At 37.6% G+C, this 144,179-nt stretch overlaps 2 protein-coding genes and 2 pseudogenes across 7 annotated transcripts; 1 reads left to right on the top strand and 3 right to left on the bottom strand.

Moving 5' to 3' along the window:
* Positions 1-27,091: 27,091 nt before the first annotated feature.
* On the bottom strand, positions 27,092-28,248 carry LOC101028404 (actin-related protein 2/3 complex subunit 2 pseudogene; annotated as a pseudogene).
* Positions 28,249-46,545: 18,297 nt separating this feature from the next.
* Positions 46,546-69,343, top strand: RNF146 (ring finger protein 146). 4 transcript variants are annotated; one of them, XM_039467841.2, is made up of 3 exons: positions 46,546-46,754; positions 60,407-60,516; positions 67,042-69,343. In XM_039467841.2, coding segments are annotated over exons 2-3 (1,080 nt in total). In that variant the 5' UTR covers positions 46,546-46,754; positions 60,407-60,514; the 3' UTR covers positions 68,120-69,343. The 4 variants fall into 4 exon arrangements, with proteins under 4 accessions (XP_039323775.1, XP_039323773.1, XP_003932446.2 ...); XM_039467839.2 differs by having other exon boundaries at positions 46,546-46,805; XM_003932397.4 differs by lacking the exon at positions 46,546-46,754 and adding an exon at positions 46,932-47,179.
* A 1,158-nt stretch (positions 69,344-70,501) lies between these two features.
* Positions 70,502-123,243, bottom strand: ECHDC1 (ethylmalonyl-CoA decarboxylase 1). 3 transcript variants are annotated; one of them, XM_010342971.3, is made up of 6 exons: positions 122,809-123,243; positions 111,241-111,462; positions 107,421-107,563; positions 96,816-96,868; positions 95,183-95,263; positions 70,502-70,980 (listed from the first exon to the last, which is right to left on the bottom strand). In XM_010342971.3, exons 2-6 carry the CDS (start codon positions 111,458-111,460, stop codon positions 70,572-70,574), a joined length of 906 nt encoding a protein of 301 aa, XP_010341273.1. In that variant the 5' UTR covers positions 111,461-111,462; positions 122,809-123,243; the 3' UTR covers positions 70,502-70,571. The 3 variants fall into 3 exon arrangements, with proteins under 3 accessions (XP_010341273.1, XP_010341274.1, XP_010341275.1); XM_010342972.3 differs by lacking the exon at positions 122,809-123,243 and adding an exon at positions 122,206-122,796; XM_010342973.3 differs by lacking the exon at positions 122,809-123,243 and adding an exon at positions 122,038-122,192.
* Positions 123,244-125,340: 2,097 nt separating this feature from the next.
* On the bottom strand, positions 125,341-125,885 carry LOC101027453 (large ribosomal subunit protein uL23 pseudogene; annotated as a pseudogene).
* Between the last annotated feature and the right edge of the window lie 18,294 nt (positions 125,886-144,179).

The raw sequence follows: 144,179 nt of genomic DNA, 5'->3' as shown, positions 1-144,179 counted from the left end.
AAACCAATATTTCCACTTGTTGACTACGGAATATTTAAAGGATAGTTTAATATGCACATGGGAAAGGGTCAAGAGAATAGAGTTTTATTTGAATAACTAGATGATCCAATTAAATCCAAAATGCTATTATTTATAGAAGAGAAGAGATCATTAGCATGTGCTGTTCTAGAATCTGTAGATTTCTCAAATTTATTATGAAAATTATCCTTTTCACAACTGTCAGAATAGACATTTGGCCATAAACATGCTTGCAGGCCTAAGAAATTTGAAATTCAGGACCTATATCAGTTTTCTTGCCTCTACCCCTGTCACCCCCAAAAGATACCAGTCAATTACATAATGGATAAGTTAATACTACATTGATAAGCAAAAAATAATTAGAAATTAATAAGCATCAAGAGAAATTACTGTGTACAAAAATCATTTGTTTCAGGTTTAATGTAGTCACTTTGGGACAGCAATATAAAGCATGGAACATAAAAATAGTCAGTAGGTGCCCTTCCCATTCATTAATAAAGTATCATCAAATAAATAAATAATCAATCAACCTATAGGTTCTTACCATTAGGGAATTAGCAACAGTGCTTTGATGTACCAGTAGAGCTATCAGATTAGAGAATCTTCATATGTATAGGTGACATAACATTCTCCTAAAATTTTCTGTCAGGTTTCTTGATGGAGGTTGAAGGCCTTGTGTTATTTTGTAATAATTGATACACCAAGCCTGGCATCCGCAATAAATATTGATGTTTTCCACTCTGGAAAAATGATATGAAAACATACTAATGCTTTCATAGTTATGTAACTTTGTATGTTTTGATACGAAAAAAGATCCAGAAAATATGAAAATACAGATGGTTAACTAAGTATAGTTTCACAGAGATTAAATGATTTATCAATTTGAAAGAAAAGTTTATCTGTAACAACAATCATAACTGAACTACTGAACTGGCTAGCAAATTTACTAAATACTGCCACTCAAGCAGTATTTAGTCATTATTTTCAAATGACGAAAATTAAGTAACTATACCTTTGAGGGTCATTTCAGCTGGAGAAGTAGCCAGTTATAAGAGCTAGCCACAGGCAGAGTGTTTACAAAAAGTCTCTTTAAGAGGTGTAAGATTATTTCAGATACTCAGAGAAAAAGCAGCAGATGGTCCTGCTTTTCCTTGATATCACTTGAAACATACAAAACTTAAATATTAAGTTAAAAGTGTATTGAGAATACTTAAGAAAACAAATTTATGCCCAAAACGTTCCTTAAACCATGGAAAGAAAAATAATGCTAAAGTGGAGCAAAATAATTAAAAGTGGAATTCCCTATGCATTCTAATTTGCAAAATGAAGCTTCACTCTTTCTGCAAAATACTACATTACAGATATGAATATGCCACACCAATCCTAACCAAAACACGTCCTCAGCTCTTCTCTGGCCTTCACTGGATATCACATGGCCGGCTTCTTTTTTGTCATATCCCTGCCCTTCCACAAGCCGGATTTCCCAATAAAAAGGCTTAGTACACTCTGATGAACTCAACAAAGCAGAGGTAAGAAAAAACAACTTAAAAAATGCTTTATATTACAAAGCAATTTTTCAAATAAATGTTAGTATTACTGACATGGCACTGAAATAAGTCATAATGGGAAAAGTGAGAAATTGGTTGAATTTTCTTACACTGGTTTTACAGTTTAATTCTGTGTAAGTTTGCAATGCATAAAAAAAGGAACGACGGAATCTTTCAAAATCCTTGGTCCAGCCCTCCTGCTCAAACACAACCACCCACTGCCTTCCTTCTCTCCCGTTAGCCAATCATAAGCCTTGTTTGAGAAGTATCAGTGATTCTATCAAATACAACAGACTGCTCTCTATCCTGAGTGCCTCGAGAAGGTCTCTAGCTGTTCTGGTGGCACCTTTGACAGGAAGTAGGTTGGTAAGCAAAGGTGCCAAGGCCCTGTCACTCATTCTGCCTTGTGTTCCTTTCATTTCCTGTGCAGGGTAACTGCTCAGAAATACTGAACTATTTCTCACAGGGCAAACATATAAAACCTTACACGATAAAAAAAAAGAAAAGAAAAGGAAAAGGAAAGGAAAGGAGAAAAGAAAAGAAAAGAAAAGAAACGAGCTAGTGTAATGAAGAGAAATGAAAGAAATAGTAAGAGAACACATGGGAGGAAACCAGCCACACCCATTCTCTCTAGTGCTGTGTAACTTAACCCACACCCAAAGTCAACTGCCTTCACTTCAAGAAGCTATCTCTCTGTAAATAAACTGACCAATGTATCTTTAAGGCATAAACGTCTTGGACTGCCATAATAAACATTGCAAAATAAATGCAAAATAATATCTGGAGGCAAAGCTTTGCTAGGAATGGGGTGAGAGGGAGTGCTAGCTTTTCTTAGCACCATTAATAAACCATGAACTTCATTGTTAACCAAAAACAAATCAAATATTTATTTTATTTTAAAATCCAAATACTGTCTGTCCATAATGCCTTTTTGCAAGTTGCACTAATCTTTATAGTTATATTTTAATTCCCTTGTTTTCTACGATTTGAAACTAGCACTCATTACCAAGCAATTTAGATATGAAAATTGTTTCTATTTAGGTCTAATTATTATTGTCCTCTTAGAGAAAACTTCTTTTTCTTTCTGTTTTGGAAAACCAAAATATCCAATGTGATGTATCAGAAAAACACAATGCTTCCATTGTAAGAGTACATTATAATGATTATGACATTCAACCCTTGTTTCTCATTGCAATGACAAGCAAGACCATGTTTCATGTGCTTCCTATCTGCATCCAACTTACGTGTAGTTATCCCATTCAATTAACATTTATCATAGGTCAACAGCAATGGTCCGGCTCTCTACCTGTACAAAACAATTACATCAAATGCTTGAGTTGCTCCTAGTAAATTTTACTATATTATTATGTAGATAATTTCCCTATTAATTAATTCTCTTATTTTGTGTAATGCTCTGATAAGATTTGTAGGTAACATAGTAAGTGTTGTATTCCAATGCCAAGAAAAAAAACTCATTAGAAATATATGTAATTTGGCCCCGTACAGTGCCTTGCGCTTGTAATCCCAACACTTTGGGAGGCCGAGGTGGGCAGATCAGAAGGTCAGGAGTTCGAGACCAGCCTGACCAACGTGGTGAAACCCTGTCTCTACTAAAAATACAAAAATTAGCCAGGCATGGTGGTGCATACCTGTAATCCCAGCTACTTAGGAGGCTGAGGTAGAAGAATCGCTTGAACCTGGGAGGCGGAGGTTGCAGTGAGCCAAGATTTCGCCACTGCCCTCTAGCCTGGGTGACAAAGCGAGACCCCATCTCAAAAAAAAAAAAGAAATGTATGTAATTTATGGCCAGGCATGGTGTCTCACTCCAGTAATCCCAGCATGGGGAGCCCAAGGCCATCGAATCACAAGGTCAGGAATTTGAGAACAGCCTGGGCAAAATGGTGAAACCCTGTCCCTACTAAAAATACAAAAAATTAGCTAAGCATGGTGGTGGGCACCTATAATCCCAGCTACTTGGGAGACTGAGGCAGGAGAATCACTTGAACCCAGGAGGCGAAGGTTGTAGTGATCTGAGATGGTGCCACTGCACTCCAGCTTGGGCAACAAGAGCGAAACTCAGCCTCCAAAAAAAAGAAATATATGTAACTTATGAGTAAATGATGATACCTCCTAAAACTCATTATACCTAATTTATAATAACTACAACTACTAATAGCAAAATAAATTATTCCAAATGTATGTACTCTAACTTATTTCTTGTTCCCAATGCATTAATCTTGTTTTTTTAAAAATGAAATAAAGCTGTTAACTATCTGTGGAATAGTAAATGCTTTCCATTTAGTCAAATAAATATATAAGGATATTTAATGTCACATAACTGTTTTTTAAAAGTATACTTGTCTCTTTCCATAGGAAGTAATGTTTAGCAGAGGAAAACTGCTGAGCTATGTCTGAGGTAGTTTCATCTGCTCACATCTGCTCCTGATGGCACATATTTATTGTGTTTCTCACATGGCCTAAACTATACCAGCAAAATGAGGAATTCAGTTTTCCTTTTAAAGATTCCCTTTTGAAAGTAACAGGCATTTTAGTAAACATTCCTTCTTTTCTTATTTCGATTAGCCGAAATGCAGTGTTGTAGGCAGGCTACATAAAGGATATTCTAAAATCCAGACTCTCTTTCATCAGATATTGCAAAGGTTGAAAGTAAGATCAAATTTACCCAAGCTACAAATTGTAATAAATTTAAAAGAATCATCTTTAGCTTCCATGATTAGTCATTTCCTCTCTTTCAACAAACAATAAATCAACAAATAACAATTTTAAAAGATCTGTCTATTTTGGGCTTTGCAGATAGAAAAACTTGCATTTAAATCTCTTTATTATTGACTGTTCAGTCTTGGAAAAATAGTTTAAGTTCTTTGATTCTCTGTGTATTCATATGCAAAATAAATATAATATATTTTACAGACTGTATGGTGTTATGAACATTAAATGAAACTATGTGGTATGCCAAGTACATGGTGGGTTCCCAGTAAATTGCTACTAGTTAGAATGTATGTGCTTTGTTTAAAATAGAATTTCCAAGTCACTCTGAAACAGAAATATAGATATTTCCATTATGTATAAATATATAAATACACTCATGCAAACACACATATATATATACATATATTTCCTTCAACAATTGATCTTCCTATATTTAATTTAATCAATAATATTTAATTCATGATATTTAATTTAATTTAATATATTTAATTTATGACATTCAATTTAATTTAATCAATTCACAGTACATCTACTGTTTACCAGGCAACATGCTTGATAATGCTAATAAATATCCACAAAACAAAATTCTTATTTTTGAATCTTCTTACTAGAAGAAACACGTAAGATACCCAAATGCTATGAGTTTATTTTAACCAAGTATATGCTTCCTGGTGTGGTGGTGAAGAAGAATGAGACCCAACTCAGGCTTGGATGCAGGAGCAGGAGAGGATGAGCATTTAGTAACGTGAGCTAATTCCTCAATCATGAATACTTCTTTGGAAGTGAAACAAGGTAGGAAATGAATGCCAGGTTGTGCATCACAGGCCATGAGAAAAGCCTGGCATAAATGAGAATATGCAGTTTGGGGAATTATAAGTAGTTTCCGTGTTCCCCAGCAAGAGATTTGGGAGGTGTGAGAGCAGGAAACAGATGACAAATGGCCTTATATGTTATGGGAAAGAGTCTACACTTTATTTTGAAACAGTGATTAGTCTGTTAAGGGTTTTATGAGGAGCAATGAGATAATTCTATTTGTCTTAAAAGTTGCCTTTGGTGGCAACAGCAAGATGGATTTTTAAGAATGAAGAACACTCAGGTGAGTAACAATTTTAAGTATAGGAGTATAAAATTGTATAGTCAATTTCAAAATAACAAGAGCCTGAATTAATGCAGAAAAAGATGAGGGAGGAGAGAGAAGAGACACCAAGATCATTTGAAGGTAGAAACCATGAAACATATCACAAATAGCAAGAAGCAGGAGAGCAAAGTCAGTCCCATGTTTCCCTCGGCAAGCAGTGTCGTTAATCAGAGAATCACCCACAGCTGAGGGTGGGATTGCTTGTTTGCTTTGTTGAGACTGAGGTGTGTGAGAAATATTCAACGAAGATAATCTCCTGGAAGTCTGAAATATTATAGGTGTGTCCCTGGGCTAAACTGTATGAAAGGTAGAGATATTGATTTAGGAGTAATTATCTAATAAATAAATCAGAGGCATGTGTGGGTGATCCTAAGGAGAATTCAGTGAAAGAGAAGAAAAAAGATTGAACAAAATTAGCAATATTTAAAGAGTGAGTAGAGGAACAGGGAGTTATGAAGGAAACTGAGAAAGATGGACTCAGAGGTAAATGGGTCAAGAATAAAGAAAGCAATGTTACAGAAACATCGGGAGCATGATATCAAATATTGCAACAAAATCAATCAATCTAAAATCTGGCAGGTGTCCCCAGGACTTGCCAATATGGTGTTCTTCTAGAACTTACTTCAACAAAGTTCTGAGGACAGAATCCAGGATTCACCATGCCGAGAAAGAATGGGAGGTAGGGAGTTTGCAGATGCAGAATGTAGGCGACTCAATAGAGAAGCTCCTCTTTCGGTGGGAAAGAAGGAAACTCAAGGTAGAGCCTGCAGAGAGTATGTTTTATTTGGGTCTGCTTTATGAAGAAATTGGACTACAGTGCATTAACCTACTGAGGCAAAGGAGAAAAAGGGATAAATGTTTTAATTTAACCAAGAGTAGAATTATTCACACCTATGATAAAACTAAAAGTCCAACTATAAATATTAAGCATGAGGGACAATGTCAATTTTAACAGCATTTCCATTCAAATATGTTTTCCCCAATACAGCTTTCCAACTTTCTCTCTTGACTCCCCATATCACTTCATAATTCCCAGTAAGATAAAATTTTTTGGCTTCTCCTTTATTTCTCTTTCTCCTTTTCTGTATAAATGCTTCTTAACTGATTTTTTTTTTTTTTTTTCATGTAAAATCAGTCTTGGTTGCTGCCCTCCTTAACACCTAAGTCAAATTTCTCAACTTTTAGGCAATATTCACAGAGTTGAATAGGCAATACTGAATATAGAATACGACTCTGTGAATATAGTATACTCAGGTATACTATATTGCTTTCTACTCTTTGTACGTTATTTGGTAAATAAATTACAAATAAAATTAAAATTGATGTCAGAATCTTTTAAAATGTAAAATATGAAGTATGACAATATTATTCATATCAATTTAAGGATGCCTTATCTTCCCCTTGATTAGGTTGTAAGCCAATATTTGAATCATTAATATAAGTTATCAACAAAAAAAATAGTTCAGGCTGATATCACTGCCTAGTAGAAAAATTTCCCTAAAAAATTTAAACCTGTTAATTATATTTCATATAATTCAAATACATATATTTTGTTCCATATTTGCATTTCTCTTTTCAAATACATGCAGCAGCAGTCTACCGTATGCAATCCTGTTTAATGCAACCAGTTATTTTTTGTAGCAGTTTATAACTCACATATTAGCATCATTTCAGCTATTCAATTAAAAATGAGATATTTTATTAATGTATTCAGTTGCTGATATAAAGCATCTTGTGCTTAGCACAGTCAGCAAAAATAGGGCTAGATTGCTTCCATTAACTTATTATTTAATCCTTAAAAATAGAAACCTGATGTAATGGTTATAGTATGGATCCAATACTAAATATAGAATTCTAGTTTTCTTCCCTATAGAAACTCCGATGATCTGTAAAAAAAAAAATCACACATCTTCACAGCTTCTCCTAAGCCAATAAAAGCAAAATGTTTCCTTTCAAGTTAGAGTCTAAATCTTAAAATTTATTATATAAGGCCAGAAAATAAAGCAATTATCTTACATCCACGGTTAATCTTTTTGGAAAAAAAATCAATTATGTTTCAACACCCCTCCAAAACTGCTCATTTTTAAAAATTTGTTTATTTTCAAAACATATTTCCTTTTTGCCTAAATAACAGGGCTTGCCCTGAGAAACAATTGTGGATTTTGAAGACTGAACAAAAGTTGTGTGTTTATATCTGATAAAAATTCTAAAAAATAATATTAAACTATTGATTCAATGTTAGAATACCAGCCTTTGCCATCAGAGAAAACTACAGGACACATGGAATCACAACCCTTCTCAGATATCACTCTCTCTACCTAACTAATCCTATTTTTCTGTTGTGGTTTAGTTTGTTTGCTTTTAAGGGTTTTTAAAGTAATAGATTAGGGAAGTTTTACTGAATGTGTACTGCATTAAATAAGAGATTTGGCAAAGCGTTTCTGTATTTATGTATAAGATTTACCGAAGTGCTACAATTAGATGGCTCCATATCTGATTGAATAACCCTATGTAAGAAGTATTGATAAAATTATCTATGTCAGTCTCTGTCCTTCATCTTGTCCTGTTGGCTTCATCTCAATAGCTTAGATGAAGCTAAAGAAAGCATGCCTACCTGAATTTGGAAAAAAAAAAAAATAGGACAATGCTGACAGAAATAACTGATACTTTGGAGGAAAAAGTCAAAACTATAACATAGCAGATGTGTTGAAAGACTGGGGCCAAAATGATACAATCAGTAAGAAAAGAAAGAATGGGCCTACATTAAAATATGACAAATAACACAGTAAAAGGAAAGTAATGGCATTTTGCATGGACAAAGTCAACCCTCAGAAGTTTTACTGGACCACAAGCTTACTAGGAGCTAAGAAGTTGATATTGGTGCCCAAAGGAGCTAAGGAAGCAATGGTGCTGTGGACAGCCCCCCACTCTCAGGAGCTGCTGCTACTCCTGCCCCCCACCCCCAACCCAAAGTCAAGTCCTGGGAACCAGTTAATCTGAGTGTCTGCATTCTCAGACTAGAATTTCTTCAAAGGTACCATGATAAAATCTCCATATCATTGAGTTGGAGCCTTGAAAAGTGGCTATTCATTCATGTCCTCAAACTACAGCCTGTTGAAATTCACCCATGAGCTCCATCAGGAAGCATATGTAAGTCCAGGGAATTCCAGCACATGAGGTGGGATTTTTCAAGGCCATTCCTGTTTGTAGGAGAATTATTCATATTTCCACTATATCAAGGAAATGGACAGCTCAATTTAGAAGAGTTATGTGTCAGTAGAGAGAGGGATGTGAGAAGTGGCTAAATCAGACTTGAAGTGGCACAAAATAAATAGGAAAAGCATAGAATTTTTTTTTTTTTTTTTTTTTGCTGGGGGGATGACCAAGAATGAGAGGGATGTACATGGAAGAAGAAGAGCCAGAAGAATGGGACTTCACATTACAGTTTCTAAACCTTAACTTCTCTTAAAAGTCAGAACATCTGGCAAAATCATGCTTTACACTTACTGTACCATTGCCACAACAGATTCATCAAAGATTTGAGCAGATCAACCCACTTTTATTCCTATTTCTACTCATCTTGTAAAACTGCCACTTCTGTGTGGACAATATATCGGACACTCCAACCTTACTGTTTATATGTCTCTGCCTGGACACTATAGTCCATATCATAACCCAATCCATCCAGCTCTAGATTTATAATTTCTTGATTACCACACTCTGTCCACAATCTCATATGTGTCCTGCTTCCTCGACTTTTTGGTCCACTAATAATATTCTTCAGCCTCATTAAGGACTCTAGTGCTGGCCGGGCACAGTGGCCGAAGCCTGTAATCCCAGCACTTTGGGAAGCCGAGGCAGGTGGATCACAAGGTCAAGAGATCGAGACCATCCTGGCCAACATGGTGAAACCCTGTCTCTACTAAAAATACAAAAAAAATTAGCTGGGCTTGGTGGCATGTGCCTGTAGTCCCAGCTACTCGGGAGGCTGAGGCCGGAGAATTGCTTGAACCCAGGAGGTGGAGGTTGTAGTGAGCTGAGGTCACGCCACTGCACTCCAGCCTGGCACCTGGTGACAGAGGGAGACTCTGTCTCAAAAAGAAAAAAAAAAAAAAGGACTCTAGTCCTTGGCCCTTCAGTTTTTGTAATCTCTCATCCTCCATCTGGCTTCATTAAATTATTCAGCTGGGCTTCATTTTCCTCACTTGTAAATGGGAGTAGGAATACTCACCTTACATATTTTATGTGAGAATTAAGTTATGTAAAACATAACTTTGTTCCTTGCTAAAAGTAGGCATGAGGTGATGGTCACCAACCTTAGTCCCCGTAAAGCTCATGATATATTACTTAGAAATCTCTCCTGCCATTACCGTCAGTTCCCTTGTCTTTTGTCCTTCTTCTGCACCTAATTAGCAAAACTCAAACCCAGGATCAACCAGTCACTCCCTTTCCAGTCACATATCTGGCTGCCAAGCACTGCTGAAAACAAATTCCACAACCACATGGATTGATGCCACTACAAATTCATGGTGTCCCACATCAGTTGAGCTATTAACACTACACAGTAAAATTTCTAACTATCCCTAATCCACTTCCTCTCTCATTCACCACAATAATATTTTCAAACTTTTGCTAACCTGATTTTCTCCATCGTTCTCAGCAAATGAACTCTACTTTAGAGAGAAAATACAGATCATCTTGCAAGAACGTTCTCCACTTCCTTTCTCTCCCCACAATACAAACAAGTGTAAATATAGTCAGAGCCGGCCTTACCTCTTGCCTTTCTATTTTCACTAAATTGTTGTCCTACATTTCAAATGTTAAACCTACCATCTGTTCTTTGAATCACATCTTCCCATTTCTTTGGGAACTTTACATTGCATGTATCTCTTCTCTTTTATATTTCAAGGTCTCTTTTTCTTTCAGCATCTCCTATTTTGTCACTCTGTTTCCTTCTAGTGAACACCTTAGTTTTCCTTTCACCTTAGAACTGTGTTTCTGCAAAGAGCAGTATGTACTTACCTCCATGACTCCATTTCCTCGGACTGTGTCAACCACTGCTTCTGTGTTTTTCTATCTCTATTACAGTAAATTCAATCTTGCAAATGTCTTTGTAATTGCTAAAAACAACAAATATGTTTCAGTCCTTACCCTGCATGACCTTTCTTCTACTTGTTATATTGTTTGTCATCTTTCTCGAAATTCTTTCTCTTATGACTGTTAAGCCACCATTTAGTCTTGATTTTCCTCTTCTCTTTTTTTTGAGATGGAGTTTCGCTCTTGTTGCCCAGGCTGGAGTGCAATGGTGCTGCAGCCTCCGCCTCCCAGGTTCAAGCAATTCTCCTTCCTCAGCTTCCTGAGTAGCTGGGATTACAGGCACCTGCCACTATGCCCAGCTGATTTTTTGTATTTTTCGTAAAGACAGGGTTTCACCATGTTGCCCAGGCTAGTCTCAAACTCCTGGCCTCAGGTGATCTGCCTGCCTCAGCCTCCCAAAGTGCTGGGATTACAGGTGTTAGCCACTGCATCTGGCCTCTTCTGTCTTTCATAAGGAAAATCTCATTCATTTCCTGGATTTTAACTACCAGTAACCTTAATATTCCAATATCTAACTTCTTGACTTGAATGTCCTATTACATTTCAAACATATTAGAACCTAAATTGAACTCACCATCTCTTTCGTACCTTGAAATTTGCTCATCTCCTGTTTTCCTGTGTTGGCAAACAGTACTACCTCTCAGCCATTTTCTCAAGCCAAAAATTGCATTCAATCTATTGACTGAGCCCTGTTATGTTTTTCCCTCAATAATCCTTAAATCTACTCTTTTGTTATTATGATTCTGTGATTACTGTTTCATGCTTGGCTCTCTGTGTAGTTTTCTACAAAAGTATCCTCCTTGTGACTGCTAAAAGCCACTGGAGCAATACTCATCATCCACACTGCTGCCAGGCATCCACCCAATCAAAATTTTCCCCATTGTTTGCCATTATTTTAAACAAAATTAACAACAACTACCATTTATCCAGCACTTACCATGTATAGTAACATTTTACATGCCATTTATATTAATCCTAAAAATAATTCTTAAAGTAAAAATAAATGGGTCCAGAATAATCAGATACCCAAGATTAAATAATAAATAGAAGTAGCAAAGCCAGAATTTGACCAAGAGACTTTCTGACTGGCAAAAGTACGCTCATAATGGCTGTTACATAACTGAGCCAAAGACGACCTTTGTATCCTGGTCTCTAGGTTGTTTATTTCATCACTGCAAGCTGAAACTCATTAAATCAAAAGTCCACTAACACCAAACTCAAATTTTTATGCATCCAATTGTTTCTGAATCGCCCAGACACCCAGATTTTTAGCCACTTAGAGCCTGCTTGCTTTGCACACCATAAGAAACCTCATCCTACATCTGTTGGCTATTAATAGGATAGAGGCTTATGGTTACAAGACCCCAAAATATTGTGGCAATTTTAAATAGAGTGGACAGAGAAGACTTCAGGGAAGTGCCACTTGAGTGAGTTTGAGATTTTCCTCTGGGGTAAATGGGGAACCATTAGAGAATTTGAGCAGAGGAATTCTATGATTTCACTAATATTTAACAGAATCACTCTAGCCTCCAGGTTGAAAATCAGCTTTAGGGGACAGAGAGCAAAGAAAGCAGCTGAGGAAAGTTAGTATCGGAAAATAGAGTGGTCGCAGTAGAACTGGTAATAGAAGGTCAGATTCTGAAACTCTTTTGAGAATAAAGCTCCCAGATTTGCTCATAAGTTGTGAGTACAATGTAAACAAAAAAGAAGGATGAGGGATGACTTCAACATTTTTTGGTCTGAACAACTAAAAGGGTGGAGTGGCCATTAACTGTGATGGAAAGGCTTTTGGTGAGGTCTTAGAGTTTATTATTTCTTTTCAAGCTTAACCTTTCTCCTCAATGAACAGAAATTGTTAGTGCACATCAAAACTTAAAAAAAAATTGCCATCCCTGGAGAAAAGAGTAATCTGAACCCAGCAATCAAATTGTACTATGAAATATGGTGATGACAAGTGGATGGATCAGTGTATTCTAGATACTCGGATATTCCATATGGTCTAAAGAATAGTACAATTCAGACTGCATCCATAATAAATGAGTCCCAAACAGAGACTGTTTAAGACTTGCAAAAACACAATAAAAATACCAGAGTGGATTTTAAGGTTTATTTTTGAAAAAGCTATTTTTCTTTAGTTTTTGTTTTATAACCTTCCTTTTCCTCCTCCTTCTTTTTCTATTACTTTCTGCTTGTTCTTTTTTTCTTCCTTCTAAAATTTCATTTTTTTCTTAGTTGCTCTGTGGCCCATTAAATTTTTAAGACATCAGTTTTATCCTAAAGTTAAAGGGTGATTTCTGGAGCATGTGAGGATTAGAGCTTATCTAAATCTATCATGTTTTATTTCAATCAGCCTCTTCCTATTAGCATTGCAAAAAGACCCAAATCTACTATGAAGCCTAACTGGTAACAGAAGGGCACTGGTGCATCTCTCACTGTGCGTAGGTGGAGTAGGTGCTTGCCTCATGATTTGCTTGAACGAAATACACACATTGCTTTAAAAATAGAAAGCCTCGGGATAAAGATAATCAAATATTTATGTCAGCCTGAAAAACTGCATAAATTTTAAAGTCAGAACACTTGAAAACTATGCTTTATAGCTTGCAAACTGAGTGATTTGGGGCAGGTCACGTAACCTCTCTGAATCGTAGCTTCCTCACTTGTAAGGCATCATTATGTAGTGTTTGCCTTTCTTTTCTTCCTGTTTGTCTTACTTTCCTTCCCTTCATCTTTACTTTTATTCTCTCCTACTTTCCCTCCCTCCACCTCTCCTTCCCTCTCTTTTTCTTCTTTCCCCACCCCCCCTTCCTTCCATGATACCTTACGCCACATAGGGTTTGAGAGAGATTTCAATAAGAATACATCCAGGCCTGGTGCAGTGGCTCAAGCCTGTAATCCCAGCACTTGGGGAGGCCGAGGCGGGTGGATCACAAGGTCGAGAGATCAAGACCATCCTGGTCAACATGGTGAAACCCCGTCTCTACTAAAAATACAAAAAATTACCTAGGCGTGGTGGCGCGTGCCTGTAATCCCAGCTACTCAGGAGGCTGAGGCAGGAGAATTGCTTGAACCCAGGAGGCAGAGGTTGCGGTGAGCCGAGATCGCGCCATTGCACTCCAGCCTGGGTAACAAGAGTGAAACTCCTCCTCAAAAAAAAAAAAAAAAAAAAAGAAAAGAAAAAAAAAAAGAATACATCCAATAAAATAATGAGAACATGAAACGTAGATGCAGAAAGCCAAGAGTAGAAATGCACAGGCTTAAAAGCACCTACAGATATTTCCAAGCAATTAAAAGCTGAAAATGTCAGCCTCGGTTATCATATTTTGGTTAGAATTAAAGTATTCAATCACCACTCTTAGCTGGATAGAAAGCAATCGTACCACATTATAGAAGTGTTTACAGCCTCAGTTATTGATCTATTCCATCCTTTGAACACATGATAACACAGGCATGCCACCTGTAATATGTTCTTTATAAAAATCTCTCTATTCTTTTTTTTTCTTTCATTTTTTTTTAGGAGAAAGATCTCGTTCTGTATCCCAGGCTGCTGCAGTGCAGTGGTGTAATCATAACTTACCACAGCCTCAAATTCTTGAGCTCAAGCAATTCCTCCTGCTTCAGCCTCCTGAGTAGCTGGGACTACAGGCACATGCCACTTTGGCTAATATTTATGTATTTTTTAAGATGAGAGTCTACTATGTTACCCAGGCTGGTCTTAAACTTCTGGGCTTGAGTGATCCTTCCACCATGGCCTTCCAAATGGCTGGGACTACAGACATAAGTGACTGTGCCTGGCCTCCCTGTTCATCTATGTACTTACTAGGTAGATAAACTTTAGCTAGTTGTTTAACCTTCCTAATCTCAAATATAAATCTGTGTATTGCTATGAGAATAAATATGTATGTGAAAGTGTTCATTCATTTTCTATTGCTACTTAACAATACTACCACAAACTTACAGGCTTAGTCATCTCTGCAGGTCAGCAGGCTGGGAATGACTTAGCCGGATCCTCTGTTCAGAGTCTCACAAGCCTGCAATCAAGGTGCTGGCCATACTGTCATTCTTCTTCAAAGCTCAGTGTTCTCTTCCAACCTTATTCAGGTTGTGGGAAGAATTTGGCCCCTTGCAGCTGTAGGACTGGGGTCTCCATTTTCTTTCCGACTATTGGCTGGTGACCATTCTGAGTTTCTAGAGATCACCTGCAGTTCCTTATCATGTGCCTCCCACAGGCAGTGCACAACCTAGCTGTTTGCTTTTTCCAGGCCAGCAGGAATGTATCTGCTGGTACTTCTTGTTTCTTTTAAGAGCTCATCGAATTAAGTCAAGCTCATTGAGGATAACTTCCGTTTTGAGATTAACCAGTCAACAAATTAGTAACCTAATCATGCAAGTGGTATGATATTCACAGTTTTACCCAGGCTCAATTGGTGGCAGTAATACAAAGTCACAGGATATTGAGAGTCATCCTAGAGTTCTGCCATTTGCATGTAGCATACCATGCCATGCCACCCACTCCCTATAAATAGAATAATTTAAAAAAGATTTTATAAGAAGTGCTACTTGATGTAATTCTTTTTGCACACCAGAATCTTAACTATAATAATCAATTCAGTCTAGGAACCATTATGAAATAGTGTTACCTCAAAGATTTCTCAAATTCTTGATTTTTTTCCTGTATTCATTCATCTCCCTGTCATTCACTTAACAAATATGTGTTGGCTATCTACCCTGTGCCAGGCAGAGTGATAGACACTGATGACAAGATAGTCATGGTCTCAGCCTCTGAAGAGTATAATTAAGTAGAAAGAATAAAATGATTAAACAAAAAACCCCAAACAACGAAAGAAATAAATAGGTACAATATTTGCTCATTGTGCTAAAAGTTAAGTCATTGTAGGGCTTTCTGGTCACTGAAGACCCTTAAATTATTTTCTGGGTCTTCTTGCTATTGGATGCAATCTCAACTGGAATTTTTTCCAACCACAATAATTTATCACTTATGGTTAGTTTGGCTGCAAACGAAATCATAATGACAAACTAGAATGAAGTTTCTTTCTTTCTTTCTGTCTTTCTTTCTTTCTTTCTTTCTTTCTTTCTTTTCTTTTCTTTCTTTTTTTTTTTTTTTGAGAAAAAGCCTGAAGATAAGCCCCAGAGGGTTTGTATGGGACTGAGCTATGCTTCAGGGCTGAGCCGGGGTCGAGAAATAGTATAACGAGGTCATAGAGGTAACAGTGGAGCCAGCTCATGTCAGCCTCTCCCCTTGAGTACAATGAGCTACCATTGGAGGGTTTTGAGCAGAACGTTTTGAGCAGAACCATGGTATACACTGATATGGATTTCAAAAGGCTACTGTGTAACTGAGGCAAGAGACATTGCAGCTAAGAATAAAATGGGGTGGCTGTGGTATCAGTGAGAGGTGGTTAGATTCAGGTTTGTTTTGAAGGGTAGGGACAACAAGATTTCCTGATTGAATGAATGTGGAAATGTGACTCTAAGGTGTTTAGTCTAACAAACCAGAAAATGGAGTAGCCATTAACTGAGATGGAGAAAACCATGGGTACAGAAACATTCAGGGCAAGGGTCAGGAGTTTAGTTTGAGACATTTAGACATTCAAGTGGAGTTGTTGATGGCATTCAGTATTAAAGTCTATCCATCAAGAGAAAGGTCTGGGCTAGAGATACATATTTAAAAGTTGATAGCATGTATATAGCATTTTAATTGATAAGGCAAGGAAGAGTAGACCCAGCTCCATCAACCTTAGTTCATGACTTCCACCTCATGGCCCAAGAAAACTGGTCACGTTCCATCTGGACTGCATTACGGCCAGCTGAAAAAGCAAGGAAGTGAAGGCCATATGCCAGATGACCATTATGGATGGTTTTACGAAGCTGTAAACAAAAATCAAAAAACTTATGCTTATATCTTGTTGACCAGAACTTAGTCACATGGCCATACTTAGCCACAAGGAAGATTAGAAAATAAAGCCTTATTTCCAGGCAACCAAATGTCTAACTAAAATCCAGGTTTTTAATTACAAGAAAGAAAACAAGAATGGAAACTACAGTAAACCACTAGCAGTCTCTGCCGTGCCATAAAAACCATGAGGTAGATTTCAGTGGAGTAAGAAAAGTCCACAACTTTTGATCAGTTTTGTAAATAGGTCACTCATTCTAACCCAAACCAAAGGCTTAGTCTCAACTACAATTCCAGATATAGGGTTTACAGCTGAAGCCCCACTTAGAAACGGTGTAGCAATGTATTCATGGAATAAAATGAAACAAATTGAAGTCCTGGTATCTGACATATGTGACAGAAACCCACCTTGAACTAGCTTAAGAAAAAAGGAAGATTTTTTTTTTTTGTAAATATATTTGTTTCATTTTCAGAACTTAGACAATCACGAAACAACCAAAACTTTGGGCGAACAAGTGTTGAACTAGCCTCAGGACTAAACCAGATACTGAAGAGATTTTCTAAATATGGTAATTTGCTTGGGATGTTTCTCCTACCTCTCATCATTTCTATTACTTTGGGGGACTGGATGGTGACAACTTTATTTTCATGGATTTTTCAATATGGTGAATAAGTGGAATGCCTTCTAACTAACTAATCAAGGGGCACGTCCCATGGTTCCTGATTAGAGAAGAGATAGAAAGAGATTCACTTCCTGGAAAGAAACTCTAGTTTGCTCAGTCTGGGGAATATTCTCAGACATGGACAAATCACTGTCAGCTCCCGTCCAAACCAGGTGAATGAAAACAGGAATGAATGGGAACTGCACTTAAAGGAGGGGGAAAGCTACTGAGCAAATGAATTCAGTGGAGCTCTGCTAAATCTGGAGTTGATGTACTAACATTTGGAAGTCCTGAACAGCAATTCCAACAGCAGGAAAAGAGGCAAAAAGAAAATCTATGTTCCTGGACTATTATAGAATTTTAATATTTAGTCAGGAATAATTTGAGGGTAACATCTATTTAAGGTATTTCTTTTGTGGGAAGAAAGGATGCTCTTGACTAAGAGAAGGGATTCATTTTGTTCAGTTTTAGAGAAAGACAACAACTTTCTGGTACTTTGTATTTTTGGCCTTATATAACTGAGCTAGGCTTGTGTCTGGTGTATGTTGTATAACCCTGGCTAGTTTTTCCGCCCAGCTGCATAAGAAGAGCCAAGGAAGCTCCCTTGAGGTTCTCTCACAGCCAACCCAAAAAATACAGAGGATGGGAATCCAACCAGCTCTGCCCTACTCTTTGAGCCAAATATTATCTTGGTTTTCTGTGCTTTCCTCTACTGCTTGTTGTTAGAGGTGTGCTTTCCTTGACTCAAGGAGTGTTGACATTCAGACAGAATTCAGATTTAAACTTTGGAGTAGAAGCAAAGAAAGCAAGTAGGTCTTCTACTTAACTTTGGTCCTAGACTACATAGGTCCAATTAACCAAGCCAAAAGAATCAGTGAATGATTACGCCAAGCTCAGCCCACCCGAGATCTCCATGGGAGTTCGGAGCCAACCCCAGATAGTAATAAATGTTCTTTTATTTGGTTTTATTTTCTGTATATATATATATTTTTTTCCTGGATTTGTGGTAATGGTACCTGTTAAGAATCAAATTAAAGTGGCCGGGCATGGTAGCTCATGCCTGTCATTCCAGAACTTTGGGAGGCCGAGGCAGGCAGATCACGAGGTCAAGAGATCCAAACCATCCCGGCAACATGGTGAAACCTCGTCTCTACTAAAAACACAAAAAATTAGCCCAGCATGGTGGCGTGTGCCTGCAGTACCAGCTACTTGGGAGTCTGAGGTAGGAGAACTGCTTGAACCTGGGAGGTAGAGGTTACGGTGAGCTGAGATCATACCACTGCACTCTAGCATGCAACAGAACAAGACTCAGTCTCAAAACAACAAACAAACAAAATAAGAATCAAATTAAAGTGATTGAGATGCCCTATCCTGACTAGCAATAGCTATATCTCTTTCCATAAAATCTTTTGCAGTTCACATGTACATATGAACACATACTCAGACATTCATCTATTTTATCACAACTAAATATATACATATGCATATGAAATTTGGTAAACTAATATAGCAGGACTCTAAAATAGACTTTTTATTGTATTTCACTAAGGAGCTTATAACCACCCCCGCCCCCCTTAGCCAGTTTGAATGAGGATTCTGGTATCTGTACTGCGCCAATCTGGAATCCTCTTATTCACTTCTATTGCCCTGATAGTTTTTAGCAGGCCACCTACCCTGGGAGTTGTGTCTTTCTTATTTAAAAGCCCTCATTACTATTTTCAGACTAGTTTTCATTTTTGTATCTACAAATGCTTAAATTTTACTAATCATGTGATTTCTATAGAGAGTTGACCCTTCTAATTTGTGCCGCAAAATAATTTCAGCCTGCTTTATTTCTCAACCTTGAAATGTTCGTGTGTGCTTGTGGGTGCACAATCTCTCACTCCTCTCTCTCTCTGTCATTTACTCTCTCCCACCTACCTTCCACTGTTTGTCTGTTTCTTTCTAAGATGGTTGAATGAGTGGAAGAAAGGAAGGGGAGGGAAGGGGGAAGGAAGAGAATAAACCTCTTAACAGAGCATTGGTATTTTGTTCCACAAATTTGGGCAAGAACATCTGGATGGGGTAATAACAACTTTTACATTGACTAAAGCATGAATATCGTGTATGACATGTCCTATGTCAACACTGACTACAGCAGTTGAATGTGTATCTATTTAACCATTTTACACACAGCACCATAGAGTTTATGGTGGATGTCATTAAAATTCCATATTCGTTTTCTTCTCTTTTGGTAGATAAGAAGCACAGAGGTGAGGCAAACTTTTACAGGACACCCAGAGGAGGCAAAAAAAAAAAAAAAAAAAAGACTCCGAAAAGAGAGACTGTGGCTGCCAAATACAAGCTTCCCTATTTCTGGGCTTCGTAACTTGCCCTCAGGTGACCTTTTCTGTGCTTTAGACACCCTTCAGGGATTGGCTTTCCAGAGCTTAGGAGTGGGCTTAAGAATCCATTTGGCACCTACGAAATCAAGGAATGAGTAAGAAATTGTCTCTTTCTTGACTTTTTCAGGATGGCCTGGGTCACCTCGAATAGCCCAATAGGATCAGAAGAAGTCAGTTCTTCCCACCTCATTTAGAAGTCATGCTGGCCTGAAAAGATTAATTAACCTGTGATTGTATTCACCTTGAAATGATTCTTGTTCTCTTACATCCTTAGTACTTGTGCTAACTTGCAAATCATCACACACAAAAAACATTTGTTTGAATTAAGGCACAAATGTGCTATGTTACCAATCTAAAAAGAAAAAACAAAGAGAAATTAGGTTCTAGCTAGTTAGACAGAACCATGTTGTGACACAAAAGATAGCCACCAGATAGGGAGGATGCCACCTGCTAGATGTTAACGTACCACCACTTGTGAGTGACTTGTTTTTGAAAAGTAAATTTGAACAGATTCAAATTATGTTCTTAAATTATTATTACTTCCATTCCTTGCATTTTGATATATGTAGGGCCAGGACAGCCTCAGTGTTCTGTCTAGATCTCTCCAGATTGCCTTTGCTATTCCTGAGTAGCCATCATTAAGTTTCTGGCCTATATCTCAGACTCTTACAAAAACTGCCTGAAGACAGCTGAAGTTATTTTGCCCACAGGCTAAGAGCAAAGGAGCTGAAAGTTCCTGGGAGATTATGTACCATCGCATCCCAGTCCTTGGCTGATTACTTCCTGATGCAAAAATATGAAAGCTTGGTCTTTTCCCTCTCCAATTAGGAAAATGCTGTGGTGAATTTTACATTTCAGAGAAATTGACATTTCCACAAAATCAGGCTGAGGCTCTTACTTGGCTTCTCCTGTATTCCTGTCCTGCTGACTCTATTCCCTTCCTGGAATCTCCTGCAAGTACTTCCTTTATTAATCACTTATACACACGCTCTTGTCTCAGGATTGATAGGCTTCTGAGAAAATTCACCTAAGAAAATATATTGTCTTGAATAGAGAAAAATGATAAATTTAGAGATGTTCTGTCAGAAATTGCACAAGCCTCTGTTATGGTTTGGCTGTATCCCCATCCAAATCTCATCTTGAATTGCAGTTCTCATAATCCCCACATGTTATGGCAGGGACCTGGTGACAGGTAATTGAATCATGGGAGCGGTTACTTCCATGCTCTTCTCGTGATAGTGAGTGAGTTCTTAAAAGATCTGATGGTTTTTTTAAGGAACTTTTCCCCGTTTTGACTGGTAATTCTCCTTTTTGGCATCATGTGATGAAGGACGCGTTTATTTCCCCTTCCGCCATGATTGTAAGTTTCCCAAGGCCTCCCCAGCCATGCTAAACTGTGAGTCAATTAAACCTCTTTCCTTTATAAATTACCCAGTCGTTGGTATGTTTTTATTAGCCACATAAGAATGGACTAATACACCTCCCAAGTTCCCTCAGAATTGTCCCTCCTAGGAATGTCATCTGTCAGATAGGTCACTCCAAAGAAAAGGATTGAAATCCCTCCCTAGACTAAGCCTGGATGAGGAATCTTTTCATACATTGTGCTTTAGGGGAGAAAAAAAATTTTTTTAAGATGGTGTTTCACCATGATGGCCAGGCTGGTCTTGAACTCCTGACCTCAGGTGATCCACCCATCTCAGCCTCCCAAAGTGTTAGGACTACAGGCGTGAGCCACCGCGCCCAGCCGGGAAAATTTTTAAAGTTAATGTCTATACAAGTTTAAAGATTATTATATAAATTGAGAAATTTTTTAACAGAGAGAAGTGTACTGCAATCTACTCATCTTTTCAAATTAATAATGAGAGTGTTGAATTCTACTGATTTTCTCAGAAAATAAAATTTCGGTATCAGCTACTTTCCAGAGAAATGTGAGAAGTAGGAGAAGAGGAAAAGACAAGGAATAGAGGCAAGGAAACACAGTGAGAATTAGAACTTATAAATGATGTTTAATGTTTAGGGCTATCATTCTAGTACACGCATATATATGTATATACATAGACATACATGTACATATAAACACACAAGTATTTATCTAGATATTTACTAATTTATCCACACAACAATTCTATAAGGTGAAGACTATTATACCTTCATATTTCTGATGAGAAAACCCCAAAAACACTAAGATGTGAAAAAATTTGCTCAAGGTCATCCCATAGTAAATAGCGGAGCTGAAGTCTGGTCCCAGGCAATTGGGATCCAGTGTCTGGGTTCTAATTCCCTACCTGTCCTAGGAGAAAGTGAGAGAAATTAGTAGAAAAAGGCAAGAAAAGGGAAAGAAAAGAGAAATAGAAAGTTAATTAAATAGGCAAAACTGACTCATTTAAACATAAAGATCAGGCAGAAAAGAATCAGTGGAGAGAAACACAGACACATCCCACAGAGGCAACGGGAAACTGATATAAAGAGAGTAACATAATATCAGAGAGAGATCCATATGCAAAAAACGACAGGCATACTTTATAAAGATAGACCAACATGCAAACTGAGGCAGAAAAGGATACGTATTTATAAGTAAGCAGGACTTAAGAAGATGAGTTTGTTAGGGAGACTGGGAACTGGAACTCAGGCAGGAAGCCTTTAAATATTGAGGGAATGACTATGGCAGTGTGTTATGAAGGCAGCTATTTATCTTTAGAGATAAAGAGAGTAAGGAAACTGAAATGAACTATTCCAGAAGCAAAAAATTAAGTCCCAGATTCAGAATACCCATTTGTTTCCATTATCTATTGCTGTACAAAAACAACACCTAAACTTAATGACTTAAAACAACAACCCTGTTAGTATGTATCGACATTTTTTGAGTCAGGAATTTGGGCATACTCAGCTGGGCCATTATTTTGCTCTACAGGGTGCTGACTCATTAGTTTTCACCTGGAAGTTGGGCTGGGCTCAGGATCCAAGGTGGTTTTACTTCCACGAATTATGCCTTGCTGTGGTCAGCTAGCAGACTGGGCTCAGCTAGATTGTTCAGTCTCTCTCCTCGTATTCTCAATACTCTCCATGTGGTCTCTCCAGCAGTGTGATCTGATTTCTTATTTTGTCCCTGAGGGCTTTAGGAGACTGAAGCAGAAGCTGCCAATCTCAAGAAATCAAGGTCTAGAACTGCCATAATCCCTATTACTGCACCCCATTAGTGAAAACAGATTAATGCCAGCCCAGATTCAAGGAGGGCAAATAGACCCCACCTCCTTATAGGAAGAATGCCAAAGAATTTGTGACTGTTGTTCATCTGCCACACGATTTAACCAGAAACAGGCTAATAATGCGCAGATGTGTGAGAAACTAGGTAGGGTCAAGCTTTGGACACTTTCCAGAAGGAAGTGTCACAGGAAGCTAGAGTTTAAGAGCAGAAAATGTCTCTGATACTACTGGTAAAACTGAAGATTGGATAATTGAGGAAAAGGAAAGAAATGAAATAACAGACTTGGAGTTATAGTCATGCACAGTTGTTTATGCTGTACTACTTGGCCCAAAAGAGTTTCTTCATGTCCTAGATGACATGTTTACCTTGTGTGTATTGTCTTGACTGCCTACATGGTTTTCTCGTTCTGTTTCTGCAACTATGTTTTTAAGATTGGAAATTCTGCTATTTTTTATTGTCCTTTATGTTTCAGAAATGTCTTCAATCTGTAAATATATCTGGATGCATATGATTCATTAATAGCACATGGTCTCAGCCAGAAGGCTCTTGTTCTATTTGATAATTCAGAGACATACAAAAAAAAGTAGCAATGGATACACACCTGGTATAATAGGACTAACCATTAAACAATAATATCAGCCATAATTCCCCTTCCCAGGCCAAAATAGAGTAGTTCAAAGCAAAGTAGGTGGTATGGGCAAAGCATTCACTCTATGATCAAGCAGAAATCTGCCATATCATTTGCAAGGTGCATGACTTGTTTAAGTACTTAATATGAAGTTAGTACTACTTATTTTCTGGGGTTGTTTGGATCATTTGAGAAAAAGTACATTAAGTACCTAAGAGCCATTCAATGCATCTTAATAATTATGATGATTATTATTTCAACTATAATATAATGCAAGTAAGGAACTACAATAAAATAATGAAAACCCATAGATACAGTACATGAATCTGGTTAAGTATCTGTGTTCTAGAACTTTAATTTCTAAAACAAATAATAAAGTAATATAATATCCATATGTTACTCATATGATTATGTATTGTCATTAAATATGAAGATATGTGTTACATCATAGTTTTTACCAAAATTTATTTTTAGAAGTAGTGTTTGCTCTCTTGTGGATTTAACCAGTGTTCTACTTGAAAATTTTGTTGGTTTATACATTTTTTCATGTATGTGAACACTTAGAAAGTATCATTGTTAATATAAATAGAATGAATTTAAAGGTGTATAGAATTTAAAAGTTGATAGAATAGATTGAAAAGTAAAATATTTAAGGTTGCAACAACTGCTTTTGTGACTAAGCATATTCTTTAGATAATTCGTTTTTGTTTTTGTTTTGTTTTGTTTTGTTTGAGACAGAGTGTCGCTCTTGCACCCAAGCTGGAGTGCAGTGGGGCGATCTCGGCTCACTACAACCTCTGCCTCCCAGGTTCAAGCGATTCTCCTGCTCAGACACCTGAGTAGCTGAGACTACAGGTGCATGCCACCAAGCCCAGATAATTTTTTGCATTTTTAATAGAGACGGGGTTTCACCATGTTAACCAGGATGGTTTTGATCTCCTGATCTTGTGATCCACCCTCCTTGGCCTCCCAAAGTGCTGGGATTACAGGCGTGAGCCACCATGCTCGACCTAGATAACAATTATTTTTAAATGATTCTCCACAACGTAAAACTAATATACTTAAAAATGTGCCGGGCGCGGTGGCTCAAGCCTGTAATCCCAGCACTTTGGGAGGCCGAGGTGGGTGGATCACGAGGTCAAGAGATCGAGACCATCCTGGTCAACATGGTGAAACCCCGTCTCTACTAAAAATACAAAAAATTAGCTGGGCGTGGTGGCACGTGCCTGTAATCCCAGCTACTCAGGAGGCCGAGGCAGGAGAATTGCCTGAACCCGGGAGACGGAGGTTGTGGTGAGCCGAGATCGCGCCATTGTACTCCAGCCTGGGTAACAAGAGCAAAAATTCCGTTTCAAAAAAAAAAAAAAAAAGAAAAGAAAATGCAAGTAGTACCCCCCAAAAAAGTTTCCAATAGGTTACTTGTCTTCTAAAACCGAAGAATATTTTAAAGAGATTTTTATATATCTATTTTTTATGTTCTCTTAATCTGGCATTTTCTATTTGTTATGTCTCTAGAATTTAGTTTCCAGGTCTGTCTTTAGCTTCTCTCTCTCTCCAGGTGTTCTCAATACTCTCCATGTGGTCCCTCACGAGTATAATTAATCTCTCCTTCAATATCCCTTGTTTTTAAGGGGACTATGTTGTGCTTTTTCTTTAACAACTTGTTTTTTTTTTTTTTTTTCTTTTTTTTTTTTGAAGTGGAGTCAAGCTTTGTAGCCCAGGCTGGAATGCAGTGGCCCGATCTCAGCTCACTGCAACTGCTACCTTCCAGGTTCAAGCGATTATCCTGCCTCAAACTCCCAAGTAGCTGGGATTAAAGGTGTCCGCCACCATGCCCAGCCAATTTTTGTATTTTTAGTAGAGATGAGTTTTGATCTTGAACTCCTGAACTCAAGTGATCCGCTTTCCTCAGCTTCCCAAAGCATGGGGAGTATAGGCATGAGCCATTGTGCCCAGCCTCCTTTAAGAACTATTTTGGCATTTTAATTTGATGCTTTATTTAAAAGTCATTTGTGTTTATGTCTGTCTCCCATACTTAATTATGAGCTCATGAAAGGAAGGAAACTAACCTCATGTCCCCAAAATACAAACCAGAAAGCTGTATACATAAAAGATATTCAATTTAAAAAGTTAAATTTACAAATGCATGCGCATAAACTAATTATGCATTCATTAACCAATGAAACACTGGTAATAATATAAAACAATAGCTACTAGCTTTTTATACAAACACAAATGTTTCTTATGTTGGGCTTTCAAAAACATTTAGCCTTACCAGAGTATTTCCACTAGTTTTAATCCAAAAATACATCATCTAGTGTCTTAAAACAGAATTGCAACTAGTATAATCTCCAGTTTTTTTTTTTTTTTTTTTTTTTTTTTTTTTTTTTTTTTTTTTTTTTTTTTTTTTTTTGAGACGGAGTTTCGCTCTTGTTACCCAGGCTGGAGTGCAATGGCGCGATCTCGGCTCACCGCAACCTCCGCCTCCTGGGTTCAAGCAATTCTCCTGCCTCAGCCTCCTGAGTAGCTGTAATCTCCAGTTTTTAAAGCAGTGCTACTCCAAGTAGAGTCTGAGGACCATCAGAATCATGAGGACATTGGAGCTTGTTAGAAATATAATCATCTGGTTTCACCCCAAATCTATGGAATGAGAATTTCTACAACTTCTGACTCTCTCACAGGAGTTAGGAATGTGTGCTTTAACAAACTCATCAGGTGATTCTGATGTGTGCTAAATTTTGAAATGATAATCTAGATACATATAAAATCTCCAAGCAGAAAAAAATCTGGGGGGTCTTTTAGTCTATCCCTTTTTCAACTGGGTGGGAAATTGAGATCAAAAAGGGATAAGGCTCATGTCTACATAGCAGAACTGAGATCCCAACCAGAACTCTTGATCCCAAGCCTGTGTTCTTTTCACTTCAATAGTCCAAAACAAAATGATTTTGAATTAATACTAAATGGAATTTGAGTTAATACTAGTTAGAATTTGGGATTCAAAATATAGTCATCACATACTGCAAATTGCCAAATTAAGCAAAAGTTATTGAATTCAAAAGAAGAATGGAAAGGTTGTAATCTTGGGCTGCTGGGAAGAAATCATGCAGAGTATAACCTATTTCTTCATCCCATCACTGAACAGTAAGCATGTAGGCATTGCAAATACACACAGCTATACATAGGGAAATTTCACCCCAGATATGTAAGTCTGTTATGATGAAGTCCTTCCCGCCAGTGACGAATTTGAGAAGAGCAGACATGTATCTTATTCCTGACCTTAGAGGAAAACATTAGTTCTTTTATCATGAAGTAATATGCTTGCTGTAGATTTTTACAGATGCCCTTTATCAGACTGAGAGAGTATCCCTGTGTTCTTTCTTTGCTGAGAATTTTTATCAGGAATAGATGTAGGATTTTGCAAGTGTAATAATAATATACATATTACATATGCATAATATATATTACACAAATAATATAGATTACACTTAATAGTGCTAAACTACTTTACATATAATAAAATGTTAATTTTTTTTAAAGATAGAAAGATTTTCTTTATTAATGACCCCAACCGTATTTCTTTAGATACATGAGTTTTGAAATCAAATACTTAGGAGAAAACAAGTTAAGATTGCATTATCCTGCAACTCATTACCAGTAATATATTGCAAAGCTAAACGGCTTGGAAAAGAGGGTGGGAGGAAAGGGAAGTGAGGGAGGGAAGATAAAGGAATTAAGTTGATCAAGTGGAATTCTTTTTTCTTTTTTCTTTTTCTTTTTTCTTTTCTTTTTTTTTAATTCTTGGGAACTATGAAGTCCTTGCAAGCACAGCTCGTTTCTGCAGATTATTTTCCAAACGTGTACAAAATGGAACTAAAACGGGAAATCCCTTAAGAACCTGAAGAGGTGCAACATTAAAAGCTACGATTATCCAGTAGCAAGTGTTCTAGCCTTCAGTTGCCAGCCGCTTCCTCCTCTTATTCCCAAGATTAGCGGGATGAAAACGTCTTCCCCGTGATTGTTTTCATTTTTTTTTTTTTTTCTCGGCATCTGGGCGTGCGCGGTTCAGCACCCTGAGGAAGTCAGATGTTTTTGCCCGCATACGTGTGTGAATATAGGCCTTAGAGCCCTCGAGGTGGTCGTGCAGGTAGTCCCGGAACGTGTGGATCAGGTTGATGGTGGTGTCTCGAGCACTGGCGTTGGTGTGGCGAGGGAACAGCACAAAGGCGATGTTGCCAATGTTGTCACCCACAGCGGCGTCCGTGTCTTTCAGCTCCAGAGGAGGCTCCCGGTGGCTAAAGAGGCCCTGTGTGGCTGTGTGGCTGGCTCTGCATCCCCCTTTGAACTCCGGCATGAACACCTTTCCAATGACCACATCGTCGTCATCCTTAAACACTGTGCTGAAGACTACTGCGACTCTGTCCTTTTTAGACTCAACATGCATGGTCTGATCATCCCTATAATGGATAACTGCCCTGTTTTCTCCTTCCTTGCCCTGTTCTTAGAATTGGAAGTATTTTTCAAAGACAGAGGCAACACGATTTCGCTTCAACATGCCAGCTTGATGCACAATGGAATCCTTGGATGCAGGCAGATTTTCAAGGTCGTATAGCAAAGAAACATTGTATCCTGATTCTGAATTTACCAAGAAACTCCTGTACATCCTCTTTAATAACTCATCAGCACCATGTGCCTGAAGTTCCTTGTAGAATTTCAAAGAAATACTGACCATCACTTTTGTTTTGTCTCCATTAGGATCTGAAATATCATAAAAGACCCCATCGAAATCTGCAAATGTTACTTCTACTGCTTCTGGTTTGTTTCCGGCGGCCGCGTTCTCGAACTTGAGCGCGAGCGTCTCCTCGATGATGCGGTTGTTCACCTCTAGCAGGATCAGGGCGGCGGCTGGCCCCCGAAGGCTAAACCCGCCACTGCCGCTTCACCGACAAGCCCGGTCCCCACCCAGCCCCCGGCTCTAGCCCAATAAAATGTCAATTTTAATACAACTCTGTATAGCAGATTCTATATCGTCTCCATTTTACAGTTGAGAAAATAGACAATTAAAGAGCTATCCATGTAATCCCAGCACTTCGGGAGGTCGAGGCAGGCGGATCACAAGGTCAAGAGATCGAGACCATCCTGGCCAACATGGTGAAACCCCATTTCTACTAAAAATACCAAAAAATAAAAAATAAAAAAAAAAAAAAATAGCTGGGTGTGGTGGCACCCGCCTGTAGTCACAGCTACTCGGGAGGCTGAGGCAGGAGAATTGCTTGAACCAGAACTGATCATCTTAACCAGCCTGGGCAATGTAAATAGAATATGTAAGTGGGCAACGTAGAAAATATAAAGGATGCAATTTTTATCTATTTACAGAATCTTGAAATAATTAATTATAATTCAAGCAAAATTAGGGAATGCACATTCTTTTTGAGTTCAAATGAGACATTTTTAAAAGTTGACCAGGCTCTAAGCCACAAAGTAGTCTCAACAAAAACTAATAAGGTATATAACACATTTTATAACTACCTGGCTATAAAATAAAAGTAATAATAAAAAGATAGCCTTAAAAAACAAGTAAACCAACATCTTAGTGTAAAACATCTGAGCATTTAAAAGAACAAACTTCTGGACAGGCCATGAGTCAAAAAAGAAATCATAATGAACAGTGGTTATTATTAAACATTAAGTCATGAATTACAATTAAACCTCCATATAACAAAACTTGTGAGATGCAGCTAAGGCACTTTTTAGAGAAAAATGTATAGTCTTAAATTGTATGTATTACAAAATAAGAAAAACTAAGAATTAATGAACAGAGAATCCACCCAGGAATTAAAAATAATAATAGAGTAAATCCTAGAAATAGAACAAAGAGAATAATAAAACTAAAATTAGTTATCAATTAACACTTAAAACAAAGATACAAAATAGAGAATAAAATAAACCAAAAATTGTTTTTGAAAAAACTAATGTAATAGAAAAATCTATAATAAGTTTGATGAGAAAGAGAGACAGAGGAAGAAAAAGCAAGGACAGAACTAGAGAGCAGTAGGGTTGTGCTGGTAAACCAGCTCTCTCTAGGGTGGAAAATAAGTTCCTATTCACAGGGGTTCTCTGATTTCCATAGTGTTTATCCTGCCACCATTGCTGATTTTAATCTACCAACATGATACCACTAAATGCAAATTGGGAAGAGGTTCATACACACTTGGCTCTGGGCAGCCAGAACAAGTCAGCTCCAGCAATCACTGGTAAGGTCACAATTATATTCTAATATCATTAGAATATAAAAACAGGACATAATGGAGTAAAAAATTAAAATATTATAAGAATATTCTAAGTCTGTCAATATAAATGAAAACTTGGACAAAATGGACAATTTCTTAGAGAAATAATAACTTTCAAAATAGACCCCAAAGGAAACCTGACAAAAACAAAATTGCAGCTAGATCCTGTATCATTGTAGAATGACTATAGTTAAGAATAATATATTATATAGTTTCAAAAAGCTAGGAGGATAGTGAATGTTCTTAACACAAAGAAATGAGAAATGTTTAAGACGATGGATAGGCTATTATCCTGGGACTGCAGTTGCACACCACCATGCCCAGCTATTTTTTTTTTTTTTTTTTTTTTTTTTTTGGTAGTGGAATTACCGTTTGAAACAAAAGATCAACCCAAAATTATACAAACTATTTTAGAAGATATAAAAATAAGAAATTTCCCTGTAGTGATCTCATTTTGTCAGGCCAAGATAGCCTCCACCCCAGAATCAGACATAAATACTATGAGAAAGGAAAATTGTAAGCTGATGTCACACAGGCCTCTAAACAAAATATCAGCAAATGGAACTCTTAAATGTTTGTGTATATGTCTCCATCTGAGTGTACCATAACTAAGCTGGTAACTTCCATAACAAAAGATTTTTTTTTGTATTGGTAAATCTATTACTGTAATTTCCACATTAACAAATTAAGAGAAAAAATATATGATAATGTTTATAGGTACAGAAAGCATTTTTGATAAGTTTCAATAATCATTCATGATGATAATAATAACTGTAAACTCTTAGCAAACTAGAAATAAAAAAGTATTACCCTGACCAAAACTGTATGTTAAAAATTTCAATAAATATATCTTTAATGAAATTATAAATATGTTCCTTTTAAATTAAGAATAAGACATCTGTCATTACCACTTATATTCAGCATTGTACTAAAGATTGTAGTCTGTATAGCAAAATAATAAAAAGAAACAAAAAGGATATGGAATAGAATAGAAGAAATATAAACTTATTATTTTTAAGTCATATTATTGTGAATACAAAAATTTTGAAGACCTAATGAACAAATTAATTAAATACAACAAGATTGCTATGAGACAACTATACAAAAATCAATAGGGGTCCTTTGCAATAGCAATAAATCTTATTCGCAATAATTTTAGAAATGTTAAGCACTTGGGAATAAATGTAACAAAATAAACAAGATATACAATCCAAATTATTTAGTGATATAAACCCTAAATAAATAGAGAGTACAGCATGTTTGTGAAAAAGGTGACTCAATATTTGAAAGCTGTTATTTCTTCCAAAATTAGAGTTGTCATATTTGGCAAATAAAAATATAGAAAAACCAGTTAAATTTTAAGTCAAATACATGAATAATAACTTTTTAATATGTGTGCCCCAAACATTATTGCATATTGTTGCCTAAAAATTATTGCATAGGATATAGTTATATATATAGATACAGATATAGAATCATGTGTCACATAACAATAGGGATCCATCCTGAGAAATGCATCATTAGATAATCACATCATTTTGTGAACATCATACAGTGTACTTACATGAACCTAGATGGTATAGCCTACAACACACCTAGGCCATACAGCATAAGCTATTGCTTCTAGGCTACAAGTCTGCATAGCATGTTACAGTATTAAATATTGCTGGCAATTGTAACACAGTGGCATGTGTTTGTGTATCTAATCATAGAAAAGATACAGTAAAAATACAGTATTGAAATCTTATGGGATTCTTCTTGTGTATGCAATAAGTCATTGACTGAAACGTCATTATATGGCACTAGAGGGTATATAAAATTTGTTTACTTGTACTTCAAATTTAACTGGGCAACCTGTATTTTATTGGGCAACTCTATGTCAAATTGATCTATCAACTTAGTACAATCCCAACAGATTTTTCTGCAGAATTTAAAAATAATTATAAAACTCACATGAAAGAGTAAGGCATGTAATGTACAAATATGAAAATTGCTTTTCCAAGAATAATGGGCAGGTTTTTGCTTTAGACCTGTGTGTTTAAAGAGACACTTCCAGGAAATCTAACCCCAAACAGGGGAGTATTTTTCCCAAAGATAAATTCAATATTTTACCCCAGAACTCAGAAACCTTAGCTCTGATTATATCTGCATTGGCCTATTGATTCCTTCCAGGTTGCAACAAGAGGGGAAAGGAGACCCCCATGTCACTGGTCCTTACTTTAATTCATATTCTCTTCTCTTTCTGTCAAGGAATCAGAGTGTTTTTGAGTTGATCCCATAAAATACAAAAATGGAACTACTCATTTTAATTGAAAATCAGTCATGGCAGTCATTTGACCTCAATAATTATGTTCCACCTGTGATCCTGTCTTATTCCCTACCTTGTGAGTTCATCCAACATCTCATGAGAAAAGTAGACCACATAGACAGATGATATTGGTAAGGTGGTAGAATTAATTTACAGGTCCATCCTGGTAGACAGGTGAAACTTAGTAACAGGAAATTTGGGAAAATAATATACCTATATAAAAGTGCAATCATAGGTAAAACTTGTATCGATTAGGATTCCTTAGGCGCGAGAAACAGAAATCAGCTCAGCCTAACAAGCACGCAGGAATGTATATGAGGATTGAAGAATATAAGAGACCTTTACACAATCTTAGAGTCAGTCTTGAAGAAGTCATAAGCCAAAGTATCTCTGGGGAAAGGAGAAACTAACGGACAGTCACAGCCAGCTGGAATTAATCATCACAAACTGCTTTTCCCATCTTCCCATGCATTTCACATGAGCTCCAAATTTCAAGGAGAGAAAAGCATCTGATTGGTATCATTTGGGTCACATGTGTATCCCTTGGCTAGGAGAAATGGGGACATCTTGATTGGCAGTTCTGTGGCTGCCAATAGTGAAGGAGTAGCTTTCCCAATACAAGTTCAGGGCATCATTTCAAAAGAAAGGGAAATGAATTTTTGGCAGGCATAAACAACAGATGTCCACTGCATGACTGAGTAACACAGATTTTGGGAAATGCACCCATGTAGAGCAATGTTATCATTACCCGTTGAACCTTGGTGCAGAACCCTTCTTTCTTGATGAAATAAAGGATTCTCTAAAGATGAATAATTCTGGGAATTGGTTAATAGCAGATTAAGAAATGAGGTGGGTCTCTACCTGGGGGAGGAAGGGTCTTTCTTCACTCTCTGTGGCTGGAGGCATTGTACTGACACCAAGATGCTATTCTAAATCTGCACTGACCATGGTGGCTGCTGAGCACCTCTGTTTACTGTGCAAGTAGCAACAGCAACAGCCATGAAGAAAGATAAGCTACTTTTTGGAGCTTCCAGTATCCATGACAGTGGTTGCAGAATCCTCCCATGTCAAGAAAGGGTACCTCTGAGTGAGTGGGTAGATAACTGGTGCATGCTGCTTCCCACACCCCAGAAACGAAAACAAAAACACTGCCCTCCCCATCAAAAAACAAAACAAAAAAAATAGTAATTTGCACTGCAGGAGATAGTTTCTGTTGCCCAAGATCAAGATGAGGTTTCACTACTGGTGACCAGATGAGAATCTGGCCAGCAGAGTCACCGTCACGAGAATCAGCAGCAACAGTAACATAGGATAGACGCAAGATGAGGGTACTAGAGTGAAAGAAAGCACTTCTTCCAGAGCAACTTCTGTACCCTACATATTCAGTAAAAATCCATTTAACCATACTTGTATAACAAAGTAACATACAAAAACACTAAGACGAAAACAGAAATACGTGTGTGTGTGTGTGTGTGTGTGTGTGTGTGTGTGTGTGTGTGTGTATGTATATAAATAACAGTACAAGGGTAGTGGACAGTTTGCAATCTTTTATGTATATACGTACATATATACATACACTTACACACACATATATATAAAGTTTTGAATCATGTTTTATTATATATAATAGAACAAGAGAAAAATTTCACTTAGGAAGTATTTGCTACTAATATTTTCAAACCATTTTTTTAATTCCCCTTTTTAGTTAAGGTCTTTTTGATGTGCAAAAGCTTGCCAATTCTGTGGCACCAAAACTGTTATCCTTTTCCTCTGTAATTTTTTCTATTTCTTCTATGCTCAGAAAGTACTTCTGTGCAAAAGACCAATGCTATGGTAAACTTTGACATAGATAATGTGCTATAATTCATGGGACAATTGGCTTAAGCTATGCTTTATATGAGATCATTTGCCCTAATCAGGAATCCTCATACAAAAGGTGATTATTTAGCATTTAATCAGAAAGGCCATATTTCAAAGATTGTAAGTACTGTAGCTAATTTATCTCTGATGAAATGGGTACTTATTGATGAAATTAATGGCATGTGAGATATATACATTGCATAAAAGATTTCAGAGACACTTCCACAAGAATCTAGGGAGTCATATCCCAGTCACTTAAAGACGGCACCAAGGCGTGATCCCTAGTGAAATTTTTTGCACGCTTTCCAGTGGATGTATGGGTGGCAGAATTTGATTTGCAGTTGCTTTCTTTATAACTTGATAGGCTGTGGGAAAGTAGTTAAACTTCATCTACCTCTAAACACTGGCAGCTACTACTAATTTTTAAAAATGACCTAAGAGTTATACAAGATTGAATTGGCTTATACCGGTTCATAAGAGTCAGTTAAATATCCACTTGTCTCTTCTTCTTCTCACTTATTTCTGAGTTTTATCTTTTATATCCAACTCTTGATGCAACTGAAGTTTTTAATCTCAGATGGCTACAAGAGTGGAGCCATTCACATAAATGTTTGAGATAAACTGGCATAAAACAGGAGGTGGGAAGAATTGTGCCAAATTGCAGAGCACCAGGGGAGCTGTCACTCCTCTGTTCTTGCCAAATGCTGCCATCTGGGAATGTGAGTCCAGTGTTGCTGTATCTTGTGTTTTACTTTTTCTTCCCTCATTAAAAAACAGAAAAAAACAAAAAAAATATATAGTTTGTTGTAAATTTTTTTGAGTTTCAGAATACCACACAACAAACCATATACATTTGTGACCCAGTTATTGTACAAGGGTGGTGGCCAGTTTGCAATTTTCAGTCAATAGTATAAGAGGTGAATGTACTATATATAAGTATTTTATCTCCAAGTAGGCAACTTTTCCCCAAATTGTTGGAAACAGTCTTTCTCATTCATATCTTATTCTTTCACCATCAAACACTGTACACTTGTATACTAGCTAGCGGCTGTCCTACTAATGGGTACATTTTTCTGCCACTTTCATATTATTTTCATAAAAAAATGCCACATGATTATAACTATTACTATTTTTGGAAGCATTTTTAAAACCATGAAAAAAAATCCTCACCCATTTAAAAACCAGAATCCTTCCACTGGTATTGTTTTTCAAATGTTTCTTTCCTGCACACTTAAGTAAATTTAAGAATAACCCTATGCATTTTCAACAACATCCTTTGAGATTTTAATTGAAATTTTATCTCCTAAATGGTTACTGCTAATACATTAAGTATTCTTTTGTATATTTATTTTGTATCTGAATATTTGACTTACATTTCTTCCGGTTAAAATTTTTTTTTATTTTATTCTTTTAGGGTTTCTAAGTATATAATTATCTGGCCAAGTGATAGCCCATTTTCTGGGCTACCAGACATTTTATATAACATTATGAGTTTTGAGTTATAGAAAGCTTGAAAGTGTTTGACAGCAAACTGTTATGCCTGGATTTTTTTGTTTGTTTGTTTTTTTGTTTTTTTTAGGTAATACCATGATTGTTGGATACATATTTTTGTGATTCTACTAATGTTATTTTCTGAAAAAAAACCATTCACTTAAGACCTTTATTGATACCAACTATGTGTCATTGTTCTATGTGCATTGGGTAATAAAGACACACAGAACCCTCTGTGTGTCCTCATGTATGAAAGGAACATACAACCTCAAAAGAGAAGACAGACAATAAACCAACAAATAAAAATTTTAAATATCAGCTAATGATAAATGCCCAGGTGAAATTAAAATAGTGTGATACTGTGCTGAGTAACAGGCTGAGGGACATTAAAAAACTAAGGGTAGTCAAAATAAAAACCTCTCTGAGAAAGTGACATTTAAGCTGATATGACTGACAAGAAGAAACCATCAAAAATCCAAGGAAAGAGATTCCAGGTAGAAAGCACAGTTAGTCCAGAGTGTAGGAAAGATTTATTTGTATACAGATGGGTGTGCTCCAAGTTACTCATGTGACTGGAATTTTCAAACTTATTAGTGCAATGTAATTTAATACTGTTAACTTCCTCCATGTCTATTTTTTTCATTTTCTTCATTATAATGCTTGTCCATATTTGACATCATTCTTTTTTTTTTTTTGAGACGGAGTTTCGCTCTTGTTACCCAGGCTGGAGTGCAATGGTGCGATCTCGGCTCACCGCAACCTCCGCCTCCTGGGTTCAGGCAATTCTCCTGCCTCAGCCTCCTGAGTAGCTGGGATTATAGGCACGCGCCACCATGCCCAGCTAATTTTTTGTATTTTTAGTAGAGACGGGGTTTCACCATGTTGACTGGGATGGTCTCAATCTCTCGACCTCGTGATTCACCCGCCTCGGCCTCCCAAAGTGCTGGGATTACAGGCTTGAGCCACCGCGCCCGGCCGACATCATTCTTAATATTTGCTTATGATATAGCTGCTATATTGTGCATTTATTTATTTATTTATTTATTTATTTATACTTTTAAGTTCTGGGGTACATGTGCGGATCATGCAGGATTGTTACATAGGTATACACAAACCATGGTGGTTCACTTCATCCATCCTGTCATCTACAGTAGGTATTTCTCCTAACATTATCCCTCCCCAATCCCCCCATCACTATTTGTCCCCTACCCACCCCTGACCTCCAACAGGCCCTGGTGTGTGATGTTCCCCTCCCTGTGTCCATGTGTTCTCATTGTTCAACACCCATTTATGAGTGAGAACATGTGGTGTTTGGTTTTCTGTTCTTGTGTCAACTTGCTGAAAATGATGGTCTCCAGTTTCATCCATGTCCCTGCAAAGGACATGAACTCATCCTATTTTATGGCTGCATAGTATTCCATAGAATCTGCTAAGAACTTAAACAAATTAACAAGAAAAAAAAAAACCCATCAAAAAGTGGGCAAAGGATATGAACAGACATTTTTTTTAAAGCACTCATTTATGCAGCCAACAAACAAATGAAAAAAAGGTTCATCATCACTGGTCATTAGAGAAATGCAAATCAAAGCCACATTCAGATATCATCTCATGCCAGTTAGAATGACGATCATTAAAAAATCTGGAGACAACAGATGTTGGAGAGGATGTGGAGAAATAGGAATGCTTTTACACTGTTGGTGGGAGCTTAAATCAGTTCAACCATTGTGGAAGACCATGTGGCAATTCCTCAAGTATCTAGAAATAGAAATTCCATTTGACCCAGCAATCCCATTATTGGGTATATACCCAAAGGATTATAAATTGTTTTATTACAAACACACATTGCAGCACTGTTAGCAAAGACTATTTTATGTTAGCAAAGACTATAATAGCAAAGACTATTGCATTTATTTTTAAATCAAACTTATGAATTATCAATTCCTTTGATTTTTATATTTAGACTTTTCCTCTCTATTCTGTTTCCTTTTAAAAATTCTTTTCATTTTAGTAATAAACATTTTTAGTACAAATATTGAGGTAAGTTTTGTCCACACTCAAAAAAACAAAAAACAAAAAACAAAAAACAAAACAACAACAAAAAAACGCTAATGTCTTATATCCTAGTCTTGTTTTAAAATTTTCTCAGAGCATATTATTTTTATCGTTGGCCCAAGATTACATAGACTTTGAACTTTTGAATGACAGGGTATTTTAGTTCCATCTAATACTTTTAAATTAATATCCAGTTTATTCTATCATGGTCAGAAAATATGAATTTTTGATTTGAGAAAGGTATTGAAGTATTCCGTTTAGTCTAAGAACATGGGTTTTTTGTGGGTTTTTTTCTCTTTTTGATATTACATGGGCACCTAAATAAGTTATATTCTTATCTTGTGGATATAAAGCTTTAAAGCTCATTATATATCTATTGATCTAGCCTTATATTATCATGCAATTTCTTCTTGTCATTATCTTTTTTTTCAACTACTTATTCTGACAGAGGTTGAGATGTATCAGTTGCTCAGAATTTTTTTCTTCACATTTGCCTCATATTTCTAACCATCTCATAGAACTGGGAAAGTAGGAGAGCCAGAAATGTGAAAGTTTGTAGCTAGAATATGCAACTATTTGTAGCCAGACCCAGGACCTGTTAACATGTATCAGGATGTTTCTTGTTGCAACTTCTACATGAAAAGCTAACTCAAACTGACTTAAACAATATAGACATTGTATGAGCTCATGTAATTGAGAAGTTCAGAGAAAAGGCAGCCTTTAATTGTGCTTTAATGAGGCCTCCCCATTCTCTTAGTCCTGCTGTTCTCTTCATGCATCACTTTATACTTCAAGTGGTGTTCTTCACAGGAGCAATATGAATGAGCCAGCTCCAGGTATGACACCTGCACTTGTTGCTAAGCAGAGAAGAGAGTCTGTATCCCAAATTATTTAAGTTCAGGAATTTCACATGATAGCACTGAGGTCAAGTGTTCACATCTTTATGGTCACAGTCCAGGAGTTGGCTTCATCTATTTTACATGCGCCACTTATAAGAATGGAGTATTGCTTCCCAGAATGTCATGGCCCCTCAATGGAAATCAGGGACAATGGGTGTATTAGTCAGAGTTCTTAAAACAGAACCAAAAGGATATAAATACATATAGAGAAAAAGATTTATTATGAAGGAGTGGCTCATAAAATTATGGAAGCTGTGAAGCCCCACCATCCACCATCTGCAATCTGGAGGCCAAGAAAGCCAGCAGTGTAGTTTTAATACATCAAAAGTCTGAGAACCAGGGAAGCCAGTGATGTAAGTCCCAGTCATGTCTGAAGGCCCAAAACCCAAAAGCATCAATATCATCAGGCTGGAGAAAATGAATGTCCTAACTCAAGAGGAGACAGTGGATTCACCCATCTTCCACCTTTTTGTTTAGGCCCATAACAGACTGTATGATGCCCACCTGTGCTGGTGAGGGTGATCTTTATTCAATCTACTGATCCAAATGCTAATCTGTTCTGTAAATACCTTCACAGACACACTCAGAAATAATGTTATATCAGCTCACAGCTTAGCCATGGTCATCCGTTAGCCCATAGAATCGACATATTAAATTAACTTTCACAATGTGGAAGAGAAAAGGGGAAAACCAAAATTTAGAGGAATAGAAAATTCCTAGTCCTTGGGCATAGGCCTCTGAAGTTAAATAGAGAAGAAGGTCATAGAAATTGTGAATTTTAAGGAGTTTCGTATTTAGGATACTATAGATGTTAAAAACTGCAGGGTGATCGCAACTGAAACAGACCAGGACAGAAACTAGAAAGTACCAACACTAGGTTAAAAGCATTTTTTTTTTTCTTGTTAAAGATCTGGTTCTGTTGTGCAATATGAAAATCTGCCTATTATTTCAAGAAAACTGATAATATTCAGTCTGCAGTAATTTGGAATAAAATTTGACTCACCCAAAAATTTGTTTGAGCATCTTAAAAAATAAGAAGATATCGAAAGTTGCAGGGTACTCACATTTGTTACATAATAATGCACTATTTCCTTCCCTGTTACAGGGATGTGTGCAGTCCTATAATTGCATCAGTTCCAACATCTACTTGGGCCATGCATATCAAAAAGGAGATAATTTCCCAGGAATGGGGGAAGGAAATACTGCCCTAGAATAGCAACAGCACAAGTTAAATCTGAAAACCTCTAGCATAAGCCAAGATCACATCATTATAGTTGATTATTCCCTTAATTCTGTCACAACAGCTAATATTGTCTAAAGAATAATAATGACAAAGTTTAAGGGTGGATAACCATGATACGTTTGTGAGCATTCCATAGTATGCAAAATAAAGTTTATTTTTAGGTTTTCCTGACTGCAGAGAGACCTTAGTTATCCCTAAAGAATCTTCCCCAAACTGGAATTAACAAAATTAAAATTTTCTATATTGAAGATGAGTCCTAAACAATATAATTACTAAGGTTTAAATCTTGTTTATGAAAGTTATACAACTAAAATGTATAACCCATATTACTGAAAATGTCAAGAAATTAGATACAGATTTTATGAAAAAGAAAAGGAGGGAGGAAGGGAGGAAGGGAGGGAGGGAGCCAGTGACGGAGGGAGCGAGTGAGGGTAGGTGCGGTGGCTCATGCTTGCAATCCAAGCACTTTGTGGGGCTGAGTCAGGCAGATCACCTAAGGCCAGGAGTTGGAGACCAGCCTGGCCAACCTGGCAAAACCCTGTCTCTACTAAAAATACAAAAATTAGAGGCTGTAGTGACAGGCACCTGTAATCCCAAGTACTCCGGAGGCTGAGGCAGGAGAATCACTTGAACTTGGCAGGCAGAGGTTGCAGTGAGCCAAGACTGTGCCACTGCACTTCAGCCTAGGTGACACAGTGAGATTGTTTCAGAAAAAAAAAAAAAAAAAAGATATGGATTTTAAATATACATTCCTTGGGCAATCATAATATTTCAGTTTAGAAAATGATTTATTGATTTTTTGCCAAAAGATAATAGAAGTTATGAAATTATAGGTATTTATTGTCATTGCTTTCTAGTAGATGGACTGAGAGGCTCTGGTGGAACTAGCTCAGAATTTGAGACAGGTCAAATAATGTAATCATAATAGCTAAGGTTTTTCAACCTTAGCCAAGTACTTTATCTTAAATTTCATTATCAAATCTCTGAATGGAGGTGATAATTTACCTCTGTTTTATGGCTACATATAAAAAAACTGAGATATGGAGACAGTAGTAGCATAGCCTGAGTTACTTTATGGCATTCCTGATCCTAGGCTTCATCATGTCTTTACTGAACCTTTACTGATTCATGTCCATACTCCCCTCAGCCAGTCTCTCTTTGTTCACCGTGACTCTACTCTGGGCTACCTGTGAACACTGGTAACATCAATGAGTTGCAGTTGTCACATAGTACAATGAGGAAAAGTTATCTGTGACCTGGATCATTATGGTGAACAAATGGTTTGTTAAGTGCTTAGAAAATAATAGACAATCAACTATTCTAATCCCATGTATCAGAATATCTATCACCTTGAGCAATATAATAAATCATTTTTCAAACTTTGTGAACCAGATACTTGATGCCCAGTCTCACAATGGCACTTTCATGTTCTGCTTTATATCTAAGGGAGCTGGAAAAAGTTGTTTTCGAGAATCCTTTGACAAATGGCTTCTTGTTTAGTGTTGTCAATGGAAGGCACTCACATGGAAAAAGAAGGTGAAAAGGAGAAGGTGATTTCTTTCCTATTCGTTTCTGGTTCTGGCACTGGAGTCACAGGTGACTGCTTATGGCTGTGAGTTCCTGGACTTCTGCAGACTCAGTGAGCATATGAGACCCTGATTTCCTAATACAGCAGTTCAAAAAAAGTAATTCAGCAGTCTCCAGAAGCTCCCAGAAGAAATACCCTTTGCTCTTCCAAACTTAGATGAGCTAATGACTTTCTGCAGTTACCGATTTCAAGGTATCCTCATCTTTCTTTTTTGGTTCCTCCAGTTTTCCAACACTTTTGCCACCACTTCACTACCCTAGAGTCTCCGTCCGAAATACTTAAGGTGGTTTTTGTTTTCCAAACAGAATCTTGCTTGACATCATTCTGTGAAAATATTTCAAATTTTTAGTTTATAATTATATTAAATTAACATAATATAATCATAAATAAATAAAAAACCTATTTATTTAGGTTTCATAAATAAATACTAAATACAGATGCTTATAAAACCATGAATATTGATCCCAAATCCTAACCATTTAAAGGAAAATGTGACATTGCAAAAGGCAGTTGCTACCTTCATGACCAAAAGCAATTTCCTGTACGTGATGGAGTACATTGTTTAAGTGACTATTTTGTTAAAATAATAATCTAGCTTAAAAAAATACATTGTTAGACCGGGCGCGGTGGCTCAAGCCTGTAATCCCAGCACTTTGGGAGGCCGAGATGGGTGGATCACGAGGTCAAGAGATCGAGACCATCCTGGTCAACATGGTGAAATCCCGTCTCTACTAAAAATACAAAAAATTAGCTGGGCATGGTGGCGGGTGCCTGTAATCCCAGCTACTCAGGAGGCTGAGGCAGGAGAATTGCCTCAACCCAGGAGGCGGAGGTTGCAGTGAGCCGAGATCGTGCCATTGCACTCCAGCCTGGGTAACAAGAGTGAAACTCCGTCTCAAAAAAAAAAAAAAAAATCCATTGTTAAAAAATAAAATACAACATTTATTCTTATCTTTCAATACTATGCTCAATGAAAGGTTATGTCATTAAATGAAACAAGTACAGACTTTGAAGATATCTAAGCTACTACTGTCAATATAAGACATCATCTAAAAATTAATAAATACATATTATATACATACAACCAGGTTAGGAAATAAATGCATGTTTGACTTTATAACCAAAAAACAAAGTTTGTCTCAGTGACTGTTGGGCTATTTTCTGGCCATACATTGTCCTAATTCAGTTGTAATGCCTGTGGTCAAAGTAGGAACATTAAGAACCATTAGAAAAGAAAGCACTGACAATCACATTAGGTAAAAGCAAAACACAACCTAATCTGGCTAGTATACTATTATTTACAAAGGACTTCTACTAGAAAATAACACACTGTTTGATTACTGTAAGTAGAACGCCAAATGGCAGGGCAGAGACCAACCTATGTATCAGTTCTGGAAGCAAAATTTTTAATTAAAATTTTAAAAAAGTTTGTTTCCAAAACTTCCTCTTGCTTTGATTTCTATTCATCTGCCAGCTATAATGACTGGTACATCCCCGAATCTGGTTGGTTCCGTTTCCAGAAATATGAGAAAGTTGTGTCCATGGCTATCAGATGATTGCTGGCATGTGAAAAGGGAAGAAACCTAACTTAGAGGTGGCAAGCAAAATAGCCCCAGACAAGCATTCCCAAATTCTTTCGTCTCAGGACGCTTTTACAGTGTTAACAGTTATAAAAGACCCCAAAGAACTTTTGTTTATGAGTTAATCAATATTTACCAAATTAAAAGTTGACACTGAGAGAATGGTTTACTATAATATATACTGAATAACAGACCCATTAAGTATTAACATACTTTATAAAAAATAACTACAAGGCCAGGCACAGTGGCTCACACCTGTAATCCTACCACTTTGGGAGGCTGAGGCGGGCAAATCATCTGAGGTCAGGAGTTCAAGACCAGCCTGGCTAACATGGTGAAACCCCACCTCTACTAAAAATACAAATAAAAAATTAGCTGGACATGGTGGCACACGCCGGTAATCTCAGCTACTCAGGAGGCTGAGGCAGGAGAATCGCTTGAACCCGGGAGGTGGAGGTTGGGGTGAGCTGAGACTGCACCATTGCACTCCAGCCCCAACAACAAGAGCAAAACTCTGTCTCTAACAACAACAACAACAACAACAACAACAACAAAAAAACCCGCTAAATGTTCTAAAACAAAGCTAAATGAATGAGAGAAAAGTGTAATTTTACATGTTTCTTTCTTTTTTTTTTTTTAAAAAAATCTTTTTAACGCCTAGTTAATAGATGTAGCCGAATTCTCATATCTGCTCCTATAATCAATCTATTGCTACATTACGTATCATACAGTTTCTGGAAAAGTCCACTGTACATTTGAAAGATTGCAAATAAACAAAGAAACTACAGTCTTCATATTATTATAAAAACAAGTTTCCCTCACTCTGCAAGGGTCACAGGACCCCCAAGGGTCACTAGATAACACTTTGAACAGCACCGCCCTCGGCTAGCTACATCAGTGGTTTCAACATACATTCTAAGGTAACACATAATTTTCTCATGCATTTTAATGGATGCCCTCAGATACTAAGTAAACAAAAAAAAATGCTTTGATCTTTAAGTAAAACAAATAACATCGGACTATTTTGAGTGCTGGAAGGATATATGGAGAGTAGGTGCCTGAAGATGTGTGGTATTCATGAAAGTGTTTTATAAGTTGTGGGAAACAGACAATGAGCATTGGGTAATTCCTAGCTGTCTGCTGCAACTTCTTTACCTTTGATTCAATGAAGCAAAACAGAATCCTAGTGACAGTAACGTTATTGCAAAAATATATTTAATCTGTTAGGCTCTGATTTATTTCTTTAAGCAAATAATTTGAAGTTTCGGTACTTAAATGCTGGAAATTAGTTAATTACTGGAAGCCAGTCTGACAATGTTGAGAGGTGCTATCCCATATTACTCAAAGACATAAACTTCTCACTTTCTTTCCAATGACTGATGGAGGCAGAATATATAGTATTTCATACATTCAATTCTGTTCTTCATATGCAACTACTGAAAAATAATTTCACTTTTATTCATATATATAAATGTGCATGTGTGTGTATATATACACTCACATACATGAATGTGTGTTTTGTTTTTGTTTTTTTGAGATGGAGACTCACTCTGTCGCCCAGGCTAGAATGCAATGGCGCAATCTCGGCTCACTGCAACCTCTGCCTCTTGAGTTCAAGCAATTCTCCTGACTCAGCCTCCCGAGTAGCTGGGATTACAGGTGCATGCCACCATGCCCGGATAATTTTTTTTTTTTTTTTTTTTTTTGGTATCTTTAGTAGAGACAGGGTTTCACCATGTTAGCCAGATGGTTTCGATCTCCTGACCTCCTCATCTGCCCGTCTTGGCCTCCTAAAGTGCTGGGATTATAGGTGTGAGCCACTGCACCTGGCTATGTGTGTTCATTGATTCATTTACTCATTCATGGAACACATATTTACAGAGAACCTCTTTAAATGCATCAGGCACTGTTCCTGGAAGTTGAGATATAAAATAGAACACACATTCCTGGCCTCCTGAGTCTTGTATTCTAATGTGAAGAGAAATATGATGATGATTAATAAGTAAAATAACTCATCTATTACAAGTATTCAAAAGAAAAGGAAATATGAAATACTGGGAAGAGGAAACATCACAATTTAAAATATGGTGACAAGTAGAGGACTGACTGAAGAGTTGAACGCCTAAGGCAGATGGAGGAAGTGTTCTAAAGCAGAGGAAACAGCAACTGCAAAGACTATGGGCCTGTGAGCTTATAGAGAGCTTTTTGGGAATACAAAGCTGAGTTAACAGTCTGTGGGGTCAAAGAGGTAATGAGAGGAGGATTTTAAAGCCATTGTAAGGACTTGGTTTACTTTGTGTTGGGAAGTCATAGGAGACTTTGAGCAAAAGAGTGGTATGATCTCACTTCTTTGTAAATAAATTTATTTTGGCTTCTGTATTGAGAATAGACTCAAAAGAAAAGACTAGTTCTTGGTCTACCGTAATACTGTAATTCAAACGAGATGATGTAGACCGAAGTGGAGGTGGTAACTAGTTGGATTCTGGATATACTTTGAAGGAAGAGCCAACAGATTACATGCCACATGCATATGAGACACAAAAGAAAGGAATTAAAGATGAATTTGAACAAGGAAAGATGCAGCCATTTTCTTAAATACAAAGACCTTGGGTATGAGTGAGAAACGGTTGAACTAGTTGACATCTTACTGTCTGTGCCTGGATTCAAATCTCAGCTGTGTGCTTCTTTCTGTAAACTGAGAAGCACTTAGAAGGGCAACACCTGGCACATGGTTAATTAATATTAGCATTATTTCTTCAAGTTGGAATCTTCGAGTACATATCAAATTTTAGGTATTCTGTGTTCATGGGCTGTGTAGGATAGAGGGATAAAACTGAGTGGCTAATAAGAAGATAAAGATAGAAAACTAAGCTTAAAGTTAAGGACATACACTTCAATATTTCTATATGTATAGAACTTATAAGAAAAACAGTTTTGCATACATTAGCAAGCATCACTGAACTAGATGGGACCCTTCAAGAGACTGGTTTACATATTGAGATATGAGAATGAGAACCCTGAAATAAACTGATTTCAGAGGATTAACAGAAAACATATACATTTCTATACATATAAGGACACTGAAAACTTCCCATCCCTAATGAAACATTTAATGAAATCCCCAAACGCAACATTATTGCAAAGAAGACACTGTCATAGAATGTTGAAATACATACTCTTTTATAAAAGGCCTGCTCTTCTACTCTCTTCATTTTCCTACAAATTAGGAAACTTTAATCAGTTCTGAAAAAGGAAATGTACATGCTAAAATGGTGAATACTGCTAGAGTTCTGATGTTTAAAACCACAGGCTTGCGATCAAAATAACCTCTTTAATTTCAGATTCTCATGCAGATTAATTTCTCCAGTTTTTCGGGCACTATTCTGTTTTTTAAAAAAGGAGGGGTTCAAAGGGAAAGTAGCACCCATTTTTTCCCCGATTAAATTGCTCAACCATTAAAAAGGTGAACAAATGAGAAAGTCCTAGAGGACTCTCTCCCCTCGGTCCGCCCCCCACCACCCTACTTTTTTCTTGAAAGGGAACAAGCAGTTCTTCTGCCAGGGAGGGGATCTTCAAGCTGAAACTCGGCTGGGCAGCTCAGGGCTTCCTCCGGATCGCAAAACCGGGTTTTTGAGCACCACCACCTGCCGTTCCCACACGCGTTTTACTTCCTCCACCCCCAGTCTGTCTGCTGGACCTGCATTCGTTCAGAGCCTCTCGCCCTAATACAAACGAAGTACACTCTAAAGCAGCCAGAAGAATCCAAGCGGCGAAGTCGCGGTCTCCGCAGGCAGGAGAGCGCGGGCAGGCGGCGGCGCGAAACCGGGACGGAACGCAGAGGCGCCGGCGCGAGCCCGCGGGTGCGCGGCGCGGCTTCCGCCCCGCGCGGCCCCGCCCCCGCGACGCGCCGGGTGGTCACGTGACGGCCGCGCGCGTCCCCGGCCGCTGCGGGGCTCCGAGGCCGGAGAGAAAAAGACTGCGAGGTGGCCGCGGCTGTGGCCGGAGAAGTGGCCGTCGGAGCGAGGCCCTCTCGGGGGAGCGGGGTGAACGCCGGCCGCGCCGGGACCCTCACCGGGGGAGAGGAAGCGTCGCTCGCGGTGTCACCTCCAGCCGCGACGTACTCCGGGTCGGCCTTGCGCTCGGGGCCTGAGAGGGGCGGCGGCGGGGTCAGGGGCCGGTACGTAGATGGACGCCCTTGGGCTGGCGCGGCAGAGGCGGGATGGGGCAGCTCAGCCCCTTCCGCCACCCCCGCCTTGGCCGCTGTCGCAGGCTAGACGACCGTGACAGCCCGTGCGCCGCCCGAGGGCGCCGCAGACCCTGTCCTGGCTGACGGCCGGAGCTGGTCCCGGTCGGGGTGCGAGGGGCGGAGCAGCGGCCATTATTGCGCAGCCTCTTCCGCCGGAGCCCGCGCCGGTGCCTCGGGTGGCAGGCGGCTCCCTCTCCTCCCCCTGGGCCGCGGTGTCAGGCCTCTGCGCGGGGACCTTCTGGCCTCGAGGTGTAGGGGCGGCGATGGATTTTTGGCGGTAGCCTGCTCCCTGTTTCCCGTGTGAGGTCAGACCCTTTGGGCCTTGGGTCAGATGGAAGCCAGGGCGTACAGTCTGCATTTTGTCTTTTCCCGGAGTGTCTCTAGCTGCTGCTTTCTCCGCTCGCTCTCTTCCTCCTTTTTCTCCTCCTGCTCAGTGTCTCGGTCTTGCCTAATACGAAGAGAGCAGTCCTGCACCTTGTCCTAGTGAAGCCCCGCGCTGCATATTCTTAGCTGTTTTGACGGCTGTTGAAGCATCGGAACAATTAAGAGATCTCAGAATGTCCCTTGAGCCTCCAAACCCTCTGTGCATCTTAAAAGCTGAGGCTGTTGCTTTGTTCTGGTTGTTGGGTGGGGAGTTCTCTTCCTACCCTCCATCCCGTCTGAAGGAGTGTGCGTCTTCCATTGTTGTCGCTATTTTGCGAAGGCTTCTAAAGAATGTAAAATTATTTTTAAGAATGTGGAGATGGAACCGTCCTCTCCACAGGACTGTAAGTTTACACACACATCCTGGCAACTAGAATCTTTTCTCGTTAATCATTTTGGTATACGTTTTAATTTCTTTAAGTGCCATTTTAGTGAGCACTTATTTCTCAAGTTTTGAACATTTTAAGTAATATTTTTGTAATATTGAAACTGAACAACTGAGGAGAGAAGAAACCCAAAAGATGATGGGGAACGCTTTGTTCTTTGTATGATTGGCATTTCAGGTGCTGGGCACATCACCCCCACCCCATGTGTGTACTTTTCAAATGGGAGGTGAACGTATAATATTGGCATACAATGCAGTGTATAATTATAAATTTGGAAAACTTAGGACATTTTAGTCAGTTAATCCATATTTAGACTTTTAAGACATGGCACGTAAGGATACATGGAGAAAATGTCCCACACAACAGGATTTGTGATTTTGCCTTTGCTGTTTTATCACTAGCAAATACTGTTTGTGTGGACTGTCTAGGTGCCCTAAAAACACGTGAAAATAGGTCAAGTAAATCTCCTTTTAAAGAGAAAACTGGAAGAGTCAATGCCACTCTAAAAATAGATTTTAGATGTGTTTGTTTTGGTGCCTTGTATATCTTAAAGTGGAGGATGTTGTTCAGCCCAATGTTTCATTTACAAGTTTGTCTCAAATGGGCCAGTGTATGCTGTGGGCAGAATGGAAATAGATTTAATTTTTTTTTTCTTCGATGGTTGTTCAGAACTTGGTAGAATTATAATCATCAGGAAAACTTTGTCCAAATAGCTGGTCTTGAGACAAGAGGCAGAAAAAACAATTAACTGCTTTGTAAAGGAGATGTCCACTTGCGAAGTGTTTTGTTTCAGTCTCCACCAACTTACATTGTCAGAAGAAAGGAAAAGACATTTTTTTAAAAGGATCCAAAACGATATTTTGAGTTAGAAAAGGATATTAAATTTTTTGTTTTCACAATAGCTATCTGTTTAAAGAATATTATTTTATATACTAGCCATATACTAGCATGAAACGTCTAACAGCACTGTCAGTTGGGAATTCGAATGCGTATTTTTCTTCGGTGTTCGTAATAGAAGGTACTGAGCCTTTTCCATTATCTTACCCGGTTCCCTTGTGCCTGAGGAATCTGAATTTGTGAAAACAACAGGCTGGATTGGGAGCAATCTTTTTGGGTATAGAAACCAATTTATTTAACACTTGGCTACAACCACCTCTGCTTACTTATGAACTATCTTTAGTTTTCATGGCCTATTACCTTTTGGGTTAATTCAAATCCAAAATAGTTGTTAACTGACTGCTAATTAAAGCATTTAGAACGTAAAATTGTAAAGTAGGATGAGATAACAAAAGACTGGGAGTTATGACTTGACCAAGGTCACACAGATAATTTGCCAAAGAGCCTTTCTTATTTATGAAATGGTTGCTGGCTAAGAAACATCTGTGTTTGATATTGTTAAAAGATTTGTCCTATTTTATATCTCACGTTTTGAAATAAAATGCAAAGCCCACTTTTTTGTTGTTGTTTTGAAAAAAAATTGAAGGGTTTAAAGCGCTAGTTTAAAGATTGTGAGGTCAGTAAGTAGATTGCTACATAGTAACATTTTTAAAAGGAAATGATTCTTTAAAGTATGAGACCCCATTTAGTTGCAGTGAGTTTTATCTTAAGTTTACAAGTATGACCTATGCTTTTTCTTAGCTGATTGTTAGCAGGTGATGATGAGGGCTTAAAATGGAATTATTAGGGCGTTTAGTTACATCTCTCAATTTGGGAGTCGTTCATAAAAAATGCTAAGATGTATCTGCTAACTCACACCTGATTTACCCCTTTTATGTGTGTGTATATATATATTTTGAGTTGTATAGCAAAATTTGGAACATTTCAAATATTTTTTCTTTCTGTCACTCAGTGCTTTCATGTAGAACATTTCCTGTTTTTTGTATTTTGAAGAAATGGCAAAAATTTTGTTAAACATTAGCTGTTAATAATTAGAAAAATACAGGAAGTCTTCAAATATTTATAATTGATATTTATCTTTGTTTTTATATGTATCTATATTGATGTTATATTCTTTTCTTTTTCTTTGATGAAAGATAATCATTTCCTTGAATCTATTACCTGAAAAAGACTTTTGATTTTGAGCTTATGACTGACTGGAAAAGTGGGAGCGTCAATATTTTGAGTCATTACAAATTGTAAATGATACAATATTACTTCGTTTTTTAGTTATATTTATTTTTTCACTTGTTTGAGTGGGTCAAGATTTAAATTCATTGATAATCTCTAAAATCTTTTGTATATTTTTAAGTTTTGCCCATCACTTTTTTTTTTCTCCAAAATTGTTAGAGGCAAATTATCTAACTTGGTTTTAGACTTTTTCTTTTCTTTCTTTCTTTCTTGTTTTTAATGCTACCTTCTTCATAGCTCATCATATTAAGTTTGGTGTAAAATTTTCAAGTCATTCATTCCTATAGAAATTATGTATGTTTGAGTTATTTATGTTTGGCAAATTAATTCTGGCCTGTAGTTAAAGTTACACTGTTCTGTTTTACATACCACCATTCGTTAAAATAAAAGCATCCCTTCTCCTCCAACTTTAAAAAGATCTTTGGTTTCAAATAATGTAGATGTTTTCTGAGGGCTTCTTCATATGACTGTTGCAAGTATTATATGTATTCCCTAGTTTGTGCCCAGTTGACATTACAGTTGACCACTGAACAAGGGTTTGAACTGCGCAGTTCCACTTATACAAGGATTTTTTTTTTCTGCCCCTGCCACCCCTGAGAGAGCAAAACCAGTGCATCCTCTTTCTCCTGCTCCTGAAAAGGATGAAGACCTTTACGGTGATCCATTTCTACTTAATGAACGTAAACATATTTTTATTCCTTACGATTTTGTAATAACGTTTTCTTTTTTTTAGTGTATTGCACGAATGCAATATATAATACATACAAAATGTATATTAATCCACTGTTTATGTTATCAGTAAAGTATCTGACCAATAGTTAGGGTAATAGTAGTTAAATTTTTGGAAAGTCAAAAGTTGACATGGAATTTTGACTGTGTAGGGGGTAGACACTCTTAACTCCTCACATTGTTCAAGGATCAACTGTATAAATTCTCAGAGTTAATAGTTGATGGGGTCAGTTCGGCAGAATTGGGCCTCCCTAAATCTGTTAACTTTGATTATAACAGAATAGGCAGTTTTCTTTTTTATTTGTCTTCAGCAGAAGTTTAGGTAAATTAACATTGAACTCATTGTCTCTACTAAATGATTCCTGTAGTAACTTGCCAGTTTTGTATTTAAAAAGATTAATATGTGAGACATTCTAGACCAGTGTTGGTTCAGTAAAGTAGCCAGTAGCCACATGGAGCTATTGAGCACTTAACATGTGTCCCGTCTGAATTAAGTTGTCCTGTAAGTGTGAAATAGATACTGGATTTCAAAGAGTATGCATATACTTACCAAAGAACATAAAATATTATATTATACTGAAACATATTGAAGCAGTAATGTAGAAACGTTGGGTTAAATAAAATATGTTATTGAAATTAATTTTTCCTGTTTCTTTTTATTTTTGTAGAAATGGGGAGTCTCACCATCTTGCCCAGGCTGGTCTATAACTCTTGGCTTAAGCCATCCTCCTGCCTCATTACCCCGAAAGTGCTGGGATTACAGGCATGAACCACCACGCCCAGCCTCTTTTTATTATTATTAATGGGGCTAATAGAAAATTTGAAATTACATATGTGGTTTGCATTATATTTCTATTAGATAATACTATTCTGACTTTTTCTGTGAGAGACAATACATTGTAGAAATACTTTTTTAAAGGTATATTTGAGTTTGAATGGCATCTCCCAATATTGATGGCTTTGTGACTCTTGGTAAGTCATTTAACTTTCTGGGCTTAGGCGTCCTCATTTGTAAAATGGGTATAGTCGTATTTCATGGGGTGGTTTCGAGGATTCAGTGACATATGGATTTGGTAGTGTTTCACTAACTGTAATATGCTAATCACTTGGAGATCTGGTCCTGTAGGTCTAGGGTGGCACTTTGGATTTTCATTTGTGAAGATCTCCCAGGTAGTACTGATAGTGCTGGTTGGGAATTCCACTTTGTTAATCTGTGCTTTGAAAAAATTATTCATGAGGTTATAGAAATTGAAAAAGTCACCAAAGCATGCAAGATTTACTAAAATTATGAGAACTGTAGACTTGGCCAGGCATGGTGGCTCACGCCTATAATCCAAGCACTTTGGAGGCCAAGGCGGGCGGATCACCTGAGGTCGAGAGTTCAAGACCAGCCTGACCAACATGGTGAAACCTCATCCTAAAAAAAAAAAAAAAAAAAAAAAAAAAAAAAACAACTGTAGACTCTTGGGGCTACTGCAGTATTCCTATTTACATCTGTAATGTTTTTTATCTGCTTTTAGCTGGAGTCATTTTTGTTGGTGGGTTAATATTGCTAAATCTCAGCCAAGAAGAACCTAGTTACATTGTTTTACACAAATGTATTTTTGAAAGATTATGCATAATTAGAGGTGAAATAAAAGAATGCTCAAAGACATTAAGAGGGCCGTACAATTGACCCTTGAACAACACAGAGGTGTTAGGGTGCCAACCCCTTGCACAACTGAATATCTGAGTATAAGTTTTGACTTCCCCAAAATTTAACTACTAGTAGCCTACTGTAAACAGTCAATTAACATGTTATATATGCTATATGCATTATATGCTATATTCTTACAATAAGCTAGATGAAAATAAATTCATAAGGAAGAAAAAATACATTTATAGTACTGTATGTATTGATACTGTGTTTATATAATCTGTTTACAAGATGAATTGTCTGTCTGAAATGATGGGTAACTGCAGCTGCAGGCCCATCTAGGGCACATACCAAGCAGTTTAACTTCTTGTAATGGCATGGCTTTCCTTGGCTTCTTGGGAGCACTTTTAGCATCGCTAGTGGCACTTCACCTGAGTCTCATGGTGTTACTCAAGGGTTCTGGTATTGCGCTAAACACGATTAAAAAAAAAATACACAAGAACAGGAGATTACGATTTACTCCAATACATGCAGAGATAATTAGTGTCACACACATAATAGGAAATTATTGCAGTATGTACTACAATTAATGTTATGCAGCTATGACTCATACTGTATCTTTACATTTGTTTACGTTTCTTGTGCCACCTCAGACAACACCATGTATGTCTGTGTTTGCTAAGTTTTGATATGCTTTAACATCTTACAATACATTTCTCCATATTTTATGGTACTAAATGATAAAATAGACACTGTTTTATTCATTCATAACATACCTAATTTTTTTCTTTTCCTTTTGATGTTTTAAGACTACATGGTTCATCTGCAGGTTTTTTCAAATTGCCATAAATCTCCAAAACAATTTCCAATATATTTATTGAAAAAACTGTATGTGTGTATTTAAGTCTATTTGTTCATTTCCAAGCTGTTAACTTGTGTGAGAGGTCAGTTGTATGAGATTATCATCAAAGATCCTTGAAGAAAGAAATGAAATCATCAATATTTTGAAAATTAGAGAAAGGCATGTCTAAGAGAATCCTAGAAGTTACCACAGGCCAGAATTAGGGGGAAAAATATTGAAGAAATATCAGACTAAATATTTCTTTGGCTGTGTTTTTTTGGGAAATGGCATTAATATAAATAAAGATCATACTGGAATGTGGGTTATGGTCACTGATACATTCTTTTTTTTATAGCTAAATGTAACTAGACTAGAGGAGTGTGATGAGGGCGAGGATGTTCTTTCTACTGTAAGAGAAAGTTTATGTTGATGGAAAGTGTCATTACTGATAGATGCTTTGCTGTTATTTGAGTACTATTATTTGAGTACTATTAAGTAAATAGTTCTCAGCTCCTAGGGGTGTTGGTGGGGGAGGAGTGTGTGTGTGTTTTCTTTCATCTGTAAGGGGGTTTTTCAAATAATTTTCCTATTGATAAATTACTTGAATTTAATACAAGGAGATGTAGTTCTCTTCCCTTCAAATAAGGGAAACAGAATGAGAGAACTGCATCCCCTCGGATTAATCAGAATTTTTTTTTTTTTAAGTACCTTTGTTATCCTAGTGGATATGAAGCAAAGCTTTTACTTTAATATTTGTGGCTATAGTTTTATTTCAATGATGTGAAATAGTTTTATAGAAAAGATCATAGCCTATTTAGGTGTTCAAATACGGGGTTTAGAGGATTTTTTGTACTTATTTTGAAGCTGCTTTGTTTCAGTTAACTTAGATTCCTTTAAGAATCAACTTTGGTTTCAGAGATAAAATATTTACGGATAAGACCTAGGTAAAGTAAGTAAATAGAGAGGAATAAATTAGATTTGTTAAAGATACTGTGTAAATGAATTAAAAAGATAAGAATTAGAAACAAGGACACATTTTTCTATGTATTTCATAGGAATAAAATGGTTCCTTCTGTGCATCTGAATTAAAGTATAAACAGTGATTAGACAAAATTTTTAGGAGAAATGTTTTAATTGAATCTTCTGCACTAGAGGTTTTACCATTCAATCAATTAGGTTCTGAGAATGATGGATTGCTACATCTTAAAAGACTTGTAAGATAGCAAAGGATAGACAATGCTTATGACCAACAGCAACACCCAGCAGGACTTTGTGGAACAAAAAATTTCATCTTAGAATTGTGGGTAAAGGCTGGGCATGGTGGCTCTTACCTATAACCCCGACACTTTGGGAGGCTGTGAGCATCACATGAGGCCAGGAGTTTGAGGTTTAAGTGACCTACAATCATACCACCGCACTCCCACCTGGTTAACAAACGCTGTCTCTTAAAAACAAAAAAAAGTGAGTCAAATAAGAGCAAATTGACTTTTGAGTGATGATCCAAAAACCTTTATGATGGGCAAAGGGTAGAATGTCTGTAGAACTTATTTTCTGAACTGGAACAGTTTGGAGACAAAGGGCAAACTGGTCAGATGCTGGGCTGACCTGTGTGATCATCCTAGTGAAGAATCATAACCTTTATCAGGGAAGGAGCTTTGTGAAGCTGTTTTGACTGTTCAGAAATCCATCTTGGTTTATGCTTAGATTTTTATCTCCATTTTGGAACAATAGCTAGGTAAATGATTTGCTTGCCAAAAGATACAAAGATGGGTTGAATTTTATATTTGTAAATGTAAGAACTCCTTTAGATTTTAAGTTATATAAAGAAAGGATTAGAACTTACATATTTTTACGTAACTTATAGGCACCAGCTGGGTGCCTTGTTCAAAATTAGAACTCAAGTGTTGTGTTATTTGAAGGAATAAATCTAATCCTTTGATACTTTATTTCTCGCAGTAGTTACTTTTAGTTCATTTTTCATTCATCCAAAAAATATCAGTTCAACAAAAATTGATTGACAGTTTACTTAGAAATATAAAAAGTCCCAATCTTCAGGGGGGTTCATGATTTAATAGAAGAGTCAGACTTCACAAATGAATGAAATTAGTGCATATAATAAATTCAGTAATAGAAAAACACAAAATATAGAGGAGAGAATAATTAACTTTCTGGAGGTAGAGAAAATGGTTGGGATAACCACTTCTGTGTAATATATTAAAGAACAAATAGGCATTCATAAGCTGTAAAAGGGAATAGATTGTACCAGGCAGGAGGAAATACAGAACTACAAAGGGAGGGTTGCAGGACTCTGAGTAATGTGATACAACTAGATTATTAATCTGTGGGTGGTTGTTGAAGATAAAAAAGACTACAGTTATTTACAGTTCCCAGCTTTAAAAACCTTCAGATGTTGTCCTAAGGAATTTTGTCTTTATTGTGTAGGCTAAGGAGCCATATTGGGCTTTCACATATGGAAGAAACCTGGTCCATTTTACCTTTAAAATGTATCACTGAGTCCTAGCTACTTGGGAGGCTGAGATGGAAGGATCCCTTGAGCCAAGCCGTTTTGAGGTTATAGTGAGCTATAATCATGCCACAGCATTCCAGCCTGGGAAACAGACAGAGAAAGAGAAATAAAGAGAGGGAGAGGAAGGGAGAGAGAGAGAGAATCTCAAAGGCTTAGTAAATGAATTTGAGGGTGATACTGATACAAGATAATCAGGCTAAACAATAGGTGAGAGATGATATAGGTCTAAAATAGGGCACTACCAATGGGTAGAACATAGAGGATAGATTCCAAAGGGGTTTGGGATAAAAGTTAACAGAATTTGTGCTGTTGTTGGTTGAGGTATGGGGAGCAGGAGGCCATGTGGTGACGGAAATAACTTTCTCTTTTTTTCTGTGAACACAAAGTAGATAAGGCATGAACTTAGACGTCATATCATAAGAATTATGCAGAAATGGGGGTTTGTAAAATGTGTGTATATGAGAGATAAAGATATAAGGGGGGCCAAGGGTTCTGTCAGGAAAGAAGTAAAAAAAGATTGGGTTCAAGAATGGACAGGAAAGAAAATGAGATTAGGAACTGGATGAAGGAAAGGAGATGATCAAGAGATTGTAGGTCCCCATGAAATTGAAGAGCAGGTATGGGAATGAGTAAGCTGGCAGGACCAGAGCTTGTGATCTGAGAGTCAGATTAAGATTTCAGAGAGGCAGCAGTTTAGGCAACAGTTGCAAATGTGATCACAATATTTGGTTGCCAGGGAGGAGATTAATTTCTTCAAATTTTGGATTTAAAGAACTGAAAATTGAGGACAGTGTTTCTCAGATTGTATTTGAAGGATTGCCTGCATGACTACCACTTGGGGCAAGATTCCTAGGGTTAAACCTGCGTCTACTGGCCTAGAATCTCTAAGGAAAGGGGCTAAGTGTATATTTCTAATAAGCAATTTCAGTGATTCTGATGAACAGAAGTTGGGACAAGTCAAGTAACCTGTTCAATAAGTGTTAGTTCATTTTCAAGGATATTTCAATAGGCTCATGGTCATGTCAAGAGTTAGGGTGAAGAGGGCCGGGCACAGTGGCTCACGCTTGTAAATCCCAGCACTTTGGGAGGCCGAGGCAGGTGGATCATGAGGTCAAGAGATCGAGACCATCCTGGTCAACATGGTGAAATCCCGTCTCTACTAAAAATACAAAAAATTAGCTGGGCATGGTGGCGCGTACCTGTAATCCCAGCTACTCAGGAGGCTGAGGCAGGAGAATTGCCTGAACCCAGGAGGCGGAGGTTGTGGTGAGCCGAGATCGTGCCATTGCACTCCAGCCCGGGTAACAAGAGCGAAACTCTGTCTCAAAAAAAAAAAAAAAAAGAGTTAGGGTGAAGAGGATGATCAATAGGGAAAAGATGACATTAATCCCTTAAAGGTGGTGAGAGAGCAGTTTTAGGGGATGTTAAAGTCAGTAATAGAGACTTGAAAGAATAAGTAAATGATGTTGGAGCAGTAAATTGTCTCCCCTGTCCTATATACAGGGAGTGTATGGGTGTGTAAGAAAGTGGGCAGTTTCTGTTTGGAGTAGGCTGCAGCAGGGAAATGAACATAGCCTTTGATACTTTTGAAGTTGTAGGCACCTAGAGGGTGGTGAAAGGGTTGGGTGGAAAGTCAAAACATTGGGTCCATATCATCTAAAATCAGATTAAAACAAAAAGGCAGGATACTTAGAAACCTTGTTTAGTCAGTATATTAGAGTTCTCTAGAGAGACAGAACTAATATGTATGTGTGTGTGTGTGTGTGTGTGTGTGTGTGTGTATATATGAGTTTATTAAGTATTAACTTACACAATCACTAGGGTGCCACAATAGGCTGTCTGCAAGGAGCAAGGAGAGCCAGTCTGAGCCCCAAAACTGAAGAACTTGGAGTCCAATGTTTGAGGGCAGGACACATCCAGTATGGGAGAAAGATTAGACTGGGAGGCTAGGCCAGTCTCCCCTTTTCAGGTTTTCCTGCCTACTTTATATTCACTGGCAGCTTAGATTGTGCGCACCAGATTGGGGTGGATCTGCCTTCCCCAGCCCACCAACTCAAATGTTAAACTCTTGGCAACACCCTCACATACACACCCAGGATGAATACTTTGTATCCTTCAGTCCAATCAAGTTGACACTCAGTAGTAACCATCACAGTCAGTTACTTTTGAAAGTTCTCTGATTTTAAAACAAATTGTTTGTTCTGTTAAACATTTGGTAAGATAAGTCAGCTTGTATTTAGAGGCCACATATGGCATTATGTTTCTTTAAACACATCTTAAGATACCTTAGGGAAAGAGACACCTATAGTTAGAGAGCCACATGAAACAAAAAGGTCTTCTATCTTATATTTACTGTGAGATTTATCATTTCTTTAGCTGTCTTGTATTCTTGATTATTAGTTCTGTGTAATGTGATTTGTGTCCTGTAGTGGACATTGTGAAGTGGAGAAGGAAATACTAAATGAGAAGAAAGAAGATTAATGACTTAGATGGTATAATTTTTTAAGAGTACAATTCCATGTGGTTAATTTCATTTACATTGTTGTGCAACCATCACTATTATCAGCTTCCACAACTTTTTTTAGCATTACAAACTGAAACTCTGTACCCATGAGGCAATAACTCCCCATTCTTTCCTTTCTCCAGTCTCTGGTAACCTCTGATACCTTCTGCTTCTATGAATTTGCCTATTCTTGATATTTCATATAAGTGGAATCATAGAATCCTTTTGTGTATGGCTTATTAGTATGTTTTCAAGGTTCTATGTTGTAGCACATCTTTTTTATTACTGAATAACATACCGTTGTATTTATAGACCACATTTTGTTTATCCATTCATCTGTTGATCGATACTTGAATTGTGTCCCCCTTTTGCCTAATATTTCTGCAGTGAACTTTGGCATATGAGTATCTGAGAACCTGTTTTGAATTCTATTGCTGTATCCCTGGGAGTGGAATTGCTGTGTTATATTGGTAATTATTTTTAACTTTTTGAGGAAGCAACAAATTATTATTCACAGTGGCTATACCATTATACCTTCCGACCAGCAGTTTTCAAAGGTCCTATTTTTCTACATCCTTACCAACACTTCTTATTTTCCTTTAAAAAAAATTGTAGCATTCTTACAGGTGTATAATTGTGATTTTGATTTATATTTCCCTAATTACTAATAATGTTAAGAATCTTTTTGTGTGCTTATTGGCCATTTGTATATCTTTAAATTCTTTGCTTATTTTTAGCTCACTTTTTAATTGGTTTGTCTTTTTGTTGTTGAGCTGTAGTTCTTTACATATTGTGGATATTAAACCTTTATTAGCTATATGATTTGCAAAGATATTCTCCCATTCTGCAGTTTGTCTTTTTCTTTTCTTTTTTTTTTTTTTTTTTTTTTTTTTTTTTTTTTGAGACGGAGTTTCGCTCTTGTTACCCAGGCTGGAGTGCAATGGCGCGATATCGGCTCACCGCAACCTCCGCCTCCTGGGCTCAGGCAATTCTCCTGCCTCAGCCTCCTGAGTAGCTGGGATTACAGGTACGCGCCACCATGCCCAGCTAATTTTTTGTATTTTTAGTAGAGATGGGGTTTCACCATGTTGACCAGGATGGTCTCGATCTCTCGACCTTGTGATCCACCCGCCTCGGCCTCCCAAAGTGCTGGGATTACAGGCTTGAGCCACCGCGCCCGGCTGTCTTTTTATTTTCTTAACAGTGAATTTTGATGCACAAAAGTTTCAAACTTTTATAAGGCCCAATTTATTTCCTATGTTTCTCATGCTTTTGATGCCACGTCTAGGAATCTGAGGCCAAATCTAAGGCCATGAAGATTTGCTCCTATGTTTTCTTCTAAGAGTTTTATGGTTTTATTTCTCAGACCTAGGTTATTGATTCATTTTTACTTAACTTTGATATATAGTGTAAGGTAGAGGTCTATCTTTATTCTTTTGCATGTGGAAATCCAGTTGTCTCAACATTAGTTAGAGGCTCCTCTTTCCCGCATTGAGTAGACTTGACACCTTTTTGGAAAAATCAGTTGGCTATTGATGTGTCAGTTTATTTCTGGACTCTCAATTCTATATCATTGGTGTATTTATCTATCCTATACCAGCACTACACTGTCTTGTTACCTTAGCTTTGTAGTAAGTTTTGACATTGGGTTTTTCAAGATTGTTTGGGTTACTTAGGGTCCTTTGGAATTCCATATGAATTTAAGGATTGCTTTTCCATTTCTTCAAAAAAGGTTGTTGGAATTGTGATAGGAATTATGTTGAATCTGTAGATCACTTTTGGTAGTATTGCCATTTTAATATGTTAAATCTTCCAATCCATACATTACTTGTCTATTTACTTAGCTCTTCTTTAATTTCTTTCAGTAATGCTTGATAGTTTTCTGTGTACAAGTCTTTTCACCTGGTTGGTTAAGTTGATTCCTGGCTATTTTATTCCCTTAGATGCTATTATGAATGAATTGCTTTCTTGATTTCCTTTTTGGATTGTTGACTGCTGATGTATCAAAACACAGCTGATTTTTGTGTGTGTCAAACTTGTAACCTGCAACTTTGCTGAATTTGTTTATTAGCTTTCTTGGGGATTCTGTGAGATCTTCTATATAGAGAGAATAGATATAGTTTTACTTCCTCTTTACCCATCTGTATGCCTTACCTCTTTTCCCTAATTTGCTTTGCTAGAACTTACAGTCAGAACTTACTGTTGAGTAACAGGGGTAAAAACATGCATCTTGTCTTTAATTTTTTTCCACTTTTAAGATAAAGTGTTCCACTGAATTTTGTGAAACGTTATAAATAATTAACTGATTCTGTTGATCTTAGTCTGTAGAAAAGTTGATGTTGAATTTTTTTTTTTTTCAGCACAAAGAATGAACCAGCAGTGGAAGAGAAAGTATTGCAAGTTGGCTGACTGCTAGTGAAGAAGATGCTTTATTTTTGTGGCAGGCATCTGTGGGATCTGTAATAGAAATGTAAGTGTAGCATCATGGTTTTTTTAGTGCTGCAGTAAATTAAGTGGATTTGTTTAAAGTATAGTAAATTGAGTATCTGTCATGTTTAGTTTTAACTATATAAAATGAACATTTTCCGTTGCTTTATAGGTGCTTTATTAACAATTTATTTACATTAAATTATCGTTAACATAGATTTCCAAGTCTCCTCAGAGGGAAGAATCTCTGTAAGAAAAACTGAAGACAGAGGAGTTTGTTCATAGAAGGCTAAAATACTGCAGAGATCTCCAGGTCCTCTGGGTTCTACTTTATTTTTACATAGTAATTTTCTTAAATAACTAAGCTAGGCAAGTAGTACTAGCATTTATAAATAAGACAAACTACTGGGTTATAAAAACACTAGTTACTAAAAACTTGTCTCACTAAATTAAAGGAATTTCTACATAATTGATTTTTTTAATGTAGTACATTATTGCTTTTTATTCATACCACTTCAGTCTGATCCCCAGTTTTACTAGTTGTGCCTTCATCACTTATCTTTGCATGATCTGCTCTAACGTGTTACACACTACCTTGGATTTGTCCATATTTTTCACCCTGTTATTGATGAAACATTTTTCCTCTATGAATATATTTCTGTTTTCTAAGTTAATATGAACCTATGCAACTTGATGTCATTCATGAAAAATGTAGTGAATATTTTATTGACTTTTTTTTTTTTTTGAGATGGAGTTTCGCTCTGTCGCCCAGGCTGGAGTGCAGTGTTGCGATCTCAGCTCCTGCAACCCCTGCCTCCTGGGTTGGAGTGATTCTCCTGCCTCAGCCTCCCAAGTAGCTGGAATTACAGGTACCCGCCACCATGCTCGGCTGTTTTTTTGTGTTTTTAGTAGAGACGGGGTTTCACCGTGTTAGCCAGGATGATCTTGATCTCCTGACATCATGATTCACCTGCTTCAGCCTCCCAAAGTGCTGGAATTACAGGCGTGAGCCACCATGCCCAGCCTATTTTGTTGACTTTTAATGACAGTGTTTTTACTATTAGACCAAGAGTGACCTTGGTAGAGGCCATTTCACATTTTCCCAGTTGACAAAAAACTCTTGCTTTCTACTCTTCCAATTATGATATTGATTACATGTAATGATATGTATTAATAATTAATTATTAAAAGTATGACCACATTTTTGTTCAGTATTGAAAATTTGGTAATTGAAAAATGATACTAATGAGCATGTGTCTTTAAAATATATCTTTTATTTAATCTTGTCCATTTATCTATATAAATTTTTAAAAATCTTAATAGGTCAGATAGTCCAGGTGCTGGTCATCAAGGAACTTACTATGATTTAGTAAATGAGACATATGTAATTAACAAACAGTGGAATAGATGCCATATTAAGGTAACAATAAGATGCTATTAAAACTGAACAGAGGAAGAGATTAATTTCATCTGAAGGGTTCAGAACACAATAACTTCCACCTTGCCTTTATAGAATGAATAGAATTTTAACAGTTAAAGAAAAGTAGGAAATATTTTTCAAGCCAAGAGAATGAGGAGGGAAACAGCTGCCTAATCATCAACACATTTTACAGAAGTCTGGGAATAGTCATGTGTGGGAAGGCAGGGTAGAAGAAAGAGACTTCAGAGTAACTGCAGGGAATAATGTTTATTTAGTACTTACTATATTACCAAATTTTACATCTATTTAACATAAAATTGATGTTAATTGGTTTTTATACTTAGGAACAGAGTATACTGATCAGTCTTAGAGAAGTTAGGGGACAGTACTAACTAAATGTCAATGGATTAGCTTTGTAAAGAAGTAGCAGTACCCCATCCTCAGACAGGAGGGAAAAAGATTAAGACAAAGTAAAGCTAAAGATAGATTTTGAGGATTTATTTTTGACCTATCTAATTTCTCAGTGATACAGGTGTTAGTATATCTCTAAACTAGGAGGGAGAAGTTTTGTGATAGTCTTTGGGGGATAGAGAAAGATAGATGTCTTGGCCAAATAAAAGATTACTGGGATTGATGGTGTTTAGGAAACCAAAATTGCTATTAAGTATATGGGGTTCACAACTTTTGTACCACACAAAAGTGAATTGTATGGTGAAATTTTCAGCACATAGAGTAACTTGCTTGATTATTCTTTTTTGCGAATGTCTCCCTTGTTGGCTTTTGTGGTGGTGGTTATGTTTGTTCCCTGTTCTTCTCTGACCATTCCTTACACCTCTTCCTGGTTATTTTACCTCACAAATATTGGAGTAATTCAAGGTTCTGTGGTTGGCCCTTGGGACTGCTCTCTCTACAGGTTTAATTTGGGCATTTACTCATTTTCATGGTTCCAAGGACCATGTATGTGTTGATGAATCACCAGACTTTTTTCAGCTTAGATTTATTCTTAGTGTACCAAACTGTCATCTGCCTATCCCCACCTGGACACGTTAATAAAGTCATTATGTCTGAGACACAGCTCTCCTTAAATACTGAATTTTGGTGAATGTGTCACCATCCATCAGCAACCATATGCTTTCATTTCTTTTTCCTTAGTATTTCCTCTATTCTACAGTTGGAACCTTATTATCAGCATCCTCCCTTTAATTATCTTATCCTTGCATTACTACCTGGTTATATATAAATTCTAGTTTCCCTTTTGCCATACTTCCTCCCACATTACCAAACTTCCCTCCAACCTGCTGTTTAAATGCTCTGGAAGCTACTAAACTGACTGTTAAACTTCCTGATATAAAACCTTTAAGTGAATTCCTCTTGTCTCATTAGGGGTCCATATGTGGACCAGCTTCATAGAAATCCTTGAGCCCCTTGAAATTATGTGTGGTATTGTTCCCTTTTTTGTGTCTGTAATTGGATTCTGAATTCAGACTTTAAATATCTGATTTTTAATATTTGGAGGTTTATTGTTGGCTAAAAATTTCTTCAATACTACATATACTAAAGACTTTTTTTTGCTTATAATAATTTTCCTTTCATTTGACTAGTTACCTTCAAGAAGTTTCAAGGAAATCTGACTTGGAGATTTCCACTAACTCTGCCCATACCCCTCTATATTTTATCTTCTTGAGAGGGTAGACTCTTAACTTGTCTTGCAGAAATATTTCACATGGTTTATCTATTAGAAGAAGGGGGTGCATACTTAATAGTTGGATTATCACATGAAGAATTCAGCAAAAAAGTCTTTGAAAATAAGTGATATATTGTACTTATTAACAGAATTGGACTAACTTCACTCCAAATTTCCATGTATTAAATTCTTCTTAGTATAGGAAATAAATTCCCTTTTTAAAAATGATTCAAAATTCGAATTTTCTGAGACATTTATGAGATAGGGAATACCTCTCTGATTAGCATTAATTATTTACCAAATCCTTGCTCTACAAAAAGGGAGGGATAAAGCATTTCTTATTTACATATTGGTATGACCATCTGCATACATTTAGCTTCCCACCTATTTTAAGATCATTGAAACTGCAAAATCGAGACTATGTAGGGTAGATTAAAATGGTTTTTTAAAAACCTTTGAAGGATGTCTTATAGGTAGACTGGCAGTTTTGGGTTACTTTTTGTCCATCTTGTTACATGTTTTATCTGTTTCTTATTTATTGCATGTGCCTCCTTCAGAATTATATAAGAAATACAACTAAGTTTTTCTGTCCATTTCTTAGTTATAGATTAAAAGTATACTTGATGGGCTATACAGAATCCAGATTTATAAATTGCTGTGGCGAATTGATAGTTAAGAGTACTTCAGATGGAATAATGGCCATTTAGCTGCCTGGTGTCCATTGTTTTCAGATTAGCTGTGTCCAACTCTACTTCATTCTGATGACTGGAACCAAAATACTTGCACAAACAGAATTGTTTTGCCTTTCCAATTATGTTGTCGTTATAATTCGTGCCTTCTGGGATGATTGTAATTGCTTTCTTAGTTTTGAAATTACATGTTTGAGTTTATTCACACATGTAAGAGTTAAGAGTCATGCAAAATATTGATCATATTAAGTAGGGTGGAGGGTAATGTTTTTAGGTTGAAAACTTTCTTATATGTAGACAAATGAGTTGTATGTGATGGAAAACTGACTTCATGGGCCAATTTTACTTAAATATAATAGGTTTGAAATTACGTGTTTAAAAGCATGGCATTGGTCCATGTGACATGTTGGGTATATTGTTTACATTTTACCAGACTTTTTATTTTTATTTATGGTTTAAATTTATGAGCCTGTCCTTTGCTCATAAGGTACTTAGATGGTTTAAGATGCGGACTTCTTATATAAAGATGTTGCTGTTGTTTTTCCAAGGTAATGATGATCATAGCCCATTTTTCTATTTTATCTTATGAATAGAATCATGAGTAGAATCTTTCTTAAATTATTAACTTGTAAATGTGTCGCTTTCTTGTTTTCTTTTTCTTACTTGGGGCTTTAAATAAATACAAAACTTGGAAAAAAACATTTTCAGGAATTTTATGGAAACTAATTTTTTTGACCTGAATTTAAAGGGATGAAAGTTTCTGAAAGCCTAACAAAATGTGTACACAGCCAGTTCTTTTAGGGGAGGAAATAGGCAGGGAATGTTAATTGGCTATTTAAAATTAACATATGCCTTCACTTGTAACTTATTGTTGTTTCAAGTTACAAGATCTTTGAAGGCAAGTGTTTATCTCAAAATATTTGGAAGCTTTTATAGTGCTTAACATGTTGAGAAGTCCTATTAAGGTTGACTTAGAACAAGCTTATCCAACCTGTGGGCCACATTGGCCCAGAATGGCTTTGAATGAGGCCCAACACAAATTTCTAAACATTCTTAAAATCCTATGCAGTTTTTTAAACCTTATTAGCTATCATTAGTGTTAATATATTTTATGTGTGGCCCAAGACAATTCCTTTTCTTCCAATGTGGCCCAGGGTAGCCAAAAGATTGGATACCCCTGACTTACAGCTTTCCATAGGTTAGGAAAAAGTTGTACTTCGTCGATGCCTATAACCTAGAATTTCTGGTAAAGGAATTGATTGGAAATGCTATTAAAAGTTGAAAAATAATTTGGAAATTAAGCATTTTAGTGATCAGTTCTTCCATTGAGATTATGTTGCTTCCTTGACTAGATACGTGCCACCTTTTTAAGGTTTTTGGCTTATTTTTTGTCTGTCTTGGAACCAAGAACACAGAAAAGGCAGTAAAAAGAAAAAAAAAAAAAGGAGTATTTTAAGATTGGGTGTACTGTGAAGATAGCCTAGGATTATTGTTTTTCAGTTTTTGATGAGCATAACCATTCTTTTTGACTTAACTACTAGACCTATTTAGAATGGCAGAATTAACTGGCACAGAGATTGTCATTCATTTAAAGCTTCCAATCTCTGACATCTTCATTTTCATTTCTCAGCCTCTTTTACTTGTCAGTGGTTTACTCCCTCTATTATTTTCTCTCCTTTTAAAATTTCTGTTTTTGTTTTGTTTTGTTTAACTATGGGGAAAAAAATCAAATGTTTCCTTTGCAGGGCACAATAAGGCTTTTATGACTTGGCTTTTGGTTACCTTTACAGCTTTATTTCCCGCTCTTCCATTGCTTGTATGACTATTTGACTCTGTCTGGCACATGCCTCTGCCTGGAATCTACTCCACTACCCAGGCCCCCCAAATGAACACTAAACTTTCTAACCTATCTCCATCCTCTCATCTCTCTCTTATTGCTGTTTTAGTAAGTATGTTAACATATTTTGATTACTGCAAGAATCAGGCCATATTGTAATTATCTGCATGTATATGTTTCCTTATTTAATAGAGTAGTTGTGTGTCTTATGTATCTTTAGACCAGCTAATACTTAATATTGTATCTGGTAGGTGTTTAGTAAATGTTTATCTGAATTAGTAAAGCAGAAATTACAAATTTTATGTCAGTGTTTAAGTTGGATATATCCAATTTGACAAATCTTTTTTCTTCCTCCTCTTCAGGGCTTCTTCAATATTCATGTTATTTTCTCCCTTGGTCTCATGTGATTGTGACCTTTATGGAGCTTTATTGATTACAAAGTGGGTTTTTTTGGTCCGTTTTTACCTGAGCTTTGTAAACTCTGATTTGCACTTAAGGAAATTTAGACTAAGGGTTTAACCAAGTGCCTTAACGGCACATAATTAATAAAGGACTCCAAAACTTAGATTTTTAGATTTCTTGTCTAGCATTCATTTCAGTGTATAGTAGCTGCCATGATTCAAGGTATCCTTTTTCTCTTTGCTGGTTGCAGCTTTTCATTATGTAATTCTTCAGCGTATTTCTCCAGGGCTGATTGTAAGTGCACTGACAAAATTTTTATACATTCCCAAGATACGTACAAGTAAATGCTTGCAAAAAGTTTTCAATGGTTGGGGAGTTTTTCCTCTACTTTCGTCTTCATATCCCCATTGTCCAGTATATGGCTTGTATATAATGCACATAATAGGTTGTTAATACATACTTATTTTCATAATTGTTGAATTAAGATATTGCAAGAATTAAAAGATGACTTTAATATTATATGTATTTTTTCTTAGGATGGCTGGCTGTGGTGAAATTGATCATTCAATAAACATGCTTCCTACAAGCAGGAAAGCGAATGAGTCCTGTTCTAATGCTGCACCTTCTTTAACCGTCCCTGAATGTGCCATTTGTCTGCAAACATGTGTTCATCCAGTCAGTCTGCCCTGTAAGCACGTTTTCTGCTATCTGTGTGTAAAAGGAGCTTCATGGCTTGGAAAGCGATGTGCTCTATGTCGACAAGAAATTCCCGAGGATTTCCTTGACAAGCCAACCTTGTTGTCACCAGAAGAACTCAAGGCAGCAAGTAGAGGAAATGGTGAATATGCATGGTATTATGAAGGAAGAAATGGGTGGTGGCAGTACGATGAGCGCACTAGTAGAGAGCTGGAAGATGCTTTTTCCAAAGGTAAAAAGAACACTGAAATGTTAATTGCTGGGTTTCTGTATGTCGCTGATCTTGAAAATATGGTTCAATATAGGAGAAATGAACATGGACGTCGCAGGAAGATTAAGCGAGATATAATAGATATACCAAAGAAGGGAGTGGCCGGACTTAGGCTAGACTGTGACGCTAATACTGTAAACCTAGCAAGAGAGAGCTCTGCCGATGGAGCGGACAGTGTATCGGCACAGAGTGGAGCTTCTGTTCAGCCCCTAGTGTCTTCTGTAAGGCCCCTAACGTCAGTAGACGGTCAGTTAACAAGCCCTGCAACACCATCCCCTGATGCAAGCACTTCTCTGGAAGACTCTTTTGCTCATTTACAACTCAGTGGAGACAACATAGTTGAAAGGAGTCATAGGGGAGAAGGAGAAGAAGATCATGAATCACCATCTTCAGGCAGGGTACCAGCACCAGACACCTCCATTGAAGAAACTGAATCAGATGCCAGTAGTGATAGTGAGGATATATCTGCGGTTGTTGCACAGCACTCCTTGACCCAACAGAGACTTTTGGTTTCTAATGCAAACCAGACGGTACCTGATCGATCAGATCGATCGGGAACTGATCGATCAGTAGCAGGGGGTGGAACAGTGAGTGTCAGTGTCAGATCTAGAAGGCCTGATGGACAGTGCACAGTAACTGAAGTTTAAATAAAAATGTCTTCAGCTCCATGCTCAAGGTTGAAAGGGTTACCTGTAAATTTCTGCCCACATAACATTATACTCATCCCTAGTAGTGCATTTTGGGAGTTGGGGTGGGAAGGGGTATGGGAAGGATAGACCCGTAATTAAAATGTCTAACACGTCTCTGTTGAGAAATTTATTTAATGTAAGGAACTTGGGTGTTAATAGTTGAGAGCCATTTAGTAGTAACCTAGTTTTCTTGAGGTCTGTTTATAGTTTTTAAAAACTTTAGTTCTTTTGGCCAGTGTGTTTGTATTATCTGTGCATTAATGGTCCTCATCTGACCCTTGCATTGTCTTATTTTTCTGCATGGATTGGCATAAGACCATTACTAAAATTTGGCACCTGTGAGATGTTTGATATCATAAGCAGGAAGCGTAATTTAATGTAAGAATATATGTCAATTTGGGATTTTAAAATAGATGAATAACAACTATTTTATAGTAAAGTTACTGAAATGGAGATGAAAACAGCCAGTAACTTAATGTTTCAGAATCTTTGTAACACACTTCATGGCGTTCCCATAGGCTTTGCTGTCTAGTCTTATAATTTGAGGGTTTTTTTGGTCTGCAGTTTTCTTTTTGATTACAAAATTTATAATTTAATAAATACTAGAGTTTATCAAAAACAATTTGTCTCTTGTTTGAGTGTGGAAAGGTGTGAAAATATTTTGACATTTGTGACCAAAGATCACTTGACAAAGTGGTAGCCTGAATTGGTTGTTTTCAGCTTAATCACCTGCTCAGAAAAGTTTGATTTTTCTTTCTTAGAGATTATTTAAACAGAATCTATAAGGAGTATGTGTATAATAAATATGTAGGGAAATAAACCTAAAGACTGTGAGACTTAAATTCCTCAAATAGCTGATACCATTAACATTTTTTGTTTTCCTTATCATATTCATTAGTAGTCTAACAGTCTGGATTAAATGGCAGACTTACAGTGTTAGAAGACATGAATTCACTTTACACAAAATGTTGTAGACCACAAAATCCACTTTTAATTGGTAGTTACAACATCTATGGCCAAGTATTGGGTTGACACAGTAATCTAGAATTTACCTCTGAAAAATAAGTAACATGAGTATGTCTTACCGTGTTTTCCTAACTCCACAGTAGGATCTTGATGATAAAGCAAATGCAATGTGAATTGAACGTTACATTAGCAAATACTTTTTACCTCTTGTGATGCATCAGAACTAGAACTTAATTCATTGACTTACACATTTTTAAGAAAGTATTACTGGGATCATAAAAATTTTATGTTGTACCTTTTTATTACATTTACTTTTGAAAGACAGTTATACAAGAAGAAAGGTTGCTTTTCAGGAAAAAATAGAAATCTGATATAAAATGCAAATTTATGTTGCAGGATGCTTCATGAATCTAAGTGGTTTCAATTTTAAAATTACATCAACAGTAGTTGTTTATTACTAGTTGGAAATTCCAGGGCACACAAATGAATGTGCAATTTGTAGAATCAGTTGACTTTCCATGTCATGGCTACCACTATTTAGTAGATATATATATATATACACACACACACATTATATATTATGTTTATATATATACATTTATTTATTTATTTATTTATTTATTTATTTATTTATTTATTTTGAGACAGAATCTCGTTCTGTCACCCAGGCTGGAGTACAGTGGCATCATCTCACCTCACTGCAACCTCCGCCTCCTGGATTCAAGTTGATTTTCCTGCCTCAGCCTCCTGAGTAGCTATGATTACAGGTGTATGCCACCATGCCTGGCTAATTTTTGTATTTTTAGCAGAGACGGGGTTTCACCATGTTAGTCAGGCTGGTCTTGAACTCTTGACCTCGTGATATGCCCACCTTGGCTTCCCAAAGTGCTGGGACTACAGGTGTTAGCCTCCATAACTGGCCTAGTAGATAATTTAAAATAGGAAACTAATTATTGAAAACATCAAATAAAGTTCCAAATTTGTAGTGGGTAGTGAGGTACATCTTTTGAATTTTATTTCAGCTGTTTGGAGCAGAAGAAAATAATTGATCATGTCCTTTCTTATTTTCCTGTTCCCTGATCCTTCCCCACTTTTGTTCTTTAACAGCAACACTCATTCAATTATTTTGGTAAATTATTTCCAGGTAAGACAGAACAAAAATTTTATGAAAAGTAACACCAGAAATAGGTTTTGTATAGAAGCTTTTCCTTTTAAACACTGCTCTTTGGTTATAGGCTAAGAATTATTATTGAAATTGACAGCAATACGTTTTAAGCCAAAAGTGTATATTTTAACTAAATGTTCCAGGTTACACAGTAAAGATATTCAAAAGATGTCTGCATATTAATAGTAGCCTTCGAAGTAATTCTGATATTCATATTTATCATTTATTACATATTAGTCACTGCGGCTTTACTTGGAGTACATCCACATGAAAAACAAGTTATTTATTAAATTTTCCTTTTTTAGCAATAGCCTCCAAATTTGCAGGTCCACCCCAAACTGTTCCTAAAAGATCTCTTTCATTCTGTAATGCTTCCTCCAAATATAGCTCTCTGCCTGAAGAAACAGATTTTTTCAAAGCTCTAATTACTTCTGGTGGCCCTTGGATAAATTGCCTCAGCCATTCTTGTGCCTCTTCTAGAGATTTAGCTTCATCTGAAGACTGCAAGACCTCTTCAACCATTCCTATGTTTAGAGCGTTTTTTGAATCCAGTTTAAGGGCCCCACTCAACACTTTGAGAGCTTGTCTACTTCCGATTATTTCAACTAGCCGAGTGGTGCCACCCCAGCTTGGTATTATGCCCATCTCTTTGTGGACGAATCTGATCTTACTCTCTGGAGTCATTAACCTGTAAAAGAGAAAAGAAAAAATTGTAACTCATTCTCTCTGTGTATATATATTCTCTAATCATAAAGTACTACCCATTCATGATCTAATGTAAAATCTCCATAGACCTTTATAGGTACATATATTAAAAATGGAATGTTTGAAAAATATGGCTGTTTCATCTAGAATTTACTGATAGCATTTAACACTTCCCCTTGAAAACAATAACATTTTTTGTTATGCTTGTTTACGCTTTGCAAACAAGAACCTACTCTTTGTTTCAAAATGCCCAAAGTTAAGTTTATCTTTTTAAGTGCGTGGTGACCTAATGAGATTAAGTATGGGATTAAGTATGGGAGTAGGAAATATTAAGTTCATACTATGAAAAACAAACAAAAAAAGCATAGTAAGTTAACGTCCTCAATAGTCCTAAGGGGGAAATAAAACTTTTTAAATACAGCATCTATTCAGCAAATACTAAGAACTACCAGTGCCAGACGGTGGTCTAGGTGCTGAGACTATAGGAATGACCAAAATAAAATCCTTGTGCTTAAGAGCACGATAAATAAAATCCTTGTTTCCAGTTTGGAAAGAAAGGCACTAAACCATATAAAGTCAGTGGCAATGAGTGCTTTATGGCAAAAGAAAAAAGAAAAAAAATGAGGCAAGAGACCAATGAATTGATATGTGTGCTGGGAGTGTGCTATCTTGGATGAAGAAGGACTCTCAATATTTGAGCAGCTTCCTGAGGAAGTGAGCAATGCAAAAATCTATGAAAAAGTGTTCCAGGAAGAAGGAATTGCAAGTGCAAAAGTCTTGAATTAGAACTGCTTAGTATCTCTGGGGACGAGTACAGTGTAACGGGAACATGGGGCATAAAATGAGAAGTAGTTTGGATTTTATTAATTTTTACATGTGAAGTTAGAGGAGGTCAACCAAGGGATTAGCATCTGACATTTTATAAGGGTTGCTCTAGTTGCTATATGCGTGAAGACTTTATTTAGCATTTCATAGCTCTTATACCAGTTGTTTAAGGAACTGGTGATACAGCTACTGCAGAGCTAGGATTTAAACCCAGGCAGGTTGGCTTCAATGTCTTTACGGTACACATAATAGTTAAGACAAGGTAGAAGCAGGGATACCAGTAAGAAAGTTATTGATAGTGGCTTAGATTAGACTGACAGCAGTGATTCCTTAACGGGTTCGTTTTCCCCAATCATGGGATTTTTATGAATAGGATGATTAATAAGGAAAGTATAACAAGGGCAGTTAACAGAAGAAATTGGTGGACATAGCAAAAGGCTTCACATTTGTCAGCTCAACAGACACTGAATAAGGCTACATGATTTAGGAAATGCTGCCCATGAGTTTTATTTTGACTGCATCCTTCAGGAAGCTTTCACTTTCAAATTACTCGTTATAAAAAAAGACCTTTAGTTGGTTTGGTTTTCCAACATGTTAAATACTCAATTGCAGGTGATTTGGTTCTATTAGCACTAAGAACAACAAACTCAGTCTTTGACCCTAGAGAATTGTGACGAATGCCCATTTATTAACTCACTGGGAAACTATCTTCACAGTTGTGAATTTCTACAAAGGAAAATATGCCTCAATTATGAACAATTGCTTCTAGAGGCAAATAGGTATGAAAAATAATAGTTTTCAAGAAATAATTTTAAAATTGGGAGGAAGAACACGTTTTACAAAAAATATGAATTTATCACAACACTGTAAGAGGAATACTGCCTTGTTAAACAGAAAGCAATGTCAAAACAAATAGATATTACAGAAATGTCTAATATTCTTAGAAATAGGAGTGTTGTCAATATTGAACCCAATCCTAGAAAGCTTTTCACATAATACATTAAATATGTAACTGTTCTGAATTAAATCCTGGAATTGGTTCAGAGCTCTGCCTATAATGGAGTAAAGGGACTATGCCAGAAATAAATTCATTCAGAATTAGCTGAACATAAAAACTGGTTAAAGTCCTAGATGTTGGAATAATGTAAATAAGCTTATGACAACGAAAGTTACTACCTATGTAAGCACATTCATATTTGGAATTATTTGCTTCTAAAGAAAATATCTCTGGTGAAGTTTTCCATTTGCCTTATTTTATAAGGTAAATGTGTCTTTTGGAATCATATTTTACAACTCTTAACAAATCTTGAGGTAATCTTTGTAAAAATACCTTTGTGATCAAAATCTCACATCCATTCTTTGCAAATCGTATGCCTTGTGTGTGCCTGTTTACTGATATACATTAAATATATATTAAATATGACCAAAAAATTCATTGGTGACAAAATGAATTAAGAGGACAGTATTTACTGTCTGTCCTCTAACAATAAACAGAGCATTCAGATCACAACCTTTCACAAGACTCTTTTAACCTAAAAAAGTTTAACTATAAAATGTAAAATGCTAAAAAAACTAATTTAAGACATTAGTATATTATCAACAAGATATATTCAAAAGCAGTTTCCTGATAGACCCTATAGGATTATATTCTAATTCCTTCTAGAGTTTAGATGCAGTTACCTGGTAATATAATCTAATGCAAGGGATAATCTATGTAGAGTAATGGAAGACTTAAATCTTACAATTTTGAAGACTTATGACAGACTCAATTTATAAAACCACATTAAACTCACTTATTTTGACAAGTGAAAGAATGATAAGTGTCTTCTGACTGTTAAACAGAATAATCATTATTAGCAATGTTTAAAATTTCCTCTGACATCCTGGGGCAAAGGAGATGAGTTTAATCAAATGTGGATACACTTCTTGTTACTGTTTGAATGTTCTAGGAAAAACTACTCATAACTGGGGAAAGAGTTTCACTTTTGAGAGTGATATAAAGTCAAGTGTGATACCAGGAAGAACTGTTCAATTACTTACTACTTTTTGGTAAGTTAACTATGAGTTTCAGGTCTTTGAACAAATGTATTCAAGAACATTCTAAAACGAAATTACCAAACTTTACTAAAATAGGAACTTTTTAGTGGAAAAGTTGCAAAAAACAGCCTTTTTGAAATGTTGACTATTAAAGCAAGGTACTGCCAGTAAATTCTGTGATGAAGGATGGAAATATAAATAAATGAAATGGAAGAGTGTACAGCTTTGTTGTGAAGTGCATAGACTCAGGAGCCAGACTGCTGGGCTTGAAATCCTAGCATGGCCACTCGACTGGCTACATACCACACATTGTAAAATAAGCAAAGGCAAAAGGAACATGGTACATAGGAGAGGAAGATTCATCTCTAAACCTTAGGAAGTTACTTAACATCTCTGGGTCTCAGCTTGCTTATATGTAGATATAAAAGTAGTACTTATGCCATAGAATTATGGGTATTACATGAGTTAATATATGATAGGTTCTTTGAACATACATACTCCACAATTACATATATACGCCACAATTCTTTTACATTGTGTCTGTATGTTTTAAAAAAATATGTGTGAAATTGCCTCAAACACATCTACAAGAGAATACAGTATTACCTACTTTTATTTGGAAATATAAAAGTTGTATATATTTTATACTTTCATAATGAACTCTATGTATACTAGCTTTTATTACTATTAAGTTGGTGGTATTGATAGGTCAGTAAAAATAATAGTAGTGTTTCTGCTAGTGAAGTAGTATAAAGTTGTCTCCTGGACTAAAATCACATAATCTCTAAAGTACTCAAAGTAAGAGCTATACTCACACTGTATACCCAGCAAATACTCTTTCCTCGATGCTGGTTATATAAATGGAGACCACAAGACATACTCAATTTTTATATTGCCAAATAAAGTTAGAAACAATGCTATATTTTACTACAGATATGGTTGAAGTAGAAGATTCCAAGCTGATCTTTTAAAAAAGAGATAAGACACTTATCCCTCTAAGATTTCTTAAAGAGAACTGTGCAATACAAGTAATAATATAAATATATTGAAATGTTTAAGAAAAGCATTGATGTTACAAAATTAACATGATGTTATACATTTAAAGTTTGGAATCATGAATTTAAATACAAATAAGCTTTAGTGTAGGGCTAGAAACTGCTAGTCGTTTTACATTGCATAAAAGGCCAGAGACAACAAAGCAAACTTGTTCACTTGGGGAAATATAGAAAGTGATACAATTAGCAACAGCATCTCTGATCACAAACAATACTTTAAAATTATGCCTCTAACATAAACTTACTTGTTCACACATATACTTCCCTGGCACCTTCTCCCTTTTGCTTTCTACCATCCAAAACATCACGGAACTATGAAAAAAAGAACCCAAAAATGCTCTCTATAATCTCACTTTTCTGATTTCCACGTCTCAGATGATTGGCTTCATAAGTTTCAATTCATTTTATGTAAACAGACTGCTTCAGTAAGAAGGTATATAGTTGAATATATGAAAATGTGTGTGTGTGTGTGTGTGTGTGTGTGTGTGTGTGTGGCTGTGGGGGGGAGCTGACATAAAAATGTTTGTTATATTCAAGTCTGATTTTAATATTCAGCAATCCTAGCATGATCAGAGGTAGATTTTCTTGATGTCACAGCTCTAAAGGAAGAACTTCCAAGTAAGGCGGCAACTGCAAAACAAAGCAACATGGGCAGTGTGACTGCTTCCTGAGGTGGACATCTCCTATTTAGACTAAAGGTACTTCCAAATCAAAGATGAGATTTGTTATTTTCGAGAGGTGGGGGATGGGATTGTGTGTGTGCATGCATTTATTTGTGTATGTGCAAGTGTGTGTAATATTGTATTTTATTTATATAAAGCCAGTGTTTTTTTTCTTTGTTTGAGATGGAGTCTGCAGTGGCACGATCTCAGTTCATTGCAACCTCCACCTCCTGGGTTCAAGCAATTCTCTTGCCTCAGCCTTCCAAGTAGCTGGGATTACAGGTGTGCCACCATGCCCAGCTAACTTTTGTATTTTTAGGAGAGACAAGGTTTCACCATGTTGGCCAGGCTGGTCTCAAATTCCTGACCTCAGGTGATCTACCCGTCTTGGCCTCCCAAAGTGCAAAGGGCTACCTTGTAAGTTCCCTTGGGATAAGCATGTTTACCACTCTCTTTCTTTGTAATATACTTTGAACTAATGGGTAGCAGCTGGAAATGCTAATACTTTGACTGAGGTTTATTTATATTCATGAAAACAGCCTTAGAGATTGAAAACAAATTAGATAGGCAGGCTTTAAATTGGATAGCTGAGAATTTTATTTCACTAGGGAGATAAAGGAATAAAAATGTGCTTTTCATTTGGTGCATAAACAGCTCAACACACCAAAGGAGAAATGGGAAAAGAAAATGTAGACAATTCATACACACATAAATCAACCAATATATGAATATTTATGCATCACCAAAAATCTCTAAAAATGCAAATAAAATGTAAATATAATTGTTTATAAAAATTATAAAAGATATCTTAAAAGACTATACTCATTATAAGAAAGATGCTCTCAAACAGACATTTATTTTCTGCTGGTGGTAATATAAACTGGTAGAATCTTTCCTAGAAGACAATGTGGCAATTATCAAAAGACTTGAGCACTGCATATCCTTTGATTAAGTACTTGTGCTACTTACATGATTTGTTTTCAGGAAATAATCTGAAATGTGGATAAAGCCTTTCGTATAAGGTAATTATCACAACATTAATCATTTAAGAGAAAAATTGGAAACAACGGACCAACAGAAAATCTATCAACAGACCTAACTAGAAGTAGAAATCTAGTAGTGATCAGGTGTTACCTCAAATCACTGGAACACAGAAGGCTTTCTAAAACAGTGTTGGAACAAATAGCCATTTGGAAAAAAGATAAAATAAGATCTATCATCCATACCATAAATGAAAATAAGCTCAGAAATAATTAGATACATGAATGTAAAACACAAAACCATTCAAGTACCAGAAGAAATACGCATGAACTTCTCTATAACCTTGGTATATGGAAAGACTTTTAAACTTCCACTTGAAATCCACACACAATTTTTTAAAAGATTGATATATATGACTACATTTTTTTTTCAAGGCTTGCATGGCAAAAAAGAAAACAAAAAACAAGCAAAGTCAAAAGACAAGCTGAGCAAATATATGCAAAACATATCACAGATAATGACATTATCCCTAGTACTTGAAAAACTTTTAAAAATTGAGGAAAATAGGCCGGGCGCGGTGGCTCAAGCCTGTAATCCCAGCACTTTGGGAGGCCGAGGCGGGTGGATCACAAGGTCAAGAGATCAAGACCATCCTGGTCAACATAGTGAAACCCCGTCTCTACTAAAAATACAAAAAAAATTAGCTGGGCATGGTGGTGCGTGCCTGTAATCCCAGCTACTCAGGAGGCTGAGGCAGGAGAATTGCCTGAACCCAGGAGGCGGAGGTTGCGGTGAGCCAAGATCGTGCCATTGCACTCCAGCCTGGGTAACAAGAGTGAAACTCCGTCTCAAAAAAAAAAAAAAAAAATTGAGGAAAAAAACAAATATCCTATTGAGAAATAGGCAAAATATGAATAGATAATTCACCAAAAAATTTTAAATGGTCCTTAAGACGTGAAACTATGATCAACTTCACTTTAACAGAAATGGGCTGTGCAGTGGCTCATGCCTGCAATCCTTGCACTTTAGGAGGCTGAGGCAGGTGGATCACTTGAGCTCACAAGTTTGAGAGCAGCCTGGGCAACATGAAGAAACCTTGTCTCTACAAAAAATACAAAAATGTGCCAAGTGTGGTGGTGCACACCCGTAGTCCCAGTTACTCAGTTACTGGTAAGATGATTTGAGCCCTAGAGGTGGAGATTACGGTGAGCAGTGATCACACCATTACACAGCCCAGATGATAGAGTGAGACCTTGCCTCAAAAAAAATAAAATAATAAAAAATAAATGCATATTAAAACTATGCTGAAATACTGTTCCTTACCCATGAAGTTGGCAAATTCAAAAGCTTAGTAGGCTCGGTTGACAAGGCTAAGTGAAACAGACTAGAGGGAATGCAAGACTTGTGTATCTCCTATGGAAGAAAACTTGGCAATAATTAATAAATATTCATTAACTCATTAATATTTACTTTTGATTCAGCAATCCTGTTTCTAGCGTTTATCCTTAAGATATGCCACTAGTAATACTAAAAAGTATATATAAAAGTTATTCACTACAACATTCTAACATGTTCAAGACATAAAATAAGGCTGGAAAGAAAGAAAAAAATTGAAACTGGATGCAAAAACTAAATGAAGCAAGGTATTTTTATTTTTTTATTTTTTTCATTGCATTTTATGTTTTAGGGTACATGTGAAGAACATGCAAGACTGTTGCATAGGTACACACATGACAGTGTGATTTGCTGCCTTCCTCCCCATCACCTATATCTGGCATTTCTCCTCATGCTATCTCTCCCCAACTCCCCACCCCTCGCTGTCCCTCCCCTTCCCCCTAACAGACCCCAGTGTATGATGCTCCCCTCCCTGTGTCCATGTGTTCTCATTGTTCAACACCCACCTATGAGTGAGAACATGCAGTGTTTGATTTTCTGTTCTTGTGTCAGTTTGCTGAGAATGATGGCAGGTTCATCCATGTCCCTACAAAGGACACAAACTCATCATTTTTGATGGCTGCATAATATTCCATGGTGTATATGTGCCTCATTTTCCCTGTCCAGTCTATCATCGATGGGCATTTGGGTTGGTTTCAGGTCTTTGCTATTGTAAACTGTGAGGCAAGGTGTTTTCAAATGAAATCACACTGAGGGAGAAGAAAAGGAAAAATCAGGCAGAAAGCTAAGGCTAGTCCTTGAAGAAACACACAAGCCTGAAAAATCACAGCTACAGCCACAAATAGAGTGGCCTGGAGAAAAACCGAACTTCAACTACACTGATAAGAAAGCAAGGCCCAACAGAGAAGCAAGGCTTTTTCTTTGTGTGATTAATGGGCTCCGAGGAAAAAGTTTCCTCCTCTATTCAGGCATAGACATGGTGGGCTCAGTGGAAACTTGCACAGGGATAGGGGTGGGCCTATCTGAAATAGACCTGCAGTAACACAAACAAGAGAAGCTGCACTTTGTGCTTACCCAAGACATACCCACAGCTGCACAGATAAGGAGAGTTACACAAACAGCTAGAGATGAGGGGCGTTTCCTACAAAAGCTTTTGGATTCAACTAAAAACAGCAATCCACTCAGGCCCCCTCTTCACTGCGAAGAGCTTTCTTCTTTCGCTTATTAAACTTTCACTTCACCCTCCCCATTGTGTCCATGGGCCTTAATTTTCTTGATTCTGAGACAAGGAGCTCGGATAACACCTCAGACAACAGACCACTGACACAAGACCATTTCAACATCGAAGAAGAAAAAACAGCAAAAACAACCGTGAACTCATGTAACTAGCTTTTGGACACAGAACAACAAAATTGCCTAATGACACATTTCTCATAATGTGTTCCTATCATTAAGCAACATATGACTGTATATGGGAACCAATATTGTTTTCTAAAAAGCATCTAAACAAATTTTTAAAAATAAAAATACAGTTTACAAAGTTAGAATAACAAAGTTATCACTTTTCACTGGCAATCAAATAGAAATATAAAAGTTATCAACAACTGGATTATCTGAGTGGGCACAATCTAATCATGAGAACACTTAAAAGCAGAGAAATTTTTCCAGCTGTAGTCAGAGAAATCCAGCATGAGTATAAATAAGAGAGATTCAAAGTATGAAAGGAACTTGACTCATGACTGCTGGAGGAGCCACATGGAAAGCATGAGAAGGAATTCAGAAAGTCTCTAGGAGCAAAGACTCGCCCCCTAGCTGGCAGCAAGGAAACAGGGACTTCAGTCCTTCAAGTGCATGGAATAACTGGAGCCTGCATGAACCCGGGACTGAATCCTCTCCTAGAGTCTTCAGAGCCCACTCCAACTGACACTTAGATTTTGGTCTCATGATACAAGGTTTAGAAAAATCAGCTGAGCCCAGCTGGACTTCAGACCTATACATCTGTGAGATAATAATATGTTGCTTTAAGCCACAAAATTTGTGGTAATTTGTTCTAGCAGCAATGGAAACTACTACACATATAAACATGTTCTTAATTTGTATTTCATTCTAAATGTTTTTATCAAGGTGGATTAAAAAGGAGAGACTACGTTATTTTATCACATTTCTAGCTTTTCATTTCTTCACATTGATTTTGTCACTAAAACAGAAGCCTAATGCTTGACTAAATTCTGACTATTGAGAAATACCAATTTTTAATTCATGTTAGTCTTTTGCTTTTAAAAATGTTTTCTAAAGGCTGGGTGCAGTGGCTCACCCCTGTAATCCCAACACTTTGGGAGGCCAAGGCAGGTGGATCATCTAAGGTCAGGAGTTTAAGACCAGACTGGACAACATGGTGAAACCCTGTCTCAACTAAAAATACAAAAAAAAAATTAGCTGGGCATGGTGGTGGGCACCTATAATCCCAGGTACTTTGGGAGGCTGAGGTAGGAGAATTGCTTGAACCTGGGAGGTGGAGGTTTCAGTGAGCCAATTGCGCCACTGCACTCCAGCCTGGGCTACAAGAGTGAAACTCTATCTTTAAAAAAAAAAAAATGGTTTTTTTAAAAGCCATTTTTCTCTTGGAATATTTTACATGAAAAGTATGACTCAACTGAGAGTCTAACTATGCAAAGTAGAACTGAGTGTTTCTGACTTACTGGATTCATTACATCTATTATCAGCTGGTGTTCACAGGGTTTTGGGGGAAGGAGACAACGTTAGAATGCTACATGAGTTCATTTCTTTTATATAGTCATATTAAGTGTATCTCCATCTGCTGAAGTACTTTCATTGGCATGGACAAAAATGTCATTTGAGTGAATTCCAGGCAATTCTCAAAGGTAAGAAAGTTAAACAAGCTAAAAGGGCCAACACGTATAAAGAAGGAAATTATCTTTTTAGCAAATGCTATGAAAGCTTTCGGTGTTTTCTTAGAACAAACAAACATTCTTAGGAAATAATTAAAATAATCTGTCATAGAATACAACTGATGAGGTATTGATAAAATTGAGGGGAAAAAGTCAGCTAGAGGAACCTGTACTGAATTTATCACTTCCTGGAAACTGGGACTAGTAATGTAGTTCATTCAGTATGCAATCCCCTCTATTAGTCTCTAACACTTAAGAACTACAGTTGCTTTTGGTATGTGGGTTTTAAAAGGGCTGAGTAGCCTAGGATAGAGCTTGTCAAATTTCTCTGATCAAGGATCAATTTCTTCTTCATTTCTTAAAAACTTTCTAATTGATTGCAGACAAAGAATTTTGTAAATTATAACAAAAAACATACTACCAGAAAAATTAAACAAAAAAAAACACATAAATTTTGTGAATGGCTGTGCCTAGCATATGTGGGTGCTAAAATATGTTTAACAAACAGACACCACTTTCTGAAAAGCTAGTCCAAAAATAAATAAGTTTTTAGTCAGAAGCTTCTCAGCAAGGCACCTTGTATATCCAGATACTGAGAGTGGCAATACCCTCAGACATTCTGTAACAAATAAAGTTAAATGTTTAATAAGGTTCTAGAATTCATTACATTTTCTTCAATTAAAGAATAACAGCAAGGCAATTTAGCAGTATTAAAAGGTTAAATAATCTCTGATTATTTTTCCTGCTACTTTGCTTTTTGTCCTAAACCCTAACTACATTTAAACACAGATGAGGGAATCAGTATGAAGAATGGTGCAAAAGTCTAATAAAGATGAACACTGGAATCTATGTTAGAGGGTTTTTACTTGTTCTAAACGACATCTAAAAAGTCTTAATTTTCATGTTCTTTTACATAGAGGATTTTTCAGTGTGATAATGTATGCTTACATATAGCTTAAGTTTCTTTCTTTCTTTCTTTCTTTCTTTTTTTTTTTTTTTTTTGAGACAGAGTTCTCCCTCTTTTTGCCCAGGCTGGAGTGCAATGGCATGATCTAGGCCCACTCCAACCTCCACCTCCTGAGTTCAAGCTTCAGCCTCCTAAGTAGCTGGGATTATAGGCATGTGCCATCGCACCCAGCTAACTTTTGTATTTTTAGTAGAGAAGGGGTTTCACCACATTGTCTAGGCTGGTCTCAAACTCCTGACCTCAGGTTATCCACTCACCTCAGCCTCCCAAAGTGCTGGGATTACAGGCCTGGACCACCGAGCCCAGCCTTAAAATTCCCTAATTATTTATTTAGATATACATTTTATATTTATATATTATATGTGTTGAAATTATATAATTCATAACTACCTATATTTCAGTGTAAAGTGAGGAATGCATTTAATACTTTTACACACAGAGCATTTCCTGTTTAGTCTTATATCAAACTTAAAGCCCATGACTGCTTCCTCCTCACAGAATAAAATGCAGTTATCAGCATTCTAATGCAATCTGCACTGATGACAGCAGAGGGCACTGTCATATAAAATAATATTTTTTTTATTGTGCATAAGAATTCTGCCTAATTACTGAAAATACTAGTTTTCAAGTGGCAATGATTTCTGAAAATTGTCTTATACACCAAAAAAACTGGAAAATCTCTATTTACATGAGCATGAAGTGACCTATTTTAACTGATGAAACGAGTCATACATTATAAAAGGAAAATTAACATAAAATTTACTGTTTTTCATAGTTAGCATACTGTTTTCTCATATTATTTCTACTATATGATGCCATTTATATGAAGTCAAAAATATATATATTTATTATAGTATATTTAGCTTATAAAACTATAAAGGAAAGCAGGAAAGGGATTACCATAAAATTCAGGGTAACAGCCAAGTTGCAAATACAACAGGAAAGTTCTTGAAGGAAATTCAAAGTGCTAATCCAGTGAACACATGAATGATAAGGAAGCAAAACAGCCTTATTGCTAATATGAAGAAAGGTTTAGTGGCCTAGGTAGGAGAGCAAACCAGCCATTGCATTCCCTTAAGCCAAAGGCTAATCCAGAACAAGGCTCTAACTCTCTTCAACTCTACAAAGGCTGAGAGAGGTAAGGAAGCTGCAGAAGCTGCAGGTAAGGAAGCTGCTGACAACAATAGAGGTTGGTTTATGAGGTTTAAGGAAAGAAGTCATCTGCATAATATAAAGGTGCAAAGTGAAGGAGTAAGGGGTAACAGAAGCTGCAGCAAGTGATCAAGATCTAGCTAGAGTTATTGATGAAGGTGGCTACACTAGATAACAGATTTTCATTGTATATGAAACAACTTTCTTTTAGAAGGAGATGGCATTTAGAACTTTCATGGTTAGAGAAGTGAAGTCAATGCCAGGCTTCAAAGTCTTAAAGAATAAGCCAACTCTCTTGCTAGGAGCTAGCACAGCTGATGTCCACATTGAAGCCAATGTTCATCTACCATTCTGAAAATCCTAGGTCCCTTAAGAATTGTTAGATCTATTCTACCTGTGCTCTACAAATGGAACAATAAAGCCCGAATAAGAGCACATCTGCTAATAGCATGCCATACTAAATATTTTAAGTTCACTGTCGAGACCTACTGCTCAGAAAAAGATTTCTTTCAAAATAGTACTGCTCACTGACAATGCACCTAGTGGCCCAAGAGCTCTGATGAAAAGGAGATTCATGTTTTTCCTGCTTGCTAACACATCAAGACAATATCCATTCTGCAGCCCATATACTGAGTAGTAACACTGACTTTCAAGTTTTATTATTTAAGAAATATATTTTCTAAGGCTATAGCTGCCACAGACAGTGAGTCTTCTGGTGGATCTCAGTGAAGTAAATTGAAAAGCTTTCAGAAAGGATTCACCATTCTAGATGCCATTAGGAACATTTGTGATTCATGGGAGAAGGTGAAAATATCAACATTAACAGAAGTTTGGAAGAAGTTGACTCTGATAGAGGTGGAGCAATACCATGGAATACAAGGGTCCACTGATCATTCACCCTGCAAAGACAGCAATTTAACAACTATCTACATAGAAAAAGCACCTTCGTAAGAACCAAGAAAATCAGGTGAGCACTCATAGTACCTGGTTTTCACTTCATATCACTGAAAAAGGCACTGAAGTGGTCAGAAAAACAGTCCTGAATCACTGACATCACCCCATCCCTCACTCTCCCCTGGCAGCAGTGGTGTGGTGCAGATAGCATTGCCATGTGCTGGGGAGAGGGATGGCACAATTGTGAGGCATTAAACTTAGCACTGCCCTGTTTCAGCAGGGGGAAAAAAAGCAGACAAAACTCAGCTGACATCTGCCCATGGAGGGAGCATTTAAATCAGCACTAGCTGGAGGGGAACTGCAGATCCCATTGGTCCAAATGAGTTCTTGCAAGCTCTGCCATCATGAACTAAACTGCTCTGGGGACTTAGATAAACTTGAAAGGCAGTCTAGGCCATAAGAACTGCAACTCATAGGTGAGTCCTAGAGCTGAACTCGGTCCAGAGCCAGTGGACTGGGGAACACATGACCTATTGAGGCAATCACCAGGTTGGATAAGGGAGTGCTAGCATCACCCCTCCCCCAACCCCAGGCTGCTCGGCTTAGCTTACCGCTCCAAAAGAGACCCCTTCCTTCCACTTCAGGAAAGGAGAGGGAAGAGTGGGAAGGACTTTGTCTTGAATGTTAAATACCAGCACAGTCACAGCAGGACTAGGCAATGGTCAAAGCTCTGAAGCCCCCTTCTTAAGTCCTAGCTCCTAGACAACACATCTAGATACACTCTGGGCCAGAAGGGAACCTGCTGCCTTGAAGGGAAGGACTCAGTCCTGGCAGGATTCATCATCTGCTAACTGAAGAGCCACTGGACCCTGAATAACCAGTAGCAATACCCAGGTACTATGTCAACACCTTGGGTGAGACTCTGAAACTTGCTGGCTTCAGGTGAGACCCAGCACATTCCCAGCTGTGGCGGCTACAGGGAAAGACTCCTTGTGCTTGAGAAAAGCTGAGGTAAAAGTAAAGAGGACTTTGTCTTGCCTCAAAGGTACCAGCTCAGACACTCAGGGTGGGGGGGCAGAGCACCAATCAAGCTCTTGGGGTTCTCAATGCCAGGCCTTGGCTCTTAAATGGCATTTCTGAACCTACCTTGGGCCAGAGGGGAGCCCACTGCCCTAAAGGGTGAGTCCTAGGCTAGGCAGAATTCACCACAAGCTGAACGAAGAGCTTTTGGGCCTTAAGGGAACATCAGTGATCATTTGGGTAGTATTCCCTGTGAGCCAGTGGTGACAGTAGCCATGGGGGTGACACTCCTCCGCCTTTGGAAAGGGGAAAAAAGACTGGAAAGGACTACGTCTTGTGGTTTGAGTTACAGTTCAGACAAGCCAGAATACAAGCTAGACTTCTAAAGCTTTTGACTCTAGTGTCCGGCTCCCAGACAGCACCTCTAGACTTGTCCAGAGTCTAGGGGAAATCACCACCCTGTAGGGAAGGCCACAGGCCCGGCTGGCTTTGTCACTTGCTGATTGTAGAGTCCCAGTCCCTCTAGTGAATATAGGCTACCAGTAGCCAGTGGGTAGTTATGGAAGGCCTTGGGCAAGGCTCAGTGCTGTGCTAGCTTTGGGTTTGACCCAGCACAGTCCTAGCGTAGCAGTGTCCCTAGGGTGCTCGGTTCACTCCTCCTCCAGCTCCAGGGGGCTAAGTGAAGAGAGAGTAATTTCATTTGTTTGGGAGAAAGTAAAGGAAGAGAGCAAGAGTCTCTGCCTGGTAATCCAGAGAATTTTTCTGGATTTTCTCCAAGACCATCAAGGTAGTATCTCCACAAGTCTGTAAGAACCACAACATATTGGGCTTCAGGTGTCCTCTAAAGCAGATATAGCTTAGATCACAACACCTAAGTCCTTCTGAATATCTAGAAAGCCTTCCCAAGAAGGACGACTACAAACAAGATCAGACTGTGAAGACCTAATAAATACCTAATTCTTCAGTGCCCAGATACCAAAGAACATCTACAAGTATCAAGACCGCCTAGGAAAACATGTACCCACCAAACGAACTAAACGAGGAACCACAGACCAATCCTGGAAAGAGATGTGACTTTTCTGAGAATTCAAAGTAGCTGTTTTGAGAAAACTCAAAGAAATTCGAGATAACACAGAGAAGGAATTCAGAATCCTATCAGATAAATTTAAGAAAAAGATTGAAATAAAAAGAACCAAGCAGAAATTCTAGAGCTGAAAAATGCAACTGAGTCTTTTTATAGCAGAACTCATCTGGCAGAAGAAAGAATTAGTGAGCCTGATGACAGGTTATTTGAAAATACAGTCGGAGGAGGCAAAAGAGAAAAGATTAAAGAAGCATCCCTTTAGGGATCCAGAAAATAGTCTCAAAAGGTCAAATCTAAGAGTTTTTGGCCTTAAAGAAGAGGTAGAGCAAGAGATAGGGTAGAAAGTTTATTTAAAGGAATAATAACAAAGAGCTTCCAAACCCTGGAGATAGATACCAATATCCAAGTAAAAGAAGGTTACAGAGCAGGAAAGCTGACTGAAAACAAACAAAGGTACCTCAAAGCATTTAAAAAACTTCCAAAGGTCAAGGACTAAAAACATGAATAAAGAAAGGATTCTAAAAGCAGCAAAAAAAGAAAAAAAAGAAACAAATAACATACAGTTAAGCTCCAGTATGTCTGGCAGAAGATTTTTCAGTGAAAATCTTACAGGTCAGAAGAGAATGGCATGACACATTTCAAGTGCCAAGGGAAAAACCTGTGTATGCTAGAATACTATATTTTGCAAAAATATCCTTTAACATGAAAGAGAAAGACTTCCAGACAAATGCTGAGGGATTTAATCAACACCAGACCTGTCCTACAAGAAATATTGAAGAGAGCACTCTAATCAGAAAGAAAACGATGTCAATGTGGAATAAGAAATCATCTGAAGGTACAAAACTCACTGGCAATAATAAGCATACTGAACAACACAGAATATTAAAACACCAAAACTGTGTCTTAAATAGAAAGACTAAATGATGAACTAATAAAAAATAATAACTATAATAACTTTTCAAGACACAGTACAATAAGATAACTAGAAACAACAAAAACTTAAAAAGCAGGAGGATAAAGTTAAAGCATAACGTTTTTATTATTTTCTTTTTGCATGTCTGTTTATCCAAACAGTGTTGAGTTTCCATCAGCTTAAAATAATAGGTTATAAGATAGTATTTGCAAGCCTAATAAGATACAGTATTTGCAAGCATAAAAATATAACAGATACACAAAAAAATAAAAAGCAAGAAGCTAAATCATTTCATTGAGGAAAAATCACAAAAAGGAAGACAGGAAGAAAAGAAAGAAGAGAAGAACACAAAACAACCCAAAAACCAAATAAAATGGCAGGAGTAAGTCCTTACCCATCAATAATAATATTGAATGTGCATGGACTAAATTCTCCAATCAAAAGACATAGACTGGTTGATTAATTTTAAAAAAAAAGAAAAAAAGACTAAATGATCTGTGCACACTGGAAACACATTTCACCTATAAAGACACACAAAGACTGAAAATAAAGGAATGGAAAAAGATATTCCATGTCAATGAAAACCAAAAGAAAACAGGAGTATCTATATTTATTTCAGACAAAATAGATTTTAAGGCAAAAATTGTAAGAAAAGATGGAGAAGGTCACTATATAATGATAAAGGAATCAGTTAAGCAAGAGGATATAACAATTTTAAACACATATGCGCCCATCACTGGAGCACCCAAATATATAAAGGAAACATTATTCAAGCTAAACTGAGAGATAGGCCCCAATAATATAATAGCTGGAGACTTCAACACCCCACATTCAAACCTTGATATGGTTTGGACTTGTGTCCCCACCCAACTCTCATGTGGAATTATAATCCCCAGTATTGTAGGAGGAGATGACTGGATTATGGTGGCAGCCTTCCTCCTAGCTGTTCTTGTGATAGTGAGTGAGTTCTCATGAGATCTTGTTTACAAGTGTGTAGTACCCTCCCACTTTTTTCTCTTTCTCCTGCTCCAGCCATGTAGGACGTGCCTGCTTCCCCTTCATCTTCTGCAATGATTGTACATTTCCTGAGGATTCCCCAGCCATGCTTCCTGTACAGCCTGTGGGACTGTGAGCCAATTAAACTTCTCTTCTTTAAAATTATCCAGTCTCAGGTAGTTCTTCATAGCAATGCAAGAATGGACTAATATAGCACTGGACAGATCTTCCAGATAAAAAGTCAACAAAGAAACATCAGACTTAATCTTCACTACAAAAATATGTACATAATAGATATTTATGCAATATTTCATTCAAAAGCTGGAGAATACACATTCTTTTTCTCAGCACATGGATAATCCTTAAAGACTGACTGTATGTTAGGTCAAAAAAAAAAAGTCTTAAAACATTCAAAAAATTAAAATAATATCAAACATCTTATGTGACCAAAATGGAATAAAACTAGAAATCAAGAACAAGAGGAATTTTGGAAAGTACACAAATACATGAAAATTAAACAATATGCTCCTGAATGGCCAATGGGTCAATGAAAAAATTAAGAAGGAAACTGAAAATTCTCTTAAAACAAATGATAATGGAAACAAAACATACAAAAACCTATGGGATATAGCAAAAGCTGTACTAACAGGGAATTTATAGCTGTAAGTGCCTACATCAAAAAAGAAGAAAAATAACCTTAAATAACCTTCAAATAACCTAAAAAAGCATCCTTAAAGAACAAGAAAAGCAAGAGCAAGCCAAACTCAAAATTAGTAGAAGAAAAGAAATAATAAAGATCAAAGCAGAAATAAATTTGAAATTAAAAAAAAAAAATACTGGCCAGGAGTGGTGGTTCATGCCTGTAATCCCAGCACTTTGGGAGTCCCAGGCAGGTGAATCACGAGTTCAGGAGTTCAAGACCAGCCTGGCCAAAATGGTGAAATTCCATCTCTACTAAAAATGTCAAAAGTTAGCTTGGCATGGTGGCAGGCACCTGTAATCCCAGCTACTTGGGAGGCTGAGGCAGGAGAATCACTTGAACCCAGGCGGCAGATATTGCAGTGCACTGAGACTGTGCCACTGCACTCCAGCCCGGGTGACAGTGCAAGATTCTGTCTCAAAAAAAAAACAAAAACAAAAACAAAACAAAACAAAAAAAAACAAAGTCATTCTTCACACAAATAGAAAAAAGTGATCCTAAAACTCATATGGAAACAAAGAAGACTCAGAATAGCCAAAACTATTCTCAGCAAAAATAACAGCACTAGAGGAATCACATTACCTGACTTCAAATTATGCTACAGAGCTACAGAAACCAAAATAGCATACAAATAGACAACCAGTGAGACAGAATAGAGACCCCAGAAACAAATCTACACATATACAGGCAATTTGTTTTCAACAAAGGTACCAAGAACATACACTGCAGGAAACACAGTCTCTTCAATAAATAGTGGTGAGAAAACTGGGTATTTACATGCAGAAGAATGAAATTAGACCCCTATCTATTGTCACATACAAAAATTAAATCAAAATAAAGACAAAAAAAAAAAAAAAAAACAGAAAATAAAACGCAGCACACACACACAAAGCAAAAAATAGATTAAAGACTTAAATTTAAGATCTCAAACTATGGAACTACTATAAGAAAACAACAGGGAAAATCTGAGGTACACTATACTTGGCAAAAATTTATTGAGCAATGTTCCTCAAGCCCTTTCTCATATTGCTATTAAGAACTACTTGACACTAAGTAATTTATGAAAAAAAGAGGGTGAATTAACTCATAGTTCCACCGGTTGTATGGGAAGCATGGATGGGGAGGCCTCCAGAAACTTACAATCATGGCATTAAGGCTAAGCAGAAGCAGGCACATCACATGACAGAGCAGGGGAAAAAGAGCGAAAGGAGAAATGCTACACACTTTTAAACAATCTGATCTTGTGAGAACTTACTTATCATGAGAACAGTAAGGAGGAAGTCTGCCCCCATAATTCAACGATCTCTCACCAGACTTCTCCAAAATTGAGGATTACAATTCAACATGAAATTTGGGTGGGGACACAGAGCCAAACCATATCAACAATTGAATTCATGAAGATACAGAATAAAAAGGTAATTACCAGAGTCTGGGAAGGGTAGTGTGGAGTTGGCAGAGAGGTGGGGATGGCTAATGGGTATAAAAAAAAAAAAAAAGAAAGAAAGAATAAGATCTGTTTGACAGAATTAGTCAATAATATAATTTAATTATACGTTTAAAAATAACTAAAAGAGTATGTAACACAAAGGATAAATGTTTGAGAGGATGGAAACCCCGTTTTCCATAAAGTCATTATTACATATTGCTTATCTGTAGCAAAACATCTCATGTACCCCATAAATATATACACCTACGATGTATACACAAAAGTTAAACATTTTTTTTTAAAGTTGTTTTCAACCCTTATAATTGACTTTCGAACCTCATGAAAATTTAAGGAGCTCAAGACTTCAATGGAAGAAGTAACTGCAGATGTGATGGTGAAGAGGAAGACCCAGGCATCTCAGATCAACTTCCCCTTTGACTATCACACTGCATTTCAATAGAAGAAAAGGCTGACCGACTGGTGCCTCCGGTTTCACCTTCCTGTAGGTGGCAGGCTAGGTCTTGGGAAAACTCTCCGGAAGGCACTATTTTTACTTAAAACAAGATCAAACAGAAACCTTTTCATATGTAATTACTGAATCTGTAAACTGAAACCCTTTTCATATGTGAACCTAAAATTTTTTCACCTGTAGTATCTAAAGTATAAGCCTATATAAAGGCAAAACCTCCCTTTGTTAGATGAGCTAGGTTTTGGACAAATTATACCGCAGGCTACTGGTCATAATAATAACAATAATAACAAATAACAAATAACCCTTCTTCCTCCTGCATTCGGTGTTCAAGAGATCCATTTCCTGCGGCTGCAGGAAATAAAATAGTAATAATAATAAATATAATAATATAATAATAATAACAAATAACCCCTCTTCCTCCTGCCTTCAGTGTTCAAGAGATCCGTTTACTGCGGCTGCTCTTGCTACAATGGAAGTAGCAAGACAAGTGGGAAGATTAGTAGAGCCTGAAGATGCCACCAAATTGCTACAATCTCGAGATAAAACCTGAATGGATAAGGAGTGGCTTCTTACAGATGATCAAAAAAATGTGGTTTCTTGAGATGGAATCTATTTTTGGTGAAGATGCTGTGAACACTGTTGAAATGACAGCAAAGGACTAAGAATATTACAGAAATTTATCTGATAAATCAATGCCAGAAAGAAGTTCTACTATGGGTAAAATGCTATCCAACAGCACTGCATGCTACACAGAAATCTTTTGTGAAAGGAAGAGTCAATCAGTTAACAAACTTCATTGTTGCCTTAGTTTAAGTAACTGCCACATATAGCTCAATCATCAGGAAGCACCACTCTGATCAGTCAGCAGCCATAAAAACTGAGGCAGGATCCACCACCAGATTACATCTCAGTGAAGGCTCAGATGACTGGTAGCATTTCTCAACAATAAATTATTTTTAAATTAAGATAGATGCATTGTTTTTTTTTTTTTTCAAACATAATGCTATTGCATACTTAACACACTACAATACAGTGTACACATAAGTTTTTTTTTTTTGAGAGAGTCTTGCTTTGTCACCAGGCGCTAGGCTGGAATGCAGTGGTGCGATCTCAACTCACTGCAACCTCCACCTCCCATGTTCAGGCAATTCTCTCCTGCCTCAGCCTCCTGAGTAGCTGGGACTACAGGTGCGCACCACCATACCCAGCTAATTTTTGTATTTTTAGTAGAGATGGGGTTTCACCATGTTGGCCAGGATGGTCTCAATCTCTTGATCTCATGATCCGCCCGCCTCAGCCTCCCAGAGTGCTGGGATTACAGGCTTGAGCCACCGAGACTGGCCACACATAACTTTAATATGTATGCACTGGGAAACCAAAAAATTCATGTGATTCACTTTATTGCGATATTAACTTTATAGGGGTGGTCTGGAGGAAACCAAACCAGTAATATCTCTGAGTTATACCTGTACAAAGATGGCAGATTTAAACCCAATTACTTCAATACAACACTGACTACATATACGGAGCAAACGCTCCAACTAAAAGGCAGAAATTGTCATTCTGAATGAAAAAGCAAAACCCTACTATATGTTGTCTACTACAAACTACTTTGAACAAGGCAGACAAGTTAAAAATAAAAGGACAGAAAAGGATATACCACAGAAATGTTAACTATAAGAAAACTGGGATGGCTATATTTATATCAGAAAAAAATGGATCTTGATTACATCCTGAACCAGAAAAAAAAGAATTCATATGATAACTGAAAATAATTGAATGAGGTCTATAGATTAGTTACAAATACATATCAATGTTAATTTCCCAGTTGTGTAATTGCACTGTGGCTACATATAATACTAACATTTGGGGAAACTGAATGGTATATGGGAGTTATTGGTATGATTTCTGCAAGTTTTTCCTAAGTGTGTAGTTAGTACAAATGAAAAGCTGAAAACATTTTTAAAATTCAAATTTCTGCTCTTCCAAAGATACTACTAATAAAAAAACAAGTCACAGGCTGGGAGAAGGTATTCTTTCTCCTAAGGCTGTGAATAGTATTTAGCATATTAGTCAAACAGCGTATTTGAGTAATATGAAGGAATTATATACAAAATATATAAAGAACTCCTATAGTTCAATAATAATAAACCAATTTTTTAAAGAGTCAAAGGATTTGAAACAACAAAGAAGAAGATATATCTAATGGTCAATAAACACAAGATGCTCAACACCAGTCACTGTGGAAATTCAAATCTGAAATCACAATGACTCTCACAATGGTTCCCACCCATCAAATGAGAAAATCTAAACAGCCTGACAGCACCACATGTTGGTACTCATGTGGTACAGCTGGAACTTTCTTCCATTGCCTATAAAAATAAAAATTATACAATCAACCTAGAAAATTTAAGAAACCAACTTATTTGCTTCTTGAGTTAAACATACACTTACCATATCACCCCAGCAATTCCACTCTTAGATTTTCACTCAAAAGATATGATAACATATGCCCACACAAATATTTATACATGAATGTTCACAACAGCTTTATTTAGAATAGGCCAAAATCAGAAATAGCTCATGTGCTCATTAATGCATGACACTTATTGTGCTATATAAGCATATAAAGCAATACTACTGAGCAGTAAGATGAACAAACCACTAAAAAACGCAAAAGCACTGATAAATCTCAGATACAAACTGGAATATCCACACACTAAACTACTTTCTAACATTAAAAAGGTATAAAGTATTGAAACATGGTACAACATGGATCACTCTCAATAAAATTACACTGAATTAAAGAAGGCAGACATTTAAAAGTACCTACTCTATGAATGTATTCACGTAAAATTCTTTTTTAAAAATCTACTTTTAAGTGAGAAAGTGATCAATGTTTACCCGGAACTAGAGGTGGGAACTGACTGGGAAGAGGCATACAAAAACATATAGATAGGGGTTAAAAAATGTTCTCAATCTTGATTGTGGAGGTGGTTACAGGGGTGTATATACTCATCAAAATCCATTTATACTATACTACTAAAATTGATTCATTTTATTGTATATAGTTTGTAGCTCAACCAATTTTTATTTTTATTTTATTTTGTTTTCTTTTTCTGAGGCAGAGTCTCACTCTGTCACCCAGGCTGGAGTACAATGGCATGATCTTGGCTCACTTCAAACTCCAGCTCCCAGGTTCAAAAAATCTTCCGCCTCAGCCTCCCAAGTTGTGGGACTACAGGTACATGCCACCACGCCTGGGGGATATATTTTTAGTAGAGATGGGGTTTCACCATGTTGGCCAGGCTGGTCTCAAACTCCTGATGTCAGGTGATCTGCCCGTTTCAGCCTCCCAAAATGCTGGGATTGCAGGCATGAGCCACCATGCCCGGCCTAAAAATTTTTTAAATGTACAACATGATGTTTTAAAACATCTAGAGCACTACATGCCAGCACAGAACGACTTTCTCTTCAGTGTCTGAAAGTGAGATGAAAAGTTTACTACAAGTCTTCTCTTATGTATGTTCCCATATTTTTCTTAGCCAGGATCAAGTGTATAATTAATTGTTTTAAAAATGGCAAGGCCAGGGTTAGCCCAAACGTTGGAAAACATCCCAAATGAAAAGACAGTGAGTTTCAGAGTATGCCAGAATGTTACCATATTGGCATTGGTAAGAGATAGCTGTATAAGGTAATATTAAAACTCTAAGCCACAGTATTTTGTGAATATTAATGTAAACTTTAGGTTAAACATTATGCTAAAACCTATATATTCACTGTCTTATTTAAATCTATTTATAAATATTTAAGGGAGATACTTCCATTTTATAAAGAAACTAAGATGAAGAAAGGTAAAATATTTGCTCAAAGTCAAACAGATAAAAGCGGCAAACTGGGATTCAGCCTAGGTCTACTTGATGTCAGTGCTCAGGCTCTTTACTGTTCTGCCATTTTACCTCTAATTATGCAACATATACTGCCTTTTGCATTATAAAGAGGATCCAGTGTGTGAGCCTGCACAGATAACTTACAGAGCATTGTATTGGTCTCCTTATAGCTAGCTGCATTAGTAGGGCTTGGGGATGGTACTGAGAAAGCAGTTTAAAGCATATCTAAAGCATTAGATTCTACAAAATGTCATTTCTATATTATATATACTTATCAAATACTGAAAATAATTATAGGGACTGAAGAGCTATTGGTGCCAAAGAATTTTCTCTATCTTTATTCACTAGTCTTCCCAAAAGACCCACAAAGTTGCTGTAAATCACAGCAGAAAGAAGACAAAGGGATCTCAGAAAATCTCTTTTTATTGGTGAGAAGACAGCTAAAGCAGTCTCTTTTTCTTCATTTTATTTTTCTTTTTTAAAGTTGCTTACCTTTGTTTGTGTAATTCAGAATGGATTTTAAAGTTTCATATATTCCCTTAGCTTTCCTTCCACAAGTTTTGCTAACTGGATTTGCTCTATTCAAAATCTCAAACTATGTGTTTTGTTAATTTTTTGAAATGCATAGTAATGAAGTAATCATGCAGTTATATTAAATTAAAATTATCTACTTTAATGACTGACAAAAAGAAAATATTCAGAAAATAGGTTTATCTAAGAATATGTAAAATATTGATATTAAGGCAAAAATAAATTTGAGCATGTTAACTATATTTGTGCAAGAAATTAATGCAATTTTCATCCTACCTGAAATCACATGCTGTAGTAAATTCTGCTCCTCCACCTAATGCCCAACCTTGAACCAGCGCAACACTTATTAAAGGAAGTCTGTATATTGAAGGAAAAACTGATGTTACTATTTTTAATTTCAATATTCATTTACAAATGTCATTCTTAAAAAAATTTTAAATGCAGTGGAAACAAAATTATTGCACCGTCTTCATAAAAACAAACACACAAAGAATAGGAGAAGCTTGAACCTGTACATCCTGAGAAGAAAAAGTGTAATTAATACTAAAGATACAATAGTTCACAATAAATGCCTGTAAGTTTATCAAAATACCTCCCTGAATCATTATATATTTTTAAGCTATAGCCATATTGTAACTTTCTTCCAAATAAATGGATACTTTTGTCTAATTTACAGCTCCTGGAACTTCTCAGCAGCTGGCTCTTCAGAATAATTCCATGTGATATTGCCTTTGTCCATTTTTATTGGTATCAGGTTAAAAGTTGGAAAATTAAGGCTATATCCAAAGGTTGGAAACGTGTCGCAGAAGATAGAGCTTCAAAACTGTGTTATGAAGGTTCCTTCAAAAATGTACTCATTATTGCCTGAAATAATCCATAAACTAATCCTATATGAAGGCAAAATTTTCCAGTAAAAATAAATCTTTTACCTTTCCTGTTTGCAAAGACCCACTTTGCAGGGGTGTGTGATACAAAGTAAATCAAAAATGTTTTGCAAGTATGGAATTTTTGTAGACTCTAACCTACAATGCAAAGACGTAGGTCTAAAGTAACTGAAAATTTCCTAATATACACTGCTCCCAAGTAGAAAGGTTTATTTAAAAAATAATAATATTTCAGATTTATCTAAGAAAAAGTCAAATGCACTAGGAAATGGGTGGTGAACAGGGGTTAAGACAATGAAGACAGTATTTTAGAATAGTAATGTTATGATTCTATTACTCTCTCTAGAATCTCAGATACAATGAGTCCCAAAAATACAGTGGTGTCCAATTAATAACCTTGCTTAAATAAGAACTTCCTTAGTTCTCATAATTTTAAATGTGTTCACATTCAGAATATGAAATTAGAAAGCTAATCAGCCAAAACATGTCACAGTTTGTAATCTCAAACATACCTTGATAGGCCAAGAAGAACTTTTCTTCTTTGCTTCTTTATCTAGGTGCAAAGTGAATTCATCTTTCTTAGAAAGCTATAAAAACTTTCCAATCCATAGTTCTTTTTCTCCTCTCCTCTGGATACAGACCACTTCACTACAGATTCTACTAATTTGGATTATTAGGTAAACTTTATGTGTCATCTCTTGATCAGTATGCTCTAATATCAGTATTTAACTTTCCCAGTATCTCTTCCTGAATATAGCTAGTAATATAAGCTCTTTAGAGAAAGAGAGTATGTCTTAAATTCTTCTTAACTTTCATTTCTCTTATTTTAAAAATATATATGTATATACTTCATTAACATGTAATTAAACGATTATTCTCTATGGCACACACAAAAAATAGTGAATCATTAAAATAAATGTAATTTGAAAATCAGCTATTATTTCTTAACTAGTACAAATAATGGAATAGTAAAAAGCTGCTTTTGGTCTTTCAGAAATCACATTTTAAAAAGAAGGATGCATTACCTCATAAATCTTGTTAAGGTGTTTTGCATGAACATGCATAGGGCCATTCCATCCTTTAAATAAAAATAAGCAGAAACACAAAGGTATAATGTAAATATATTACATTAAAATTGTTTTAAATTAAGATTTTAGAAAGTAATGAAGCCAAAAATATATCTTTTTTAAACAATGGTGTTTCCATTTAAAACTCTTTGATACTGTCTGAAATACAAATAATGTTGTATTTGACTCTGTTGATATCCTAATGCTTCTTGAGCCCAGTCTTGCATGAGGTATTAGCAGAGACCTAGGGATAACAGATAGATTGGCTGGGCGCAGTGGCTCACGCCTGTAATCCTAGCATTTTGGGAGGCCGAGGTAGGTGGATAACCTGAGGTCAGGAGCTCAAGACCAGCCTGGCCATCGTGGTGAAACCCCATCTTGGAAAAAAAAAAAGAGACAGATCACATACCCTAGAACAGTATGGAGTTCTACTCAGGGTAATGTCAGGAGGAAAGACATAAGATACACCCATCTGTTATCCTTAAGAAAAGAAACATATAAAAGAAGGAGGGAAAGAAGGGAAAAGTTATGTTAAACTTTGATTTTTAAAAAACATTTCTGCCGGGCTCGGTGGCTCAAGCCTGTAATCCCAGCACTTTGGGAGGCCGAGGCGGGTGGATCACGAGGTCAAGAGATCGAGACCATCCTGGTCAACATGGTGAAACCCCGTCTCTACTAAAAACACAAAAAATTAGCTGGGCATGGTGGCGCGTGCCTGTAATCCCAGCTACTCAGGAGGCTGAGGCAGGAGAATTGCCTGAACCCAGGAGGCGGAGGTTGTGGTGAGCCGAGATCGCGCCATTGCACTCCAGCCTGGGTAACAAGAGCGAAACTCCTTCTCCAAAAAAAAAAAAAAAAAAAAAAAAAAAAAAAAAAAAAACATTTCTAAGGCTTTATCTTGGTATTGCCACAACTTACAATTTTCTTAAACAAATCTCTTAAGAGTAGTCCAAACTCACTGCCTCTTCTTTTTTAGTTCGTATATTTTCTTCAATCCAGTGTAATCTGGCCCTCAGCCTTATCCCAAAAAAACTCTCCTCAAAAGCTTTTAATAGTTGGGCATGGTGGCTCACGCCTGTAATCCCAGCACTTTGGGAGGCTGAGGCAGACCAATCACCTGAGGTTCAGAGTTTGAGACCAGCCTGACCAATATGGTGAAACCCTATCTCTATTAATAAATAAATAAATAAATAAATAAATAGCTTTTAATAATCTCTTGTCAAATTAAATGACTTTTCCTTATTCATCTCTTCTCTTTCCATAACACATATTCCTTTCTTCAATCAGTTTCTTCATTCTTTTGTTCGCTCTCACTTTCTAGCAACATTTTACACTACTGATTCTCTTATTTTGTTTGTTCATTTCCAGTCTTCTTCCTTGACTCTTCTCATCCAACTAATCCCCTAAATGCATGTGGTTTCAAAAATCCAATCCATGATTTTCTCTACTTATCATTTCTTTTTTTTGAAAGTGCTAATATCTACTAGACATTTTCCCATTCTGCTAGCACCTCAAACTCAGCATGGCAAAACCAACTAAAAGTAAAAGAATTGAGTTTGAATCCTAGTGCTGCCACTTAATAACAACATGAACTTGAGCAAGTCATGACTATGTAATTCAGTTTCCCCATCCATAAAAATTTTTTTTTTAAGTCTGTGCTATTTGACTTAAAGGATGTTTAGAAAGATGAAAATATACCTAGACACTCCGTAAAAGATTGCATAAATTAAGAGGTCTGTGTTACTGGAAAAAGTTAGTGTAAGACTTCGGAGCTAGTGGTCAAGAAGGCTCAGAATTTTCATACTATGTTTGACTTTCTCATTTCACATTCAATTAGTTACCAAGTACTTCCCCTCAGATCTTCCTTAAAAATATTTCAAATAGCCAGGCGCGGTGGCTCAAGCCTGTAATCCCAGCACTTTGGGAGGCCGAGGCGGGTGGATCACGAGGTCGAGAGATCGAGACCATCCTGGTCAACATGGTGAAACCCCGTATCTACTAAAAATACAAAAAACCAGCTGGGCGTGGTAGCGCGTGCCTGTAATCCCAGCTACTTAGGAGGCTGAGGCAGAAGAATTGCCTGAGCCCAGGAGGCGGAGGTTGCGGTGAGCCGAGATCACGCCATTGCACTCCAGCCTGGGTAACAAGAGTGAAACTCCGTCTCAAATTTAAAAAAAAAAAATTTCAAATATTAATCCTTTCTTTTTATATTTTTGCTGCTGCTGCATTAGTTCAAACCTGTGTTACTCAAGCCATGATTAAGATGTAAGATGGCTTTGCTTCTTCTCACCCAAAAACTGACTAATCGGACCCCGCACTGATTAACTTCTAAGATCAGCAAGATTGGGTACGTTCAAGGTGGTATGGGCGGAGACAACAGCTTTGCTTCCTGACTGATTTCTATATTTAATTTCTTTTTCATTTTAAATATAATCTTCCATCCTGCTACCGAATAAACCTTCCTGTAGGATGATGATAGAATAAAGTCTAAATTTCTTGGCAAGACCACCTGATCCCAAACTATCTTATCAACTTTATTGACTACCGTACCCCTCATCCAAGCACCCTAATTTCACCACACAAACTATTTGCCATTCCTCTAACACCTTACACTATTGTGGCTCCTGTGTCTTTGCTTTTGTCATTCCTACTAGTTGAAATAGGCTGTCCTTCTCTCTATCTATTTCAAGGAATGCCCAGATCATATAATATTTTTCCATCAAGATTTTCTAAATCTCACAATAACAATTTTCTTTTGTGTTTCCATAGTATTTTTATTTTTATGCCTTAATTATAGTACTTATAAATTGTTTTGTATGAATATGTGTTTAGATGCATTATCAGACTCATCATCTCTACAAGGTGCAGACTACAGTACATAATATGTTCTCACAATTTTACCAGAGATACAGAAATATAACAACTATCAAAATATATATAAAGTGCTTGAACAAACTGAGAAGAGTGTCAAAGAAGAAATTATTCATTTTTTATTGGTATGGGGTTAGTTAAGAAGGCTTTATAGACGAGAAGGGCAGGTAGCATTTGCTAGGTCTAGACGGTAAGTCTCAAGATGGTGACAGTATGCCTTCTCCTGCCTCAGACCCTAGTAAAATGTTTGGCATGTAGCAGGGGTTTGTTGAACTTAACAAAATTAGATGAATTTTAGATGGAGAACTATGTTTATTTATAAAAACAAATGCAGTCAAAAAAAGGTAAAAGACAATGTGGGAGGAATTTCCTAATCCACAGCTGTTATCAGGAAGATCAGTGTATCTTACAAAGTGATGACAAAATTAACACCGGCACAGGGAGCTAAAAAGCTTTCAAAATGAACTGGTTTATCCTCTGCTAAAACCTTTCCAATAAAGCTTGTTCTATTACCTATATCAAGTAATTTTAATATGTCTATTTTATCTTGCTAGATTTAGATTACTTAAAATTCCAATGAAGTATCTAGAATTAGTAGACATAAAGGTAAAACAAATATTAGCCTGTGTACTAAGATAATTTTCATTCAAAAGAAAAAAGGCACACTAAACGTGTCTATTAGAAGCCATATGAAATAAATGGTTAGGAGCGCAGATTCTAAAGCCAATCTGACTAGGTTTGAATCTGGGCTGTAGCACTTTCTAATTAGTTTGACTTTGTCAAACCTGCTTAAACCTCTCTGTCCTACAGTCTCTTATCTGCAAATTATGCTAACAGTGGTACCTATTTTATAATGGAGTTAATTAAGTTATGGCACAAAATGAGGTTAGAACAGTGTCTAACATATAGTAAGAAAATAAATGTTACCTACCATTATTATTAATATTACTAATACCAGCAATAGATAATGAGTATGTTTTGGTTTTACGTGTATCATTAAACAGAAGTTTAAGCAGTTTTGGCCAACATGCCCTAGAGATAAGAAAGATTTAATTAAATTCTTCCCCCAAAGCTATTAAACCCACAACGGTTAAATGCTCTGTCTTCTCACTGGGTTGAAGAAAGAAAATAAGCCAGTAACAGATATTGTGATAGAATAAGCTATGGGTGAAGAACCAATAAAAAGCTAGACCTTCTCTAAGGTAGGAAAGCTGGAAGCTGAGAAGTACTAAAAGAAGGTTTGGAAGCTGCTGCAGACAGTGATATCTTCATGCTATCTGGATGATACCTAAGATCCAACCCTATTCCTCCAGCTCTTTCTTGTAAAACAGGATAAGAAGGACAATGCTCAATCAAAATGCCAAAAGGAATGATTAACATCACATGTACTCTAAGTCATATTTAGAGTGGCTTAGCCTGTAGAAGTATCTTATTTAGAATCATAAATAATCCTCTTTCTTAAGTGCTTGTTGTATGGATTTGTTAATTTCCTCAAAATACATAGAAGGATTTAGAGAAAATTAAAAATAACTTGTCTATTAACAAGGCAATTCTCTAAACCCTTCCATATACATACAGATGGAATATTGCTCTGTCTCCCAGGCTGAAGTTTGGTGGCATGATCTTAGCTCACTGCAACCTCTGCCTCCTGGGTTCAAGTGATTCTCCTACCTCAGCCTCCCAAGTATCTGGGATTACAGGCACACATCATCACGTCCAACTAATTTTTGTATTTTTAGTTTCACCATGTTGGGCCAGGCTGGTCTCAAACTCTTGACCTCAGGTGATCTGCCCACCTCGGCCTCCCAAAGTGCTGGAATTACAGGTTTAAGCCACCATGCTCAGCTACTTGTCTATAAATTAGTCAGGCTATGGAACTGTACAATAGTAGTGGCAAATACAAATAAGTTATACAAGAACGTTGGGGTCACTGTAGAAATTTAAGCAACAGAGATCTAAAGAATAACAGGTTGGTAGAAAAGTAACAAGGCAAGTTAAGGGACAAAAGAGGATATAATCTTCAAGGTAGATTAAGAGCAGAAAGGTTTCTATGTGCCAGACTTTTCCTTGAGGCATTATACCCATCCATTACAAAGTAGGCAGGTTTTTGTTTCCCCAATTCTGAAGCTTATAACTGCACCTTGATTACTTACTCCCTCTGAAAAGAAACTTCTTGTAGCCTACATAACATCTGTGGCATCAAATCCAAGTCTTCAATATTTAAACATTTTTTGTTCTATTTTATTCCTTTGTCTTTCCCATAACTTTTTAGCAGTATTAATCTTTGTTTTATCCTAGTGGATCTCCTGGCCTCTACCTTCTCAACCAAGAGTTAACTGCCTAATAGGGAGAGTTGGAGCTCTTTTCCTGCACAATAATAAAGCATACCAAGCTGCAACCAACTTCTTATGGGGTCAGTTACACTTAAAAGAAAAAAACAGTAGAATAATAGGTAACAAATATAATAAAATGTTGATAGGGCTGATGCTCTTATGAGTACATGAGGGTTTCACTGCATTAGTCTTTTTGCTTTTACCTATATTTGGTAATTTACATTAATAAAAGCTTTTTAAATCTTTGAAAAATAAGTAGCAAAAACATCAAAATAATTATCTTTTATGATAAGAAAAGCCATTTAATAATCACTTTCAAGTATTTTATTATAATTAGAAGAGAATATAATCTAATGGCAAAAATTATCGTGTATTTCAGTAATCTCATCATCCTCAGAAAGCAAAGTCACCAAATAAGTAGATGCTAGTGATGCATCTGTAACAACAGAGTATTTGGATAAAAAAGAGCCTCATTGACAAACTGTTTACAACGTAAAGTCATGGTAAGTTTCAGAATGTTTTGGTCATGAGGGGTAGATGCATTTATATGCTGCAGCTACAACTCATATACAGTATACATATGAGCCTCCAAAGTCCTGAGGACATTTTAAATTTCAGCTTTACACATATTTATAGTCCCTTCTCAAGTATATAGGAATACAGTTTATAGGAAACATAGAAATATCAAGAACTTTACATAACCTATTTCTAGTTCTTCTTAAATTTAAAATCATCATGTGATAAAACACACCCCATACTTTATAAGTATTGTTACATTTCTTAAAATAATCCATAAAGATAATATTCAAAGTGCTTATTTTTATGCTATGTATTTCTTATACTATGACTTCAGAGATTTATTCATAAAAGTTTAATAAAGAATTCATCTACCCTATAAAATGTTTTAAATAGCTGGGCATCAAGCTGGGTCTGGCGGCTCATGCCTGTAATCCTAGTACTTTTGGAGGTCAAGGCAGGTGGATCACCTGAGGTCAGGAGTTCAACATGGTGAAACCTCGTCTCTACTAAGAATACAAAAATTAGCCAGGTATGGTGGCAGGTACCTGTAATCCCAGCTACTCAGGAAGCTGAGGCAGGAGAATTGCTTGAACCCAGGAGGCAGAGGTTGCAGTGAGTGGAGATCATGCCACTGCACTCCAGCATGGGCTACAGAGCCACACTCCGTATCAAAACAAACAAAGAAAAAATAGCCAGGCACAGTGGTTCCCACCTGTAACCCCGGCACTTTGGGAGGCAGAGATGGGCTGATCATTTGAAGTCAGAAGTTCAAGACCAGCCTGTCCAACATGATGAAACCCTGTCTCTACTAAAAATACAAAAATTAGCTGGGCATGGTGGCCTGAGCCTGTAATCCCAGCTACTTGGGAGGCTGAGGCAGGAAAACCACTTGAACCCAAGAGGCAGAGGTTACAGTGAACTGAGATTGCTGCCACTGAACTCCAGCCTGGGTGACAGAGGGAGACTCTGTCTCAATAAAATAAAATAAATGTTTTAAATAAAATAAAATTCCAATCTGAGTTCTAAGCATACTCACTGTAAAGCAGATTCACAATTTTCTATTTCCTTGATGAAACTGGCAGATGTACATAGCAACAAGTGACGAACACTTGCAGTAATATTTAAAGGATTCAGTCACACTACCCTACTCCTCAGCTGTCAATTAAGATTAACGTCAGGCACTGAAGAGAACAGATTGCTTGGAGAATGTAGGTACTACAAAGAATTAACTTTACTAAGTGATTTCTTATTTGAAGATGAATAAAAACTCTCTCCATGTTTTCCTACATGACTTATGCCAGATCAATGATGTATATATAAAACAATTAGCATGTTTCCACTTCCATCTTTAAATATTTAGAAAAATAATCCTGGCCACATGATCTAAAGAGACAGAAACGGCCTTCTAACTGGAAGAAAATAATAAAGTAAAATAACATTCATCCTATCCAACTTATATCAAACCCACAACAGGCTATTGTCTCGTTCTGTCTTTAACAGTGTCTTTCATGAACTAAGGTGTACAGTGATACAACCATTCTGCGGGTCAAGATGGCCAGAGGCAGACCTATGTTATTTCTAGTTAAATAATTATAAGCTTGCTTTGCTTATTGTACACTTAAGTTTACACCCGAACTAAGCTATATCAAATATTGGTGCAGTAAAATAGAAATCAAGCGGCAACAGGAGGCCTAAGGTAAAGACCATCTGAGAGCACTGTAAAACGGTGGAACACCATGGAGCGGCTGCAAAGCAGGAAATACTGCTTTGGTCCCAGGAATGCCTTCTCAACATAGAGTTTGCATGAGAGTCTCATAAAGAGGGCTTAGGTAATCTCTGAGAAGGGAGGAGACCTCTGCTCACAAGATCCAGGAGGATCTTTGCAGATGGGAGCTTGCAAGGGGGAAAAGCCTTGCAGGGCAGAGGTTACCAGAATGCCACAGGCTCTGCCTAGGTTCTCAGAATACGGAGTAATCTTGATTGCTCTGTGTCTGCAATGCTCAGGAGATAAAAACTTGCTGGTGCCTAGTCCGCTAAACTTCTGATACAAATGCACCTTGGTGTTCCATGTTTGCGTAAGAATCATGTCCGCTACTGAATACTGCAGACCACACCTCTCCCCCTTGGCTATCTTGCCCACATTAGGTTCAAGGCCTCTCCCAATAGTTTTCAAGTCCTACCCTGTTCATCCCTCCCTGCTCCCCCACCCCTCAATTAACAAGTGTATATACCTAATAAAAGCACGTGGAGCCCAGAGCTCAGGGCCAAGCAGTTCACCCCACGAGATAGTGCATTGGACCCCTGGACCCATGCTGTGAACTTCTACTCTTGTGTCTTTGTCTTGATCTCCTTTTCTCACTCCCTCATAACTGCAGGGCCACAGCGCACCCATGCACATGGTTGGGCTGGGTCCAACACATTGGAGAGATGAAAAATACATGTATATATAGGTTGAGCATCCCCACCATGAAAATGTGAAATCTAAATGCTCCAAAATCTAAAACTTTGTGAGTGCTGACATGACACCATAAGTGGAAAAAAAGGCAGAGGTTGCAGTGAGCAGAGATCCACGTCACTGCACTCCAGCCTGGTGACAGAGTGAGACTCTATCTCAAAAAATAAAATAAAATAAAATAGAAATAAATAATGTATCTAAAATAAATATCCAGGAGCTCATATTGATATAAATAAATAACTGAATAAATAAGTATGTGAATAAATGAGGGAGAAAACCCAAATCCCCCTTACATAAGAATAATGGACATATATGTCCACCCTCCAGGAGACGAAACTTACTTTCCCTTCCCCTTTGAGTGTAGACTAAACTTAGTGACTTGCTTCCAAGGAGTAGAGTATGGAAAGCAAATTTAAAGTAGAGCAACCAGGCAAACACTATCTTGGCCAGGTGACCAAGGTTAACATCATTAGTGATAAATCATCTTGACAGCATATATTCCCTTGATATGATGTGACGAAAATAGAAGCTTACCTCTAGTCTTTCTGTCAGAATCCCATAACCCCAGTGTAATATGAGAAAAACACCACGCAAATTCCATTTGAAGGATATTCTACAGAATATCTGACCAGTACTCTTCAAAACTGCTAAGGTCATGAAAAACAAGGTAAGTCTGAGAAACTGTCACAGACAAGAAGAATCTGAAACATTACAGCTAAATGTGCTGTAGGATCCCAGATGGGATCCTACAGCAGAGAAGGGGCAACAGTAGAAAAACTACTAAAACATGAATAAAGTGTGGAGTTTTGTTTTTTTTTAACCACTTTGTTGAATTATGATTAACATGTAAAAAGCTGTACATGTTTAATGTATACAACTTGATGAGGTTGTGGCTAAGTATACACCCACTAAACCATTACCACCAAGGCCCTAGACATATCTGCAACTTCTCAAAGTTTCCTCCCACCCCTTTATTATCATTATTAATTTTGTGTGTATGTGTAACATAAACGCTTAAGATTGATCCCTGCCCATCCCCACCACCAAACCCCCTTCTAGTCTTGGCTTCTGTGAGTTTCACCATTTTTTTTTTTTTTTTTTTTTTGAGAGATGGTCTCACTCTGTCACCCAGGCTGGAGTGCAGTGACACCACCATGGTTCAATGAAGCTTTAAGCTCCTGGAATCAAGCAATTGTCACACCTCAACCTCCCAAGTAGCTGGGACTACAGGCATATGCCACCACATTCAGCTAATTTTTTAATTTTTTTGTAGAGACAAGGACTGGTTATGTTGCCCAGGCTAGTCTTGGACTCCTGGCCTCAAGCAATCCTGCCATCTCAGCTTACCAAAGCATTCATATTATAGGTGTGAGCCACCCATGCTAGGCAGAGTTTCACTATTTTAGATTCCATATATAAGTGAAATCATATAGTAGTTTCATTAATAACAAAGTATCAACGCTGGTTAATATGGTTTGGCTCTGTGTTCCTCAACCAAATCTCATGTCAAATTGTAATTCCCAGTGTTGAAGGAGGGGCCTGGTGGGAAGTGACTGAATCATGGCAGTGGATTTCCCCCTTGCTGTTCTTGCGACAGTGAATGTGTTCTCATGAGACCCTGTTGTTTAAAAGTGTGTGGTAGCTCCCCTGGCTCTCTGGCTTCACCATGGTAAGATGTGCTTACTTCCCCTTTGCCTTCCACCATAATAGTAAGTCTCCTGAGGCCTCCCACCATGTTTCCTGTACAGTGTGCAGAACAGAGTCAATTAAACCTCTTTTCTTCATAAATTACCCAGTCTCAGGTAGATGTTTACAGCAGTGTGAGAACAGACTATTACATTGGTTCATTAGTAGCAACAAATCTATGTACCATAGGAATATAAGATGTTAACAAAAGGAGAAACTGGATGCACAGTGTATAAGAACTCTGAATTGCATTTGCAGCTTTTCTATAAATTTAAAATTATTCTAAAATTTAAAAATCTTTTTTTAAAAAAAATCAATACACCTTAAAAATAAAGAGACAATAGTGAGGCATTGGAAGGGAAGGGAGTAACATTAACAGCAAGAGAGAGAGAGAATCCCATCCTCCAAAATATCAAACACAACTGAGAGTGCCCTGCTAAACTAGAAAAAATACTTTTAAACCTTTTAACAAGAGCCTTTTGCAGATACCCTATTAGTAAAAAATTAGAATCATTTGCTTCTATCATACTGTTCCTCCTGTAATTCTACCAAAAACAAAACAAATGAATCAAAAAATCCCTAAAATCCTTTGAAAGTTATTAAAGTCATCATAAAAAACCATAAGGAAAATATAAATGTCTCAGCCATAAATGTATAATAAACAAGTAGAATCTAAAGCATAATTCATAGAACACTTGCCTCTGGAGTTGCTAGTGCTTTCACAGCATTCAGATCAGATCCTGAACAGAAATTATTTTTTGCCCCACGGACAATGAGGCCTTTCCCCTCTGTCCAATTTTCCAATTCAATTACTTTTTCCAGAAGTTGTAGCATCATAACACCTGCCAGAGATGGGAGAGCATATGAAGGAGCATATGAAGCATATGAAGGCGACTGGAAAAATAGAAATTATTTATAAATCATTAGGTGTCAAGCGTATTCTTAGGTCCTATATTTTATAAATATTTACTGAATGTCTATCAAATGCCTATTGTGCTAGGAGTATGGAGTATACAGAAGAGGTATATACGGCAGGCCCTGCATTGTAAATTTAAATTTGTGATGTGTCTATCTCTCTATCTATCTTAAGAAATGACACAAATATATGATTAGGAAGAAGAATAAGAATGTACTAGCCCAGGCATGGTAGTTCATGCCTATACCCAGAGTTTTGGGAGGCTGAGGCAGGAGGATCACGAGGTCAGGAGATTGAGGCCATCCTGAACAACATGGTAAAACTCTGCCTCTACTACAAATACAAAAGTTAGTTGGGTGTGATGGCATATGTCTGTAATCCCAGCCTCTTGGGAGGCTGAGGCAGGAGAATTGCTTGAACCGGGAGTTGGAGGTTGTGGTAAGCCAAGATCACACCACTGCATTCCAGCCTGTAGACAGACTTTTGTCAAAAAAAACAAAAAGAATATAGCATGCTGTCCTAAGAATAAGAAAATGATGATACAGTAATAAGAAAAAATTATTTCTTAGGGTAAAGATAAAACATAGACCTTACTTTTCAGCAATACATCTCAGTCAGTAAAGCTTTATGGGTATAACATAACTATGAGATCTTATGATATACTGGACATATGGTATACAGAACAAAGTGTGATTCCTATGCTACTGACATCAGAATTAATATAATAAGGTATTAGTTCGGTAATGAGTAATAAATACCATCTTGTTCCATGGTTGACAAATTGTCCTCTAAGGAGCTTGAGGCATAACTAAGGAAGTTCTTCACAGGTCTACCAACCATTGATTCCATGACTTATAGATTGTTACCTTAGTATCATCCAAATTCTATTGCAGCTTCTTTATAACAGACAAATTTAAAATAGAAACAGCTGGGACTGGCATTTTAAGATCTAATCAATAACTTTTAGATATGCTTATCTTTGGTGATCTTCCAAGTTCATAAAATTCATTGTTTTCAACATGACTAATTTTTTTTTTTCTGCCTAGGAAATGCTTTAGAAGCTAATGTATAAAGATCATAATAGTGGGCTAAAACTGGCAAAAAAATTTGTAACACAAGTACACTTCTTTGGAATATAAATCCCACAATATCAAGAACTATTATTTTCTTTGCCACTTACTAAAGTAACGAGGAATGAGGTGGTTTCACAATAAATGTTATATTAATGGTATTAACTCACAAATGACTAATTTATGCTTTCTAATGGCTAATTATGACATACAGTCATGTACCAACAATGTATCACATATAACATGGTAGTTCCCTAAGATTATAATGGAGCTAAAAAATTCCTATTACCTAATCAGTAACAATCATAGCCATTGTAATGTGGTACAATGCATTATTCACATTTGTATTACAGTTGCCTATAGTATTCAGAAAGTAATGCACTAAATAGTTTTGTAGCCTAGTAGCAGCAAGCTATATCATATGGTACAGGTATGTAATAGTTTATACTATCTAAGTGTAAGTACACTGTACAATGTTCAGACAATGACAAAATCACCTAACATATTTCTTAGAATGTATCCCCATCACAAAGCAACAAATGACTGAATTTAAAACTGTAACCCTTTCCAAGGATGTCCTAGATGCTTTAGAAATATCATTCTTGCTCTCAAGTGATTTATGGTCTAGTAAGGGAAAAGAATAAACCCACACTTTTAGTAAAAAAATCAATCTGTATAGGTTAATATGAACCTTTAATCATTCGTAATATTTAAGCTTCTAAAAAACAATGCTGGCCTTTTTTTAAAAAAAAACCTTCCTTATGGTGCTGATTTTTCTTTGAACCTTTCTTAAGATGCTGAAATGCTGGCCATGAGAATAAGAAAAATTCATACCAGTAGTTACTGTTAAAATAATCTTTTTGACTTTGTAAAATAAATCTCAAAAGATGGAAGAGATCTTAAAGAGTATCTAACTGAATTTTTAAACAAGGGCCTAAGTGCTCATTCATCCTTTCCCAATCCAGCTTCACTAAATACCATTACCCAAATCAAAACAGGTTTGCTATTATTAGTTTTATATATGATGCATTAAAATAATACTTGATTCTGATTGAATAAAAAATTATTTGTAACTTTTCAGAAACAAATCATCCCTATTGATCTAATTTAACCCTCTAGAGAAACTTTACCCTTCAATTTCTATTTTTCCTACACTAACATGAAATTGGTTTTTATTCTCTAAATCAACTGAACATATGGAGCTACAAAGTCTAATAAGGTAGCTGTATGTATTGAACACTTGATATGTGGCCAGTCCAAATTGAGACATGTAGTTAAGTATAAAATAAATACCAGATTAATACACTTAGTATGAAAAGAAAAAGAAAAATACCTCATAATTGCTTATACTAGTGACACATTGAAAAAAATATTTTGGATATACTGAGTTAAAAGTGAATTGTTAAAAATAATTTTACCTGTTTTTTCATTTTTTAAAACTCTGGCTACTAGAATACTTAAAATTGCACATGTGGCTCACATTTGTTTTTGCATTATGCTTTCATTGGTCAGCAGTGGTATATAGAGAAATATCTCTGCATTCTGGTAAATGGAGAGTAAAGTCATCTTGGGTTTAAAGACTCACCACTGGTAATTTACAAAGTTTACAGACTATTCAATTATGTCTATAGTATGATTATATGTAAAGCAGACACATGAAAATTTTATAAGATTTTTCTAAGCCCCAAATTTCAAATGCTACTAGATAATCATGAAGTGCATGATTAAAAAGGAGAGATTACTAAAATCAACTTGAAAATGCGAGTGGTTTGCCTTCGTGTTCCGGGTGAATAAAAAACATAAAAGAAAAATTTTTTTAAATCAAAAAAACACACACAAAAAAAAAAGAAAAGAAAAATTGGGTGGTGAGTATTCAGCAAAGCTACTCATTAGCTCTTGTATAACATAGTGGTAGCATAATTCAAATCTGAGCCTCAGCAAAAATCACAAATTACCACCTGTCCTGCATCTTCAGTTCCCTGTGTTGACTAACAAATAAAAGGCACTCACCAGTATCTAAGAGTTAGGGAGGAGTCCACAGCTAGACAAGTGCTGTGTTTCTTCTGTCAACAATGGAATTAAAAGGTTAAAAACTAACAATGATTTTATCTAAATTCACAGAAAAAAATTAGCCTAAATAATTCTTTTCATTCACAGGCTTTTCCCTTTAATTTCAGGAACTCTTTGAAATGTCCTTCTCCTTATTCCCTACTAGCATAAGCTGAAAACAAATGAAGTTATTAAAAAGTTAATGAATTTCAATGGAAAATATAATCAAGATTTAGGTTTCCTTTTTATCAACATCTGTATTAATGAGTTTTCTGAAAACTTTCAAATATCCATAATTATTAAAAAATTATTTAAAGTGTTTCTAGTTCATATTATAGAGTTGTTTCTTTTATTGTTATTTTTCTCATGTTCTACCAAAAGTACCAGGACTTTAAAACATACTGTCACCAGAGCAAGGATAAAAAACTTGAGATAACAGGTTAGATTTAGCATGATTCTTTAGGAATGAAAAGATTCTTAATACCTGAGAAGGCATTCATTTTACTTGGATTGTTCAGAGTAAGAATACCAATGCCACTGTCTTCCTTCTGAAGGTCAACAGTTCCACCAGGAAACTGCTGAAGTTTTTTTTTCACTTCTTCCTCATAAAATCCATGGGATGTATTATAAAGTGACAATCCTGTTTGATGTAGCAATTTTGTCCTTACAGACAGAGGCGATGTCTTCAAAAGACTTGTTGCCATTTCTGGAAAAGAGAAATAAGTATGCAATAGCACAGATGAATAGGCACTCACTTTTCTAATATTATGTGTTAATAGGCTGTAGTAATGGACACTTCAGGTGAATTGTGAATACTTCCCTATTTCTTTCCTTTTCTTTTTGTTTTTTTTTGAGACGTAGTTTCACCCCGTTGCCCGGGCTGGAGTACAGTGGGGCAAATTCGGCTCACTGCAACCTCTGCCTCCCGGCTTCAAATGATTCTCGTACCTCAGCCTCCCAATTAGCTGGGATTACAGAGGCCCGTCACCACACATAGTTAGTTTTTGTATTTTTAGCATAGGCGAGGTTTCACCATGTTGGCCAGGCTGGTCTCAAACTCCTGACTACAAATGATCCACCCACCTCGGCCTCCCAAAGTGATAGGATTATAGATGTAAGCCGTGGCACCTGGCCGCTTCCCCATTTTTAAAAGCACTGTTTCAGGAAATAATCAGTATGAAATTCCTTACATTTTTCCCTCCTTCTCAAACCAAATAATTCACAAAGCATATCATTTCAGTATGTACCAGTGAGAGACAATAGAATAATTACAGTATAGTTAACCCTGCTCCAATACAATAGGAAGGCTTAGAAAAAATACTGCTCTGTATTTTGCACCATCTCCTGCCTCCAAGTAGTATTTTGTCTCAGATTCGTCTTTATTCTTCAACCCTTAACTTTTTCAAAATCTAAAAGTAACTATAGTCCACGTATCCCCTTGGAAACAGCCTCTATGCAGAAATACTACAAGAACAATCCCACTCTCTTAACAGAAATTTTATTCTTGGCATTATTCTTACCTTCTGCAAAGCCTTCAGGCAAAAAGCTGGAAAGGGTCCTAAGAAAAATGGGACAGGATATAGGAACATGTGTGTGGTTACTGTGTTCCCCAAAGTTCTCTGTCACTCTTCTCTTACTTTATACCTCCTGAGTAATCTCATCTCTGCCCATAAGCTTTTCTTGCCCTATATAAACATTCTTGTTGATTCAATGAATTTTCACAAGGTGAATACATACTAGTAAATGGCACCCAAATCAAGAAACAGAACATAACCTAAACCTCACAAGGTCCTATGTGTCACCTTTCAAAATCCCTCCGGTAAGGGTAACTTTTTGATTTCTAATACACGAGATTACTTTTGAACTTTATATAAATTGAATACTATATATTTTGTGTCTGGTTTCAATTTTAACATCCATTAGTGTTATATGTAATCAGAGTCTAAATAGTCCATTATTCTCATTGCTGTACTCTATTTGTGAAACCAAAATACTTGAGACAGGACTCAACCAATTCAGAAAGTTTATTTTGCTGAGGTTAAGGACATGCCCAAGACACAGACTCAAGAGGTCCTAATGACACGTGCCCAAGGTGGTCAGGATATGACTTGCTTTTATACACTTTAGGGAGACATGAGACATCAATAAGTATGTGTTTAGATGTACACCGGTTCTGACGGAGGTACGGCAGGACAACGCTATAAACTTCCAGGGGTGGGGGAAGGTGGATGTAGGGGAGGTCCTTCCAGGCCATAGGTAGATAATAGACAAAAGGTTGCATTCTTTTGAATACCTGATCAGCCTCCTACTGAATACACAATTTAGTCTGACTCAGTGAATCTGCATTTTTACATAAACAATGGGGCAGAGAAAGTAATCAAATGTGCATTATTTTTCTGCGGGGGTGGGCATGAACCACTGCACCCAGCCACTGCACCCAGCCAATTAAACATTTAAGTATTTTGCAAGTTGGTTCTTTAAACTATTGGTAGGTTGAAATTGACCATGGTGGAACTACAGAACATATCAATCATGCTCACTCGCGTGCTCTTTCACTCTCTCTCTCTCTCTCTCTCACACACACACACACACACACACACACACACACACACACACGGGTCTGCCCGTACACCACCAGTTACAATGTATGCATTTGTTCAACCTTAGAAGATACTGTGTGCCAGGCGCGGTGGCTCATGCCTATAATCCCAGCACTTTGGGAGGCCAAGGCGGGTGGATCACAAGGTCAAGAGGTCGAGATCATCCTGATCAACATGGTGAAACCTCGTCTCTACTAAAAATACAAAAAGTAGCTGGGCATGGTGGCTAGCGCCTGTAGTCCCAGCTACTGGGGAGGCTGAGGCATGAGAATTGCTTGAACCCAGGAGGGGGAGGTTGCAGTGAGCCGAGATCACGCCATTGCACTCCACCCTGGGTAGCAAGAGCGAAACTCTGTCTTGAAAAAAAAAAAGGAAGATAATGTCAGAGTGTTTCAAAATGGCTGTACAAATGTGTATTCCCACAGGCATTGAATGCTCCAGTTGCTCCACAAGCTCATCATTTGTTCTTTGTTTTTTCTATTTTATGCATTCTAGTGGATGGTATCTTATTGTGGTTTCATTTTGTATTTCTTTAACATCTAACAAAGATAAACCCCATTTTCTTATGCTTATTGGTCATTTGCATATAATATTTTGTGACGTTCCTGTGCAAGCTTTTGGCCCATTATTTCTATTTATTTACCTTTTAATTAATTTGTTAGAGATCTTTTATTCTCCTGCTCACAATTATCCTAAAACCTACATGACACGAATCCCACATTTTTATCTCCAATTCGACCCTATGCCTGTACTCCTAACTCATAGTATTACCTAACAGAAATGCAATTCCCTTACCCCTCGTTTCTAGATATATCACAGGCTTCTCAAAATCTTTTTTTTTTTTTTTTTTTTTTTTTTTTTTTTGAGACAGGGTCTGGCCATGTTGCCCAGGCTGGAGTGCAGTGGCTATTCACAGGCGTGATCAGCGCAGCAGTTTTGACCTGCTCCATTTCCAACCTGGGCCGGTTCACCCCTCCTTAGGCAACCTGGTGGCCCCCAGCTCCCGGTAGGTCACCATATTGATGCTGAACTTAATGCAGTCACCGGACTGGCACAGCACACTCTAGCCCAGAAATCCTGGACTCAAGAGATCCTCCAGCCTCAGCCTCCTGAATAGCTGGGACTACAGGCAGGCACCACTGGGCCCAGCTCAAAATCATTATCTAACCCTGAATTCATACTTCACCTGAAACCCATTACTCCTTCTTAATTCTTTCCCTCAACTATTCATTGTATCATCAACCCTGTAATCTATGCCAAAAAACCTGTGGACAACCTAATCTCCTTCTCTTCCCCCACCTCCTGTATGCAACAGACTCCAAAATGGTTTCTTCTTTCTTATCTTTTCCCCTCCTACTACTAATATAGTCCAAACTTCATTACCTATAATCTGGATTAATACAGCAGTCACCAATTAATTGCATACTATTCCTTAAAGTAATGTAGATATATTTATAATCCAATCAGGATACTTTAAATTGACGTTTTTAGGTAGCTCTCTTCCAAAAGAATCAAGTCCAAAGCTCTTTCTAAATTCTTAACTTAATCCTGAACCTCTTCTCTTCTGACATCACAACACAATCAACACGGGACACCAAATAACCAGAGTCCCACAAATTTACCATGCTATTTTAAATTATCCCTTCTTCCCTATAATGTTCTTTCCTCCCTCATTAACCTGGTAAATCCACCATTGTTTTTAAAAACTGAGTTTCTGTATTTCTACCTAAAAGTGATCCCCAAGTAAAGATAATCACTCCCTTTACTTATCCCAGCTCATACTGCAATAATAATGTTCCATTTTAACACATCCCTCAAATCATTTTTCATTTGTTTTTCTCAGTAGAAGGATGCTTCCTGAGAGTATTCTTAGGTGTATACTTCGTGTCACTAATGGCTACAGTACTCAATATATAAAAGGTACTTAGTAATGAGGGAAAATGTAGGCAAGTAAAAAAATAACTCATCAGGCAGCCAAAATGAACTCCACAAACTTGTTTTATAGCTTTAAAAATGTATCTGTGAGTTATAAAATGATATCAGAATCAGTGAACAAACCTCATAAAGGTTACAGTACAATATCCCTTTCCACTTTAAATGCCTTGGCCTTCAAGTGACATTTTTATTAAAGTGTTTCAGGTGAATACTTACCTGAACATACAGTAGGATGTAATCCCCTCAAACAGATATATTTCAAAAACTTGTGAAGAGTATTTCAAAACTTTACCAACTAAGGTGGCTTATAACTACAATATTAAAGACACCAAGATGTTTCTTAAATCTCCTCAAGGAGACTGAAGTGTTAATTCATAAACTGTGACCTAATACACTACATTAGAGTTTAGCAAAAAGACGATTATTATCTTCAAAAATGATACCTAAGAATCAAAATTTTATGTTACTTTTCCAAGAAAAAGAGGTGTTCTAACTTGCCATCATAAGTCTTTGTTGGGACCTGCTTTTAACTATCATAACTTTATTATTTCCTTTAATGCCAAATTCCTCCTGGTCTTTGTATCCTCCCTCCCTCCCCTCAAAAAAGTCACCAGTTGCCAGCAGCTAGGGTTACCGAATAAATAATGAAAGCACTGGGTGGTCACCCATCACTTAATGAACTGTGATTAACAAGGTTTGGGTCAATTTGATGTATAGAACCAATAAGCAAGGAAAGTGACCAAATGTTACAAGTTGCAAAATACCTAAATATTTAGTATTTTCAATACTGCTAGATACAGTGATCCTCAAGTTTCTCTTCAAAGAATTAGTATGTCAGTATGTTCAGCTCTCTTATTCTTTAATTCTCCATTTTTAAGTTTAACTTCCTTGTAGTTTCAGAAAACCACCTTTTCCACCAGTTCTAATCAGTAGTTCACATCTGTTCCCCCAGTCCCCTGCTCTATCCTGACTCATCCTGGTCACTTGCTCCGGTCACCTGCTTTGACCCCTGGCTACCTGCTCTGACCTGCCTGCAATCATTCTTCCTGCCAAACTACCCACCCCCACTACTCTGGCTCATACGCCTGCTCCCTTTAAAATAGCCAATTGGAATTAGACTGTGTGGTCTAACTCTAGCCAATAGGGGAATGACACAGCAGTAGGAGCAACCTACATCAGGCATAAGTACCCCTTCCCCGCGTTCCTTGTCCAGGTGTGTGCCCGCCATTGTTCAGTCTGTGAGCCATATCCTTCTATAGAAGTAAATTGCCTTGCTGAAGAAATTTATTCGAGGGCTACTGCTTTTGTGGCACCAAAAATTTTAATTATAACAATACTTTAATGTCTTCATCTGTTGCCAATTCCATACTCCTTTTCCAAAACTCATATAGTATATCTTGTGTGTGACATCCTTCCATCCCATTACCTGTTCTGTCAAATTAGAAAATGATAAGGTATTAACTGGTATTAACAGATTTTAAGGTATCTAAGGCCTCCTGAAGACCTAGAAAGGTAGAAGGAACAATTATCAAACATGAGTTTGCAACATTTCAGGATATTTTCAGTAAACTCAAGAGACCTTGCAAGATTTTTTAAATAAACTTCAAAATAAAGGAACCTAATGAGAACATGGAAATGTATAGTGACACAATAAAGGCAGAATAAAAGTTGATATCCTAGATGTTCCCACCATCTAATTTAGTGCAATAATGGGTACTTTACCAGTACTACATAAAATTACTGGGCATATAGAAGAATGAGAGGATACTGTGAAACTAAATAAAATTTTTAAATGTCAGAAATTACTGCCATATACTTAAATAATTTCATTTTAAACAAATGATTCATTTGAAAATTTTTCCTCCAAATATTATTCTCATTTGTCGAAAATTATTCCCCATGTTTAACTTATTTCTATCCCTTATATATCTCCAGTACCCAAAGCTGCAGTCTGATTCAAAGACCTATCTCCCTCCTTTCCCAGAGGGAAGTAAAAGTTCTGTCTATGGAAAGAAAGTATTTCTGAATTATCATTAGTTTTACACCATCATTAGAAAATGAGGTATTCTTGTCAAATAAACTATCTCTTTAACTGGAAAGCAAAACTTTCCTGAGCAAGAACAAATTATTTTGTTGAGAGTTTTCTTGCTCTAAGGCGCATGTATTGTATTTTTAAAATATTTTACCCTGAAGGAGAAATAAAATGATAAGCATAGAAAATTCAGGTCTATGAAAAATGGAAGGGGGAGGGGAGTTCTACAAATTAAATGTAGTTACCAATTAAAAAGTATGAAGTGGTTATTAAAAAAAAAAAAAAAACACCAAGGCTTTTAGACACTTCCTATCATTCAAATGTAAATGTCAAGTTGCCTCAAAACCTCTTAGCTAGTAGAAGAAACCTAAACTAAAAATTTCAGACATTATTGAGAAATGCCAAGCAATGGGGCTTTAAACAAATTAACCACACTGAGGACTAAACTCTGATTTTTTTTTATCTTGCTGAAATTCCTACCTAAGGGGTCTAGGAAGTCATGCCCTACAAATCATAAATTCTCATCAGATGGGTTTTATTTGACCCTATATATCGTGATTTACTTTTCAATCTGACCTTGGCATAACATTAGGAGCCAAAAAAAAAAATTTAATCCCAAAATATATTTCCTTGCCATAATTTGAAATTGTCCTGTAAACTCTCCTGTGCGAAAAATCCACATTCTATAGAGCATCCCCTTCCCTCTTTGTTTTCCTTCCTTTCTTTCCAGATCCAGGAGATAATCAACTAAGAGCCAGGTACCCTTTTAGGTCTGATAAGACATAGTTTACAACCTGCTCTCTCTCTGAAGTCTGCTGAGAGTCCTCTGCACAAAAAAACTTGGTCTCCACAATCCTTCATCTTTAATCTGAACATTCCTTTTTATGGATCCCAGGTCTTCAGACAAACTCAACTAATTGTCAACCAGAAAATGTAAAAATTTACCTATAGCCTGGAAGCACCCCCACTTTAAGTTGTCCCACCTTTCTGAACCAAACCAACGTATTTCTTAAATATATTTGATTGATGTTTCATGCCGTCCTAAAATACGTAAAACCAAATTGTACCCCAACCACTTTGGGCACATGTTCTCAGGACCTGAGGGCTGTGTCACAGGCCATAGGCACTCATTTTTGGCTCAGAATAAATCTCTTAAATATTTTACAGAGTTTGACTCTTTTCATCATCAATACCTATATTCTCATGACAGGATATATTTATTAAGTTTGTTTGTAACCTCCAATCATAATCATAATCATTCTATACTCAACCACTATTCTGTCTGTTTCACCTCCCCTTTTACTACCCTTAGAATTAGAACCAAGTTCACTGGTCAAAGTCTGTGAGAAAAATAGAAAAATATACCAAACTATATAATTCAAAATGAGTTCTGAAGCTTTCTTTGCTTTTTTTTCCCCCCCCTAAGGAAAAGGAAGAGGAGGAGGGGAGGAGGAACTCTTTGCTTTTTTAAAGACAAATTTTAAAAACATAATAACTGGATTAGCAATTAAGACAAATATTTCAAGAGGATGGTATTCTTTTTTGAATTATTTAAAGTACATTTTAACTAGACATTTAGCTGCATTCTCAGAAATAAAAAGAGATGTTGGTTTCTTGGCATATGGGCCATTACATTTGTACTTATATGTAGATTTTTATGGCCAGGAAATGGCCATAGACACATATGCATATGTTAAGAGCATTTGGTAAGAGGTAATTCTGTAGCAATTCAATGGCTATTTATATTGAGTTCCTATTAATGATCATGCCATTGTTAGCTATTTCAGAGAGAAATAAAACATCTTTAAAAGTTCTTGGTTTTGTCAGAGAAACAAAATATGCACAAAATATGAAAACAGAGCAAAGTCTCTCCTTTTATTGAGCTCTGCTAGAGAGTGCCATTAAATTTAACATATAATCTTAACTTCATAAAAGGATCTTTTTTTTTCCACCAGTAAACTCTGATCACATAGTCTAAGGATTTTCTTTAGGTATAAATGGATTCAATAACAGTAAATCAGTGCATTGAATTATGATGCATTATCATGAGGAAAGAGACCCAGGCATCTGGGATCAACTTCCCCGTTCACTGCCACACCGTATTTCAATAGAAGAAAAGGCTGACCGACTGGCGCCTCCTGATTCACCTTCCTGTAGGTGGCAGTCTTGGTCTTGGCGAAACTCTCTGGAAGGCACTGTTTTTACTTAAAACAAGATCAAACCCGAGACCTTTTCACATGTGAATCCTAAAGCTGTAAACCAGAAACCTTTTCATATGTGATTTCTAAAGCGGTAAACCCAAAACCTTTTCACATGTGAGTCCTAAACCTGTAAATCTTCACATGTAATTTCTAAGGCTGTAAACCGAAGATTTTTCCACATGTAATATCTAAAGTATAAACCTATTTAAAGGCAGAACATTCCTTTGTTAGACGAGCTAGGTAATTTGGAGCCATCGCCTGGCTCCCGGTCATAATATTAATAATAATAATAATTTAAAACCTTTCCTTCCCCATTTGGTGTTCGGGAGCTCTGTTTCTCATGGCCGCTCCTGCTACCTTTTCCCTTCATTCTAATTTTTAAAATTCTAAGCAGAGGTACAACCAAAATCAAGCAACATACCAGCTCTGCTAGGGAATAAATACAAAATGTATACTCCCACACACATATATGAAACCAGATTTATCAAATATATATGTGTAACCAGAATTTTTATTATAAAACAGTACAATACTAGTGTTTCACAGATATCTATTACTTCTGTAACAAATTACTTTTGTTCACTGAGTTGAAATTTATGTTACATTTTGCGAGAAAGAAAATAAACACAGATGTGAAGAATGAAGAAAAATATCAGTTGAGTCACTTAACAGGTGCTGAAAAAGTTTCAGAATACAGGTATGTTCTATTTCTTAACCAAATAATGCATCTGAAGAAAGAGACCCAAGCATCTAACATCATCACCTCCCCCTTGACTTCCATACTGCATTTCAATAGAAGAAAAGGCTGGCCTCATTTGCCTTCCTATAGAAGCAGGCATAGTACAGGGGAATCGTTCCAGACAAGATCAAACCCCACTCCACTCCTACTCCATCAACCAAGGCCCTTTCACCTGTAATTTCTAAAACTGCAAACCCAAGACCCTTTCACATGTAATATCTAGAGTTGTAAGCCTATATAAAGGCAGAGCTTCTCTTTGTTAGACAAGCTTGGCTGTTTACCATGTCACCTTATTCCCTGCTGAAATACATCACCTCTTACTTCCCAGTTCAGTGTCCGAGAGGTCTGTTTCTCTTTGCCGCTCCTGCTTCACATCCACAGGTATTTATTTCATTGTTCTTTAAACTCATCTTGTACATTTTACTCTCTATCTATGTGTGCTACATTTACTTTTCAGGAAACTTTTTTTTTTTAATTGAAGAATATCATTCCAAATATTGACAGATGTCCTATCCAGGTACTCATTTCCTAAACTGCTAGTTGCAAAGTTAGTTTCTTAAGAACTCTACTTCTTCAAACAGAAATGTAAAGAAAGAACACGAATATTGACTCAGTAGCTATCGATGATAATTAAAGACTAGAGATATCTGAAATCTCTTTATTGACAATTCTGGCAGCAAAGCAAGAGTCCTTATTAAAGGTAATGATACTTCTTAATAATTCATGCACAACCAGAAAACATAACAGAAAGGTACATATGAGATAAGTTGTAGTAGTTTAAGGATAATCAGGACAGGGACTACTTCTTGTACATTAAATTTTTGTGGAACTAAATAACACACATGTGGTTATTACCATATAGGTATTACTGTAGCTACTCATCAATTTCTAAAATAAAGATAAGACCTATGTTTACAAAATAATAATTAAAAAAATAACTATTTCAGTCCAGGAGCAGTGGCTTGCACCTGTAATCTCAGCACTCTGAAGACCGAGGTGGGTGGATCACCTAAGATCCGGAGTTCGAGACCAGCCTGGCCAACAGGACGAAACCCTGTCTCTACTAAAAATACAAAAATTAGCTGGACATAGTGGCAGGCACCTGTAATCCCAGCTACTCAGGAGACTGAGGCAGGAGAACCACTTGAACCCAGAAGACAGAGGTTGCAGTGAGCCGAGATCTTGCCACTGCACTCCAGCCAAGGTAACAGGGTGAGACACTCCAGATCAAATAAAAGAAAGAAAATAAATAAAGGAAGATTGAAAGATTTCACTGTTGGGTTTTCAAGAAAGCAAACCCAGGATATGTGGCTACAACTGAGGGTATCATAGTCGGCCAAATAAATTCTCTTTCAATGGCCTCTAATCAGCTTGCCAAAGAGCCACAACTTCTCCATCCATCACTCCTAGCTGAGGAATCTCTACTCCTCTTCAGCATGTAATAAAAATCAGAAGCATCTGATTTCAGACTGTCTATATATATATCACCTGTTTTTAAAAGTTCTGATTCGGTTTTAGGCTGTCATAAACTACCTTTCAAGGTTCATTACATGTTACCCACACAACTCTCGCCCTCACACAGCCAAAATGCACAACTTTCAGTTCCTCTAATCTTTCTGATTTTCTCGCCATTTCAAGCTTTTGCATATATGATCTGTTACATTTTTGTCTTCCTCAGAGTAACTTCCAATCATCTCCTCTAACATCTAGACTACATAAAGTCCCCTTACTGTCTACTCTCACATTTATATCTTTCATCACCATTCTCACTCACGTTTTGCTGTAATTAGTTCTTTAACCAGTTCTTCCCATTAGACTTAATTGCAAGAGGGCATTTGCAGTGCCTAATGACAATTTTCTTAACGCTAAATTCCATGCAGGGGTTTAAGAATCTCGCCACAAATCAACCCTGCAACTACCGTTTATTATTCTCCCAACTCACCCGGTTTCAACACCAAGCCTCTTCACTGGCTGGCTTCCCTTCCCGGAATGTTAATCATTGCAATGGTCCCAGTCACCATTCAGACCAGAACCCAATGAGAAGTCAAGAAAGGATCACCCGTTTTATTACGAGGCTGCTCCCTCCTCTCGTAAATTTCACAAACAGACATCTCATCGCAAGCTTGGCTTTTCCAAGAGAATGCTAGTTCTTCTAAGGGGTCCTTTGTTTTTACTATGCATGTCCGGTTCCTCTCTATACCACTAGCACCCAGAGCCACAGCTCCCAGATACAGGGGACTCCCAGATGTGGAACAGAGAAAAGAACCAAGGGAGTGTTGATTTACGTTGCCTGAAGTCCTTAACAGCCCCTTCAACCTATAACTTAACTGTGGTTTTAATCCCCTACATGTGTAATCCCTGTACATGTGTGCAGCATTAAAAGGATTACTGCAACTCAAAAATTCTTCAATGAAAGAACCTCTACCAGAATGGAATTGCTCATTTTTCGTTCTTGAAGAGTTGGCTGCACGATACAAATAAGTTTTAGTTAAGCAAGACAATTTTATACATAAAAGTCAATTACAGAGGTCACAGAGAACATTACCTAACTTAGCAGAGCCTTGAAAGTATTCCGAAATTAAATCAGTGTGTAGAAAGCAAGCCTCCTTATGCTTTTGAAAGTGTAAGGACGCGATCTCTCAGCCTGCTCCGGCAAGGCCTGTTCATCTCTTCCCCACGCCCTCCTTCCCCTCGTCGGCCCGCGGCGCTAGGCACCGCGTCCCCACGTCCGGCAGAGGGCGGGCCTGCGCGGCGCTTGTACCGGACGAGCCGCGGAGCCCGCGGAGCTCGCCGTCTGGGATACGTTTGGAGAAGCGAGCGCTAAAGTCCACTCCACGGCGATATTGCAGAATTTTCCCACTGACAACACTTAACTGAAGTCCTAAGCCCAACTCTTTCGACCACACAGCCCCGCAGGCCTGGGCGGTGACTTCCTTTTCCGCTCCCCTACACAGGCTTTTCAGCTTTGAGTGCCTTTATTTCCGCTCCCCTCCGGAACCTCCTCCGCGCCTGTGCTCCGTTCCGGTGTGTGCCTTCCTCTTCTCCGCGTCGCCCGTTTACTATCCCACGCTCCTCTTTCCTCTCTGGGGGGACTTTATCCCATTTCCCTGCAGGGGCTCGTGACCCCGGAAATCCCGCCCCCGCCACGAGGCGCCTTCCTGCAGCCACGTCCCTCCTTCTAGGGACGCTGGTGAGCCCGGTTTGGCCGAATCCTGTAGTACTTGCTTCGCGTTTTCGCTTTTCCCTTACTGCCTTTGGGCTTGGAAAGGAGGCCGCCGAACCCTATTTGTTTTCACTCCAATAAACGTGAGGAAAAGGAAAGGCAAGGAAGCCTATGTAAGCAAACAGCGAGAGGGGAGAGGACCGAAAGGTACCGAAGTCCGACGCTTTTTAGAGATCTCATCTGAGTTACTGAGGGGAATGGGTATTTAGCTAGTTGATTTTTTTTTTTTAACCCGAAAAACCAGTATGTGTCCTGAATGTGTGGATTTGACACGGTGATTTTAAAGCCCAGTAAGCGGCCGCGTGCGGTGGCTCACGCCTATAATTCCAGCACTTTGGGAAGCCGAGGGGGGCGGATCACTTGAGGCCAGGAGTTCAAGACCAGCCTGGCCAAAGTGGTGAAACCCCCATTTTTATTTAAAAAAAAAAAAAAAAGAAAGAAAGAAAAAGAAAAAAAAAGCTCAGTAAGCTTAAAATTTTGTGCCAATACATTTTGATTGCCGCAGACAGGAAGTGCTTTGGAAGACCCCCAGAAAGGGGAGGTCATTTTACACCAATATTGAGACGTTTTGTCAGAGTCGTGGGACTAAAGGTAGACCGTAGGTAGTCGATGTCAAAGATAAGCACAGCTGAACGTTAAAGCGGTGAAAACATGTTATTCAGTTAACTACTGACAGGAAACGGTGAAAACATTTTATTCAGTTAACTACTGACAGGAAAGAGCTGAGCTCTATTTCCATTTGTGCAGAGGTGATCTGGGCATTTGAAAAGGAGAAAGGGGATGTGCGAGAGCTCAGTAGAGAAAGTGAAAACGTACAGAGCTGTTCGTGTAATTTATGTGTGTGTTTAACAGTTAACTAAGTTAGGATTGTATCGTCCTACGGAGGAATTATCCTTGATTACATTTCAAGGGAATGGCTCTCAGGTCCTTGAGAGAGAACTTCTGAGTGGCAAGAAATAAGCATTTACAATTGCAAGCCCTTTAGTAAATGTTCTAAGAAAGGAATGTCGGAGACCTATCATCAGTTGTGTGCTGGTTATATCACGTAGTTCAGTTTTCTGAAGCAGTCGTCCAGGGCACAGGACCTTATGCTGCTAAAGCTGTGATAGAGTTTGGGCAAGTCTCTGAGCGCCGGGGTTTGGATGGAATAGTCACGTGCCTGTAGTTCTGCAGTGGTCATAGGTAAGATCTGATTAAGTTCAGGGAATATTCTAGTGGGAGGAACAGAAGGTGCCAACGCGCCGAGCAGGAAGGATAAAGCTTTTAGGGTACGGAGATGTGTATGATAGGAAGTAAGTGGGAGCCCAGTTTGCACTGATTGGAAGAAGCCATTATTAGAAGTGCCATATTTAATTCCAGTTTATTATAAAATGAGCAACTTAAGCCATTACACTCTTGAACAGGAAAGTCACTTGATTAAATGATGATTTGGAAGAATTTAATCAGTTTGCAGAGTGAGTGGGGATGACTAGATATGATTTATGCTGTAAGTCTGTATATGGATATGTGATACTTCCAAGGCTGGCACTTCTTTGTGTACCTCCCTGATAGTACCTTAAGTAAGTAGAAGACAAAGAGTAGGATTTGTTTGGGGATACTATCTCATGCCTTGTCTTTTTTCCAAGGATTTAGTTACTTGCCGGTTCTCAATTTTCTCTCAACAAGTTGAGGAGATAAAATGTGTAAAATATATATATATATATATATATATATTGAAACTATCAAGAGGACAAAAGCCCAGTAGGAATTTGGAGGAGGGAAAAAGCTTGCAACTGGTGAAAATTCAAGGAGGATGGCACAAAAGACATATTTTCAGTTCTGTAACTATTCAATATACTAAGAGATAAAACAGCATTTCTTTTTCTTTTTTTTTTTTTTTAATGGTGAAAAGATATACATATATTTAGAATTAGCCAGCTGGACTCCATTTAGATGATCCCAATTTTGTTGGCAACATCCAAAGCATCGTAATCAGGAGCCAGTCGAACATATGCCTTCTTCTCTCCATCAGGCCGAATCAGGGTGTTGACCTTGGCCACATCAATGTCATAGAGCTTCTTCACAGCCTGTTTGATCTGGTGCTTGTTGGCTTTAACATCCACAATGAACACAAGTGTGTTGTTGTCTTCTATCTTCTTCATGGCAGACTCAGTGGTCAGCGGAAACTTGCTAATAGCATAGTGGTCCAGTTTGTTTCTCCCGGGGGCGCTCTTCCGAGGATATTTGGGCTGCCTCCGGAGTCGCAGTGTCTTGGGCCGCCGGAAGGTGGGTGACGTGCGGATCTTCTTTTTTTTATGGCTGTGGACACCTTTCAACACTGCCTTCTTGGCCGTTAAAGCCTTCGCTTTGGCTTCGGCTTTAGGCGGGGCAGGAGCTTCCTTCTTCGCTTTCAGCGCCATCTTGTGAAAAGGGTCCACTTTTTTTTTTTTAACTCCCACTTAAGTAATGCCTATTTACCCACAGCTGTGGGAGTATAATTGGAGGCAGATGAAGAACTGCAATGAGGTATGTTCAGTGGTGTTAGGCAGTATACTAAAATAATAACTTCTGTTAATATTGGCTTATATTTCATGCAATTCCCCCCAGACCCATATGTACATTAGTAATTAACTCTGATAAATTGGAATAGACTTTGAGACTAAACTAGTAAAGATATTTAAGCATCCAGAGAAGACAGGCACGTGGGATCTCGGAGGGCCGAGACCAAAATATCTGGTACTTACTTCACATATCCTGGAGAAAGAGGGAACGTTTTCAAACCCAAGACTTAGTCTTCCTCATTTAAAAAAATTTCCTCCAGTAATATTCTGATGGCTCATTTATATGTGTAGCATTTTGGTTTACTACACATACAACTTAGTATAAAAATACCTTTCACTGAAGTAAGCATTGTGCTAAACTGCAAACTAGAGGTTACTGTACTATAGTGCTTCCTTGCAGAGCCGCTAAGAAAAGCTACAGGATCTCTGATGGCTGTGAACTTAGGTCATGGGCACTCAGAAAATTTGCAGAAAAATTCCTATGCCCTATCTGAAGTGTGGAATTAGAAAGCTACAAGACTTGGCTGGGCATAGTGCTCACACCTGTAACCTCAGCACTTTGGAAGGCCAGGATCAAAGTAGATCACCTGAGGTCAGGAGTTCGAGGCCAGCGTGGCCAACATGGTGAAACCCTGTCTCTACTAAAAATACAAAAATTAGCTGGGCATGGTGGTGGGTAGTCCTAGCTACTCTGAAGGCTGAACCCATGAGGCGGAGATTGCAGTGAGCCGACATCACACCAGTGCACTGCAGCCTGGGCGACAGAGTGAGCCTCTGTCTCAAAAAAGAAAAAGAAAGCTACAAGACTTGAAGAGGTTGTGCAGACTGGAGTTGTGTGGATTTCAGCAATAATGTAACTGTGTTTGTCTCAGGGACTGGATTGCCTGCCTTTGCACAATTATATAAACCTCTCAGAATATTGCTGCAATACCAGGGCAAGCAGAAGCAACACTTAACATCTGAGATTAAAATTGTCCATTGTCCAGGAAGAACTGAGGCATCAGAATAGAAACTAAGCCAAAGAAAAGGAAAATTAAATTCCTTTAATACTCCAGTTTATGACTTGAGATTTATACCTGTTCTGTGTGGCTCCTTGTATTCTCTCTCTCTGTCTCTCTCTCTCTCTCTCTCTGTGTGTGTGTGTGTGTGTGTGTGTGTGTGTGTGTTTCTAAATTGTAGTTTGTTATACGAACCATTGCATACATTTTTATCTCCCTCAATGCTTTAGAAGTTAGGCATTTTGCTTTTAATTGTATTATGATTATTCACATTTTCTAAGAATCTCTGCCAAAACAATGTATAAATTTGTAGTTTACTCCTTTCTTTGTAAACATAGCATTTTTACTTTTACTTTCCTTTCTTTTCTTCACTCTGTGTTATATAATCTGGTATTTGAAGCCTAAGTTATATTTTTAAAAATTTATCTTACACTGATGTGGTTTGGCTGTGTCCCCATCCAAACCTCATATTGTAGCTCCCATAATTCCCACATGATGTGGGAGGGACCTGGTGGGAGATAATTGAATCATGGGGACAGTTTCCCCTACACTGTTCTCACGGTAGTGAATATGTCTCACAAGATCTGATGGTTTTATAAGGGGAAACCCCTTTTGCTTGGTTCTCATTCTCTCTTTCCTGCCACCGTGTAAGACGTGGCTTTCACCTTCTTCCATGATTGTGAGGCCTCCCCAGCCACGTGGAACTGTGAGTCCATTAAACCACTTTTTCTTTATAAATTATCTAATCTTGGCTATGTCTTTATCAGCAGCATGAAAATGGACTAATACATATACATAGTATATCTTTATTGCTCAATAATCATTTTTCAAAGTTGAATTTACTCTTCTATATCACATTATAATAATTTAGACTTAACCCTGTATCTAAAGCCATCAGTTGTTTTACACGCCTACTTCAGACTTTCATTTGGATTCAGCTCTTATTTGGTTACAAAGGGACTTACAATTTTTTTTTGTTGTTTCTTTGTTTTTCTTTTTTCATTTTTCCTGAGAAATACATATATTGCCTATTTCCTGAGTGCATGGACATTTGAAGCTGTCTCTTTCTTTTGCTCCCACATGAACTTCAACTTGGCTGGCGATCAGTTCTTGGGTCTTACCTTTCTATTTTCCAAGTAGACCATTCTGTTTTTTCCTTCTGCTAGAGGAGAAACCTGAAACCAATCTGATATTTTTTCTTTTCTATGAAATTATTTCTCCCTCTATCTATGTTGATTATACCTATTACATATTTACTTATCTTTCATTGTCCACCTGCGCCACTAGAAAATCTGCAATATAGAGTTTAACTTGGATGTTTTCCCAAAGTGTTTTGAAAGTTGTACTTTTATACCATCCTTGGGACGTTATCTGCTATCACCCAAATGTTGCCCAGGCCTAGATCTCTTTCCAGTGATTATACATGGGCTGCCGTGAACATTCAATCTGTGTATGTTCTCCTTTTTTTCCCCTCCCTGAGGGAAAAAAATACCTTTCACTGCAATAAACATTGTGCTAAACTGCAAACTAGAGGCTAATGTGCTATAGTGCTTCCTTGCAGAGCCACTGAGAAGAGCTACAGGATCTCTGATGGCTGTGAATTTAGGTCCCTGAGGATAGGTTTCTTCAGTTTTATTTTTCAGTAATAGCTTTCGTTCTTCTTTTTCAGTAATAACTCTAGTACTAGGTGAGCTTTCTATTTCTGGCTCCCATTTTCCATCTATATTTTTTCACACTTTGGGAAAACATCGAAGTTAAACTCTATATTGCAGATTTTCTAGTGGTGTAGGTGGACAATGAAAGATAAGTAAGTTAATATGTAATAAGTATAATCAACAGAGTAAAAAAAACAACCTGCAGAATGGGAAAAAATATTTGCAAACTATACATCTGACAAAGGGTTAATATTCAGAGTATATAAAGAACTCAATAGTTAAAAAAAATCAAGTTTAAAAATGAGTAAAAGGACTGAATAGACATTTCTCAAAAGAAGACTGCTAATCACTAACAAGTGTATGAAACAATGCTCAGCCAGACATGTGAGCCTGTCTCACACCTGTAATCCCAATACGTTGGGAGTCCAAGCAGGTGGACTGCTTGAGCCCAGGAGTCAAGACAGCATGGGCAACGTGGCAAAAGCCTGTCTCTACAAAAAAATTACAGAAATTGGCTGGGCATTGCAACATGCACCTATAGTCCCAGCTACTCAGGAACCTGAGGTGGGAAGGTCACTTGAGCCTAGGAGCTCTAGGCTGCAGTAAATTGTGATCACACCACCGTACTCCAGCAAGAATGACAGAGCAAGACTCTGTCAAAAATAAATACATAAATACTTTTTTTAAAAAATTAAAAATAAATAAAAAATAAAACTCACTAATCATAGGGGAAATACAAATCAAAACCACAATGAGATATCTATCACCTCATACCTGTTAGAATGGCTATTATCAAAAAGAAAAAAAAATAACATGCTCACACAGATGTGGAGAGAAACACTTGTACACTGTTGGTAAGAATGTAAGTTACTCTAGACATTATAGAAAACAGTATAGAGGTTCATCAAATAATTTAAAACAGAACTGACATATGATCCCATAATCACACACCTGGGTATATATCTGAAGGAAGTAAAATCAGTATGTTGCAGAGATACCTGCATTCCCACATTTATTGCAGCACTATTCACAAGAACCAGGATATGAAATCAACCTAATGTCCATCAGTGGATGAACAGATTAAAAAATGCCATATATACACAATGATATACTGTTCAGCCATTAAAAGCAATGAAATCCTATCATTTGTGACAACATAGATGGACCTGGAGAACATTAAGTGAAATAAGCCAGGCACAGAAACACAAATATCACATGATCTCACGCATGTGTAGAATCCAAAGAAGTTGATCTCATAGAAGTGGGGAATAGTATGGTGGTACTTTGTAAATAACACCAAATAAAATTGCCATTTTAAAAGAGGTATATAGCCGGGCGCGGTGGCTCAAGCCTGTAATCCCAGCACTTTGGGAGGCCGAGGCGGGTGGATCACGAGGTCAAGAGATCGAGACCATCCTGGTCAACATGGTGAAACCCCGTCTCTACTAAAGTGCAAAAAATTAGCTGGGCATGGTGGTTCGTGCCTGTAATCCCAGCTACTCCGGAGGCTGAGACAGGAGAATTGCCTGAACCCAGGAGGTGGAGGTTGCGGTGAGCCGAGATCGCGCCATTGCGATCCAGCCTGGGTAACAAGAGCGAAACTCCGTCTCAAAAAAAAAAAAAAAAAAAAAAAGAGGTATATTTTTTTCTACACCTCTTTTGAATGTAAGCTTCTTTTCTACGCCTTTTTAGAATGTAAGCTCCTTAAGAGCAGGGACAATGTTTTCTGTATATTCTACTGTGCCTAGTACACTGTAAATGCTCAATAAATACTGATGATAGAGGCAGTTTGATGATAAGGGTGAGAAACTGAAATCTCTTCCCCCCCAAAAATTCTAGTATATAAGGAAATCAAATAATAGCAAGAAAGCAGTAACCTGATTCTAAAATGAGCTAAGGTCTTGAAAAGACATTTCTCTAAAGAAAACATACAAATGGCCAACATGTATATGGAAAATGCTCAACATTTTCTATTTATCAGTGAAATGAAAACCAAAACCACAAGAAACTATCATCCCATACCTGTTAGAATGGCTATCATCAGAAACACAAAAAATAACAAGTATTGGCAAAGATGTGGAGAAAAGGAAACCCTTATGCACTATTTTTGGGAATATAAATTAGAACAGCCATATAAAAAACAAAATATGGAAGTTCATGAAAGAAATAAAAATAGAATGATTGTCTGATCGAGCATCTTCTGAGTTTTAAAAGCCTGTAGTAATATACACAAAAATTTATTTTCTTTATGCAAAGGAAATAAAATCAGCATGTCAAAGAGATATCCGCACCTTCTTGTGCATTGTAGCATCATTCACAATAACTAAGATATGGAATCCACCTAAGTGTCCATTGAGGGATGAATGGCCAAAGAAAATGTGATATATATGTGCAAGAGAATACTATTTAGGCTTAATTAATAAGAAAATCCTATTATTTTCAACAACATGAAGGAACTTGGCAACTTTATGCTCAGTAAAATAATCCTGGCAGAGAAAGACAATACTGTATAATATCACTTACATGTAGAATCCAAAAAAGTTTAACTTATAGAAGCAGAGAGTAAAATAGTAGTTGCCAGGGGTTAGTGTAGGGGTGAGGTGGAAGAAAATGTAAAGATGTTGGTCTAAAGGTACAATGTTTCAATTAGGATGAATAAGTTCTGGAGATCTATTGTACAGCAGGGTGACCATAGTTAATAATGTATTGCATACCTGAAAATTGCTAAGAGAGTAGATTTTAAATGCTGTCACCACAAAAAAAGATAAATATATGAGGTGCTAAATAAGTTGATTACTTTGATTTAATGATTTCATAATATATACGTATATTTTTTTTTTTTTTGAGACGGAGTTTCGCTCTTGTTACCCAGGCTGGAGTGCAATGGCGCGATCTCGGCTCACCGCAACCTCCGCCTCCTGGGTTCAGGCAATTCTCCTGCCTCAGCCTCCGGAGTAGCTGGGATTACAGGCACGCGCCACCATGCCCAGCTAATGTTTTGCACCTTTAGTAGAGACAGGGTTTCACCATGTTGACCAGGATGGTCTCGATCTCTTGACCTCGTGATCCACCCGCCTCAGCCTCCCAAAGTGCTGGGATTACAGGCTTGAGCCACTGCGCCCGGCGCAATATATACGTATATTAAAACATCACATTGTACACCATAAATATATATAATTTTTGACAACTCTAGCTTAAGAAGCCAGAGGGGAAAAAAAGTCAAACAATGAAATGAATGAAAACAAAAACCCAGCACAAAAAAATTATGGGATAAGGCTAAAACAATGCTTAAAGGAGGAATTTATAGCTGTAAATACCTATAAAAGAAAAGAAAAAAATCTCCAATCAATAATAAGACCTCCAATTTTAAGACACTGAAAACAACAGTGAATTAAGTCTAAAGCAAGCAGAAGAAAGGAAATAAATAAGATTAGGATATGATAAGGGTTTGGCTCCATGTCCCCACTAAAATTTCATCTTGAATTATAATCCCCACATGTCAAGAGAGGGACCTGATGGGAGGTGATTGGATCATGGAGGTGGTGTCTTCCATGCTCTTCTTGTGATCATGAGGGAGTTCTCACAAGATCTGATGATTTAAAAAGTGACAGTTTCTTCTGCACTGGCCAGGTCTCTCCTGCCACCTTGTGAAGAATGTGCCTGCTTCCCCTTCACCTTTCTCCGTGATCATAAGTTTCCTGAGACCTCCAAAGCCATGCAGAACTGTGAGTCAATTAAACCTCTTTTTCTTTATAAATTACCCAGTCTCAGGTAGTATCTTTACAGCAGTGTGTAAATGGACTAATACGAGAATGGGTACCATGTTGAAGTGACTTTAGAACTTGGTAACAGGCAGAAGTTGGAATAGTTTGGAGGGCTCAGAAGAAGACAGAAAGATGCGGGAAAGTTTGAAACTTCTTTGAGACTTGTTAAATGGTTTTGACCAAATGCTGACAGTGATATAGACAATAAAGTCCAGGCTGAGGTGGTTTTGTTACTGGAAAGGAGTCCTGATCCAGACCCCAAGAGAGGGTTCTTGGATCTTGCGCAAGCAAGAATTCAGGGTTAGTCCACAGAGCAAAGTAAAAACACTTTTTTAAAAAAAATTTTATTTTTTTTTCAGGCAGTCTCTCACTGCCACCTGGGTGGGAGTGCAATGGAATAATCTTGGCTCACTGCAACCTCCACCTCCCCAGTTCACGCAATTCTCCACCTCAGCCTCCTGAGTAGCTGGGATTATAGGCGCACACCACCATGCCTGGCTAATTTTTTGTATTTTTAATAGAGATGGGATTTCACTATGTTGACCAGGCTTGTTTCAAACTCCTGACCTTGTGATCTGCCTGCCTAGGCCTCCCAAAGTGCTAGGATTACAGATGTGAGCCACTGCACCTGGCCAAAAACACCTTTATTAAGAACATAAAGTGGTGAAAGGGCAGCTACTCCATAGACAGAGTAGAATGTTCCTGAAAGTAAGAGGAGGAACACTTCTACCCTAGGTACAATGCTTGTATATATATATATATATATATATAAGATAAAAATGGCTCTTGGAGAGATGTGCTCTGCCACAAGGGTTTGTGATAAAGAATTAATTTTCCTTATTACTATATTTTGCAAGAATCAATATTATTATCTTTAAAGCAAAATTAGGAATGCCTTTGTTCTCTAGATATCAGGATATCTGGACACTCTCAAATCTGGTTCTGTTTCAGTAAACGTCATAAATTTGTTCCCTTAACCATAAACATCTAGCAGGCGTCCCCAAACTACGGCTCACAGGCCGCATGCGGCCCCCTGAGGCCATTTATCCGGCCCCCCACTGCACTTCAGGAAGGGGCACCTCTTTCATTGATGGTCAGTGAGAGGAGCACAGTATGTGGCGGCTCTCCAACGGTCTGAGGGACAGTGAACTGGCCCCCTGTGTAAAAAGTTTGGGGATGCCTGAGAGGCTAAGAATGCCTAATTTTCTGGAGATCCAGCCCAGCAAGTCTCAGCCTCATTTTCCTGGCCCTCACTCAAAATGGAGTCCCTTTGCTCAAAAGCCTGTCACAGTTTTCCATGGAGATGAGGCACTTTTTGGGAAATGGAGCAAATGTCACTTATGCTATGCTTTAGCAAAGATACAGGCAGCATTTTGCCCCTGCCCTAGAGATCTGTGGAACTTTGAACTTGAGAGAGATTATTTAGAGTATCTGGCAGAAGAAATTTCTAAGCACCAAAGCATTCAAGAGGTGGCCTGGCTGATTCTGAAAGCATTCTGCTATACGCACTAACAAAGAGATGATTCAAAATTGGAACTTATGTTTAAAAGGGAAGCAGGGATTTCTTCCGCAGGATAGAGTCTGTTAAAGCTGTTAAGAAAAAGGGCTATTTTAAGAGATACTAGGTGAAATATGGAAGATGATGAGAGGGTAAAACTGATTACTAGGCCAGGCATGGTGGCTCACACCTGTAATCTCAGCACTTGGGGAGGCCGAGGTGGGCAGATCACCTAAGATCAGGAGTTCAAGACCAGCCTGGCCAACATGGTGAAACCCTGTCTTTAAAAAACAACAACAACAACAACAAAAAACTGATTACTATGCTTGGAAATGCTTGGTGATACAAGATAAAAATAAATATAACACACCCAAATGCAGGATGATAGTTTGTGTAACAAACAGAGATATCATTTGTAAGATTGCTTATGACCACATAGAGGGGGGGGATATGATAGTCTGTGCCACATATGCACACACAAACTGCCAAAATATGGTGTGAACATTGGCCTGACAAATTATGCTGCAGCATATTGTACTGGCCTCTGCCCTGAAGCCTTCTCAATAGGCTTGGCATGGACAAGATCTATGAAGGCCAAGTGGAGGTGACTGGTGATGAATACAATGTGGAAAGTATAGATGATCAGCCAGGTGCCTTTACCTGCTATTTCAATGTGGGCCTTGCCAGAACTACCACTGGCAATCAAGTTTTTGGCACCCTGAAGGAAGCTGTGGATGGAGTCTTGTCTATTCCTCCTAGTACCATATTATTTCCTAGTTATGATTCTGAAAGCAAGGAACTTAAAGCAGAAGTAAACCAGAAGCACATCATGGGCCAGAATGCTGCAGATAACATGCACCACTTAATGGAAGAAGATGGAGATGCTTACAAGAAACAGTTCTCTCAATTCATAAAGAAAACTCCCTAATTTAGAAGCTTTAGAGGAGAATTATTTCACCCCTGTATAGTGTCATTCCATGTGGTATGGCTGGCCTCGTGTCTAATTAAACTCTTTCTTGGCTGCAATGCCTTGGTCTTTCTTTGTGCAGGAGGCAGGAAGAACCCCTTGGGCAATTACATTAGTATTTCTTATAAGATGGGATTACTAACAATTAATTCTGTCAGTTTTTGTTTGTCTGGGATTGTCCTTGTTTCAGCTTCATTGTGCTGCTTTTAAAATGTTCTTATTAAGCCGGGCGCGGTGGCTCAAGCCTGTAATCCCAGCACTTTGGGAGGCTGAGGCGGGTGGATCACAAGGTCAAGAGATTGAGACCAACCTGGTCAACATGGTGAAACCCCGTCACTACTAAAAATACAAAAAATTAGCTGGGCATGGTGGCGCGTGCCTATAATCCCAGCTACTCAGGAGGCTGAGGCAGGAGAATTGCGTGAACCCAGGAGGCGGAGGTTGCGGTGAGCCGAGATCGCGCCATTGCACTCCAGCCTGGGTAACAAGAGCGAAACTCCGTCTCAAAAAAAAAAAAAAAAATGTTCTTATTTTCTTTGACTTTCAACACTTTGATGTTTCTACATATAGTGCTCCATGTTTTTCCTACTCGGAGCTTGTTAAATCTCTTGGATATATACATCATTTTCCCTCAAATTTGGGAAACTTTGGTTATTATTTCTTTAAATAGTTTTTTTCCTTCTGAATTTCTCTACTCTTCTTCTAGTAATCCCATTATATGTATGTTGGTGAGTTGATTAGTGTCACACATTCCTCAGAGACTCTTTTTATTTTTCTTTATTCTTTGGTTCTTTCTGCTTTTTGAATATTATTCTCTGTTAGCCTGTCTTCATGCTTCATGTTTGCTTATTTCTTCTGCCAGTTCAAATCTGTGGTTGAACCCTATAGTAATTTTTAAATTTTTATTACACTACTTTCAATTTCAGAATTTCTATTTGGTCCTTTTTTTTTTTTTTTTTTTTCTTTTTTTTAAGACAGTTTTGCTCTTGTTTCCCAGGCTGGAGTGCCATGGCTTGATCTTGGCTCACGGCAATCTCTGCCTCCTGAAGGGGTTCAAGTGATTCTCCTGCTTCAGCCACCTTAGTAGCTGGGATTACAGGCATGTGCCACTACACCCAGCTAATTTTGTACTTCTGGAAGAGACGGGGTTTAAAGTTTTTGTCTGCTATGGTCAAAGTCTAGGCCCCCTCAAAGGAAGTTTCTATTGTCTGCTTGATTTTTTTTCCTTTTTTTTTTCCGGGTATGTGTGTGTGTCTGTGTGTGTGTGTCTGTGTATGGGTCACACATTTTTGTTGCTTTCCATGTCTCTTTTTCTTTTTGAAAACTAGACATTTAAATAATATATTGCAGCAATTGTGGATAGAACTGCCCCACATTCCATGGTGCTTGTTATTATTTGCCTGTTTTATTGTGTAGCTTCTGATGGTACTACTTTAGCGAGAAGCCTTTGATGTTGCTCAGCGGGTACAATCTTGGGCATAGGAACATTCACCTGAGATGACAGCAGCTTTAGCAGTGCTCTCTTTGACTCTTTCTTTCCTTCATCACACCCAGATGTTAGCCTTCTTTAATTGGTGGCTGATTGCCTTTTTATAGTTAAGGTGCCTTCGGGCATAAATTGTTCCATATTTTGACACAGTTAACTTTTGGCCTCATTTTAGAGGTCCTTTCTGCATCGCTTTCATCATTTGTTCTCTTTAGCAAACTTGTCTGCCAACTTTTTAAATTGTTGCATTCACCATCTTTCAACACCTCAGTTTAAAAAACACCCTTAAAAAAACACCAATTTTCTTACACTTGGTTCAGATAAAACTAGTTCCCTTTGTGGAGAAATGTGAAACTGTTCTGAAGGCCTGCTTCTTTTCCTGAGAGAAAAATCTCTGAGCTATGAGGCTTAAGGTAGGGACTTTGCTATGAATGACACCCTTCCTTTGAAAAGAGAGTTCGGGATGGAGGCAGCACCATCTGGTCACCTGGCTTTCCTTACAGAAGTGGAAGTTCCACCCTACTAATGAGCTGTCGTGAAAGCATTAGGGTTCCGGTCTTCTCAGCCAGCCACACCTATGGTAGAGATTCTGAACTAAGTAGGGACTGGATGGAAGAAGGGAGCCTCTGACCTCTCATACGGCGGATAACTTTTGCCTCTGTGAAACATGGCTGGAGTATTTGAAAAATGCTGGAAATTGGCCAGGTGTGGTGGCTCATGCCTATAATCCTAGCACTTTGGGAGGCCAAGGAAGGTGGATCAAGAGGTCAGGAGTTCAAAACTCAGCCTGACCAAGATGTTGAAAGCCATCTCTACTAGAAATGCAAAATACAGGTGTGGTGGCAGGTGCCTGTAATTCCAGCTACTCAGGAGTCTGAGGCAGGAGAATCGCTTTAACCTGGGGGCCAGAGGTTGCATTGAGCTGAGATTGCAACACTGCACTTCACCCTAGGCAACAGAGTGAGACTCCATCTCAAAAAAAAAAAAAGGAAAAGAAAAGAAAAATGCTAGAGATCTACCCCTTGCCTGACAGCTATGGCAAGAAGGAACCCTGTCCTTAGCTGCTTGTCTGGAGTGAAATTTCTCTCATGCTGAGTTGGAAGAAGGAAGAGAGGGAGCAGGTTGTGATTCAACTGATCCAGATTCCCAAATTCTCAGTGTTCTTACTGAGTTTTAGTAGATTTTCTTTTGTCCTTATTTGTTTGTTTGTTTGTTTTTTGAGACAGGGTCTCACTCTGTTGCCCAGGCTGGATTGGTGTCATCCTCCTGCCTCAGCCTCCCAAGTAGCTGGGATTACAGGGATTACAGGTGCACAACACTATATCCAGCTTTTTTTTTTTTTTTTTTTTTTTTTTTTTTTGAGACAGAGTCTAGCTCTATCTCCCAGGCTGGAGTGCAGTGGCACAATCTCTGCTCACTGCAACCTCCGCCTTCCAGGTTCAAGTGATTCCTCTGTCTCAGCCTCCTGACTAGTTTAGATTACAGGTGCATACCATCATGCTTGGCTAAGTTTTTTTGTGTTTTTAGTAGTGAAGCAGGGGACCCTTAATCCTCTTCAACCTTCTACATTGCATCTCAAAAGAAGTTAGAAGTCAATCAGAGGAGGGACCAGTTGGAGCTGCCAGCCAGGTTAAGGATAAGACCCCTACTGTTAACCACAATCTTTTCTATAGATCACAGATAATGTTTCTGGAAGCCATTGTTTTCAGTTAAACACAACCAAACCCCCACCTAAGTCACGTACTTCACATCTACTTCATGGAGCAAGACATGTTTACATGTAATTTCTAGAATTGTAAGCCCCGGACCCTTGCACATGTAATTTCTAGAGTTGTAAGCCTTTAAAAGGACAACTGTTGTACTGGCCCCAGCATAGAAAGTCAGCACCAAGACAAAAGTATGCCAAATTGCAGGGTCTTTATTGCCAACAGCCATGGAGGACTCACATCTCTCCAACCCATGGCCCTGAAAGGAGGGTGTCAAGACCTTTTATACCTGTAAAACCACCTTGGGGGTGAGGGTGAGGGGCTTCAGACGTTCTGAGGGCTAGTGGATTCTGTAAATCACCTCCTGGGCCTAGATGAGGGTGAGGGGCTCCGGACACTCCCAAGGGCCAGGGGACTTTTGACATTCTGATTGTTACTTAAGTGGTTCACAAAAGTCAAGATTAGCATTTGTTTACACATTGCCTGGGTAGGGTGGAAATTACAGTCCTTAATTACTTATTACAAGTCACAGGGGCCAAAATGGCATGGGTTTGGACTGCTTGCCTGTCACATTTGAGTTACAGAGAGGAGTTTCAATAGAAAGCCAAGGTATGGTTGAGGTATGCAGTTTTATGGGGCTTTTACCATGTCACACAAGGATTTTCTTTGTTGGGGAGCTAAGCCGTTAAGCATCTATGCCGCCGCAGGTCCTGGCCAAATAAATCACCACTTTTTTCCCAGTTCAGTGTTCGAGAGGTTTGTTTTGCAACCTTTCCTGCTTCAGTAGAGGTGTGGGTTTCACCATAATGGCCAGGCTGGTCTTGAACTCCTAACCTCACGATCTGCCCACCTCAGCCTCCCAAAGTGCTAGGGTTACAAGTGTGAGCCACTGAGAGCAGCCTAGCTTTTTAATTTAATCAAATTTTATTATGTAAGCTTTTCTGTTTTTGATTTTAAGTTTTCTTTGTTTTCTTTTCCCTTTCTTTTTCTTCCTTTCTTCCTTTCTTCTTTTTCTTTTTTTTAAGAAAAAGGGTCCCACTCCCATCCAGGCTGAAGTGCAGTGCGAATGAACATGGCTCAATGTAGCCCCAAACTCCTTGGCTCAAGTGATTTTCCCATGTCAGCCTCCCAAGTAGCTGAGACTATAGGTATATGCCATTACATCTGGCTAAATTTTTTTTTTTTTTTTTAATGTAGAGATGAGGTCTGGCTATTTTGCCCAGGGTGGTCTTGAACTCCACCACAAGTGATCCTGTTTTGGACTCCCAAAGCCCTGGGATTACAGGTGTGAGCCACCATGCATTGCCTAGATTTTCTTGAATAAATATTTACTGTGTGCATGTATACCTATTTCCATATATGCCAAATGGCTATGGTTTTATAAAAATATGGGCCGGGCACGGTGGCTCAAGCCTGTAATCCCAGCACTTTGGGAAGCCGAGGTGGGTGGATCACGAGGTCGAGAGTTCGAGACCATCCTGGTCGACATGGTGAAACCCCGTCTCTACTAAAAATACAAAAAATCAGCTGGGCATGGTGGCGTGTGCCTGTAATCCCAGCTACTCAGGAGGCTGAGGCAGGAGAATTGCCTGAACCCAGGAGGCGGAGGTTGCGGTGAGCCGAGATCGCGCCATTGCACTCCAGCCTGAGTAACAAGAGCGAAACTCCGTCTCAAAAAAAAAAAAAAAAAAAAAAAAAAATATATATATATATATATATATATATATATATATATATGTTTTAATTGTGCTTATTTGACTGGCGAGTAGGTCTTATTCTGCCATCCCAGCAGTGGACTGCTGAAATTTGTTACTTTTTAGAAAGTCGCTTTAATTAAGGGGGAAAAGAAGAGTACAAAAGATTAAGGTCTCAAAGGATAGCAATAAAGTGAAGGCAAGGGCTATAGACTATTTGATTAAATATTTTGATGCAAGGTGTGGAAGGCAAATACATATTGGGAACCCCAAATCACTAAGCCAAAGGGAAAAGTCTAGCTGAGAACCCTTGCCTACCATTTTATTCCTAAATAAAATACCTACAAAAATTAAAAAACAAAACAAAACGACATACCTCCCTCATCTGCTAACAAGGGAATTTTTTGTGGACCACAAGATCTTTACCCTAAAACAGTTCTGTTGAGTTTTGCCCTGACAATGTAAATTGATAGCTTATCTTCAGAGGTGGGGGCAAAGGACAGACAGAACTCAAATTCATCCCTCTGCTCACCTGAGACAAATGCATATCTGATTGCTTCCTCTGCCCTATTGTTTATGTAAAAATCTAGATTCACTGAGTCAGACTAAGACATAAGTAACTATTCATCTACCACCCTCCTCCCACATGTACATTGTGTATTCAGTGTAAGGCTGATCAAAGTCTCCAAAAGAATGCAATCTTTGTCTTTTATCTACCTATCACCTGAAACATGCCCCACCCCACACCCTCCCACTTCAAGTTGTCCTGCCTTTCCAGACCAAAGCAATGTACATCTTACATATATAGATAGATAGATAGATAGATAGATAGATAGATAGATAGATAGATAGATACTTTTTTTTTTTTTTTTTTTTTTTTTTTTGAGACGGAGTTTCGCTTTTGTTACCCAGGCTGGAGTGCAATGGCGCGATCTCGGCTCACCGCAACCTCCGCCTCCTGGGTTCAAGCAATTCTCCTGCCTCAGCCTCCCGAGTAGCTGGGATTACAGGCACGGGCCACCATGCCCAGCTGATTTTTTGTATTTTTAGTAGAGACGGGATTTCACCATGTTGACCAGGATGGTCTCGATCTCTTGACCTCATGATCCACCCGCATTGGCCTCCCAAAGTGCTGGGATTACAGGCGTGAGCCACCGCGCCCGGCCCATCTTACATATATTGATCGATGTCTCATGTCTTCCTAAATGTATTGTGAAAGGAAAATATCTTGGGTCCCCAAAATCACTAAGGAAAACTCAGGCTGGAAATTGCTTAGACAAACCTGCCTGACATTCTATTCAAAGTTACCCCTCTGCTCATTGAGATAGATGCATATCTGATTGCCTCCTTTGGAAAGGCTAATCAGAAACTCAAAAGAATGTTAAGAATGTTTGTGTATCACCTTTCTGTGACCTGGAAGCTCTCTCCCCTCTTTTAGTCTTCCTCCTTTGCTTCAAGTTGTCCCACCTTTCCAGACCAAACCAATTTGTACTTTGTACTTCTTACATATATTGATTGATGTCTCATTTCTCCCTAAAATGTATAAAACCAAGTTGTTCCCTGACCACGTTGGACCCATGCTGTCAGGACTTCCTGAGGCTGTGTCACGGGCGAGTCCTCAACCTTGGCAAAGTAAACTTTCTAAATTAACTGAGACCTGTCTCAGATTTTCTTTTTTATTATTTATTTATTTATTTATTTATTTATTTATTTTTAAAGACGGGGTTTCACCATGTTGGTCAGGCTGGTCTTGAACTCCCGACCTCAGGTGATCTGCCTGCCTTGGCCTCCAAAGTGCTTGGATTACAGGTGTGAGCCACTGCACCTGGCCTAAAAAGTGATATTTTCAAACTTTCCTCCCCTTTTAAATAATGCGTGCCACTGATGACTTCATAAATATGAACCCAGAAAATCTGAGACAGGGCCAGGGGTGGTGGCTCACACCTATAATCCAAGCACTTTGGAGGCCAAGGCAGGAGGATCACCTGAGGTCGGGAGTTCAAGACCAGCCTGACCAACATGGTGAAACCCCGTCTTTATATTAAAAGAAAGAAAGAAAATATTACTTTTTAAAGGATGTTAAAGAATGAAGCTAATAAAAAAAATATATAGCAGAACCTATTCCTAACTTATGTAATATTTCTATTATTGAAAATTCTGTACTAACAAAACTTCCTCCAGAGTTTCAATATATCAGATTTTTATATCCTATTCTCCTCCAGAACTAATAAAATAAATAAACTCAAAATATCTTTCTTGAAATGAGGACAGAGACAAGCCAGAAATTGTCTTTGAATGAGAACACTTTATAAGGCCAAGAAATTTCTGGACACTTTACTATGACTGAATAAGGAACAGAGTCACTAACTATAGTGTGGATAGAGTGTATTATAAATTTTTGCAATGCTGCAGCTATTTCTATGACTAAGAATATAATGTCTCAAAACCCCTCACGTACAGAATAATTGGTAGGACAAGTATGTACTACACTGAAGCGACTGCATGCGTGCAGGTGAGGTGGAAACTTCACAACAATAGATTAAGGGCAGTGTAACCTAATCCACAGACAACTCATTCACCTTCCTGCCTCCCAAACCTTATAATTTCTCAGTCGTGATTATCCTGTGACAAAGCCCGAGGCTACCGCTGAGTCATGTCAAGAGTTGTCTGTGTGGATGTGTAATATTCCATCAAATATATAGCTGTCTTGCCTACATAATATCAAGCCAATAGGTATTTTTCCCTTCATTTATCACATAAAGGTTTTCTCATTTGAATGATTGGGATCATTTAAATGTGGTTCAGCACTTATTCAGAAATTTTTAAAACCTCCCTACAGTTCAGATTACCAGCATGGTATCATGGCCTTGCTATAAATAATGAGTGTATCAGTTACCTTGCTGCCTCCCTCACAAGAGGCGGAAGACAAACTCCTACCCTTTCTCTCTAGAGGAGATTCATGTTTTGGCATTTCCAGTTTATGGTTTATAAAAGACTAATACACAATGTTCTTCTATTTTTATATCTGCAAGAACTGAGAGTAGGAGACTCAGGAGCTATTTAGGATATTTCAGCTCTGCCCGCCACTTAGACTCAAGGACATTTGAAGGACCCAGTCTTCTGCAGTGAAGCCTGGCACATTGAGATGGCTGCCCACTTAAGTAAGCTAGATGGCTCACTTAGGACCATGTGGCTTCTCTCACACAGTCACTTTGACTTATTTTGTCACTGTTAACCTCAGAAACTTTTATTTATTATATAGACTAGTGATTTTAGCTGACAGATCATCTATCATTTATCTTTATCATTGTTAGCATTAGAATCACAAAATTTTAGAGCTAGAAGGAAACTTCTGGGTCATCAGAGTTATTCTCCCTTAGTTTAGATAGGAGGAAACAGGCCAGGAGCGGTGGCTCACACCTGTAACCCCAGCACTTTGGGAGGCCGAGGCAGGTGGATCGTGAGGTCAGGAGTTCTAGATCAGCCTGGCCAACAAGGTGAAACCCTGTCTTTACTAAAATACAAAAATTAACTGGGCATGGTGGCTTGTGTTTATAATTCCAGCTACTTGGGAGGCTGAGGCAGGAGAATTGTTTGAGCTGGGACCCAGGAGGCAGAGGTTGCAGTGAGCTGAGATTGAGCCACTGTACTCCAGCCAGGGTGACAAAGCGAGATTCTGTCTCAAAAAAAAATAAATAAATAAAAGATAAGAGGAAACAGGCCAGGCTAGGAGTCAGTAGAGATACAGGTTCTCCCAATAACCAAGGTGAGATTTATTTTTCCAAATCAGGCAGTATCAACCTCAGAGAGTCTAAACCTGGGTAAATGAGAGTTGCAGAGTTTTATACAGAACAAGAACAGATAATTATTAGGTACATGATTCAGGGTATAGGCAAGAAGTGCTGAAAGGTAGAGAAAAGTAGTCTGTGCTACAACAATGCATAAAAACAGAGGATTGTCCCAGGCCAGAAGCCAGCTGAGTTGCTGCACAAGAGGCATGTCCTCTTTGGGAGGAAGATCTTTCCTGCAGGACCTGACTGGCTGATTTCACCTGGTGAAGCAAGACTCTCAGGTCTTCTTTCTGCCAGTGATCTGAGTTGTTTCTAAATTTAAGAACTTTTCTTTGGACCTAGTGTATTTCTATTTAAAAAATGATAATACGGGTTGGGCGCGGTGGCTCACGCCTGTAATCCCAGCACTTTGGGAGACCGAGACGGGTGGATCACGAAGTCAAGAGATCAAGACCATCCTGGTCAACATGGTGAAACCCCGTCTCTACTAAAAATACAAAAAATTAGCTGGGCATGGTGGCGCGTGCCTGTAATCCTAGCTACTCAGGAGGCTGAGGCAGGAGAATTGCCTGAACCCAGGAGGCGGAGGTTGCG

This window comes from Saimiri boliviensis, chromosome 4 (genome assembly GCF_048565385.1).
Source record: "Saimiri boliviensis isolate mSaiBol1 chromosome 4, mSaiBol1.pri, whole genome shotgun sequence".
NCBI classification, from domain to species: Eukaryota; Metazoa; Chordata; class Mammalia; order Primates; family Cebidae; genus Saimiri; species Saimiri boliviensis.
This window is presented reverse-complemented; position numbering and strand designations above follow the sequence as displayed.

What these genes read in the sequence shown, in the direction of transcription:
- ECHDC1 (XM_010342971.3), bottom strand. Translation starts at nt 111,460, where the DNA reads ATGGCAACAAGTCTTTTGAAGACATCGCCTCTGTCTGTAAGGACAAAA. An exon ending in TAAAATGAATGCCTTCTCAG is followed by an intron (nt 107,564 to 111,240) that starts GTATTAAGAATC and finishes CATCTCTGGCAG; the next exon opens with GTGTTATGATGCTACAACTT. An exon ending in AAGCACTAGCAACTCCAGAG is followed by an intron (nt 96,869 to 107,420) that starts GCAAGTGTTCTA and finishes TTTTATTTAAAG; the next exon opens with GATGGAATGGCCCTATGCAT.